Here is a 108,586-nt window from a genome sequence, read left to right as displayed (position 1 = left end):
AGGTACGAACCACTTTGTGTTGAGTCCGTTCTGAACCTCGTGATGGCGACGATAACTCCCCCTAGGTATAGGGATTATCTAACGAGTAACTAGCACAGATACACTGGACTCACGGTCGTACTACCTGGTACAACGTTATCGCCCTGGTGAACAAAGGTTGATGGAGATAGTGCAAGAAATAGTTGTGCGGATGAATCTGGTAACTTGTACCTTCTCTCTAGTACCACTATAGTTAGACTGGTTATCAATGTAGCTGGGTGATAAATAAGGATTGGTGATGTGTAAATCTATTAATTTAATTTTCTACGTATACAAATTTTCTTTACTGGTTCTCTTTATTCCTGGTTTTTTCCTTGGCTACCAGTAACACCAGTTTACTTTAATCTCCTTGTGTTCTTGTTTCCCTTTATCCTCTCTTACATCTCTTGTTTGCCTAATCCTAGCTTGTGATGTGTATCTTGTTTCTTTCGATGCTTTATAGTACCCTAATTTTCTTTGTCCATTACCTTGTGCTAATCTCGTTTTCGTTGTCACTCAATTTTATTTTCTTTCATTTCTCATTATCAATCGTTATTGCCAATAGCAAATTTTTTATTCAAACATTTTGACAGATTCCTTAGTCTAAGAACTTTCAGATGAGTACCTATTAGCTCTGTTCCCAGCTCAGTTTTGAGATTCGGAAAGCCTTTTGCGTGTTCAATTTCATTCCCCCATTTAAGGTTTAGTACATTCAAGGCGTATTTTATTGACAATGTACTGGTTCTTTTGCCTGCGCTTTTTAGAGGTACAACTGAGGGCTGTTCTATTTCATAAGCAACATAGTGGAGTGGACAAATGTATGTTGCTCAGAGTGGTGACTTCTAATTCATTGTAATTACGTAATTAAGTATGGCTGTTATATCAGATTATTGAAAATAAAGTATTCTGTTACTTTTTGAGGACATTGGTCAAACACTAACGTTATTTAAAACGATTAAGCATGACCAATAGATGGCAGAGTAAAATAATCAACGATTAGTCAACTTCTTTTGACATCGCTATACTCATTATTATAAATGTTTAACGTACGTGACATTTATTCCCAAGTTATTACACATTGCTATTTCACAATAACTGTCACGATGAGGCCCCATTGTATGTTACGAACTAGATCAAATTTTTATTTGACCACTTAGATTGAAGCCAGATCAAAATTATTCAATAACTAAAAAAAAAATAACTGAGCCTCTTCCAACAGTTCTGCGACAGAACATAGTCTATCATAACACAACTAGCTATCCACTGTTTTCGGGGGGGGGGGATAAAGTTATTTGTATTGTTTATCTAGAGTATTTGAAAAGAGATTACATTTTATGAGCATTTGTTAAAGATTGATTCATTTGTTCGCATATTTTCAAATTACTATATATCTGTCATTGGTGAAATCATTGTCATTAGTTTGACGTTTAACTTTATTTTTAAACGTTCTTGTTATTGTATAGCAAGTACATTTAATATATTTTCCCGGCATCTCAAGAAGTTCAAAATCCTGTTAAATGTTTATGGTGTAATCTTCATCGACAGTAAATGGGGAACCAGTTCAATGCTTATTATCAGCCTCATTTCACGAATCGGAATTCAGTCTAATATCAATATTACTTGGGTAATATCATTATTTATAATCAAAAATTGTACAAAAGACACACAAGTCAATATCACTGTTTAATACAAATTTAGTGTTAGATACAGTAGAGCCAAGCAATGAATTAAACTGCATAATGCAGCAGTTCCTTTCTTCTAGAACTCGTTAGTGAAGCTAAGGGCCTAACATTGTAACCCTAGGAGCATATTTGAATACCGTTGCCATATATTGTACAAGGCGTACTTTTAAGCTTGTGGATTATATGATGAGATACAATGGCTGTGGGACCAAACTTTTACTGCGCGATTTATATATATGTGTGTGTAGGGTTTATGGATTAATACTTTATCTAACATGGATATAGTATTTCGTGGTACGTGTTGACGTGAGCTGTTATGCTCATATGTATGCGGTATGCAAGGGTGAGACTGTTGTCCAAGGTTTCTTTTCAAAGTAAGAACAAGTTTGATGTAAACACAAATCAGGACACAGTGACTTAACATCTAAATAAATGTTAAAATTCATATTTGCTGTAGTATCTTTGCACCTTAAAAGGAACGTTTGTAAGACAGGGGAAAGGATATATTCAGCTCAGTCTGATTAAAGCGTATCCTCCTCTGATAGTAGGTTTCGTAATCCAGACACTTTATCATGACATGGCTATTTACAATAGTCATGAGGTTTTGATTTGAGTTGACAGAAATGAAAGTAAGTGACATATATATCTACATATCATCCAATCTGTTTCAGATTATAGAAAATAGCAGTAACTAATATCAACGTCAGTCGTATATACATATTGCAAACATAAACGACAAATCTCCTTTGCCCTTCGTTATCATCACGCTAGATATATTACAAGGTAAAGTTATCAAAGTCTACGTATTGTGTGTACGGTTGACCATATCAACCATCCTTAAAACTAGATAATGACTTTCCGAAATTTGTATAGTTTCAGGAATAAAGCAGTGATTTTATCTATTTTGTAACATTTGCAAATGCTTCCACAACTTACACTGTAAAAAATGGTTTGTCGAAAAATGCTAGTATTTTTTTTTTGTTTTAAACAAGACCAGTTAGAGATTGATGCCAACATCACAGCTTAAAGACCAAGGCGGAATGATTAAATTAACATCACATTGAGAAATATTATATTTTATATGAAAATGTACGCGTTTGCTGCGCGTTGGTATGCTTTACCTGGACTGACCGAGAGTTGCATGGCGGGTGTCTTCGATGAAGAAGGAGACGCTTACTCTTCAGGAACACCTACTATACTGTATTTTCCTTGCACTTGTCCAGTAGTCTTTGTTTAAATCTTAGCTCAGCTTTAACGTAAAGGTCAATATTTCCTTAATAACAATATTGAGCAGATTAACTTAATACTATTTAGGTACTTTTTCAAATATTTCGATCTAGATATTTCTACATTGTCATCAATTTTTGTCTAAAATGATTTGAATTACTTTTGATCTAACTCTGACTTGTCGTCATTTTTTGACATAAATAGGTTTTATACGTTTTATCTTCTATTGTGGCTCATGAAATTAAGCCTTTTTCTTTTTGTTTCGTGTCTACATCCTGCTGGTATTTAAATCGTGTATAGATGATGTGTAGATGATATCTAACTTTGTACACTACCAGTTATATATTCTTTGTAGTATATTGATTTTAGATACAGTACAATAAATATTTATTAAACGCATTTATCGTATTTTGGATTACGAATGACAAACGTGCACATTATGTCAGGGCTTCTTATAATCCAAGTCATAATGGCTGATACATGTATTGATTTCCGGATGTAGATACAGCTAATTCATAGTCAACTTTTATTCAAGGAATAATGTTTGTACATAAACTTTCATTGCAATGATCTTGTCATCTCTTCTACTGGTTGTAAATGCGCGATGTTTGCTTTAATGCCAAATTCATTTATAAACCTGGTTTACATGTGAAGACAAATAGATGTTAACTTTTATATAGAATAAATTTTAATGATCTGTTCTAGAAAACAATTTGTTGCCAAGACCGTCGATCACGCTAAAGTGGCGCCACCAAACGTTTTCGGTATATAAAATAGTATTTAATTTTATCGATGGTTAAACGAAAAGTTGACTCGTGTTAAAATGTTTCATGAAAATCTGTACTTATGCACAGAAAATTTTTAAAAAAATACTTAATTACCCATTTCTAACAAAAAGGAACTAATTACGAAGGCTCTCAAAATTCAAAAAAGAATATCCTCCTCTTATAAAATTTCATATAAAATGAAAACTATTTGGGATACTTTTATATCATATAGGTCAGAAAAGGTACACTTAACAGTGTTTAAAATCAAAATGTCGAGGACAAATTTTTACAAAGGCAGCCTTTTCTAACTCCATAATGATATCACTATCGATTTTTAGATGGTGCAACCAGAGGAAAACTATTGAGGATATATAACGTAAGTGACATACATGCAAAAATGCTTCATGGGTGAGTTTATAAACTATATAAGATATCTCATATAATTACAAATCATAATTTGGTCATTAGTTGTTCTAGCTTTATCCTTATTTTCTCGTCTTTGTTTTTTGCTGAAAATTCCTCTTAAGAAATTTTGATAATAATATTTACTTGTCAAATACCTGATCTTAGATATAAGTAGTATTCATTTGACTAAAACAACAGTAACAAATTAATGAAGTTAGTATAAATTTGGGCTCGTAAGTTATTAGGAAATAGTTAACATAGCCAATCCCCAGTTGTTAAATGTTGCAAAACCATAAGTAGCAAGCTGTGAGATTGCGATTGCGTTATCTTGTCCAGGCAGAGTCAGTGATGGAACAACCTACTTTATCTTTGATAGCAGTGTTATCGGTCATATCGTCAGGTATATACACGTACAGGTATATTAAATCAGTTGTGCAAGCATAACATACTGGAAAACCGGTATCTCCTTGCTAATCAAGAACATAAGTCACCTTTACCTCCTCTGTATTCTCATCAGACGGTTATATATCATAGGCAAACGTTTCTCTCTTGAATCACCATCAGACACAACATGACTGGTTGAGCTCTCCTCCTACACTAAAACAAATTGTTACGGGATGGTTTACAAAGAGAGCTCTCCTGAATCACAAACAGAGTTCCTCTACACAACCCTTTCATAGCCATCCATTCACCTCCCCATAACTACAATCTCAAATTAACGCATTAAGGTATATCTCATTAATATATTTTTTATCCTTTCCGTCCTCTTTTCGTTTTTATTTTTCTTAAGTATCTTACAGGCTTTCTTTCTTCAAGGAACATGATATCCGAATGCTAGGCAAAATCAAATAGATGTGACTTAACACACGTATTCTTTTCATATGAAAGCAACGTATCGATTAAAATAAATGCGGTTAAAAAACATACATAATATATAAATGTTATGGATGTTTTTGTCTTAATAATCAAATGAGTGTCTGGTTGGTAATTCCATTTGAAGAGCACAACCAGTAGAATATTAGATTGTGACATTCCGAAGACTACACGGTCACTTCGGACAACTGAAGTACGTAGTGTATGAGATGATAATGAAACGACCAACTTTTTCGGCTGTACTATAATCCCATGTACACCAAGATCGAAAATAGTGTGACGAGATGGTCAGCTGATTAGAGGTAAAAATACACAAGATTGTGTATAAAATGAGTGTTTATTATATATCTATATATTGCAGATAACAAGTCCAAGGTGACTTATTTTATGGGAGCAGATAATACAGGAGTATAAGGGTACTAGAGTACAACAATTATCATTAAAAAATTAGTTTAATTGTTTGGAGAAAGAAGACACCAGGATTGACATGTTAAAGTATCCCGCATATTAAAGAGTGATTTATGTAACAATATCAAGTTATTTCAATATACATTTTTAACTTAATTCTATGCTATGATGCATTTTTTCACAATTCAATAAATAAAAAAATCTCATATCTATTTTCTTCCCGTGTGATTAGCATTTAAACTACAGACATTATTTTGATACAACTTTCCATTTTGCTAATCTTACGAAAGATTATTTTTTCTGTACACCCCAAATGTATCACAATATAAATAAAAGCCACTGTAACATTTGGCAATTTAAAAAGAATAATGTTATATCTTTCTTTGGTCCAGCAATAATCTTTGTAATGTTGCGTGGTCATGACTGGTAAATCCGGAAAAATAATTTTATGTCCTTGAATATATACAACATAGATATTGATTAAATGAAAATAAAATCTTATCTACAATTTTTTGTTTTGTTTTTTGTTTTGTTTATCAGTTGGCCGAGACGTGCTATACATGTTTTTATTTCAGCATTCAAAAAACAACAGACCCGTTCTTTTAAATCTGATTTAATATGGAAGTTTATATACTGGTAAAGTCATACAGTTGCTGGTTGCAATGGGAGATAATACCTCTTGCCTTGGTGATATATGTGCCTTGTACCTCACTGTATCTGTAAACTATATATATTTGTATTGAGTTGTAGAAATAGAGAAAATGAATAGTAAGAATATTATGATAACGAAGCCATGTTTGGAACGTTGATGTACATGCACATTACATAACATTTATATCTGTCTAATAAATAATTGCTCATTAAATGAAGGATTTAATCATGCATATATATTTGAATATGTTCCGCTAAAATAAAAATTAAAAAGAGGTTGTGGCACTGTAAGTCGTATATCAATTTTAACACACACACACACACACACACACATACACACACACACACACACACACACACACACACATACACACACACACACACATACATACATACATACATACATACATGCATGATTTTGTACTAAATGATAAGTTAATTTATTAAATACGGAAAGGAGATGTTTTCGCTAACAAACTTTTTATCGTTTTTACTTTGATCGAAAAGAAATTATAGTACAATTTTAACGATTAAGAACAGGAATATGTGATGTTGTTTTTATTTTTACCTTTTAATTTTGTGCATTACACGCAACTAAATTACACAGCACCACGTAGAGAAGCACATTGTTGAGGAATAAATAACACAAAATATATTTGGATTAGTGTGGGATGACTCACGTATTGTTTACATGTTCTCGTTAGAATGTCGGAGCTACCTGTGCAGGTACGTGTGTGGTACTACCGGATCCTATCATCCTATCGCAGGTATCAGATAACCGAGTAATGATAACGCCTTCACGACTGTCGTTCAGTACAAAATCACTCCTTACTGACCTTTTTGATCTTTAAACCAAAATAATTTGATAGACATTAAAGTACGATTATTAAACTACGTAATCTGCCAGAGGGATACGATAACCCTGACAACCAAGGCCTTATTAAAAACAGTTTATACTTTGTTATTTTGTAAAGTATCAAGAAATGACAGTGTTACTATCATGTAAGTACATAAGAGATTTGGTATTTTCTTTTTTACCCTTGAGACGAAAGTAAATGGTGATCAAGCTCAAACAATTCCTATATAAGCATGAACACATCGATATTCTATGTGCTCAAGCAGTCTGTAAATTATAGTTAATACATGTGTGCCGCCGTACGTTCCAAAATAAATGTGTCCCGTCATTTCAAAAAGGATTCAAAGTCTTCATCAAATCTTTTAGTTCAGAAAAATTAGACAAAAGGGAAATAAAACATAGGTTTGTGTTCTCGGTGCAGACGTGAAGACCTCAATAAAGGATTAACATGTCTGTAGATGTTTTTGTAGGTAAGGCATCTGATATTTTATCCTTATTTTATCCTGTTCAGAGATAGATCCACGCTTGCTTGGTGACCATAGAAACACTATTTGCATTTGTATTGCCTTACTACAATGGCAATACTCTAGAGATTGAATTAACGAATGATCAATTTTACACATTTGATTGTGAAAACGTTTCTATCTATCAGAAGGATTCGCCTTTTTTCAAGTTAAGCATTACAATATTCTATTCCAAACTAATCGAACCCACATATGCAGATTTTTATAATACGAAGAAAGACATGCATGAATATATTAGTAAAGTATGCAATAGCGTGTTCCGAAAAAAGAAAAATCTTTGGCAAAGTAGTGGCCTTTCTTCTGAGCAGCAATACCCTTGCCTGACTTTGTGGCAAAATGTTCCTACCCAATATTACCTAATTGTACTGTCACCCGTCTATGACCAATTTGCCTTTGATACCATAGTATTCTTAAAACTCGTTTTGGACTGCCATGTCATCTTACGTTATTGGTTTTCTTGCAAAGTTGTCTGACCGAATAACATATTCATATTGCCTTTAAATTACAGACCCTCAAGAACTTAAAATTATATAAAAGACACACCCTTTTACATTAACCACTGACCTTGATCTTAGCTTGCAACTATGATGTAAATTTAAGATCTCCTATTTCTATACAGTTCATAAACAAAATCGATAGTCCAGGATGTGCTTGTCACGAATTTCGTAATATTTGACGACAGCTGACGGAAGACTAAGATCAGTTTCGAGAGACACAAGTTGCTGCAGACAAGCCATGCAGTCTAGATCACATATAAAAAAAATGTACAAATCGTAAAACCTGTGATTTATTTGCTAAATTTTGTCATTTATAGTTTCAGGTTACTTATCTTACTGTTTGTATGGTACACAGTTGTGATTTGACTTTAGAAATATGCATACACTAAATCTTACCGTGTACCTGGTTATTTTCGCGGGAAAGATATTTTCGCTATTTCGCGGTAAATTAAAGAGATCGCAAAAAAAAAATTAAACACGTGAAATAATGAAATAATACGTGTGTATAAGATATCCTTTTATATCCAGAGCACGAAATTTCGATTTAAATGAAAATCGCGAAAGTTTTAACCCAGGACATTTACAGGAGATATTGTAGACCTATACTTGAATCGTTAAGATAGGTTTTTGTGTATTTTGTACAACCTTGGAGATAATAAGTTGTAGAAACCGCTCGTGTACTTTTAGTTCCCGAGGTTTGTCGTAATATATTTCAAATAGGGACATGGTTCAGAATAAGCGCATTTACTTGAAGTTCGTGTAAAATTATATATGGAAATGACGGAATTTCTTGAGTTATGGGGCTAGTGCACTGACATTGACATTTCTTCCGATTGCACTGGAATTTCCAAAGTCGCTTTTAACTGCTTTAACCTGTTATTGACTTATGTGTCTTTAGTGCAACTTCCAGTAGTCAAACTAGGTCCTTGTTTTATCACTTTTGAACCAGGTTTACCATTTCATTGACATGACACCATGTTCGCATTGTTGTCGGCAATTTACTTCCATTCAATCATAAAAGATAAAAATGTATTGTTCAGTCACATTTTCTTGAAATGGTTGAATTTTCTTCGTATTCATGTCGTAATCCTCTTGATACGCTGTTATATGTCACGTGAGTGTGCATTTATTGAAAAACGTGTCTGATTTGAGTTAAATGTCAAAGTGTTGTGTTCCGCATGTTTATGTTATGTAATACATGTTGTTCAATTTTGTGACTATGTCTATAATAAAATTACAAGGTAATTTATTCATCTTAAATGTATGGTCACTTGTACATTATCTTGTGCTTTTATAGCAATAGCTGATACTGTCCCTGTTCCTCTAGAATACAACATTCTGATGGTATTATTATGAAAATATTAATAAACTTCGCTACAAACGTGGGTGATATGTTCTGAAAACGAGTATGGTCGACCGGAGAACAGACGAATTTATTCTCATAATTTGTTGTTAATCCAGGCGTAATCTAAAGCAACTACGTGAAGTATGCCATCATTAAAAGCCTAGACTGCTCCAATTAAAGCATATCCAGCGATATAGATGACACCTAACCATAGCTTATACGATGGTCATATCAAAATGTGAAAGTGTCAAAAATGCCAACATTATAGTTGAAAGAAGCGCGGAGTTGAAGAAAGTTTGCGATAATTGCGATGGTTTATTTTGTCGGTGATCCTGTTCTTACTATTGGCAGAATAGGTTTCGTCGTAGTGGTGGCAGACTAGGTTTCGTCGTAGTGGTCGCAGACTAGGTTTCGTCGTAGTGGTCGCAGACTAGGTTTCGTCGTAGTGGTGGCAGACTAGGTTTCGTCGTAGTGGTGGCAGACTATGTTTCGTCGTAGTGGTGGCAGACTAGGTTTCGTCGTTGTGGTCAACAGCTTCTGTCAACACTAACAATCAAATGCTGAATAATAATCATTTTCTCACCTACTCCATGTCCGTTTACATATGTTATTCACAGACCAGTTAAAGCCTGAGCCGTCGCTTTGAACTATCGAGAAGTTCGCGATATTCATACCTTTATTACAAGATAATTCAGTGTATTACCGAATACCATTTTCAACTTTTCTGATTACTGAACTTTTTGGCGATTATTTCGTCTAACAATAAAACAAAAGCGTATCGTATGAACACGCTGTTGATGTTATGACATTGCCTACAGCTACTGTTGGCACATCCACAACACTGACTGTTATTGCTCTCTACCTGTCGTTATTCTTTCTTGATCCATGTGCGGCTCCAACTCGTAGGTACGGATATTTAAATGATATTGCCAGCGTGTCATACAAATGGTTATTTACAGTGCCGTCATAGTCGAAAGGTGTATTTGATAGGATAAACACTTATTTAAAGGATTCGGGTTAAACGAAGATTTTCTGAATTCTGCTCAGAAAGAACAAGAACAATGTAATTAAAGAGTAAAGCAATTGATCATCGCATGCTAATTCAACTTTATTAAAGGATTTATCCATAGCTCCACTTTTAACTTCATTCTGATAAAGAATGTGATAAATCAACTTTAGGTACCATGGTGTATTGATATCTTTTGTCTAAAAAAATCAGAATACTTGCTTCTTACCGTTGGAATATCAATTCTGTTGGACTGCAACTACGTCTTAATGATGATTCATTGACAGGCTTTATAAACATGTATAAAATATCGTTAGATTGACACGAGACTTCGGGTAAATGTATAGTTAGGTAGGGATGTCACGATTTAGGACAGAAACCAACAAAAAATAGCAAACGACAGTTTACATGCAGTGGCATAGGTTCAGCTGTGTATTAGGATAATAGAAATGTAACGCATCGGGAGGTTTTCTTTTTGCATCGGGAAGTAGTTTTCGGAAACACCTCATAACATTTTCGCACACTAACACAGAGCAATATTGCGGTTATTGTGTAAAGCAAGCCATGTTTACACTAATCGTATTAGTATGCGCACAAACATATTTACAGTTATAGAACCAAACATCCGCAACATACATTTTGTTAAACAGTCCCAGTTTAATCAGCTATGCAATATTCATGGAAATAACGCTAACAATTTAGGGTTTAATTGTACAATTCTTCTGTACCAGAAGTTACTGAACGAAAATCCGTTGGTCATACACAACATGGATTCTTGTTGCATCACGCCTGCAAGTATTACGCAAGTAGAAAGAAAATACCAGACATGGATCTCACTGTCCTACAAAGCTTGAATTTAGAACTAAATCACAAAACCGTGAACTGTAGGTCTAATTCGACAACTACATTATGCACCTTACACCGTATCGACAGTTTAGTTTCCTGAATATGGGTTTGCAATTCATGATTAGCCAAACGAACGGAATGGCAGAGCCCATTTCAATTCGTTGACTACGGGATAATGAACAAACGAAATATCGTGCTCTATTACCATCTTAACAAAAGATTCTTTAAGACACATAAGTAAAAAACACATTTCATTACGAGATATAAAACGCAGCAAAATAAATATATTGTATGCTGGAGCTGTTTCGTTCTTCTTGTACTCACTATTAATGACTGGAACTTGCGTGTTGGAAAATCACAAATTACCAAAATATTTTGTAAAAAATTCGATAAAGTTCAAAGCTGTTATTTCAGGATGATTTTATCATAACCTCATATATATCTGTATATTCTAAACCGTGCCACAGATAAAGTATAAATTGGCATGAAGTCGGGTCATAAGGTCACCAATTCAACAGAGAAAAAAAACCACTAATCAATAAATATTTATCTATTATTTTATTCGTCATCTTGCGTCAATTATCGCTCCTTTATAAGATATATAAACATATAAATAGCATTTTAACGGCACCTGGTTAACATCCGAATAACAATACAATATAAACATACATGTACCAAAAAAACCTCGCATATGCTATCATCACATAAATCAGAGTCTTAACAGATCGGCAGTATCAAAATAGGAACTTTTCTTTGTAGAAAAAATGTATTGTTTACAACACGACTAAAAATGAAAGTATATTGCCGGTGTCGTCTGGAAAAAAAAACTCTTTATTACGACTAATCTTTTGTTTTTGTCAGTTTGTACCAATAAACCTCAAACGAACAATGACTCATAAGGATGCTATGAAATAATGACAGCACTTAAACGGAAAAAAAGTGAAATGAATAATATCTAAACAACGACGACAACAACAAAAATGTCAGGACTTCAAGGAAACATGTAAATGCATATTGTTTAGAAAAATGAAAAAAATACCAATGATATTTCGGACAGTAGTTTAAAAGCAACAACGACAACACTAAAATATCGACTGAATCTTATTTCAAAATCAGTTTCGATGGCACGAGGGTAAAATATGAACTAAAGAAAGGTTTACGTGGAAATCAAGGAAAAGTTTCCAGGAGAATAAGAATATGAGCTGCGAAGGGGCTTTATCTATGACAGCCGCAACTAGATAATTCAAAATTAGTTATTTGGGCACCAAGCATATCAACGAGCATCAAACACGTCCAACTTCATGTCGCACAAAGAAGTCTAATATTCGGAAGAAGATCATTGCTACAACCAGAAATTATATCTGTCAGCTGTCAACATCCTGTACGGAAAATGTTATATTTGGAATAAACCCTTGAATATCGGATCAACTTTGACCTGTAAACTTTATAGGATGGGATACAAGATTGTTACCAGCAATAAATCAAAAATTCATTAATCACACATTTTGTATATAAACTTAACAATAACGATAATAATAGAACATCTACTAGCTACCGACGATGGTTTACAACGAACACACCTTTTACAAATCATTGAGTGCGAAAGTCCTATGTGCGGCCCTTGTCGATCAAGTCTCACCTACAATCTAAGTTCTAAAGAAAACTGCCTTCAGCGAACCCTTGGGGTTTAATTCATATTAGCTACAAACATATGTTATTGCCTATCAACCAATGCTAAACCGCTCTACTGAAATATCTATTTGAAAATAGAGCGGTTTCGTACTAACGGAAGAATCATATACAGATATCGTGACCCGAAAGACATGAAACAAGTATTGGCACCTTTTAAGTATGCAATAATTTTGAAAATATATTCTGGCATTGACATTTCGATATAATTAAATGTCCGCCATGATTAGACTGAAATACAAATTCAACATCGGCAATTATTTTCACTGATGCATAAAACTCAATGTTCTCACTGTGTTGTATAACAACGTTGGAATTATCAATGTCAGTGATTAGTTACCACGCTGACAGCTTTTCCTGTTCTGATTGGCTGGTCATGATTTGGATATATTACAACAAATACCATTGACTTCTCATACCATGACAGACACAAACTTAATCGCGATAGATCAAATGAGTAAATGAATTCCCGAAAACAGTGTGATATACCTCATCTTAACATGAAATATTAATATCTCCCATATCGTGTTATAACACATGTATATTGCATAGAATACGAAAAATATTTCTCACGTTTTTGACGCGAGAGTTCCCCTTAAAGTTTGACTTCGATAGCATCAATAATTACTCCATGTGCATGTAATATAAAGGAATGTATAAAACGAGGTTAAAAATAACTAAAAAAAAAACCCCAACAATTTCTATTACGTCAAATAAGTCCAATTCATGCGTCCACTAGATCGATGACCACGCCAACTAAAGTGATGTTTACGCTAACAGTGGATTTATCACGTTCGATCTTTTCCGAGGTTTGTCCAAATGCACACTCACATGTCAAAAATAGTTGTGATAGTAAGAACCTTTTTCTTTAACCAAGCAGGTCAGTATTCCATCTAGCTCAAATCATTTTCATTGCATTACATCATTAATTTCGACTATATTTCATAATTTTGTTTTAGGGACGATGTCCCTGACCTTCAGCTAATATCGCTTATATATGAACCGTGTCGTGCAACAAACAAATACTGCTATACTTCTTTTTTGTCAAAATTAAGAATTAAGTTCATGAGTTTTAGTAACCTTGATATTTGATTGTTTAAACATTCATTCAAAATCTTTCCCCGGTTGTTTAACAAAAATCCACCTCTTATCAACTATTCTCATCAACACAACATGTGATCGCAGTGGCAGGCATGCTGGCGACGTGATTATAATACTTCAAAAAAATTTATGATTTTTTAAATATTTTGAACACACTTAAACACACTGCTCAGTACAAAATGAGGTAGACACTATACAATGTATCTATTTGTAGTAAATGGACGCAATTGATATCTTCTCGTCTTTCGTGACGGACAATTAATTCTGTTATGGGCGAGGTAAGGAAATATAAAATGTTTGACTCACACTTAATCAGTCCTAGATTATTATCTTTCTGATTTTTCCAACATTTGTTTATAGCAAATGTCTTCTTCTTTCACGGTTCACGCGCAAATGTGTTGATTGCATCTTAAATGCAGTACTGTATATTCACCTCGTGTTATTTTCGCCCTACGATAAAACATTGTCTTTCGTCCAGTGTCAAATTTGTCCTGAAAGCATAATGGCACATTTCTTCCATCACTTTAAACGTTAATTGACGTTTCATCTTCGTCTTACTGATAAAAAGGCACAATGTACGAATGTAAAACTGCGTCGAAAATATCCCTGTATAAAGTACTCATCAAACAGGTCTGTATAAATATCGTTAGTAGCAATAGAGATTCGAAAATGTTCTGATTTTCAAGCAGATATGTGAAAGTATTTTGTTTTAATTTGAAACCGTTAATAACTTTAAAGATTTTTTTTAAAACCCTTAACTCTAAATTCCGATGTCTTATCAGGATAATTGAATACGACTTATTTAGAAGCTGGAATTTTATGTAACCAAACAACTATTAAGGGAGCTCATTGAAGATCACGGATGGAATGTATAAGCACGCTGCTTGTGCCTGTCGTGAAGGATTACGTAAGTGACAGCTCAAAATACAATAATAGCTGAATACAAAAGGCTTGTAGAATATAATGTATACTCTATGATAATAGAGCCAAGACATCAGGTAACATCTCATCCAGTGTTTTCTTCGTTCCATCCCGTGTGTTGCAATGGCCAGGTTTTGTTAGCTATCTTTGTCCTGCCGAGAGTGTGAGAGACGATGATAGAGAAGACCACCAGCCTGAATCAACCCAGCACATACAAGGATAACACCTCCTACTAGGAAACCATCCTGGTACCTCCCCGTTATGTCTTTAATGGCACCTGTGAATATTCAGAACATATTCTTCAGCGGTGAATATGTCAGAAAATTTCATGAATAGATGAAGCATTAAATATTCAATTATGACAGCTGAAAACAAAACAAGAAGAATTATTCATGACAATAAGAAATGGTGTGATCTCTGTTATATATGTTTAATATTTCATTGATAGTAACAATGGCCTTCACCATAACCAAAAGTTTTAAAACATAAACCTGTAGCAATAAAGTTTCATATAGCTTGGTATCAATGTCATCAAAATTGATAGGTAAAGAGGTAAAGTCTGCACATTAATGACGCTAGCATTCTAGCAATAGTAATGGTGAACTTACTTTGGCCACAAATTCGGTTTGTGAAAATAAGCATAACATTCAGAGGGAATAAGATAAAAAAAGGAGTATTGACAACTGTCTCTAGGTTTAAAATATACATTCTGCATTAAAAAAAAAAAACATGTGAAACTTTTATGTTATTCTTTAACAAAGGTAGATTTGTGGCCATTTTGAGCTCGCATGGATTTAAGGTACTGTAACTCTTCCATAGCTTAGTATATATAAAATTCAAGATTACTTGCCTGCTAAAGGCGGTCCAATTAGTGTTCCGATACCCTGAAAACAGACGAGGATTCCGAATGAACTCACAAGATTGTCTACCCCAGTAATGTCCACCACGAGTGTTGCTTTTTGTGCTAGACACATACCTAATACACATCCATACACCCCGCACACAAACGCTAGCAAGATGAAAAAATCTAAGAAGGGCATCACCAAAGTCAATACGCCAAGTAGCACCATGGCAGCGTTATAGATGGTGAGACGATGTGGTCGGACAATGTCAAGGTCAACCAAAAATCCAGACGTCACGCTGCCAAATGTTTCCATGGCACCCGTAATAGAGACTAGAAAAGCTCCCTGACTCTCTGAGAGTCCCCTTTGTAGCACCAGCGGGGGCAAGAACACAAAGGAAGACTGGAATGACAATGTTAGGAGGCCTATCCCTACTCCCAGGGTAGCAAACCGGATGTTCTTTAGAGGAGACAAATCGAGCATTTTCTTCTCTTTCTTATCTTCTTCCGATTCGTCATCTGTTTCCGTTTTTGATAAAGTGTCACTTTCACATCGTTTAACGTCTGTGACCTGCAACATGGCCGATTTGGCGTTCATGCTGTTAATGAATGCTTGCTTTTTAATTGGTGTCATATCACTTCCGGATCTTATCCGCTCTTTTGTCATATCAAAATCAGACCCTAACAAAGGCTTTGCTCGCGGACTGCAGGAATCGCTATCTGCTCTAACCCTACCGTGATGTGACATGGCATCATAGGATGAGCCCAGTGGCCTGGCGGGAACAGGTATAACATTAACTTTGGCGGGTTTGTTAAGGTGTTGAAGGCTTCCAAGTATGTTTATATCATAGCACAAACTGGAGTGCGACAGTGCACGCAGATCCTCTCGCGAAAAGTGAACCAAGACGACACTTCCACTGTCCGTTACATTGTGACCACCATGTTGCTGTTTACTGATAATAACAAAATTACACTGTAAACAAACAATCAGACTACGAGTGTATTATGCGGAGAAAACACAAAGTGTCCGATGTCTAGTGCCATGGGCGAGGAGTTATTTCAAAACTTATCTTAAAACAGCATAGTTGATAATATCGTTAACATGATACGTCTATAAAATATTGTGGTGAAGTGTTTATGCAAAGTTCTGGATTTTGTTGGTTTTTTTTAACATATGACCTTGACATTTAACCAGTCTTCAGAGCCAGCTTTATGGAGGATTTTTTGAGTTGGTATGCAATTTAAATCAATCGTTCGTAGACAAACCAATTTTACAAAAATCGTGTCAAAACTCAGGCCTTTTTATTCAATATTTAGTCATGTTTCAGGAATGCTGATAAAACTTCATTGTATAGTCTGAGATAAGGAAACAAGACAAACATCCTTTTACATTCAAGCTCTGAAGCCATGGCATTAACCTCGGATTTCTGACTTTGTAATATAACAGATCTCTAGTCAACGGCATTGCCAAAATAAACTTGAAATTCTTTTACATGTGGTTGAACGATGCGGCCAAGTCATTTGCACAACTTTACAGATAATCATGGGAATTTTTTTCTAATATGGCTTATGGTCTGGGCAGGAATATGAAACATGTAAGATGGTGAAGACACACGTAAAAATGTCAACTGAATAGATATCATAGAAAAATACATTTAATTTTTTTTTTATCTTTTTCTAATAAAAAAGTGTTTTGGGTGTGAAAATAAATGCAATATTTCAAATAGATAAAAAGTAATGTTAAATAGATGCCCTGAAGATATTAAGTGCATTGAAACGAATGATCGTCTTATTCATCAATACCAACAAAATGAATTATAAAACCAATGTACCAATATACCTGTACTCAACTACAAGCTCGTCATCTTCAACATGGAGAGGCCGGTAGAGGGCGCCGCACACCACACCATTGAGAAACAGACCAGCCATGATGAGGAAGGTACCCATAAACCCGTACTGTCCAAACATTATCTCAAGGAGGGGTGGAAATAAAAAGGTTCCAGCCCCAACCCCGGCGTTAGCAATACCAACAGCCGTGCCCCTCCGCGCGTGGAAATAAAGTCCAACTATGGCAACAGATGTGGTATAAATAAGAGCCTGGCCTATACCTGTAAATGAAATTTTGTATTCAGTTTAATTATTTTCAATATCGAAAAGAAGAGAAATTGCAGACGTCCATGCTGTGGAGGAACTGTCACCAGTCGCTATATTTCTACGAATTTCTTTACGTTTTCTTTGTTCTGAGGTATAAAAAATCAACTCGGTAAACATAGCTGAATTTCAGTTCGCTGTGATATAGCCATAACTTTCCATTACAACAACACGCACTTGACCTCAGTCCACATTTGACTTCCCTCTTTGTTTTACCGAAGAGAAAGTAAATTTTGAAAATACCTTGATGATATACCATTTTGTAGTGAGTCGAAACGTACCTCATAACATGTATTTAAGAGAGAAAATTTCTTTTGAATGTATTTATCCTACTAAAATAAAGTGTGGAATATCATTCATTATCGAAAAAGATACCGTACATCATATCAATATTTACAAGTATATAAGTAAAAATCTGTCATAGATGTGTCAAAATTTTTTTAATGACTGGCATGATGTTTCGTTCTGTACTTTTATTCATTGACCAGGAAGTAAGAGTGTGGTCTTATGTCACATACACCTATGTTACTACTACCGTATTGATATTCGGTTACATTCACACACACGTAAAATGTAACGCTGCTGCCTGAAGGATCTTAATCTTATGCAAATTTATATCTATTAAAGCAACAAAGGGTTGCCTGCTTGCATATGTCCCAGTTCGAGGAACAATGGACGGTTGTGCAAGTAGACCCTACAAATCAATCTCGCGACACGGAAACCAGTGATCAATATTGATTATGGATTAATGGTTCGATATGGTTGCGGTTTGTTATTCAATTAAGACATAATTTATCTATTGCCAATATTTATCAAATATTTTAAACGACAAGGAATACTTACCGAGCAGTAGACCATTAGTTAGATAAAGAATGAACAGATTATTAACAAATCCACTGATGAGGACAGAGACCGCTGACATAAGACTTCCCATGATGGTCACAGTCCGACAGGAAAACCGGTTACACAACATGCTGGCAAGTGGACCTGTAGATCAAAGCAATCGTTGCCAAACCAATACAGCATAAAACGTGTTTACAAATAACCATTAATTGTGTATTTCTGTACGGTTGATACTCTTGAGCGCCCCACCCCCACCCCCTCCCGATTTATCATATGCCATACATTGGTTGATTACGATACACTTACAACACTTAGAATGCTTTATAAAATCCTCAAAAACTCGCGGTTAAGAATCAATTTGTGTCGATAGGAAATTCGGTATAAGACTTCAAATTAAGTTGTTCTATATGAATTTAAATCCCACATGAACAAAACGGGCCCAAAATCTTCACATTTCGAACTTCGCAAATGCTCTTCAAGAGGACACACTCTCCTTTGATATTAGAACTGGAACTACATATTCAGCAACTCACCGAATAGAAGACGGAGACTTGTGTGAAGGGATACCGCCCATGCTGTATCTGAGGCTGACTGGTGAAATTTGTGCTGAAGTTCAATGAATATTACGCCTCCAGATCGCATAAATCCTCCTAGATGATAAACAGGTTCTCAGAACGTGTCTATAGCATAACAATACAAATCAACAGAAACATTATTGATGCAATACGTTAAATTCTGAAACTTGTCGTGGAATACGGAGTTCACTACAAAGTGAGGTTCAAACCTGTGTAGGCCATATACCTACTGTAACGCAAAGTGAATGCCTTTAGTCCGGATGGACGCTGCTGTACAGTACTACACATCTATACGTCAAAAACGGACACCCGCTTGCTGTGTTCAGGGATATGTGTTGATTCAAAATAATTAAATCTTCATCAACGAAAAACTAAGAGTTCTCAAAGCGAAAGTTATCTTCAGCACATGCTAATATCAGAAAAATACGGTGGCTGATTTGTGCCATTTCGTTATTTCGCCATTTCGACGCGACATGACGAGAATTAAAAATATGAATTAGCATTCTTTCCTCTTTTCGCCCCGAAAAGACGAGAATAAACAAACTTTAATTCTCGTTTTTCACCCTGAAAAGACGAACAATTGTACGCGAAAATTCGAAATAAATGCACGCTAATTAGTGACCTTATTTTTTCGTAGATCAAGTTTTAAAATGTCATATTTTCGTCTTTTCGTGTTTTTCTCGAAAAACGAAATTTAAAAAACCCCAATTCTCGTCTTTTCTGGGCGAAAAGACCAAAGAACAAAAATGTAGATTTTTAATTCTCGTCATTTCGCGGCCGCTGAAAAGACGAAATAACGAAATGGCACAAATCAACCACCGTAGAAAAACCTTATCTACAGGTGTATCTTAACAAAACTAATGCCGAGCAAAGATATAGGATGTTCTCCCAAAAGATGACCGAGACACCCTGAATACTGACTTGCCGATAACTCTTTTTCAAATATCCCGATTAAAGTAATGGAATTCATACATTTGAAATTTGAAAGTTAACCCTGATTTGGAAAAGATATTTATTTTTTTTTCGTCTAAAAAATCCTCGATTTAATCATATGTTTGTTAGTGTCCTATTTAATTTGACATAATGTTTTTTCTGATTATTTAAATGCTTCCATGTCAAAAAATATGTTTCGAAAACTTCCAGTGTATTGCTAGTAAAGGTGTTGCAATCCAACATCTAGGTGTATCATTTAGATAACGCACCAATGAACTCGGATTCCCTAGGTTTAATGAGGCCTTTTAATCTGGCAGGGTTAATGCGGCTGGTTGATGTTGGTTGAACCTTCGCTGTAAACAAACTTTTTAACATTCTGAGCCTAATACTCTGCCATATTTAATGAGGAGGGGTCTGAAACGCGATAATCCTGAACACCAATTTCATTAAACTATTAGCTACCACGATACGATGGGTTACACAATTTTCATTTTCACGGTGGCCCTGATAAAGAAAAAATATAAATGGGAGACACTACCTCTTCTTTTATTTCACTTTTTTCTTTAATGCTAAAAAACATCAAAAGGTTGACTTCAATTTTAGTTGAAAAAGCTAGGATAACTCGTATTTAACACAATAAAATGCCAGAATAGATGAAAGTCTGAAGTAGCCATATAGGGAGATGCTGTTCTTTTCCGACTAAAAACATTTTTAAGAAATCAAGTATGGATGTGGTGGAAGGAGAGAAGAGCTAAATGCGGCCGTGATCTTGTAACAGCTATATCTATTCATGGTCACGTGTTTAGTCCCTTATTGTGATATACCTTGAACTTACGTGGAGAACAATTCAGCCGCTTGATTTCCCTGTACACTGACTGTACTTGAAGCACTAAATATTATAGACATGAACCTACTGCTTATCTAATATTTGACTTACATTTACATTACATCACTAATCCATTACTTATGAATTATTGACGTTAAAGACTAAATCGTATCGTTTTTGGAGACTGAAGTATACGGAGACTCGACAGAGCTACGTTCCTAGGCAACGAAAGTGTTACACGTGATACCGAGTCGTTAGCGTGCATATTTAAAATTGGATTTTTTTCAATCTAGTTACGATCTACAAGTTATATGACCATATATTGCCATGGTGACCACACGAAGTAACAGATGGCGGTGACGATCTTATCAATATCGAGTGCATGTGATTATTGCAGCTCCTGATATACCGACTGGAACACGCCTAGCACACATACACAGAATACAGGTATGAAAAGGTCACACTACCATCGATGACATAAGCAACCGCGTGTAATATCTGGTTCACAGAGGCTTGAATTATCGCTGATGCAATGTGGAGTTGACATGTCGTGGCAAATATATTTGGGTATAATTACCTATATTTCGATTTGGCGCTGGTAGCAAAAGATTATGGTATTAACAGGGACATACCACGGGTACAATGTGAGATTCACTAGGGCTTGCCAAGGGTGCACAATGAGTGTAACATTTGACCTTTGACAACCCAAATGTAATGTGGGATCTGAGATGATAATATTACGCAATATGGGGTTTACACGAATCACACTACGTGCGAAATGTGGGGTTCACATGAACAATGCCACAAGTGAAATGTGGATCTAGATGAACCACACTACGAGTGAAAGTGGGGCTCATTTGAACTATGCAATATGTGAAATGAGGGGTAAACAGGAATCACGCGACGAGTGAAATGTGGGGTTCACATTACACAAACCACAAGTGACAATTGGAGCCCACATGAATCACATCATGAGTGGCGGATTGATGGGGGGAAATATAGATGATATGTCGAGTTAACGGAGGAAAAAAGGTGTTATATCGAGTTGATGGTGACAATATGGGCGATATATTGAGTTAATGGTGACAATAAGGGTGTTATATAGAGTTCATGGTGACAATAAGGGTGCCATGTGGTTTTGAAAGTGCAATAAGTGTGATTTGTTTTGTTGATAATGACAATAAGTTGTTCAGGACTCTTATGAATTGAAAACAAGTATATGGGGAAAATTTATGGTGACTTCCTTTGATGGCTACCTACCACAATTCTATCGATTATAAACTACATACATTATAACTGGCAGTTTGTCATATTCGTTTACTCACATCAGGGACGTATATATACGTCCCTATATAACCCTGAATATATATCTCTATCGCTACAACAATGCTTATTCAGACTTTATTATCTTTATTATCGCAACAGATGAAGCATGCGTTACAGAAATTTAGTATTCACAATACAATTTTAGTTTTAGCATGGTAATACAGCTGACGTCCTGTCGTTAAGGCAATGGTGTGTGACCACGTGACCTCTACCCAATACGTATGCTTCATGACCGAAATGATCTCAATGCATTGTATACACACAGTACTTGATAAGATGGCCGAAACATTATGCAAAAAGGCTGAAAAATTACTTTGTAATACAAAAATAATGAGAAACAATATGCTTCATAATATCAAAATATTATCAAGGTGCATGTATTTATCTATGAAGAGCGAAATCTAGCGAATTCAGGTTATCATAAATAGTTATATAATAATGACATTTTAATTGCTTACTAACCTATGATAAGATGAGCCAAAAAACTGCCCAAAACAACCATCCACCCCCATCCGCCATCTGGAGGAGGAACAGTGTCTGTCATGGGGGATAACTCGTGATCCGACGACTTCTCGTCTGTGCAAAGAAGGGGTGTTACAGGAGCAATCTGCAATATCGAGGAAGGCGAATCACAGGTTTCACTTTTCTCTCCCGCCATATTCACGTCACTTGACCCCGTATGTTAGAGTACGCAGTGTCATGGTCTTGGCGTGAAGTTGGAATCACGCAGCAGGTCGGATAAAGATTCCACTGGTACTATGGGGATGTTTGACATCTGCCTGGAAAACATTTAGATATGATATGTATAACAGATGAAGATGAGGTGTCGTTAGGTCGTATCACTCTCCCCAACGACGAAGCTCTGTACTTCAGCCTGGAAGCGTATTAGACTAACACCATGCCATTAACGACACCAGTTGTTACAGGTAACGGTGACAATTTACGGATGTTCTTCCCACTTACATCTCACCACCTGGTCAGCTGGTCGATACCCATTATATTGATGCACAAGCTTCACTAAGAATTCCATTTATTTACCATATATCTCATACACTATAACATTTAAATACATACACAGCTGCCTAGGATATAATGTCCATCCTTTACACATCTATAGCAAAATCACCAGGTAAGGCATCTCATTTCAAGGTCATGGTCGGTCAGTAAACGTAACACTGGAAAGAACTAACGACATCTACCGATATTGTATTTGTCTATACACTACAGCAATGTTTACCGAGATTTTTATATGCCCAATACCAGAGGAATTATAGCTTGTATAACGCTGAAAGTACTTTCATAAGGTTATCAAACATATAGTCTTACACTGAAGTCCATTTAAAAAGTTGAAAACCCGGAGTAAGGAAATGTTGAAGAAAGAATAACGCCATGAAGGCTTTGCCCAATATTCACATCAGGTCTTGATTCTCATTTCAACACATTTCAAAGATTTATTCTTACAAATATATACCATCTCGTGCAAATCACGGACACTGCTATGATTAAATTAATTCTGTTTTAACACAATTTATTAAAGTGTTGCTGTTAATTTACTACCCAAATACGGTATTCATACGAAATTGAGAAATCTTATCCTAATCTTTCTTATTACGGGTCACAAACCATGTTTACTTAATATTATACACTAAGATGTATACTAAAGAGAACACAAGCTATGCGATGTACACACATTGGGGCGAACAGGATCTATACAGTTTACAAATACAATGTCTTCTTACAAGGTTGTATAAAAGAATATAAGGAGAACGGTTTTAGAGATTAGTATACTCTATACTGAAATGAATAACAACCGTGAATTTTTAGGACGTAACAACATATTCGTACACTTTGAACGCGATGCGAGAATTATACACCACTTTCTAAATGAATCATATGCATATTTTCACCATAAGAAACCAAGGTAAACTGTATCCGTGTGATATGACATATGTGTTTTGTATAAACTTGTACAAACTAAGCAATGAATATTTTAATGGTTTTTTATTGACCTCGAGTTAAACCAGGTATACTGAAGCGAAATCCTCGTTTGACCTACATTGTTCGAACCGCTCTGGTGGAGCATATACCAGTTAAATAGCTTGATGTCGAAACGACTAACAAATCTTAAATCGATAGGAATTATGGGTGATGAACTGTATACTTGTCGGGTACAAGGTATTAGATAGATTGTCTTATATATGTTATACTGTGTGTTGGAGAAGATTGATCAGCAGAATTGAATATCAGATTTCAGAAAGATTGTCGATGAGTCTAATCTTCATTTAATCAAAACATCACGATGAGTTCATCATATAACGGACAGACATTTCTTTTCACTCTTGTACGTGTGCCATCGCCTTTGTTATCATTAAGCAGTAACCACTTGAACAAGGACCTGCCACAATACCTTTATTTAAGACGTAAACCTCAGGGTGTTTGGACATATGCGCTTCATTGTCATGATTTACAGGTTATCCATCAAAGTCTAAGTTATAGCGTGTCAGCGAATTCTAGTTTCCAACAGTTATCCAAATGTGACAAATGTCTGTGATACGCTAAACACTAAATAGTGTGAAAAGTCGTAATTAAACGCTAGGCGTATATCAGAGGATTGTCACAAACCAAACGAACAACAGTATTACATCAAAGAAACTAAGGTACAAGTATCATGTCGTTGTATTTATTACTAATATATTTGTGTTGATTGTCCTTCATTCTAGATAGCTAGAAATACTTCTACATCCTGAGTCGGGTAGATGGTGTGATTGTTGTGTTGATACAGAGTCTATGTATCTATCAGCTGTTTGAAGGTCAATCGCGATCATGATCCACTACTTCGAATTGGAATATGTCGCCAACACTTTATAGCCATCGATAGGAAAGCTTACATACATGTATGCATCTTTAGGTAATATGATCAAATTGGAGTCAAGCCACATCTATTACCCAACACGAAGTTATCGGCAAGTAATGAGGACATGTGTTTACATGTTCACTGCGAGACTGACCACGTGATTTTAAAGGATATTCATTAAAACTAGTTAGGACAACCAAAAACGTTCTACACGAAAATCTTCATCGAATCATCGAACTTGAAAACATTAGGTATAATACACACTATGTAACATGTAATTTGAGATGTGTGACAAACAGGCGGTAACTGTTCCTTAATTTTGATTCTTGAAATGAATATAGTTTTTAACACAAGCATGGTAGTTAAATCGAAACCAATAGCATGCAAACTGAACTAAACTGGATGCCCATGTGGATTCCAGGGACAAGTTCCGAAGATGATTTATGAATTATAGAGGAAAGCTGGCAATATGAATAGAAGAAAAGAAGAAAAAATTAATGTAAAGCTAAATACTAGAAATGAAGATAAATACCTCCGTTACCAAAGACAAAAGTCCTGAAACTACAGAGGACTTATTGTAATTAACAATCTTCCGAAAGTCCGAAAGGATTCATAAAAAAATCTTCTTTCCTAGTACAACTTCAGCTGTGCCAAAATCAAACTTGATAAACAAACGTCCTTATCCGTAAAATACCATTCTACAAAATTCTACCATACAATATTTAAGTTCAGCGAAAACAGTTATCTCTAGACAAGTGCTCTCATGATATGGTAGTCAAGTGTTAACCTTTCGATAACCTTGAGCATGCAGATGTGACGTTATATAACTAGGACATTCCAAATGTCAGGTTTTAAATGTGACAAGACATATTGCCACAATCTCTGGTATTCGCGAAGAAAGAAATCACGACATTTGTAACAGCTTCATTTTCAGTTTTTGAACTATTCACCAATCAGAACCCAGATGTTCAACGCTTGGTAAGAGTTAATCTGTGGTTAGCAAAACATTTATGGTGTTACCACTGAAAACACAAGGATTTTTGACTCTCACAAATATTGTCCTTACCTGTCTCAACAAAACTACAGCAGTAAAATATTAAACAATTTTACCAAGTTTGTTTAATTCAAATTTAAAAAATGTCACTAATCAGTGGTTAACTCTAAACAATGTTTAATTGGAACCAGACCTCTTTATTTTGATAACATATGCACGCACCTGCACCACTGAAGTAAGGAACTGAAACTGGTAATTGGTTGAATAGACGAATGACGACAATGTCATATTACTACCTGGGAATTCAATTTGATGTAGGATGTGTCATATTTGTATGTAATCTACTTCCATACTTCATGAATCGTCCAAGACTAACCAAGCATTTTATACAATGGAATCGATCCATTAAGTCTAAAAACACCAAATCCATTAATTTTTAACTGTTCAACAATTAGCAAAGAATGATAAAACAAATCGAATATGAATATATAGGCTATGTAATCAATGCCAAACCGTGCCTTCTACAAAGGACACACAAACACACCAAGAAGATTGATTTCAGTAAAACGATTTAACGATCTAAAATAAGCTTAAAGATATTCATAATGACTACAGTTCATATGTTGGCACATCACGCTTAGTTCATAGCTATCTGGAAATGAGCTACGGATGATTGTCTCTCATGATAGGCCAAAAAAGAAATCTAGAAAGCTCACATTTAAACTTCAATCTTTTTAGAGTATGTGATGTGGTAAATTGAGCTGGTTGCGAGACAGCCTTAACAATATGCTATTTCCTGAACATATCTAGAAGCAAAACCCATCACATTATCAAGAAATAGTCAAAATCATTTCGTTAGAAAACATTATTGAACATTGATGGTGAATCTACACAACTGAAATCCTGTGCAATGGTGGATCGCCTGCTCGTCTATTTTCATAAAGACCAATTTGACTCCATATTATATGAAAACCACCTGGAAATCAGACACAATTATATCTGCTTGTGTGTATGTGATCGGTCGCTTTTTCTTATGGGATGGTAAACATGAATTTGTTGACAGTATTTTGTATAGTTTATTGCATATAAAATGAACTGACACATTGTAAGTTCACAGCATTACGTACTGCAAGATTGATTACACCAACGTTTTACCTTTAAATACATACGTATGTTATGATTCAGTAAAGCCACAACCACTTCACATCAATCTTTGTCAATGGGGAACTTGTTTATAAACATGGAATGAGGAAAGCTATGTATACCATGTCCAAACTGGTGTAAATAATATAGCATTCATAACATTGGATTCGGTGGATGTAAATGTAGATTTGTGGCTACAAAAACAATATTATATTGTTTGCCACCAGTATGAGCTTCAAAATTTCATTGTGCACATTACAAAGAAGGCAGTTTTTGATACATATGACACGGTAGGTTTTATTAATCAAGACAGAAATCTTATGTTTGAATTACTATAATGTTAGTGTCTCAAATATCGAATACATATGAAAGAGTTCGTTCCAAATGTCCTATTTTGGATATGCAAAAATAATATTCGGTAGGCAAAATATCTTTGCGTATATAATATTCTATTTGATATAATGAGCTATTATTTTTGATTTTGCAAGAGACAAAAGCAAGCTATGATTTTTGTATAATTGTATGTATATGATAAACATGAAGCACCTACCGTGACATAAAGAATAAACTGTATGGCAATAATGTATTAAGATGTCCTGACACATACCGTTGACCATCTATAGTTCCGCAAAGACTGGCAAACTCGTTATATTTTCTACACATGAAAAAATTGCATCTTTATCCGTACTATGACTTGTGTACCAAATAGATCGAGACAAGGATATTTATTACTTACTTAGAAATACGACCGACAAGACCGGACGTCCCCGACGATCAGCTGATTGTATTCACGTAACGGAAGCTGATGCACACATACATATGTATATAAAAGTACGTGTATACACAACCTTCTACCTGTCGAGCACACCGGATCTATACTCTACCTGTCCATTACAGGTACAGAGGTCAGAGGACCACGCCTAATATTTCATAGTGGTCTGGGCGGTTAACACGCTCTATAGGTCCATTTATCCAGTTTTCGACTAAGAACAGTGAAAATCTATCACGCATACACTACCAATAAGCTATTCAATAAATGCACTGATGCATTAGGGAATAAATAAACTACACATTTTTTTTCAAAAGTATACAGATTTAGATAAAAACTTATTATTTCAGTCTGGTTTAACATCATAAGTTTCCCTTACCTGTGTGAACATGGCAGAAGACACACTATCATCACACTTATTAACGTGGTTCTATATGTAAGGAAATCTCTCTGACCTTTAACTCTTGACAGTGTATATCTGTGTCAGTTAATCTACCTAGTCACGTAGAGCAATTTGGCTTCCTCACGTGTTTTACATGCACACGTAACATTGTCGTTGGCTAATAATCAACCTCGATTAACAGATTACATAGTCCGTCACTCTCTCTTTCTACTGAAAGTATCATCAGCTTACTGCACAATGGACAGAAGAGCGTGAATATCTGTCTCCGAGTATTACAAGCTTACAGCAAGATGGACAGAAGAGCGTGAATATCTGTCTCCGAGTATTACAAGCTTACAGCAAGATGGACAGAAGAGCGTGAATATCTGTCTCCGAGTATTACAAGCTTACAGCAAGATGGACAGAAGAGCGTGAATATCTGTCTCCGAGTATTACAAGCTTACAGCACGATGGACAGAAAAGCGTGAATATCTGTCTCCGAGTATTACAAGCTTACAGCAAGATGGACAGAAGAGCGTGAATATCTGTCTCCGAGTATTACAAGCTTACAGCAAGATGGACAGAAGAGCGTGATTATCTGTCTCCGAATATTACAAGCTTACTGCACGATGGACAGAAGAGCGTGAATATCTGTCTCCGAGTATTACAAGCTTACAGCAAGATGGACAGAAGAGCGTGAATATCTGTCTCCGAGTATTACAAGCTTACAGCACGATGGACAGAAGAGCGTGAATACCTGTCTCTCTCCGTATATCATCGGCTTACAGCACGATGGACAGAAGAGTGCAAGTATCTGTCTCCGGGTATTACAAGCATACTGAACGATGGGTGAAGTAAAATAAACGAATGTCTCTATGTATTACAAGCTTAATGCAATAGGGAACAAGATATGTGCCACCGACTATCGTAAGCTTACATCCTGGTCCTGTCTCAGAATACTAACATTATCAGTCTACACCATGATAGACTGAACTGTCCTGGCCCCTGTCTTAGACTAGTTATTATCAGCGTACATTGCGATAGTCTGAACTGCTCTAGTCTCTCTCCTTGGGTATATTCAGCCTACATTATGATAGTCTACACTGTGCTGGTCTTAGAAAAGTATTATCAGCATACAATACGATTGACCAAAAAGTCTCAGAGAAATAAGATCAAATTACAATGCAATGGACAGAACTCTTCTAGTCTCAGTCCTTGTCGGCTTACACCACATTACACTAAACTGTGAAGGCCTCTGTCTCTGGGTATTGTCAGCTTGCACTATAATACACTAAACTGTGAAGGCCTCTGTCTCTGGGTATTGTCAGCTTACACCACAAAACACTTAACTGTGAAGGCCTCTGTATCTTGGTATTGTCAGCTTACACCACAATACACTAAACTGTGAAGGCCTCTGTCTCTGGGTATTGTCAGCTTACACCACATGAACAACTGTGAAGGCCTATTTGTATTGTCAGCTTACACCACAATACACTGAACTGTGAAGTCCTGTGGGTATTGTCAGCTTGCACTATAATACACTAAACTGTGGAGGCCTCTGTCTCTGGGTATTGTCAGCTTACACCATGATGGACTAAATTTTGAATGCCTGTCATCGGATGTAATCACTCCACAGTCTGTTGCATTAAAGTGCGGGAGCCTCTTTCACTGGTTATTTTTACCTTACAACGTAATAGACTAAACTGTGGAGGCCTTTGTCTCCGGGTATCATCAGTTTACATTATTATTGACTTAACTGCGGAGGACTCTGTTCCTGGGTAGTATTGATCACCTACACTCTGTTGGACTAAACTGAGGAGGCCTATTTCTATGGGGGTTTTCAGCCTACTCCACGATAGACTAAACTTCGGAGGCATATGGTTTTGGGTAGTTTCAACTTACAACTTGTACACTAAACTGTGAGGCCTATAGCTCTGGGTATTTTTAGCTTACAACTTGTAAAATAAACTCTCTCCCTGGATATTACTATGAAGGCCTTTGTCCCTGGTAATTACTATGGAGACCTCTGTCTCGGGTTATTACAATGTAGGCCTCTATCCCTGGTTATTACTATGGAGTACTCTGTCCCTGGGTATTTCTATGGAGTCTTCTATCTCGGGTTATTACAATGTCGGCCTCTGTCCCTGGTTATTACTATGGAGGTCTCTGTCCCTGGTTATTACTATGGAGGCCTCTGTCCCTGGTTATTACTATGGAGGCCTCTGTCCCTGGTTATTACTATGGAGGCCTCTGTCCCTGGTTATTACTATGGAGGCCTCTGTCCCTGAGCATTGCTATGGGGGCTTATGTCCCTGGTTATAACTATGGGGGCTTCTGTCCCTGGTTATTACTATGGAGGCCTCTGCCGCTGTGTATTACTATGGAGGCCTCTGTCCTTGGTTATTACTATGGGGGTTTCTGTCCCTGATTATTACAATGGAGGCCTCTGTCCCTGGGTATAGCTATGGAGGCCTCTGTCCCCGGGGTATTACTATGGGGCTTCTGTCCCTGGTTATTACTATGGAGACTTCTGTCCCTGGTTATTACTATGGGGGCTTCTGTCCCTGATTATTACAATGGAGGCCTCTGTCCCTGGGTATAACTATGGAGACCTCTGTCCCTGGTTATTACTATGGAGACTTCTGTCCCTGGTTATTACTACGGAAGCCTCTGTGCCTGGGTATTACTTTGAGGCCTCTGTCCCTGGTTATTACTATAGAGGCCCCATTATCTTGATATCACTATGGGGGCTTCTGTCCCTGGGTATTACTATTGAGGCCTCTGTCCCTGAGTATTACTATGGGGGCCTAGGTCCCTGGGTATCACTATGTAGGCCTAGGTCCCTGGGTATTACTATGGAAGCTTCTGTCCCTGGGTATTACTATGTAGGCCTAGGTCCCTGGGTATTACTATGTAGGCTTAGGTCCCTGGGTATTATTATGTAGGCCTAGGTCCCTGGGTATTATTATGTAGCGCTAGGTCCCTGGGTATTACTATGTAGGCCTAGGTCCCTGGGTATTACTATGTAGGCCTAGGTCCCTAGGTATTCTGAACTCGTACGCTGTACTTGACCATACTACAAACTTGAGTTAAGTAGTTGATTACCTCCCCATATTTATTTTAACACTTTTCTACCGACTTTCCTCCGTCACCACTTAAAATCGTTGGTTCCTGGTATCACAGAAGAGTCATATAGGTACAAAACAACTAAATGATGCAATTTCATTTCATTGCTTGGCTATACACAAGTGGCATTCGCTTGTATTTATTTGCAATTATTTCATCAGATTACACCATTATAGAACAAACTGGAAAGCTTTCTGTTTTAACTTATTGTCAGCTTACAGAACGATTGGCAAATCCCTGTCTGTGAATGCTAATTCTTGTGTTAAATTCTAGGTAAAAGTACCAGGAGGCTGGTGAGATAAGGGAATCTCAACCCGCGGATATCAAAATAGCAAAACAGATCATTACGGTCTTTCCAACAGGGAAATATATGGTTATTGTACATATGTATGTCGGCTTTCTGCTTGGCATCATTGTCGTTATAAAAATGGGAATCTCCACATTTCAACCGTAGGGTGAGAAAAGAAAATCTCATTATTGTTGAAACATGCATACAATTATCCAGGATAAGATTATAATATTAACATTCCAGTAAATAGATCACACTAGAAGTAGTAACATAGCCCGTTCCTCTTCGTTCTACGCTGGTGAACATTTCTTCTTCTGAAGATGGTTACATAGTTTCGCAGTGAATTACTTGAGGCCGGTTTTCGACAAATACTTTAGATGTTGACACTTCAGCCAGAAGAAAATAAAACAAAAGTAAATGTATATATAAAATAACAAACATCATTTGTTAAGCCTAAAGCACTGGGTAACTATCCATAAAGCCATTATTTTCCTTCTTATTGTTGATTTGTCAAAGCTCTGGTTGTGATTCCTAAAATATAATGTTGACCAGGATCATAACGCCCAGAAATCCATTTAACGTGTAACAGTGTTGATACTATGTACCGGTCTTGGAACGCTGGCAATGATGCCGTGATGATGGTTTTTTTTTTTAATCCTCCCAGCTCGCGCCGGTAATTCAGGAGGTCTCGAAGGCCAAAATACCCTGTAGTATATCCATGATGAAGTGTGGCGAATACTTATCCGTCGAATGTAACACATGTCAGTTGAGAAATAGTATTTAAAGGAAAAAATGAGCTTCGTGTGTATGAAAATCCTGTACACTTTATATTTATATCTTCAGAATAAATCTGATTTTTTATCTGTGTATATATTGGAGGGACAGGATTAAGATGGGTATCAAATACAAGGAGTCCTTTATAGGCAAAAATTACGAGAGCCTCGCTTAAGGCAAAATAAATTACCTGAAAGAATATAGAAAGCGTTATTTACTTGAACAGTCCCATTATGCTCATACCAAACCAATGAGTTGTCTAGCAAGATCGGCAGGCGGAAAATAATGGACATGTCATGTGGTGGGGCTACGTGATGAACATCGTGCAAGTCCTAGGCTTGCCCTTTTATTCGAAATATTGTTTTAGTACAGTGTATCTAACTGATGTTGACGATTTACAAGACGTACTTTTCCAAATTTAAAGGGTTGTGGTGTAAACTGGTTGTAAAAAACAACAAGGAAGCCGAACAGACAGGTTACTCTATATGTAACTATTGTCTTGAATATGGGTTTTGGCTCTTAATTCAAGTTGAAATTCGAGTAAGCTATGGCAAAATATGGATATATGAAAGATTTAAATAGACTCCTGAATGAGTTCACGGAAAATAAGACCTCGAGTTAGGGAAGGACAAGCGTTTTCTGCTTCATTGATGATACTCCTCTTGTAAATCTTGGTCAATCCGAGCAAGAAGTGACACGTTCCTCTGTGAGAACACGAACAACAATAACGGAACCTCCAGGCATACATACTACCGAGCACAAACACTTCCCGCTACACATCGCACAAAGAAATAGAATATTTCTCAATGGGAATATCATGAAGACCGTAAAACTTCAACTGCAATCTTCATCAACCTACATCCCCCCAAACCCTGTGTTGTGGATTAGTTTGTCAGTTTCTGATGTCTTTCATGGTACATGGTAAAGATATAAATCTTTTGTTATTTGATAACAAGACGTGATCAATAAATTGAATGATTTTGCAAGGTATATGCGACTTGTTTTGATAAGCACTCCGATAAATTAAGCGTTGTATGTAAACAAAAACCAGATAGTCGAGACAGGGGCACGGTTTGTTCCCATAGGTATGAAAATAAATCTAATACCAAACTCGACGAAGATAATGTCAACTGACTTTCCCTATGAAAATGACAACTCATACGCATTTTTAATCTATAACCGTCAACACCAACAATCAACGTATATTGAACATTTTCTGACTGCATGACATCAATTTTGACACACATTACGGTCGGCCATTTGTTGCAGAGTGCATTCATTTCACTACAGAAGCCTGGAACATTTAGAGAAGCAAAAAACCCCTGCGTGGTACAGCGATAGCTAAACCCTCTGAAATGAACACTTTAAAATCTTAACTCTGCATTGAAACATCCTTTTCTACATTACGACTGTTAGAAATTATATCTTTGTCATTCAATATTTTCTCTCGCTTGTTCGTTGTCTTTTCTTCTTCTTTTTTCATATATTCAAACTAAAACACACTGGCATACTAGCCATCACTACATCTTTTCAATTGCATAAGAACACCAGTTCACCTACTTTCTTAAAAGTGAACAGATTTAGAGTTTTATACCATAAATATCTTCTCTTATTTCATCGACAAGACATCTCTCTAATTCACAACAATCAACAGCGAGGTTTCATGTGGCTAAAATGTTCCATTATCCCATTAAATGTCCTACGTCTATGAGATATCTTTCTGCTTTCTTGGATAATCTAACACTCAAGTCTAAGAACCCTTCTACACCGTCTTCTTCTACAACTTACATGAAGACAATTTACAGACATGACTTCAATTGGAGAAATGTTTCCTTTTCGACATTTTCCAGTTTAACGAAGCATATATGCGAGGAATTTTCAATCGAGGTGGTCTTGTTGAGGTAGGAATTTCTTAAACAATCAACGTTATCGTTCCTTCCAGGATATTTATTTGGCCAAACTTCCTTCCAGTTATCATAAAACAGTCAATCAATCCATCCTCATAAGCCAGTACTTTGCTGCCATCCGTCAAGTGAATAAAAATCGATCATGAACAATAGGCCACACCGACTTGCATTGTTCTTTGCAACGGAAGCCCCAAACTTGCACATCTTCTATTAGAAAAAAAATATTATCTTAAATGATCACTTTTGATGACTGCTTTCGAATTTGAATGATCAAGTGAGTTGAAGACCGACACGTTAACATAATAACCCTATTTGAAATGTCTGTGGTCTGAAAAGAGTTACATTAGAAATGTGGCTCATTTGAGAGAGAGAAAAAATACTTAAATGTTATCCTTTAGAAAAGTTGCACACTTAAACACAGATATCCACCATTTTCTTGACATGGTTTTGACAGATTGTTTTTCATCGAAATGTCATTCACGTTGTAAGTGATGATTTTACTTAAGTGTCTTTGTGATACAATGAATTATATCACCAAAAAGGGAAGTGTAGACAAGCTTCAGAAACACCTGACTGTCATATCAGCTGAACGATTTTGAGGTCGTGTCTATGGTTAACTTTCAGAAAAATTCTGGTGCTTCAATGATCAATTTATTGGATAAATTTCACAGTATGACAACATTTCAATGCATTTATGTATTTGTTTGGTTGCAAGTTATCGGCGTAGCATTGCTATAGAAATACGATTAATAAGGGATCCGAAACTAATTCGCCAAGGTATACAATGTTAACGTTGTTAAAAATCTAGCCTACCCCCAAGTTGTTTTAATGTGTCCTAGAATCTGGATACTCTTTTGTTGCAGTAAATCCAATTAAAGGAATGCAAACATCAAACAATGTTGTACACATATCAGATGGGTTCCACATGTTTAAATTTCAATTGATTGATGGGTTTAACCCATGTAGTTGTCCTGTTTGTATCAAGCTGTTATTTAGTCAGTGTATGCATCCTATGATTCGGTATACTAACTTCCGTGTTCCGTGCAATGTTTGTGATTGTAGTCTGTAGATAATCATGGTGTATTTTTATCTCCGAGGTTTGCGTTAACCTGTGTGTTAGTTAATAAAGTGCTTTTATTCCTCCGACTAGTGGCATGATTCAGCACATTTGAAATCATTCAATACAGAAATTATGACTTTGATAGAATTTAGGGGCTAGTGCACCTTCTGATCGAAATTCTTGCGAGCAACTGTTTACTGCCTTTACTCCACATGACCATACGGAGATCGTCCATTAAAGGAACTTTCTACTATAATGAGAATTCATATAGATCACGTCCCATAATGTGTACGGTTTTATGAGAAAATTTTGTTCCTTAATATAATAATATTGATGTTGCCCTTCCCTTTGGAATTAGCGAAGAAACTTTGTTACTATTTTATGCCTTCAGCTCTGCAATTGATTTTTCTTAAAATTTGTCCGGATTTTCTGTAGCAATGCTGAGCATATTTAAATCGATATGTTATACGAATTTTAATTTTATGAAAAGTTTAATATGCAAATATATGAAAAACTATTTTTATTCCAATGTCATTGAATTAACTTCTAAATGCTAGTGACCTGAAAAGTCACAATCCTTTTTCACTATCTACTTGTGACTTCTATAGAACTGCCGTCCGCTGATAACCTCATCACGTGATCGCCCTTCGCCGCTAATGTTTCCTCTTTATTTCTGGAATGATAAAAATATGTGGAATAAAATATCTACAGTTTGAATGCATCGATTACTTCAAACAAATACGAAGCTAGTTTCCTTCCTGTACACCGAGACTAAATCAGTTACATTTCATCGCTGTGTTTTTTTCTATCTTTCTTCGAATTTAAATCCTTAACATCAACAATATAAAAATATTATCTTACCATTGTAAATATTTTGGTATGTATCAAATGACCATTTTCATTATTAACTGAAAGCAGCAGCTGTGACACTAAACATTATGAATGGATCGTTGTGTGTATGATGGTAGATATCTGATAATATTCGGCGTCTGTGTTACAGGCAGTTGCATGTGGTTGGTATCAACTTTAAACTGCCACGGATGGGGTATGTGACCTTAGACACCTACACAAATTCCATTATAATAAGCATAATGAATATGGGCAGAGTAGCTGTTTACTGTCTTCAGCTCCTAAATTAATTTGTTCTGACCATTCTTTCTGTTGGCAAGCCGAATCAGTTTGAATAGATACTTTACAAACCATCCATGATTTCATGACTTTAAGATCCCTGGCTTAATTCTTTTACTATTTCAATATGCAAATAATTATATCGAAAATGAAATTTATTAAAATATTATTTAAATGAACTACTAAATGTAGAGAAGATATTGTTTCTAGTGACCTGTAAAATGTCATGATCCGTCCGCACTATCTATCTCTGGTGTGTTCACTTCTATAGAACTGCCATCCGCTGATAACCTCTTCACTTTCTCACCCTTCTCAGCTAGTATCTCCTCTATATTTCTGAAAAGATAAAAAAAAATGTGACACGTACACCAACAGATACATTGACATAACAGGAGATAAAATACCATTCTTTCCTTTCACCAGTTCATGTTTTCAATATTTTATAACATCTACAGTCTTAATATCAACTAATGACGACTAAACATGATTGAATCATTGTGAAGTTATGTACGTATCGAATGATCACTTTAGAGAGTGAAATATATATACATTATGATCACCATAGAAACGGAAAACAGCATCTGTGACACCATACGGTTTGCTCTGAAATCTTTATTCATTCACTCAACAAATCGTGAACAGCTCGAATAACTTGCCTGAAAGTGTTATACAAGCACCCACCCTGTCAACATTCGAATCCCAATTGGATAAATTTTGGAGTAACGATGAAATGAGACGTCGAACATCTTTTGATTAACATCACAATACGGACACTGTTCATGTCATTTTTTATGTTTATTTGGACGATGATCTGAATATAGAGGCAGTTATGCCTGCGTTCAGAAGAAACTAAGTTAAACTAATCCTTTATACATGATGATATACTGTGCGTTTTTTCAAATAAACAAGAGGCCAATGGACCTTAACGGTCATCTGACTATAAAGGCATACATATCAAAGAGGCCAAATAGGCCTAAAATAAATTGCTCATCTACTCTGCCGCTTACATAGAAGACATTTTGGTTCACGAAGACATTTTGTGCAAACCTGAAATCATATATTCTTTATATACGCACTTCACAATTGCCATTACTCTTCCCGAATTGCTTATTGAAACAGCAAGCTGCAGGCCTAATATCAAGACCCTTAGCCTTTCGGTTATTGAGAAGAAGTTGCTTTAGCATTTCAACACCTTTGATCTCTGTGATCTTGAAAGTTGGTCCATATCAGCACCCTGGGGCTTTTGGTTATTGAGAAGAAGCTATTTTAACACTTTAACACGTTTGATACCTGTGATCTAGAAAACGGGTCAAGGTCATTCAAATAAACAAACTTGGTAGTCCTTCATCTTAGCATGCTACTAACCCAATATCAGCAATCTGGGCTTTTTGGTTATTGAGAAGAAGTCATTTAAAGATTTAAACATATTTGACCCTTGTGACTTTTTAAGCCATTCAAAGACATTCATATCAAGTAGAGTTCAACTCAACTTTCTGAATTTAAGAATTGATTCCCCACTCTCAATGATGTTTCAGGCTAAATTTGGTTGAAGTTCATTCAAGTATTAAGAAGGAGTAGTATTTTGAAGTAAAATATTGTCTAATTTCCCGTTTTGGGCCTCGCTCCCCAAGTCCCTAAGGGTCGAATCAACTTTCTGAATTTAAGAAATGATTTTCACTTTCAATGATGTTTCATACCAAATTTGGTTGAAATCCATTCAAACATCACAAAAAAGAAAGAGTAGCATTTTGAAGAAAAACAATATTTTCTAATTTTCCCTTTTGGGGCCTCAGTCTTTCGAAGCAAAATTTTGTCTAATTTCCTCTTACGTGTCCCTGCACCTTGTGGTTGAATCAAATGTCTTAATTTGAGAAATTTTTGCCAACCCCTACTGATGTTACGGACAAAATTTGAATGAAATCCAGTGAAGCATTAAGGAAGAGTAGCATTTTGAAAATATATGTATATATTAAATTTCCCGACTAGGGGCCCAAAGTCCCTAGGAGTCGAATCAAATTTCTGAATTTAAGATATAATTCACCACTATACTCCCAATTATGTTTCAGACCAAACTTGGTTGAATTCCGCCTTGGCGTTAAGCTGGAGTAGTGTTTTAAATGACAAGTTCACGGACAATGTGCGAATGGCGAACGGAGCACGAAGAAGAACGATGCATGATAGAAATAAGTCATCTTGACCTTTTGGGTCAGATGACCTAAAAAAAGTACTCGAACTTTAATCTGTTATATTGTGATAAAAATCTTCTCAAAACATTCTGTAGTCGCTATTTGGGCATGCCTATCCGGGTTCACGGAGGGTCATATACTGCGTGGAACATTGTCATGTTTTAGCGATACCCGATTATGTAACAAGTAAGGGAAACATTGTGGTATACATTAAACAATATTGTATACATTACACAATATTGGCCCATGATCCTGCATATAGAAAGTTGCAGGATTCTGTCAGAAAAAGAAACAAACATCTAGACTACGATAAGATCAAAAAGGCATCACATGCAGTTATACCAGTTAACTGTCTCCAAGAAGAACTCTAAATATCCTTCAAACACAGTTTCTTTTAACTGGATCGTGTACATGTCACGAATAGACAAGAGCACAAAATATATATATAGTGTTATCATCGTGCCAATAACAACCGGTACATATTTTTCATGACGTAAAAGATAACCATGCAGCGCTGTGAAGCTTGTGACCGACTAAGGTCATATCATTTCTATTGTAATATCATAAGGCAATGGCATCATATCTACAGTGACATAAAAACGTTGGTTCTTCACATGTATTCGGTAGTGTAAACACGACTGCCTTATTTGGTAAGACCTATGGGAACTAAAAGAATAAAGCCGTATATGTCGATGGATATAAATCATTAGACGATAAAGGTACGCTTATCCTTTCGGGGCACCTGGTCCAATTTCATTATCTTTGTAGTTCTTTTCCAATAAATTTTGACCTCTTTCTATTGATTTTCAGTTTGAAATTCTTACTCTGATCTCCATTAGAAACGTTTCGTAAATATGAATACAGATGTCAATAAATGTAATGAATTGCTTGCTTGCACGCTTGCATCCATCCATCTTTTTATTTATATATTTATCTATTTATTAATTTATTCTTCTAAGACTATAATAATTATTCTTGTTTATTGCAATTCTGGCTATATGAATTCAAATTCAAACTAAGTAACATTGTTACGTTGAACTTTTCCTTGAACACTTGAACATTAATGGCTGATCGTTTTGTAGTGGGTTCGCACAATTTCAGTGGATTCCAAAGGGAAAGCAGGACTTTTTTCCTGCTATCGTGCAATTGGTGATAGAATAAAAGGTGAACACAACATGCAAGGTCAAGATCTAGTAAGCTTCCATTGATGGGACAGAGCCACTAAATAATTTATTTCGTGTTGATCAACGAAGTGGTATCGTTACACCCTCAGTATCTATTAAAAAAGAAACTTGACAGAAAAAAATCATGCATGTTTACTATTTGAAAAAGATATATCATTATATATGTTTTAAGTACATAAAAATAGAGACAATAAAATAGCTTGTTTGTTGATATGCTCCACTTTCGCAAGGTGGCGATTAATTATAGACTAAGTCCTACATATACAATTAAGATTTCCAAGATGTATCCGTAACCGGCAAGTGGAAAATATCGTGTGTGTTTATATGTATTAATTGATCCCTCATAGACTTTTGTTGTTTGATTAAATATACTCATAGTTTAATTCATCAACTCCACAAATGCGATATTAATGATACTTTTCTGATTTTTCCCTTAATTTTTGATATCGTGTTTTTCTCATGACGATGAGAAATTTCTATTTCTAATTAACAGTATGCGAAATTTTGTGGCATATAATTATATCGTTACCAACCGTTTGCCGACATCCTCAAACCAGCCGAGATTGTCAGCAATAAGATGATGATTGTTACATCCCGAACACGTCACTATGACAACTCCTTTCTCATATGAATGTCTGGAGAATGTATGAGCCATACGTGTATTACACACTTTGCACGTATACTGTATGTGGAGTTTTCCCTGTACATGTCCTAAAACTGATTTTCCTTTATTGTTATAATTTGAGTCACTGTTAATGTTATTTTCATCTTTCCCGTGTACACAGCTGATCGACAACCGTTTCACTTGTTGCAAAACGCACGGATTTACTTTAACATATCCAACTTCCGGGAAAATGTTCTGACGCAACTTGGTTGTTTTGGTGACACTTTCAAAATATCCACAAGATAATGTTTTCATTGACTTGGAAATCGGGCGACAGTTTTGTACACTGAATACACGCGCACATAGCTGCGTGTCACCAACAATGTGAATATGTCGTACACTACGAAACAAAAATCGAGACATGACCAACATAAGTCCTGTTTACAAATTACTCACATGCTGCTTCCGGTTGCTGTGCGCATGGGTATGCGAATGTTATAATCCAAGATGTCTGCGCCCATGGCATCGCATCTCAGAAGACTGACATATGCAAAACATCGTTATTTTCGTCTCCTTAACAGAGAAAGAAGCATTTCATTTCCACATCAGTTCAAACGACAATACCAAGACACTAACAAACAAGGTGACATGCATGCATGAAAAACATTAAATGATCTCTATTAAGCAATGATTAAATGCGAGAATGAACAACAGTACTCCTTCAATGTCACGTCATACAATGCTATATAACTTTCGTAATTGCGTCATTTGTCAAAGATCTTATCAAATAATTGGTAACAGCCTTGAGGCTAGACCTATGATAGACAAGTTTATACATGTCCATTGAATGTAAAATATTTGAATCTGAAATAGTTTAATATATAGACTGTTCAGGAAAATACTAGTCTTCGTAGTTAGATAAAACCTACAAAGTTTATGAATATTGTTAACTGAGGAAGATTCATTTGGTGAAAAACTACTGCACTTACAATATATATCAAGCTGATATATTTTTCGTTCTTATCAATTTGTATTCCAAACAATCTGCTTTAAAATAAAAAATCAACTCATTGATTGGTTTTCCAGTGTATTTTTTGGGAAGAGTTTTCGAAGTTTGTATCGACCAATTCATCCTCAAACTCAAGGCTTACGATCACTGTTACTCTCTGTCATACTTAAACATATTCTGGCAACAAGAAGGCACCAGCGAAGTAATTTGATTGGCATAGAGTGGGTTTCAGCAGAAAAAAAATGACCATTCGCAGACTGATAAGCTCCTTTGATATTTGAACATTATTAACGTGTGATACCCAACTTCAAAATTAATACAAGGTATTGTTACATGACTTGAGATTGGTTTAATGTATATTAAATGACACACATTAAACCTTCAATTTTGCCAAGAAATGTTCCAAGGGTGCAGAGAGTAATAGTGAGCATAACCACTGGAGTATCAAGGGTGTGACCAGCTCATTGTGATTGGAAGTTTGAAATCATATTTTGGACTACCAATTATTTAGTTAATTTCAACTTGTTTGCTCATTATTGTTTCAGAACATTGATTTACTATGTTGTTTTAAATGTGACACAGATATAGAAGATGATCCAGATGACTTTCATCATGAGGATGTGAAAAATGAGCAGTATCCAGGACATATCCCAACGTCATTTTTCCAGAAAGCTCTTCTCACTGTGGGATCAGCATCCATGTGTTTATATGATCCCTATCGTGATGGTCAGTCAGTGTTGCTTATTTTCAGGCATCTCTACTTTGGAAACACAAGTCTTAAAGCTTCTAATTTTTGATACACTTTATTTGTACACAGTATGCCAGTTGAACAACATGGTAACCTGAAATAGCTTCATTAGTTACAATTAGTTAAAAGTCAATGGCTGAATTTATCCATATGTAACCCAGTATATCTGGTCAATAGGCAAAGGTTATCCAGAACACAGTTACACTATCAGAGTATCCACAATTAAGTTTGAAAATTTATTTCTTAAACAAACTTTAATATAGCAGGCATATCATGGGCATTAAAATAATCCAGTTCCCTAAAAAAGATAAGAAGTAATAAAACAGAATTTCAGTTATTCAACTCATTTGTCCTAGGTTAGTGCAAAAGTGTTATAAAGGTAAAAGCCCCTACAAATTGTTAAAGGCAGACAGTCAGTAGTTCTGTGCAGGAAAATATATTGACTTGTGTCTACATGTCCCAAAAAAAATGCTTTAGTAGTTGTTTATTTTGATGTCACAGATGTGCCAATCAATTCAAGGTTCTGTGTAATGTTCCAAATTATGAAAAAAGGAACAGTCAGAATGAGAATATTAATTGAACTTGAAACAAGTTGACACAAAATATTAATGTTCAGTGTATCCTTTTTGGCACCAACCACAGATATGGTAGCTACACTAGGGGAGGTGAGTGGTGCCATGGCCATTAAGAGGTTGAAAGAAAAGATGGAAGAAGACCCTGTGGGGAGACTCATCTTGGAGTAAGTTTAAACTGAATCATTTATCAAAGAAATAGAAAGTGAATAAAGTTAACACTTTATTGTAAAGGGTATTTTTTTACTAAACGTTCAGTGTTAAAGGATGTCATTTTCATGGAAAATATGTAACAAACAATGGTTTGCATCATCAATTTCATTTTCCTATATTTAATATTTTGTGATTTTATTCGATCATCAAAAATAGCTAAAAAGTTGAACCCTTAAAAAACAACTTCTGAGGTATATATAGAGCCTTTAAACGGACATGATGTTTCAGAATTTCTTTACATTTTTCTCAGGGAACAGCCCGTCATCAATACTGACACTGTGTCCATAGAGTACCTGGGAAGTCTGCCTAAGGGCACATTGGGAAAAGAGTACTGGAAATTCCTGAGCAAAAATGTAAGAGAATCACATACAACTATAAACTCTACTTAAAGTAACAAATGCCAAACATTTGTCATGTTAATTTTTTTATAAACTCTTTTAAAGTAAGAAATGCCAAACATTTTTCATGTTAATGTTTTATAAACTCTTTTAAAGTAACAAATGCCAAACATTTTTCATGTTAATGTACAATTTTTAAGGCTGTGTAAGATTCAAGAATACATCGCAAGCTTGGAGTAAAAAGTTACCGTATATTTCCATTTATTTTAGTTGTCAAGTTCTGAATTTTTACATAGAGCAAATGGTATCTTAAGAATGTTTTTAGTTACTCATTTTTATTCCAAAATTTGCATAACATGTCAGCATTAAACATTCAAAAGTAGGTGATTTAGTCATACAGAAAAGTAAACATCATCAATATATCAATAAATAAAAGTCTCCCTGCATCTAAACAAGACAGAAATTATTTTCAATGATGCAATTTTAGTGATTCAGCAAATCATGTTATATAAAGTTTGAACACATTCAATACAAACACTTTTTAGCTAATAAGGTTGCTTCATTATTTTAGCTGAACTTAAGTCATGATTTTAAGAAGCCTTTTCGGAAGAGTGATTTTAAGAAATGTAGAATACAGCCATTGGTAAAAATTTTGAAAGTGTTCAGATAACGGGTGAGGAAATAAATGTGAACATACACTCTTAAACTTAAACATCAGTTAGAAAGTTAATGAAACATTTCAATTATCCAGAATGATAACATTAATTCTATAGGAATTATGACAAGTTATAAAACTGCTTGAGTGTGCAAGCCAAGCTTAAACATGTAACATTCTACAGTTGCACGTTTTTAATATTCAAAAAGTGATCACCGATGTCATCAGGATCTCCTCCTCACTTTTCTGCCAGGGGTTTTCTCCAGATTCTCGCATGCCTGTACAGTTCATTGATGATCCTACCTTAAAGTATGTGATGTTGCGATACCGCCAAACCCATGACCTATACCATTCTGTGCTGGGCATGAAACCTACCATTCTTGGCGAAGTTGTTGTCAAGTGGGTTGAGACCTTCCAGACTGGACTTCCTATGTGTGCACTGGCGGCAGTATTTGGTCCCCTTCGTCTAAGCCAAGAGTAAGCTATAATCTACATCCAAGATGTTTTAAAAGGGAAGGGCTTGGAAAAGAAGTGTACCTATCTAGTTGTGTGAATCTTTCATCTCTTTATTCCATTTCAGTGTTTTCACCATCAATTTTATTTCTTTACAGATTCATTGAATAAAATTTTGTAAAATCAAGGTGAGAATATACAAGGACAACATATTTAGTTCCTTTAAAAGAAAAAATATTTGTATAATTAGATGGACTTATTGCCAAATTACGAGACAAAAAACAGTTTTTTATTCAAAAACTCCTATTGAAATTATTAGTTCCCCACGTTGAACTGGAGGAGACAACTATCTGCTTTCTTGTCCAGGCCCTATCTTCTACACAATTAATTATGCAAACTTTAAAATACATGGGACATCACCAGGCTTCACCTTGGTGAGATGGTGTGAAGTGTATCTAATGTAGGTCACTCTGACTTACAATTGACCTTTGACCTACATTGAAGAAAAATGGTGGGCTCTATCTCCAACACTTCTTGTCACTGGAATTTCATGTATAGGTTCATCTTGGTTGATTGGTGTGTTGTGTATCAGAAGTAGGTCACTGACTTACATTTGAACTATGACTTACATTAAAAAGAGTTTGTACAGGTTCTATCTCCTACCTCACTAATCTTTGGAACTTCAAACTCGTTGTATGGGTTCACCTCCGTGGTGCAGCATGTATGTTGGGGACTGCAATTTAACGTTACATTATAACAATTGACATAGATCACATGTATTGATTATTCTTGTTTCTGTACTGGGAGTTCTGCTTCTAGTAGCTGCTTAATGGACATCCATCATCTAAAAACAGATACATCTTTTTTTTTTGCAGATAGTAATAATTTTACAGTGTTGCATTGGGTTTATTTCAGACATCAGAAATTATATTTAGAGACTTATCTCTCTTGGGCTATACGGACAGGAAGAAATGCCAAGTTTCTCATGGCAGTTTACTGGGAAAAAGAGTGGGAGAAAGACTTGGATCAGCTCAGGACAGAACTTAACATAGAGCCACCTCCTGTTCTCAAATAAACACCCTTATGTGTAAGACATTCACCTACAGAAGGACACAGCTCCACTTACAGCACCCTCCTGTCATCAGATATCATCCTCATCTGTAGAAAATTCATCTGGAGTGAGACAGCTCAACATACAGCCTGCTGTCTTCAAATAGCATCCTCATGTGTATTCACCTTATGAAGGACAGAGTTCAACATGGATCTACTTCATGTAGGACATTCAACCTAAGTTAATGATAGATAGCTCTTCTGTAGAAAGATTGTCCATTTTTTTTAATCACAAAATTGAAATGTGTGGTGTGTAAATATGTGAAACTCCGAGATGAATTATTTAAATAATCTTATTGAAATGTTGGTAAGTTATTAGTTTAGAAACCTTTTATTGAACATAAGTGGATACCTGTTTCCTTCTACTCATTTAATGGCTCGAAGTCAAGAATCATTGGTCAATCAGAGGAAGTTTGTATTACAATACGCCTAATACATTGTTGTAATAGACTTGAAGCAGGGATTCAATGATAGATGTCGACTGAAATGGGTTAAAGTCAGTTAGATTCAGTGAAATACTATGAATTGGATATGGACTGGTTTGTTCCTGTTTAAACAAAATGCATGTTTGTGTTAAGTTTTAAATAAAATCATATGATAACTGTTCTGTTTTATTTTTTTAACAGGAAAACACAGAAATCATATCAAGATCATGAGAGTTCATATTTTAAATATGAAACGGGAAAGAGAAATGAAAAACACCCTGCCTTTACTATTAGATACATTGTACTTGTAAAGGATGGTGTTCTAACTTACAACGAATAAAGTAACTAATTCCTTCCTGTTTTTGCATAAAATGATGTCCTAAATTACAGGATAAGCATCTACTGCACAACGTATTTAAGTAGCCTTCTCTATCAGTCAGTGTAAAATACCCATCAGATAAGTTAAATACCATAAATGCAATGACCTTCTTACTCCATACCATTCATAATTTATGAATTTTGAATTATTTCTAATCCATTAACTGGTGTTGTCATCTTCAAAGTTAGCTTTGGTCACCCATTCTGATCCTTAACTTCCACACTAGTAATCTACAAATAATTCATCATCCTGTAATCGCTGGTTATTTAAAGTTGACTAATTTATTTTTCACTCAAAGCACATTTTTAGAATGTTAATAAAGGTCAATTAGGTCATTTGTTTCGACTGCTGCTGGTAAACATATCATGACATTAGACTTCTGTCACTTCAAATCAATTTGGTATCAGAATGACATCACCAGTTGTATGGGCTCCATTATGGGTGTGGGTTTCAAGAGCTCTGTCAGTAGTAGGGCATCAGACATGGCAACCTCAGGTGAACAGCCGAGATATGTTTGTTGTTTCCATTTTTTAAGTCTACCATTACCAGAAGGTGGCCTGTTCAAGTCACCTTACATACATGGTCAATCCATGAAAAATCCTTGTTTTTGCTATTTCTTGAGAAGTACAGGAAGGATATTTCCCTCACTTCATATGTAGGTTCTCCATGGTCCCTAGTAGTGCCTATCCACATTTTAGTCTGATTGGGAAATAAACAGACTTACAGGCGGCCATCTTGGATTGTGATAGTGAAGCTGGTTATTGCTGTATCTTGTCAAGTACTGCAAGGATATTTCTCAAACTTGATGTGTATGTTCCCTATGGTCTTGGTTGTGCCTCTTTAATTTTCAGACGGATTAGAGAAACAAAAGGCCGAAAGCTTGCCATCTTGGATTTTGATAATGAAAGTTTGTTACTCCAATCTCTTGAGGAGTATACTGGAAAGATATTTTTCAAACCTGATGTGTTCATTCACCTTGGCCCAAAGTTGTGGCCATTCTTTTTTTTGTCTTCTCAAGAAAACAAAAGACTGGAGACCATCTTATATTTATATATTGTTATAGTGTGGGAAGTTCTTGTTATGTCTTTCTTAATTTCAAAGGTAGGATTCCTTTATTATCAAATGATTAAGTTGAAAAGGGAAAAGTAGAAAAATATGAGTTTTGCATAGAACCAATAAAGATCATTGGATTTTGAGTCCCACGATTTCCTCCAAGATATCTGGTTTTCAAGACATAGCGCATTGAGACTTTCAGTAAAAAACATTGGTTAAAAATCCTAAAATGTTGAAATGATGCAATTTAATGAATGACTTGAAACAATCTTTTTGCAATCACTTGGTAGAAAGGATCAGAAATGTTTCCTTTATGAATCATATTTACAAAATTGCCACAAATCTTTCATTTGATGCCTTGATAAGCAACATTAAAGAAGAGATTTGTTTCAAAATAACATTATTATGAGGTTAACACTTTAACAAGATCCTATATTAGCAACTGGTATTGTTATGTGTATGCAGTTTTAGATGAGTATTGGCATATAACAACTTTATGATATAAAAAACAAGAAATCAAGTGTATAGTTTATTTCAGGTTATCACGATACCAGGTTATATGAATAAGAAAAAAATATGCTTTAAAATCAACAGTAAACCTAGGAAATGTACAACACATTTACAATGCATAAGGATGCTGTTTAAAAATAAATTTAAAATACGATTATATAAACATACTAGCTTGTAACTAGGAAACTACTCGAACCCTTGCCATATGCACAATAATGTAGCATATCTCAACACAATGTATATATACTTATCTCATTTTCAAACTCTGTATATATATTTAACACTCAAATGACAGCTCAATGTTGGCTTGCCCAACTCTGTAAGCAAATCTCTGTAAAAACATTGTGTAAAAAGTATCAATTGAACAACATATTTTTCTTTTTCCAGTATCCATCAAAATGAACCCAACAGATTTCAATTTTTGGGGTAGGTATATGGTAAATTCATATACATGCATATAATGTATTGCTATCTTTGATATTTCACTTGTTTGTAAAGTTTTGAAAATTATTTGAAGAAAAAAAAAGAGAAAAAAAAATTCAAAAGAAAACAAAAAACAAGGCTATGATAATTCTGTAACGAAAAAAATGCGGAGAAAAAAATTTCAGGTAATGGGGCAAATATTATAGCACCTTTATGAAAAGATCACGAGTTGTACATATGTATTTAAAATAACCTTCTCTAGATGAACTCAATAAATACACAAAATAATTTTTGATTTATAAACTTCATTGTCTATAAACTTCTTCACTAAAATGGACCATGAGCACATTTAACTAATGAACAATATATATATATGTAAAACATAAGACAAAACAAGAAAACATAAGACTGCCCCAAATAGCTTTCCGGTTTTGTTCCACAAGACAGTCTTGTACTTTTGTTATTTGATCTTATCTATTCCGTTGCAAGTACTTATTTTTTATCATATCTACTAATATACAAAGTTATCCTGCAAATGGCACTGCCATTTTCAATACGCATGCCACATACATGTATATTTTGACTGTATTGGGCATTGACAGAAAACAACTATTTTTTGCGTGTGCGGTAATTCAACAGAATTACTCTCTGGATCTACTTTAAAATTACCTTTAATAATATAGATAACAAAAATTCATAAAAACACAGTCGTATCCATTGAATTTTGGAATTGCATATCTGTACAATGTAATTATTTTGGCGCACATCATTAGGCAAAATTCAGCGTAATGCAAGTCAACGACAGGTAAACAAAGATTGAACAAAAAAGTGCTGAAGTTTTCATGGTCTGATTTTCAGTCAATTCAATGTTGCAGGATAAATATAAATTGTGGTAATTGTCTTAAAATATCAGCTGTATTTTGGCTCGGGACAAAAAAAATCAAAAGTTGATCGACAGAGGCTCGCCACTGATTTTTAAGACCTTGACCATGTATTATCTATACAGTTAAGCATGCTTGTGAAATAATCCATAAATGAAATACAAACTGACTTTCATAAAAGCATTTCAAAACTTGAAAGTTGCCATTTTAAATGTGTTTCATGTAACAGGTATAAAATTATACCAGTATTTTATTACTTTGCATATATAAATTAGGTAATATGACCAGTACATAGTTTTGCCGAGATTCGCTTCTATATAAATGGCTATATATTACTAAATATTGTATCACAGTACTGTTAACCCATTACATGGACTAAAATAAAATATGATGATAAAATACACATCAACAGAAAAACATCGGCACAAATTACCACTGAAACATAACTTATAAATAAACAGATATGTCCCAACATGAACAATATTGGAATGGCAACAACACACTTTAACAGAACTCTGTGTAAACATATCCTTTAAAGACTTTGATAGTTAGGAATTGTTAGTCAAATAAGTTAGAAAAGATAGGCAGAAAAGTAGCATCCTGAGCCAAAGGAGACTGTATGGAAATATTTGAAGGCATCCAACATGGTTAAGTAGATTTTTGTCTGTTTTATCTAACCTGGTATAGTAAAATTTGGTCTGCTTTATCTAACCTGGTTAAGTAGAATCTGGCCTGTTATATTTAACCTCATTCAGTAGAACCTTAAGTGTAACATCTAACCTGGTTTAGTAGAATCTGGCCTGTTGTTATCTAATCTGGTTTAATCAAATATACTTAGCTGTTAGATGAAACCTAGTTTAATACATCTAACCTGGTTTAGAAGAATCCACGCTTTTTTATTTCCTTAATCTTTAATCTTGATCCTTAGATCTATCGATAAAAGAAATTGACATACTTGCCCCACAAAATGACCACAATGACCTTATTTTCTTCACTTCTGTTTGAGAAAATAACTATTTCTATTTATATGTTTAAGTACACTCTGTGTGAGAAAATGATCACAATAAATTGAAGCACTCCTCTACTTAAATTAGACTAGTAAATATACAATTAGGTGTTTAAACATAGGGAGACGAGTTCAAATTGTTAAGCACTTTCCTAACACCAAAAATATAGAAGTAGATCTTTTGGCAGTTTTGATTGGAGGTAGAGAGTGAGCAATGGGGTGTCCTAACCACAGACTGTTAAACTCATTATTGCCACATACACCACAGCACAATCATCACTCAGCACAATGCTTTAAAAACCAAAGCACTACTTTAAATAAAAATTATCACAAACATGTATGTGCACTGACATTTATCTCCCTTAACGTAAACTGTTTTCACTTTGAACACCAACAAGTCATTTAGAGGGAGATTTCTGTGTAAATGTTTGTTTAACGTGACTCAACATTCCAGATTGTTCTTCTGAAAATGAATAAGCTACCCAGAATTCATCCTTGTTGAAGTGAAAGTCTTGGTTTAACACTCTTAGTCCATCCCTTCTCAGCAAACTAACTACATCTAGAAAATTAACATCTTCCTTAAGTCCAGTCAGTTCCTTGGATGCCTATGTTTTATATCAATTCCATCTTTTGGGCTAGTTAACCTGTTTACGTCCCCTGTGAGCTGTAAGTCACCAGTATGGTCACTCTCATAAATTTGTAGATTTACCAAATACATGTATACATCTCAACTCTGTGTTCCTTTTCCCAGGCGTACAAGTATCTGCTTATCACACTTCATTCTTTCTGTTTTGGAGTACATAAGATCTTGGTCTGTTCAGATCCATCCTGTTGATATTCAATAACAGTAAATTAATTAAGTACAATGTACCTTGATTTCTTATTGATACAACACGATAATAAAACACATATTTAACACCGAATTCTCAATCAATCAATCAATAAATCTATCATTTTGTAGTCCATTCATTTGTTACCTTTTCTTTATATATTTCTTTACATATTAATTCAGATAATTTCATTTCCTAACCAATTTTCAGAATTGCATATTATAAAGTCATAACTTCACATGTATTTGAACTGTCAATTACTCTCTTAATACTTCATTACACTTACACCAATCAACATATACATATGTACTATGAATTATAATGTATACATGAATATTTGGTACAATGCCTGCTTTAATCAATGCTTACTGAAAATAAAATACAACAATCAATCTAAACTAAAAATGGCTACCAATGACCAAATTGAACTACAGATGAAGTCAAAATTGTTGCATAAACTATTGGGACCAATCCTGAACATGGGCCATAAATTTGGCAGGGACATATATATGATACTGATCATTATGATGTCCATAATTATGGAGGAGGCAACAAACTCCATGTAACAAAATTTTACATAGCCCATGATCGCTAACAGGGATATTCTGTGACGCTTGAAATCTGGCCTACATATAAACTATAACAGTTTAAGCTACGCTGAACATGAAAAATTTCAAAAAGATCTTTTATCTAAGAAGAAATAAAGCTACTGAGGTAACAACATCTGCAGGTTCAGAGGCAGTGAGTAACAATTATAAGTACATATTTTAATTATAAATGCAGAATTCAACACACGAGTGGGATAAAAGACAGCAGCTTTATCATATCAAACACAATGTACAATACATGCTGATTTTCTAGTACATGTGTATAGAGTATGTCATATAAGCAGCATGCATCATACACTTGAGCAACAAAAATACAAAATGAACTTTGAAGGAAAAAAAACTGAATAAAGTCGGAACAAGCTGTTATCCATTTAAGTTGTAAATATACATATTTGTTTTACTGTGAAAGCTCATTATTGTTTATTTAAGGTCAAATAGACTTCTTAGTTCTGAAATCATGATATACTTAACATACATGTCACCAATGATAAATATAGTGGCAGCAGAAATAATTAAGACACTACACAGCAATGATCGATTATACTACACAGCACTGTAATGTAAGTTACACTACACAGCACTGTAATGTCAGAACTACACACCTTTTTAGTTTATATTGCACTATATATCTGTGATGTTTTACTACCAATATGCTACACTACCAATTTATTAATCAAATAAAATGTTGTTAAACAATGCACAATTGTTTCTCTAAAACTCGATAGTTATACCTCTCTTCAACAAAGTTAGGGGTGGGGTATAGTGGAATCAGCTGTTTTGTCTGTCTTTTTGTATCAGTCCGTCTGTCTCTTCGTGTCTGTCTGCCCATCAATTAATTTTTGTACAGGTAGCTCCTCATCATCTTTGAACCAATTTCAATGAAGCATGCACATTTTTCAAGCAGAAATTTTGGTTGTCAGAGCAACCAGGTCACTATACACAGGTTTTTGTGTAATGGACCATAGCTCATCAGTCCTTCAACCTGTTTTAATAAAACCTGGTCAAATAGTCTGACATATCAAAGGCTATAACTGGCACATCTCTTCTAGGTGTTGCTATAGAAATATAATAGAGGCTTCTGACTGGTTAAAATTGAAATATTATCTGATTATGCTAAAAATTGATACATAAGAATTTTTGAAGAAAATAGTAATTGCAATGGCACTATTTTCCAAAACATCTGATGTAAACAAAAATCTTGGTTGCCATGGTAACCAGGACATTATACATAGGTTTTTGTAATGAACAACAGCTCATCAGTTCTTGGATCAATTTTAATGAAACTTAGTCAAATGGTGTTACTTATCGACACATCAGGTGCTTCCATAACCATTATTATGGTGACATAATGGAGGCAATTGATTGATCGAAATTGAGATATGTTGGATATTGATTTACAAAAGATTTTGAAGAATGTCCAAGTAATTACAATCATAGTAGTTCCAAAACATCTGATATAATTTGGTTGCCATGGTAACATGATATAAATTGAGGTACAGGAATCTTTCCAGACTTCTTAATGTTGAAATCAACTTCAATGAAACTACACAGAAATGTTAAGGGCCATATGTAAATGTACTGGCAGGGTTTTGTTATTTTTTTTTGTTTTCAGTAAAAATTGAATTTACATAGGTATTTGTGTAATATTACAGCCAAAGATTTTTTAATATATGGTTTGACAAGGGAATGGTACATGTCTAGGGAAATTCAAGGTCATATGTAAAATGTTGAGGTCACTCTGCAGGCAGAAGATGTATTAGTTCTTAGTTACACTCAGAATGACAGTTCTAGCTAGTGTTATTGTTTCATCCAAGCCAACAATTAGTGTTCTATAAGTGTTGGTGTGTATCTTTCACATTCGAAGTTGGATGAATGAGGTTCATTTTGGAATACATTGTGAGGATGTATTTTGCAGTTTCATTTTCTTTGTTGACAGTATGTAAATAAAACATCAAGGAACCACACAACTCTGTCATGACTTTTCCACCCTAATACTGACAATATAAATATATGCCAACAAACTTGTGTTTTATGTTAATTTTATATCGTTAGAATAATGCTATGTTTGCAGTAGTGTGGCTAGTGTAGTACATACAATTCAGCATGCACAGCTAACAGAAAACATACAATGGTAATTACAGGATAGAGCAATGCAACAGAATACAACCAAAATTGTTCACCACTCATACATTATAACAGGACATGCAGCTGTATCAGTGATAATCAGATATTTCTCCCCACTGTTAAAGGACTTACAGTTTGACCCAACTAAACATAACAAGCCATGGGCAACTCTGATCCTTTCAGTTTAATACCTATCAGTAACCCACAACATAGAATTTCTGATAGTATGTAATTTTACTTGTCATCTCAAGAATACTTCATATTGTGGGAGTAACTATCCTTCAACGACAACAATTATATTTGTATCCCCTGGTCTAAGGCTATACTAAAATCACAGTCACTCTACAGTATTAATCTATTCACATTTGAATTTAAACAGCAAAACTCATGCTAATACTGAATCTAGTCTACTTACTATAAAGGTTACAAGTACTGGTATCATTTAGACTTGTAAAAACTGTCAATACACTCAAGCAAGTTAGCTCCCTTTTCTATGCTATCCAACTCAATGTCATTCCACTAATCATCAAATATCAACACTTGACACTATCACTACTTCTTAAACATTAATAAGTTAAGACTGCATTAAAACTTACGCCACTTTTTAAACAAAATCTGATACTGAACACTACATGTATATCAACACGACAAGTCACCTTTCAGTCTCTTCTTTTCAAAGTAACACCATATACTTGGTACCCTCAAAATTTGAGATTCTGTTATATGTTAATATAAACAATCACTCCTTCCTTGTCCTTGTATCTATCTAATATTAATACAGTCACTGTTCCCAGTAAGCTACATATGCTTGTATTTCTGCTATGGAAGAGTATATAAAGTTATAAATGAGCAACTCCACAGCATGAAAACTTTCAATGTTACCAAAGGTTATTGTTATTCATAGCGAATGTAAACAAAATACAACAGACATCACACAAGAAGTGACAGAAATTGGACTTAGTCATGTATTCATGCAAAGCTGGGCAATGCTATGATCAGAGATATCTGAAAGGCAGTCGGTGGACAGCCTGATAATATCAATTATTGAGGTATACCCAGAAAAAATACTTCATTGTAAGAACATGTATCACCTTTCTCAGGGGATTTTACATTTTATTATCTCCATATTTGCATTAAGTCTTATAGTTTGTTTTGTCTATTATCAACAAAATAGAAGGATAAGTAAACAAATAAATGGCAATCAGTATTGTTGACTATGGTTTCGAGTTAAGCAATTGTGCATTAAGGGAGACTACAGGTATACCACGTATGAAAACATACCAATATTAACGTTTGACTTTGTTACATTTTTTATCCAATATTGAATGTGTACTGAACATCTGACAAGGCAAAAACTTTCCGGTTCAGCAGTTAGAGGTAATTATTACTTATTTTGTAAAATAAACTACAACATTGATAGCCAGTTACTGTACTGCCCAGCAATTCATGATTGCATGACAATGGTCCTGTGTTAGTGGCTATCACACTTAATATGCAAGAGTGGTACATCATCATCTGATTAGCTCTTTCACTTATCTATACATGCTTTTTCAAATTAAATTTGAAATAAAAAAAGAAAAAAAGCTTAAAATTAAATCAAAACAAAAGCAAACATTTGACAACAAAGTCTGAATTGCAATAAAATATATTCTATATATAACTACGTTGTAAGCAGATCAAGCTAACCAGACACACTTTGTGAGAAATCTATACCATGGTCAGCACTGCTGGATAGATGAACTGTCTTGGGACAATTCATACACATGTTCTGATGTCAACTTGTGTACAATCCACCTGTAAATAGATGTGGTCATCAACAACCCATAACTAAACCTCTTATGTTTCGAAGTACTCTCACCTCACATTGGGGTCATCAAGTACTCTCACCTCACATTGGGGTTACCAAGTACTCTCACCTCACATAGAGGTCACCAAGAACTCTCACCTCACATAGGGGTCACCAAGTACTCTCACCTCACATAGGGGTCACCAAGTACTCTCACCTCACATAGAGGTCACCAAGTACTCCCACATCACATAGGGGTCACCAAGTACTTTCACCTCACATAGAGGTCACCAAGTACTCTCACCTCACATAGGGGTCACCAAGTACTCTCACCTCGCATAGGTTCACCAAGCACTCTCACCTCACATAGGGGTCACAAAGCACTCTCACCTCACATAGGGGTCACCAAGTACTCTCACCTCACATAGAGGTCACCAAGTACTCTCATCTCACATAGGGTCACCAAGTACTCTCACCTCACATAAGGGTCACCAAGTACTCTCACCTCACATAGAGGTCACCAAGTACTCTCACCTCACATAGAGGTCACCAAGTACTCTCACCTCGCATAGCTTCACCAAATATTCTCACCTCACATAGAGGTCACCAAGTACTCTCACCTCGCATAGCTTCACCAAATATTCTCACCTCATATAGGGGTCACAAAGTACTCTCACATTAAAAAGAGGTCACTTAGTACACTCATTTCTCACATAGTAATATAGTACTATGACATCAAATAGAGGTAACCAAGTACTCTCACTTTACATAAGGACCATCCAGGTTTCACTTAACACAGAAGTCATCCAGTACTGTTATTTTACTTAGAGGTCATCCAGTACTGTCATTTTACACAGAGGCCACCCAGTACTCTCACTTCACACGGGGGTCACTAATGCTCTTATTTTAGGGGTCATAGGGTTACTCTCACCTCACATAGAGGTCTATCACTTCACATATCTCATATTAAAAAGGTAACTTCTCACAATAGTTATACAGTACTCTCACATAAAATAGAGGTAACCAAGTACTCTCACTTAATATCAGGGTCATTCAGTACTGTCATTTTAAACAGAGGTCACCCAGTGCTCTTATTTTACATAGGGTTACTAACTACTATCACTTCACATAAAGGTAACTAGATGACATACATAACAAGACAGAAGTAGTACTTTAAATCCACCTCATTGTCTCCATGACATGACATAAATGGAATCTTTCTTACTACAGATTGACAGATGAGAAGAATATCACATAAACTGTTGTTTATTATACATAAAATGTACTCCTAGTCAAAAACAGTCAAACAATTTAACATATCAGTACGATGAGAATGAATACATGAAAAAATCAACAGATCAGAAAAAGGTTCTTAACTAGAGCACTGAATTCCAACCAGATCTTCTATTGAACAATATGTAATTAATACTTAGTCAGTCATGGCTGTTAAAATAAGCATTTGCTGTACATAAATATACCAGATGGAGGCTTGTGTTAAAAATGTCATGATTCATAGAAGACAGTGACTAAATTGACAGTTGTGTTGCTATTTTAACCTCTGCTATACTAGATTCATGTATGAGGTAAATTAAAACTATTTGCCACTCATTTCAATTTGTATTTCAGGTTTCGCCTTAGATATACACCTAAATTTCAGGAGCCACAATTGTTCAGTCAGTAAGAAAGAATGACCTAGGTAACCTCGGGTGAAAATCCAAGGTGGGTGGTTTTACAAATGCAGTTTTCTTCTTCCCTGCTGTGAACGTGTGTAAAACATTCTAACTAAAATCCCTGCCTAGTTGATACCAACCTGCACATTTGTACATGAATAATAGTATGTTCTACTGTTTACCCCTGAACACATTTAATTTTTCATGTCACAGTGAGGCAAGAAGTTAAACAGTAAAATATCTTCCGCTAAAACCTATAGAGAAGTGACAACCAACCTGTCATATATGATGCCATCAACTCCCTGTTCACGTAAGCTACGGATAGTATCAGTGTTGTTGGTATCTTCACCCCAACAGAACAGAACAAGTCCCGCTGCCTTGGTTTCTTGGATGTTTTCTGGTCGTGAACGCAGTACCTCTGTACATACATCAATACCCTGGTAACAAAGAAGTGTATCCTCACAATATCCAGTCATCTATGGAAAGACTTTCAGGGTAAAACAGGGGTTTTTACATGCCATTAAATTTTGTGATCCAGCCAAATTTACAAAATTTCTTTATTGTGAATTAACTATTAATCCTAAACAACACTTGCAGTATAATATGTTGAGTTTCACAAAAGTTGAATTACCACAAACTTGTTGTAATGCAGAAATATAAGAATTTTTATAACTGCAAAAGAATGCTGGTTCATAGAATATTTTTTGTTTTATTTATCAAATCTAAAACACTAGCTTCTCCTCATTTCACTTCATTAAATTTTGCATGTTACTTCAATTGAAATGATTTCCACAAGAAAAGGCATTGAGAACTATTTTCGCATTTTTACAGTAAATAATCATAACTTACCAAAATATCAGCAAACTGGGCAAAGTACACAGCCATCGGTATACTCTGTTCACGAATGTCGCTGTAGGGTGTATAACACTGGGCACCTCCATTTGTCAGAAACAGTACTGGATATCGGTTCTGTTTGAGTCGCAGACTGTAACAATATCAACAAATAATAACATTCTTTTTCATAATGTGAACAGACTTTCTTGGTAAGATGCTTATTATTTTTTATAGATTAACAACAGTTGTAGCAAAAGGAAAAATATATACAATAGAGAAACTCAGCAGGGCTCACAAAACTCATGCTAACTCTTTGTCTAGTAGTTATATAACAGTGATAACAGTCTTAACAGATATCTTATCATTAATCTCAGCATTACCACACATCTACTATAAAATATGATGTGATTTTGCAAGAACCAAACTAATTGCAGCTGGGTACTTACAGAATGCAGGTCTCAGGGTCAAAGCTGGAGAAGATGATTTTACGACCACGAGCGTACTCAAAGGTATTTTTCAGTACAATGTCAACATATTGGTTCCTATCCCAGAAGTTTTCATCTTCCCACTGTCCTCCCTTTAATCAAATTCATTTTAAAATTTTAAACATCTTCTTGAAGACAGAAGCATTTTCAACTCCTCCTATCATAAGCATAAATTCTACCTAATTCAACTTATTCAATCATAAAAATACTTTTACCGATGAAATAAATCATGATTTTATTAGAAAATTCCAAATAAATATATTATTTCATGGATATCTGTTCAATAACTAATTTTCATATTCCTGTATGATTTTAGTTTCATACTGAGTATTGCTGACATAGTACATGTCCCCTACTGGCCCAACAAGATATTACAATGTAATATTTTATTACTTTTCTGAAAATAGTAATAGTGACCGTGACAAAAAAAAAACCCTGAAACTTAATCCAAGTTGCACCAGTAGGGGACTATTAAACAGCTAGACCACACTAGATTTGTGAGGTTTAGGTTCAAACTGTGCTTGGTCTCGTGACATACCATAATTTGCTGGGGAAACTTTATTTCAACATTGAAGCCCAGTTTTTCATCTACAAGTTGGTAACATTCCTGTAGTGTGGGGAAAGGTTGGTGATGGATATGATCCAGATCTTCTCCATCCATATCTACAACAGACACAAGGCCTTCAATTATCACACAAAACACAAATATAAACTAATATACATTACACGTAAAGGCTACAAAATGCTGACAAATAATCATTTTGAAGTTAGAAATTAATTTCTTCAATTCAAAGAACTACCATTATTAAATAAGGATCATTTTAAATTTGATTATCATTACATTTCCATTCTCACTCGATTACTACCTGTTAATTGATTCCGTTAATTAAATAAGAAATACTCAAAATTATAGAGAAAATACTGGAAACTGTCAGCTAGAATGACAAAGACTCACCATGATTATCATCACATAACGCTGTCTTATCAGCAAGCTGTAACAGAGGGAGATACATAACACTTCAATTTACACAGAATCACACAAGGTGTCAGTAGTCACATGTGAACTTCAACAGATACACTTGTACATTTGGTGTCTATCTTTGTTTGATCTTACCATTTATTTGTTAAAATTGGTTATGCTTTTATCTGCTTTTGTTCTATATCATACGAAATTGGAGAATTCCTCTTAAAACATAGAGATAACAATCATAAACTGCCAAATCCAAGATAGTTGATGTCTGCATATTCAGTTCCTGATCAGTCTCAAAATCGAAACAGCACAAGGAGGGACCAATTGCAAAATGCATATCAAATTTGAGAATGATCATTCAAGTATTTCCTAAGAAAGAAAATAACAAAATTCCACAGTCAAAATCCAAGACGACAGCATGTCAGCCGTTTTGTTTTTCTGATCATTCCAAAAATAAAACAAGAACATCAGTGAAACTGATGAATGCATCCTGATATGACTTTATCAAACACAATATAATATTTCAACAAATGGCAATAATGCTGTAATATGGGTTACAGGCCCTGGATTTGGTTTCATTACCCTACCTTATATGCAAGCAAAGTTATGCTCCTGAAAAGAAATTTTAACAAAGAGCATTAACTCTGTAATTCAGGGGGTCACAGGACCTGAATTTAGTACAATGCACATCCCCTTAGTATGACAAATGTGTACACCAACTTGCGTGATCCTTGCTAAAATGAATGCAAAGTTATGCACTAGACACAAAGGATGGACAGAAAGACCAACAGACTGACAAAGCAGTGACTTTATGCACCTACAAATATTTTCAGGGGAGCACAAAAAAGGCGCAACTAGAGACCAATGGGAACCTACTACTTAAAGTAAAATACCAATGTTACTGTTACTTAGGAGATCTTTTGGTTACCTTCATTGATTGTAGCTCTGACACACTGAGATCCTTAACTCCTACTTTCAGTAACTGGTGTTCCTTCTTTTTCTGAAACAAAAGAATCAAACACACATAATGCACATTTGAAACTATTATCACATACACTGTTCTTCATTAATTTTGTCTATAAATTAATCCATTATCCGTTCATGATCATTGTACATTGAACAAGGCTTATATGTACCACATTATTCAAAGCCATCATATTTTATTCATCACCACACAAACACAATGGTTCCACAGCCTTCAAAATTTACAAAACCACTGAAATGTAACAAAGAAATACTTATTAAATCATATGTATACTGTTTTACTCTATAAAGGTAAATTACTTTGTACTTTTAGATGTGGTAAAAATAAACATGAATTACTGTCTTTTATTAATTACTGTCCTTATGGTTAAGGTCACAATGACTTACATCAGTATCTGATGACAGTGTCAGTATATTTCATGATGTTATATCTACAGTGGTTTTATAATTATAGCCCAAAACGACCTGTTTTATATTTAGCTGAATATCATCTATTTGTATCACAGGTCAAAATAGATATTAAAAAACCATGTTAACAGACTCTGAAATTGTCTGATAGTTACCATAGAAACTTATCAACTACTGTGAAATCATATATATTTTTGTGGTGCTCAATTTTTGCATTTTTTCAATATTTTGTGGACAGCTGATTATGTGAGTAAATATAGCTCAATAAGTCTACTTATACAAACATTAAGTTGGTGATAATACAAATTCATAGATTAAGGTTACCTACAAAATCAAGGAAAATAAAACCCCGTTAGAAAGTTAATGATTTCACAGTAGTGACAGGGACTTAACAACTAATATCTTGTGGTAGGAGATTCACACATGATGCTAACACATACCAGTACTTTTTCAAAGATGATGCACATACTGACACTTACCTTTCGGTAGGTAATACAGACATGAAAGTCATGGAATATCACAGGTACCATATCTTTACTGAGCATCACATCAAACTCAACGTAGTCAGCACCCTGTTATCAAATGAATCATTGCTTATCAAAAATAGGACACTTTGTGAAACTTTACACTGTCAGGAAGACTTGATAGCGTTTTTTATACATTAATTATAAAAAATAAATTATATTTAGACACCATAACAAAGCAAATCCTGCGTACTGATACAAGATTGTAAAACATAATGCACTGCTACATAATTTGTTACCATAACTGACCTTTTGATACGAGCCGTTTATTACTGTATTTATCATGCAATATGCCCATGTGCGGTATCTAATAAGCCCACCTATATATAGTGCTGTTCAGTAAAATCAGATTCTAATTAGCTGTTCTGTAATACGTCTATCCCTTGACTTTGATCGATCTGTCAACAGCACGGTGTCGTCAGCTTAAGGAGACAACTTATGCTGACACCATCAATGTCAAAACCTAACTCTGAAGAATTTTAGCCTTTCAATTGTATCATTAATGTAGATTGCAAGGAGTGTCGGGGAAGCTAAACATCCTTGTTTTACACCATGTGACACAGACAGCCAATCAGTATGCCAGTTCCTGACACGTACACAACATGTTACACCATTGGTTTGGAAAAACACAGCATTATGAATTGCACCTTTCATACCAGACTGTAACAGCTTATACCACAAACAGTCTCCATTAACATTGTCTAAAGCTTTACTTAGGTCTATAAAACAAGAATATGCCAAATGTATAGCATTGATTAAATGTTTCACGATACTATAAAGCCAATACACATGGTCGTGACAACTTCTATCCCTACGGAAACGAATATGCAGATCATGTAAAATACCATGTTTCTCCAACTAAGCATTAAGACAATGGTTGGGGATGTCACACAATAAACCTTACAGGGACAACAGGATTAAATTTCTAGGATCCACAGGGTCAGTGTTATTTGGTTTCCTAATCAGGCTGATCAAACCATGTTTCCATTTATCCAGAACAACTCTCTAGTTAAAACAATGACTAATTATACCATAACATTATATCCACACACGTGTCATTCTTCGGCACTTCTGTGGGAATATTGTTGAGACCTGCTGCTTTGCAAACTTTTGCATCAGAATCTATGGTTTGTTTTTACTGAGCGCTGTCAATTCCTTCAATATAGTCATAGAGATCGCCTGTTCTAGCATTGAATTTGAGTTTTGGTACATGTGTATTTGATGTGTGAGCTCAGATTGGTTATATAAGGGTCATATGTGTAAAGAAAATTTTTGGTGGAAAAAGCACACAAAAACGACAATATGAAATCCTTTGGCTTTGCTCTCAGCTTTAACTTTTAAGTACGAATTGGTTAACTGCAAGATTTACCAGATAATCATGGTAATAGTATTCAGTAATTTCTGTATTATTACTGCAAAACCTGTTACATGTATTTTACTTACATGGCTCCCAGCAGACATCAGTGAGGCAATTGTGTTTTCTCGGACGGCAGCCAGACTGAAAGAAAAATAAATAAAGGTAACAAAAAAAACTAACAGTAATTCACGAAAATGAATTTTTATCTACAAGTCCTGGGACAATGTAAGTAATAGGATATTTGCTACCTATACTACAAAGTACAATGTAATACTTATTCTGGGCAATGGTGGGCAACATAGAATTTAAGAAATAATGTTGTTTGTATTCATTCTCAGAGAGCAAGAAAATCAAAAGCTCTCTTCAGTAAAATATACAAAAGTATCTCAATATCAGCCTGTATTTCTCCAAACTTGATTTATATGTAATATTTTAGTACTGCAATAAAAATATATATATCCCTGTAGGTCAGAGTTAAACATTAGTCAATTAAAATTCAGCTTCATGTCCTGAAGGCATTTAGTTACAAAGTTTTCCAAGATAACATTTAATCTGAAAATGTTTCTGTTTAACCCCGACAAAAAGTCTAGAGCTGTCTTGGTTTGATGCAAAGTGGTCAAAATATATGCTAGAAAATTTGGAGAAATGAAATCTACGTTAAACAGAGAGATGGTTACAAAAAGGGATAGAAAGGACAACCTTTTAGTCTCATCTAACTGTAGGTTCTACAGATTCATAAGCCCCTATTTTGGTTAAATTTTGTATTATTTGATGTCATTCACTCTGATACAAAAAAAACCACATCAGATACAATACCAATATTATACTGACATTATACAGATATACTGACATTATACAGATATTATATTAGACCAGTACAATGATATATATTCAGCAGGACAGCATGGTGTGCCAAGTCATACTTCTTGTGTTTGTAGGAGCTGCCCAGACCACGGTGTCCCACGTCCACACTCTTGGCGTCTTTCCCCCAGTAACTCTGATATGACACATCCATCAACATTTTCAGATCTGCCACTGGCTTGGCCACAAAGTAGGACACTATGACAGCAAAACAGCAGTAATACCAACAGCTACTCATGGCCAGAATGCCATGTCTTTATCACTAATAAAATGTTGGCTTTTTATTCAATTGAATAAAAGACAAATAAATGATATTTGTGTAGGTTAAGTAGTCTAAAGTAACCCTGACCTGTGCCTAAATATATAATACAACTTAAATTTCAGGTGTATAAGTGTATAGATTATATGAATCCTGTACCTTTTCCTGATTCTATGAATGATGTTCCTCGGTCAGATTAAATCACAGAAATATTTTATACATGTTCTGTGTCATCCTTGTGTATATATATCAATATGGATTAGGGCTATCAAACTATTGGAGTTTTACAAACCATAATGTCCACATACTACATCAACGGATATACTTACTCACCATTAAGTTTTCTGTGTGTTTATGTTTTGAGTTGATTACTTACCATTAAGTTTTCCAATAGGTTTATGTTTAAGGCCACTGATAGGAATCACTTTTGATGATTTTGTCGTACTAGTATCTACAGGTAGAATATAGGAATAGCCGACATGTTTAGCAGGTTTGTCTTCGTAATGTACATAAAAATCAAGCTGGAAACCCTGCAATCAAAACCCAAAATCATCATTTCTCAGTAAAATTGTACTTCTTACATAATAAACCAAGTATTTGCAAATTTGTGTCTGTCATTTGGCCAAACATATGTATTGAACATTTTACACTTTCATGTTCTCAAGTCACACTTGACATATAGACGCCAGTGGAATGAAAAAATCAGTTGAACTAAAAAGAAGACTTCAGGTACTATATAGCACATCTCTGTCATGCTTTCTGAACTCAGAGAGACTTACCAAGCTTTCTGGATCTGTAGACTGACATGCAAATATAAGGAAATCATCCCTGAGAAACACTTCTCCACAGTCTGACTGGGCATGTCGCCGGCATTGTCCCTCCTTCAATGCCTTTGCAGAAAAAAAAATATAAATGTAATATTTTATAAAAATACAGTACAAATATACTATATTAAATTCATCTGAGAAGAAGCCTGTGTATGGTATATCCATAAGTAGCTACTGCAGGTCATTAGCATTACCAACAAATTCCATTCCAGTGCCCTGTAGTAAGCCCATCTCATGACTTTCAGTCAGCAGTAAATTAGTATGTTGGCTCCCTCATAAGTATAGTATGCTATTGATAAAAATCTTCAAAACTTTTTTTTAATACAAGATACCAAAACAACACTATTCAAGTGGGATACCTGCACATTGCTGTATAGAAAGTAGAACAATGAAAGCTTACTAATACTGTAATATCATTTATTTATTTGTCAGGAATACATTTTGATAGATTTCATGGGCACTCTTAATACACAAATTATAGTTCCATAAGTTACTGAAATTAGTGTAAGTAGATTTATTGAGTAATATTCAAGTGATCATAAAAAAATTTCATTTTCAATCACAAAAAAAAAAAACAGCCTCATAAAATCATAGGATTTTACAGTATTTAGAAATGGCATTTCTAACTTCAATGGATCGCTAAACTAGCAAAGGTAGCTCTGAAAGCCAACTACCTTGTTGGAGATTTAGTATAAAGAGTGGTATTGTTATGGTAATAAAATTTGGGTAAATTGTAGGAGGTAGTTTTAGTGGGGAGAATGTATATGACAATGGAGAAGTTGCCAGAGTAAGAGACGATGATAATGTAGGTTTTCTAATGATGGGGTAGAGGGATAATGGGGGTGAGAATGTTGAGAGAAAACAGTGAAATTTTGGCAAGGTGAAAATGTTGAGAGATGAATAAAGGGCGAGATATGAGAAGTGGAAAGGTGATGATGCTGAAATATCAAGGATACAAGGCAAGGTGGTATGGTATGCAAATTATAAATGGTGAGGATATGAAGGAGAAAGGGTGATGTAAATAAGCGAGGGAGGAGAAGGGAGAGAAATACACTTACTGCTACAGAGACTGTGCACTGTGATGATGTTGCAAATGAAGCCTCCTCATCATCCCCATCATGGCCATTCTGTTTACAAATATGATAATAAACATTCACGAAAAAAATATAATTACAAATAACCAAATCATGACAAGATGAAGTAATATGCAGGACTGCCTATGGAAATTCACCTATGAGGTTCTAAGAACTGTTCAGCATCAGTATGAAAACCTGGTATCCTGATTGAAAGGTATAGATTAAATTGTCAGCATTGGAAATGTACCGATTTTTTTTTTTTTTTCAAATGTATAAGTGAAAGATTCGTGAAAATTCTTTTCTAGTCTATAACTAATTGATACAAACTGCAGTGACCTCTATATCCTTGCTGTGTGTGTAGTCTAGAGGTGTACACTTGACGCGGTATGTCTGCTGTTGGTGCCTTGAGCTCAGCATCTGTATCGGGTTGTCTCTCAGTTCTATGTGGATCTCAGTCTGGTCCATTAACCATCCATTATTCACAACATTCTCCATATCATCTGCAGAAAAATATTAAACATAAATAATTCTCATGTTCCTCTGGGGGAAATATTAAAGAAATAAATCTCTTAATCGTGGGAAGAAAATTTAATAGATTATAGGTCCTCTGATTCATCTTGTGAAACTATCATAGAAAAACATTTCTGATTTACCTAGGAAAAGTATCAGAGAAATAGTTCTCTTCTTCATATGAAGAAAATATTAAAGAAATTATTTGTCCCAGGAAAAAAGAAAGAGGGACTATTTCATAATACATGTTCCATTAAAACAAAGGTTTAAAAATTGCTGTTATAGTTATCTATTTTATAAATCAAATATTCAGTCGAAACTGATTGTTCTGGAAAGATTTTGTGATGTATATGAAATGATCTGTCATTATCCTGCAAACATTTTGAATTCTTTTATACACACTTATTCAGAAATGATAGTTATGCCTTGATATCATGTTTAAAAACTTACTAGACACATCATTATCTCAAATTTCTTAATAATTTTGATTATGTCATGACTTTAATATTGCAGTATTCAAAAGTTTTTGGTACTCCTATTTCCAAACCATTTGTAAAATAAGATATCATCCATGACTAGAATATCATAAAGGCAAAAAGATGATTTCTGAAATGCCAATAATAAGTTTATTTTCAGTTATTAGTACTAAACCTTGTACCATGTACTTGAAAACAACACCTGCTTACCATATTCCCCAAACACAGCAGTACCTGAAGCAATCTTTCTGGACTCAGCAGCAAAATCTAAAACAAAATCAAAACAAAACAATATATACTTCTACAGAATGTTTTTGTCAATAAGACATCATTTGAAACTGATATCTAGATAATGAATTACAAAATCTACCTAAATTATCTAGATATTTTTAAACTTGAAAATCAGGTGTGCTTATATTTTTTTTACAATAATCTACCTGTAGAGAAAAGATGAACAAATTAAAGCAACATCATGGTAAAACATTTTTTTATCTAAATGATTTTTTCGTCACCTTATGAGGAATGACAATTTGGTTTCACTGAAATATTCACATAAAGAGGTTACTAATTAATACATAGAAAATCCTGATCTGTCGGTTAACAGTCTGTATATGTTTATTTTTTTGTCATTTATGAAAATGCATGTGCACAAAACACAGTCACCCATAAACAAAAATGGCTTCCTGTCTGAATTGGTTGGTGATTGATGCTACTTAATTTGTAATTTTGAATTGACTTAGAGTTATCAAATAAAATCTGCCACACCTATTACAAAATCCAGTGCTGAAAACCGGATTTTACTGACTGTTTCACTATTGTCGTTGTCACTTCTGTCCACCATCACGTGTCAGTGTTTACAAAATTAATTGACTCTTTTTTAAAACTATTGTGTGACGTTATCAGCCCTAAATTTAAAAGGAGTTTCTAGAATAAAAGAACTGATCAAGCTGGATATTAGAAATTGACAGAAGATATCAGGATAGTATAGAGACCTTACTGGATGTGTATAAAACTTACACAATACATAACAAAATCAATGGTTTTTACCACAATGTCCCTTTAAGTATCAGAAAATGTTTTTTTTCACTCTTGTCAATTAAGATGTTATGAATTATTAAACTTATCTGATTACAGTCCTGCCTGTATATAATGAAATTGGATATAATGGAAACCAATTTTGAAAACATACACAACCCTCTTCTAAATTGCTGTGAAATTTATGTATTTATTTCTTGATTATGGTGATTGGGTTATTATGATACCCTTTATTATGAACAAATTTTTCAGTCCCTGCTGTTTACTTGTTGAACTACTTTACACCAATATCAATTTAACACTTGGCTGGTCAAGATTTATGCATGGCATAAGTTTCAATGTGAAAACTAACAATACGCATCAAAGAAATGAAACCAATATTTTAATTACTTTACTTTTATGGAACATGAATAGTTCTATTATGTATGATATATAATAAATACATTGATCTAAAGCTGTTGTTTTGAATCATGTAAGACAAGTCGGTTGATGCATTATCAATAGAAAAAGGCTGCATATGACAATCAAGAGTGTCATTACAATATCATCCAAGTTGTACCTTTTCGACATAAAACTCTTGGTTTTATATTGGCCTCCCATTTGACCACTTGCATTGTGTGGCCATTTTGATGTGATTCTCCATCATGACATATCATGTATCTATACAATATTTCTTCTTTTACATCCATGGCCACACAGCGACTCCATAGGTCCCTGTAACAGACAAATTATAATGGTCATGTACAATGTATCATGTTAACACATCAGCTGGCGGTTGTTATCCATTAATAAGCCCATGTTTGGAAAGAAAAAATAGTCATAAATATGTATAATGTTCTGTAACATTAACAATCAGGCTGATTTCATGTAACCTTGTTTAAACCGTTCAGGTAGTCTGCAATTATTCCAAGATACATGAATGTACATGCACTGGATGTTCAAACTGATATATATAAAACTCAAAATACATTGTTTCAGAAATGTCAATTCAACTCATACTTTTAACATAATCCCTCAGGAAATATTTGTGTCTACTGACAATGTTTTATCCTGAAATTCTGTAAACTAATGATACTGAACTAGTTAGTTTGGAATAGGTAAAGCTGGACACCTCAATATCATGTGCTGAATTCTGTGGTCCAGTTCAAAAGTTTTTTTTGTACTGTAAAAAGCCCATCGTCTTACTGAGTCAGAAGTCAAATTTTGGTTATGAAAACCTTTAATTAAGGCCATTTATAAATAAAGAACTGATAACAATTGGGTATGAACATTTATTTTTTTAACTCTCCATTGATCGTTTGTAAAATTTGCTTGTTAAAATTGTGTTAAAACAAAATTGCCTGACTTTTACATAAAAGCTGGCATGGAAATTAACATGTTCACCATCAAGCTTTAAAAGTGGGCATTTAACTATTGAATAATCCACATAACAGTAATTATTAGCCAAATGTGTAGGTATGGTTAATACATTTGTAGGTACATATATAATACATATATACTGTTGGTACCTGACATTGATCCACTTATACAATTCTGGTTTAAAATTAATCAATCACTTTATTCACTACAATTTAGAAAAATTAACATGACATCTTAAAATACAAAATGTAAATCTACCTCGTGTGTTAAAACATGGTTTCCCTTTAGGGTATATATATACACAAGTTGCTCACTCATGATCAGGTAGACAGATAAAAGTGTCCTATCACTTTCTTACAGTATATATATCAAAACATTTACCTGCCAAAGCTATTTCTATCTATCTATATGAATCATACACTAACAACTGTGTTTATCAGATTTCATATGATTATGATATAAACATATCAAGAATATTTCTTATTTGTCAATAACTTGTGTATTACCAATGTAACTTATAGGCACTAATTAATGAAACCTGCATCATATTTATCAATTTTCATTATTTTCTTTTCTTGACTCAAAGTAAACAAAGGGTATTTACTGGGGTCAATTGCATAACTTACTTTTCTTCCTGTTTCAGAGTAATGGCATGGCGTGGATCCCACTGGCCAAGTGTCCCGTTGTTTCCAACAACACAAACAATCTGTCCAGGTTCTGTGACAGCTTTAACTCTGAATGTGACATCCATCATCCTAATCACCTTACCAGTGTTGGCACATAACACACTGCAGCTATCACAAATAGTAAACAAGACTTAGTCTGCAAAATAAAACAGAAACATTAAGAACAAAATAATCCACCATAAACAAGAATTCCTAGAGGCAGTACATAATACAACTGTCATAGTTCAAAGGTCAAATGAGGATTTTGCAACAGGAAAGGGAAGGATAGTGTTGTTTAATGTTAGCTCAACACCTTAATGTCAGTTACAATGCGGGTTGTGTAATGGTAAAGGAAACCAGAGTAAACCAGTGAGCAATAATGGCAATAATATTCCAAGATGAACTGCGAAATATATTCAAGCTGTTGTTCCGTCAATCTTACAAAGGCCATTACTCAATAAGTGTGAAGTATCAAGGGAACACTGAATAAGGGGCCATAACTCTGTATATTATGGATAAAAAATTACGATGATCAAACTAGCCCAAACTGTCATGGTAATGAACCTCCTAATGAAGGTTGAAGTTAGTCTGTTGAAAATGCCTCAAATGTTATTGAGCTGACACTGCTTGTGCCCACCTGCCCAGTCATTTTGCAACATAATACAACCTGCCTTTAGTCTGATGCATAAAGTATGTTTTTTTTTCTTCTGACGTGTTGGTTCTGAAGATCTCAACCTTTACCTCTTTTAATTTTCCATGTACATGCTGTAGTTCATGATAATATTATGGTTACGAAAATAAAGCAAATTGCTTGAGAAACCAAACTTGAGTCTAAGTACTGGTTGGAATGTGCAGCTTAAGAATGGAAAGCATAGAGTTGGTTTTGAGACTACTTATTGAAATTCTTTCCCGAGCTGATGTGTGCATGGCTACACATTTTTCTGAATTCTGCCTCATATGTTTACTTGATACTCTTGGTAGTGTGATTACTTGTGGGTGAACAATCTTGTATGTCTGTATCTATGTCAATCTCTATCTGCAATTTTATTTCACTAAGATCAAGAATAAAAATAAAATTGCAAAATAGGTAGTCTAAACCTTGCGGTCTCGTCTGTAATATATTGAAATTTTGTAGCTAAAGCAAACAAGCAATAATATTTATAAAAGCTAAGTTTGTCGGGCAAGCATGTCCTTCAGGGAAACTTTAATGTCATTATGGTGGATTTCCTTTGATGTTTATTAAAAACAATACAAATTGGTTTTTGTTTTAAACAGTGTAGGAAGTCCATGAGCTAGCTCACAAGAGATACATATATGACCATTAGAAATAAACGTAGTGTAGTGATGATGGAGCTCGTTGTTTTACCTATATAATGCAAGTGATAATCACAATAAGGTTTTGGGCGTTAAAGGATTATTCCCTCCGCTGGAGAGGACAAATCGTTGCCCCATTAGAATTGTTTTGTTGATCATTTTTATGACATGTTGTAATTTTTTTTCTGAATCGTGAAATATATTTGACAAATTTTATCATATAACATAAATACAAAAAAGCGCAACTTACTTCACTGGTGGACTCACTGGTGACGGCTGTACGAGCCGGAAGCAACAGTTAACGCTTGACAAGCCGGAAGCAATGGTTCCAACATATGGGTCATCTCAAAATCACGGCAAACATTTTGGAACAAAGACAAGTAGTCATACAAGCTATTAAACATGTGTTATGCAAGCAAAACATCTAGTAGCTTTGAATGAAACCATAAGAATTTTTTTCATGCAGTTTCTAAATTTGTTTATACAAATCGAAAAGCAATCAACCTCTGGAACGAATGCACCCTTATTTTGGTCGTCTCAAAAAGCAATATATTCAAAACGCATCAACGACGAGGATTTTAATCTGCGTCAAACGTGGGAAAACGTCTGAAAATCAAAACATGAATTTGTGTAGAAAATTCTGATTATTATGTTTAGAAGCCATGGAGATGCTTGAAACTTGGGTGAATGACAAACTTCATGACATTGTCGGTATTTCTGACAAGCACATAACTCAGTATATGATAGGATTGGCAAAGAAAGCCACCACTACTGAACATTTTGTGGAATCGATCAAAGACACCGGAGTAATAGACATTGACACTAATGTTCTGAGCTTTGCCCGGGAATTATGGGGAAAGGTATCGTATAAGATAATATTATGATGTTAATTTTCAAACTTTTCCTCTTCAGTTTGCGATTAGGGAAGCCTATGAAAACAAGACAAAATAACCGATAACATGATCTATCAAACGGGTACTGGATCTGTAAATCTGGCCATGTAGGAACCTTTGGCAATGTATATACGGATACAGTCAAATATGACAATATGCGTATACAGGGCGAATGTAAACAAAGAGGTGAAGTCCGGTCACATTTCTTTCATGTAGATCTAAAAAACTGAATGACAAATCAGCTTGGTAGGTGAAAGGAATATTTTTTATTTATTAAACGATTTTTATTTGATGATTTGGAATATAACAACTTTGAAGTATCCACGTACACATCCAATAAAATAACAAAATATCAATTAGGGCAGTCCATTATAGTGTCATTCACTCTTGTGTTGTGCAGATGAACATCTCTTTGATGTAGATTATGGCCACAGGTGAGCATCCAGCATGATGTTTCAATACCAAGAAATTATAACATGCCATGAATGTGATTTATGTGGTAGAAGCAAGTGATAAATCTGATTTTTTAGAACAAAATAAGGAAATTCTCTGTCTCATTATCAGAACATGGGTATAAAGAAATGCATGTACTAAAAACTGTATTGATGTCTTGCAACAAAAATCATTTGTTACACTAACTCACATGATTCATTGTTCATTTTTTCGATGTGCATATGATGATCACAACCAGGTATGGTTCATTTGTTTACATTTGGCCTATATACTTATAGTCACAAACAACATCAAAAATCAAAATAGAAAAAACTGGGATACTCCCAACAAACTCTGAAATGCTCCAGATTTATAGAGCAAGGACACCTTATAGTTAGCAATGGAAATAGTTAACATAATTTGTTGATCTGTTATCATTTTTTGTGATATTCCTGCTATAACCTATTGACTTACAGTGTATTGAAAAGTTCTAAAGCTTCTTATGTATAACCTGTAATGAGTTTGGGTCTATTTCGGGTGAGTAGGGCTGCTTTCAAGTAACGGTCGAAATTGTTCGGGTGGCCCAGAATTATTTCATGGTGATAGAACACACCTGGAAATATTATATAAAAAATCTCAAATTGAACAGTTTTGAAATTTCTTGTCTCACATAAAAACAATTATTTGATGGTAGAAAATATCCTTCATTTCAGCCTATACTTAAAAGCATATATTCTTTATGCAGAAATTCTGAAAACTTACTATATTCAACCATTTATAGTTTTAGAAAGGTGCATATACATTGTATTGCTCCCTCGAACTACATGTACAGAATATTTCACAGTCCAGCCTTGGTCCTGATCTGTACCTGGAGCTTCTCTTGCAAGTTCAGCTGGTCTAACCATTTCATCTGCTTATGCAAAAGTTATCTGAAACTTTGTTGGCTCATGCCCTAGAATATCCATTTTAAAAAAAAAAAATTTTTTGGGTCATCACTGCAACCTTCAACTTCTAAGTCCTAGATGGAACACTGTATTCTTCTACCTTATCCATTTAAAATTTCAAAATTCTAGGTACCACACCAAGCTCAGACAGAGAAACTTGGAAGAAAACGAGAGCGAGAGGCACTAGAGTTACAAAAGAAGAACGACAGCTACAGAGTTCTCTCTGATGAAGATAGTGAAGAAGAAACCTATTTGCCTGTGAAGGTATTACAGAAAACTATAGAGGAAACAACTCTATTGGCTTTGATCCAATCACCAATTTTGAATTAGTAAAATAGCAAGGGCATGGTACTGTTTACAGCTGTGATTTAATGAGGGAAAAGAGGATGTGAAAAAATGTTTTCAGAACTACTTTTTAGATTTCATGCAATAGAACTTTTGAATAAATCAATAGCATATGATTTCATTAATATTTTTTCTATTACAGAGGGAAAAGAGAGACAGAAAGCAGAAACATTTCAGGAGAAAGCAAGAATCTTCAGAGGAAAGCAGTGAAGATGATATTCAGTATGTGTTAAAATTAGATAAATGGCAGGGTTCCTAACATCACTCTAAAAGCTGGTTTACATTTTGAACAGATTGTGATTTTAACATACCTGGTACACACAAAAAAAAATTTGACAGGAAGCATTATGCTATGATGTCCATCCATGTGTTGTAAAGTTTTGTTTGTCTCATGATCTTTTCTCACAGTTTTCACTCAGTCTTTCAAACTTTGTAGCATAGGCTTTTATGACTGTAATACAAGTTGTGTTTTCCTGAATGGCATTTGGATTGTTTTTGGTGGAGTTTCAGTACCATGTTTGTTTCATAATCTAAATTCTGACTGGGCCTGGAGAATCCCCTCTCTCAGTTTTTACTTAATTTCTATTAAACTTTGTAGGATTATAATTATTACATTGACTGGTTTTCCTTAATAGCATTTTGATTTTATGATATTTGGAAAAGTTTTTTCCCTTATTTTCAGCATTTAGATATTATCTAAACATTTCTCCTCTCACTTTTCGATCTTTAAGGCTTCACATACTTTATCGTCAAAAGGCAAACTAATATTTCCCCCTCATAGCTTTTTGACTCAAAATTTCCATTTGGATATTTGTATTCATATCCATATGTCATACAAAAATGTATTTGTTTTTCTGTGGCATGGGATGGCATATATTGCTCTGCCACACATTACTCTTTTCTTTGAGAGGAAATGGGGGAGGTTGCTATAAAAATATATATAATTGGTGCCAACAGGAAATTTGTTAGCATAAATAGCTGTTTCAGAATCCATCACAACACTGTTCTATGATTCTTTTACTTTGGACAAGGCGCCTTCCTTGGAAATGTTTTGTTAATTATTGTGATGTGTAAGTCATAAGTAAGTTTACTTATGTACTTTATGTGTACTGGTACTACTGCATACTAAGTATGTAAATACGTACACATATAGCTATATTTCAATGGACATTTAGGTCATAATTTCACATATTTGAATCTAAATTTACATTGAAATAAGAAAAAAATAACTTCATTAAACTTTGATGCTAGATATATCTTGCTAGAATTTAATTCTTGGTATAGTAATTGTTATTTGAATTATATTATTGTGAAAATTAAGTATGGAAAAACTTTTTAACAGGGAGAATCTTGACCAGGATGACCCACTATCGGACTCGGATTCAGACGAGTTGGACCAACAGGAGCAACAGAGATTACAGGATATTGATGAGAGAGATAAATTTGCCAAACGTCTGCGTGACAAAGACAAGGCCAACACACGCAATGTCATGTCTAAATCAGAGAAAAAGGTTGGTAACAAATGCTTTGTGTACATGATATATATATATATACATTAAGATCATTTATATAGATTTCAGATTATCTAGTTTAGAGTGTTTAAACTAAGCAGGTGGTAATATGAAATTGTCATAAATGTAGTGGAAGAGTACAAAGGTATTGTGCTAAAAGGTAACTGATCGCTGTCATGACTATAAGAGAGAAATAATTCTGGATTAACTCAGGAGAGCTGCAATGACTTGTTATTAATTCACAACATCTTGTTCACATTTGTAGCTTAAAATAATCTTCAGACACTTCAAACTGAGATATTTTTAATATTGTTTGGTACCAGACTTAAAAGTTTTGAAATAAAGTGCTCTAATAAGTAAAGCTTGCAGGATTCAAGTGCAAAGTAATCCACATTTCAAACATTTTCTTGCTGAGTAAATGTAGAATAGAGTTGATTAATTAAACTTTAACATCTGTAATAAAGATTTAACTGTGTAGATAAAAGTTTACAACGATGTCGAAACTCACCCTTAAAGTTCCTCATCAAAGTTTGTATGAAAGATTTTTATCATATCAATGACATTGTGTTTTATAGGCTATGGAAGAAGCAAAACGACGCCTGGAAATGGAGGCAGAAGATAAGAAAAAGTTAATTCCTGAAATAAGAGAGAAGTCACGTCAGGAGTACCTAAAGAAACGTGGGACTCAGAAGCTGGAGGACCTGGAGGCTGACATCTTAGATGAGGAGTACCTCTTTTCTGACACAAGGTAGAAAGGATTTTGTTTGACCTTTTCTATTCTAGGAATACCCTCTGTACCTATGTTTGTTTTGTATGATAAAGAAATGTCACGGCTCTACAGGCTGCATTTCTCATCCTAATGTCACAAACCTCCACACACATGATTACAAACATCAGCTGTACAAATGCCAACCTTGTGCAGCCAAAGATTAGGTCAATGATGCTATAAATGGAAATTAACAAGAACGATTTATGTCCTTGCTCTACAAGCTGTGTTTCTGAACTGATGGGTACAAAACTCCACACACATGATCACAAATATCACTTCTTGTACAAGTTTAACTTCTAACCTTGTGCAGTCAGAAACTAGGTCATTGTCACTATAAATGGAAACTAACATTGTTTTAAAGGCTTCCTTGTTTCACTGATTCATACAAAAACTTCATACATGTGTTCACAAAAATCACCTTTTTTGTGAGTTCAAGTTTTGATCTGTGGTAGTTAAAAAAACTATGTCAACTTTACTATAAATGGAAATTAGCTAAAATTTAGATGTTATCACTCTACAGACTTCAATTGTGACATTAAGAAAACATCAAATGCATTGTCATCCACAAAAAACTCCTAATAGAAGCATATCAAATCACCTATCATTTTGGTAGTTCATGAGACCATATTTGCACTGGAGACATTCACATCATCAAATCGGGCACCATCATTCAGTATTACACTTATTTATTTATGCAGCATTTAGATAAAAGGTAATGATTTTACTTATGTAAAGTAATCCTAACCTACATTTGCACTGAAGAAGGTACAAATGTGAAATCTTACAAGGGGTGATGTTTATGAACACATGTTGGTTTCCATTTACTCTTACCATCTCATTCAAGTTTGAGGCACAATTGGTATTTGTGTCGTGTGCAATGCCTTGTTAAGATTAATTTTGCATTTATTACCTTAAGTATTTTTCAGTGATCAGGAATTTCCACTGTAAATATTCTTCTGAAATGATAAACTTAATTAAATCCATTCAACCTTGATGTTTAAAGTTATTTAAATATAACACTGATCTCTTGCCACCTCTTAAATGACATTTGAAAAATGAGATTGAACAGCTGTGCAGAGTGAAATAATGCTGGGTAATTCAGTGATTTGTTTTCTTCAAAGGTCATCAAGCTATTAAAAATCTAGACATGTTATGTACTATATTGAGTTAATAAGATGAGGAGAGTCTCTGAAAATAAGTAGCAACAGAATTAATGGCAAATTTGAGTTTTTATATTGCTACTTTTAATTAACACCTATTCAGGATTTTTGGAGGAAAAAACATTGATGTACTCTCTATTTCCTTACTATTTGTTTCTTTTAGCAAAATACTTTCATTCATGTACATCAGGACCTTGTTAATATTCCAACAATTTTACTTTTCAGACTAACAGAGAGGGAAAAACGAGACCTGAAATATAAAAAAAAAGTACTGGAGATAGCTAAAGACCATCGAAAGGCAGGGGACATAGAGAAAGTGAGTCGGTACCATATGCCAAAGGAAGATGACAAACCATCTGAACATTATGAAGAAGAGATCCATGAGAAGGGAATTAACTCTGAACAACAACGCTGGGAGGAGGATCATCTTGGGGCTGCAATTATGAAATTTGGAGCACGTGATGCTAAACAAAGAGCAAAAGAGAAACACAAAACCAAGGATTATGACTTCATCATGGATGAGGAGATAGAATTTGTGCAGGCATTACAGATGCCTGGATCAAAGAAAAGCAAGGTAACTTCAGGTGTATGCTGGCACAATAGATTTGAAGCAATTAAGATTTCAGTCATAAATATGCAGTTTCCAGCAACAAAACTTGTCTTAAATTGGTCTCGGGTTTTATTGCAAGTTAAAATGATTGCATAATGACTTATATTTGATAGTTTCATCTTAATTTGGATAAGTGTTCAGTGTAGTAAAAAATGAAGTTGGCAGTTTATGATATAATCCTTCATTTATATAAGATCGATTTGGAATGATGTGCAGGTGTTTAGATATTTTATATATATGTATGAGATCTCTTCTGTTTTAATTGTCAGAATATAATTATTGAAATATTGGAAAAAGAATAGAAAAAGGAGGATCTAACAGACTTTAATGTTTAATGTGTCATATATATTGTATGTGTCACTTTTCATTTACATTGATGATCTTGTATTTAGGACAAGGAGCCAGAGATGTCCGAGGCAGAGAGGAAAAAAATGACGATAGATGAGTGCAAAAGAAGTCTGCCAGTTTTTCCCTTTAAGCAGGATTTATTGGATGCCATAGAGGAACACCAGGTCCTCATCATTGAAGGAGAGACAGGATCAGGGAAAACAACACAGATCCCACAATACCTACATGAGGGGGTGAGCTATTTAATGGATGACAGACATCACAAATTCTACATCTTTATCCTTCAATAATGGATAGATTACCACTTCAGTGCTTACACATGTGATATAAGGATGACAAATAAAAAAAAAAATGTTTAAGTTTTAATGTTTTTAGTGTAAAATAATTCCATTTCACTGACATTGTAACATGAACATCATTTCCTTGTCACAGCGAAAATATGACCCATATTAATTCTTACTGAGTTATAAATGGTAGCGATATCTGATTTCACATTTATTTTACACAGGGGTTCACGAGAAATGGCATGAAGATTGGCTGTACACAACCCCGTCGAGTGGCAGCCATGTCAGTGGCAGCACGTGTGGCTGAGGAAATGGGGAAGAAACTGGGAAATGAGGTACGAAAATACAAGAGTTCTGTAGAGTTGCAGTGCTAGATAACATACCCATAAATAAATAAAATTCATGTTGTGTTTATTCACACTACTTCAGGATTCAGGTTTAAGAAATTCCAATTTTAAATTCGGAAAGAAAACTCTGACATTACTCTGTATATTACCCTTTTGCATAGGGCTAGTTTCACAATTAGATAATAGGTTATTGTTGCTCTCATGTGAACTTGTTCCAGTAGTTAATAACAAGACTTAATATTACATGTATATAACAAGACCTTGCTGAGTCTTATTAAGCTATGGTTTATTGTATTAGCAAATTATGATAACCTTTAAAATTAGTATTGATTTGATGTTAATATCTGTTTTACTTGAAGGTTGGGTACAGTATCCGATTTGAGGACTGTACTTCAGACAGGACCATCATTAAATACATGACTGATGGCATGTTACTGAGAGAGTTCTTAGGAGAACCAGACCTGGCTAGTTATAGGTATGTATAAACAAGACTACACAATAGCTGTAGGAAATACTATATCTCTATTGAAAGTGTATAGGTCAAGGTTACATTTTGATTAGTTAGCTGCTTGTCAGTTTGAGTCAAACCTGTCTGTAAAGGTCACTTAAGAGGATTTGTAGGAAGTGTTCTTAATACAGAGGTTCAGTTAATATGAATTGTATTGTCAATAGGACCAGAAGACAACAAGAAAAGTTTTTGGTATAAACAAGTTCCTTAAGGACTCAAACAAAATTTCCAGTCTTAGCTATACATTTGCCATATTATATAAGATATCTTTCAATATCATCTTAGCTCATACATATGCTTTGGTCAGTATATCTGTTGCATGTCACCAGCACACTGACATTCATTGGTGATACAACATCTAGTGATAGGGGGAGTCACTTAGACAAAAACCTGTACCAAACCAACCAATATCTGTTTTCAAATTTATTCAACATATGTTTAAGGGGGCCGTCTCTGAACTAAATGAAATAGTTCAAAGCTCTTTGTCTTGTTAATGATAAAATACTGTGTGACATTTTAGTGTGATGATAATTGATGAAGCTCACGAGCGCACCCTCCACACAGATGTCTTGTTTGGACTGGTCAAAGACATTTCCCGCTTCAGACCAGATCTCAAGCTCCTTATATCTAGTGCTACACTTGATGCAGAGAAGTTCTCTGAGGTAAGAGTATACTTACTTCTGTAAACAGTACAGACTCCTTTTTTTTAACATATCATTCAAGAAGATTTGTGTTTTCATTGGTTCCTCTAAGAAACTACCATATTGACTCTGAAAAAAAAGAATATCACAGTGTGATAGTTATTGTGGATTTGTTTCAGTTTTTTGACGATGCCCCGATCTTTCGGATCCCTGGTCGACGTTTCCCTGTGGATATCTATTACACCAAGGCGCCGGAGGCTGACTACCTTGATGCTGCTGTTGTGTCTGTGCTTCAGATCCATGTTACACAACCATTTGGTGACATCCTGGTATTCCTCACTGGGCAGGAGGAGATTGAATCATGCAACGAGATGTTACAGGTTTGTTATGATTACATGCAGGAGTATATAGTCATGTAGCAAGATGTTACATATATGTTTAACAATTGAATCTTGCAGATGTCAGGACAGTCAGTATCTGTAAGTTCATTTTATTGGAAATAATAGTCTGATAATGTACAATGAGTTAAACAGACTTTTTTGTCTCAAAAAGATAAAGTTAAACTAAATATGTTATGTTTCTTACAGGAGAGAACAGTGTTAAACTAAATATGTTATATTTCTTACAGGAGAGAACAAAGAAACTTGGTAGTAAGATAAAGGAACTCATCATCTTGCCAATCTATGCCAACCTGCCTTCTGACATGCAGGCCAAGATATTTGAGCCCACACCTCCAGGTGCCAGGAAGGTGAGTCAAGTCAATTGATCAGTGTTTTTAACAGCATCATTGTGACCATACTGTAAATTGGCTTTTAATCACGTAGTATATATTGGAAGGAGAAGAAAAGATATTTTCTCAAACTGGTCCAATGAATAAAAACAAGAACTTATTTTAAATGCAAAGTATATTTGAATCATGACAAACAAAAATGGTATCTTTATTATTTATATTCTGTAAGTTTTACTTGACGTTTGCTTCCTACAACAGGTTGTCATAGCTACCAACATAGCAGAGACATCTCTGACGATAGACGGCATAAAATATGTCATTGATCCCGGTTTCTGTAAACAGAATAGCTACAATGCACGAACAGGCATGGAGTCACTCATTGTCACACCTATATCGAAGGTAAGTTTACATTACAGGTATGTCACTGATATCACAGATAAAGTATAAGTCACTTACCTCATACCAACAATATTTAATGCAGTTCAGGCAATTAGCATTAGAAAATGTTGCAATAGAAACCTTAACTTACCTGAACTTGAAAAACCTGGATTGGAATAAATCCAGAATTTTCACTTAAAGCATTCAAGAGTTGCCTTTATGTGAGCAAGGATGTTTGGCCAGGTTGCACATAGTGCAAATCCTAGTTATAGTATGGTGAATGTCAGGTGGGCGGCTGGGTGGGTTGGGAAAAGGGGTTCCAGTTTTGTAGAATCAACTCCTCCTAGAGTTGTTGACGTAGAATCTTGAAACTTTGTAGGATGTTTTTAGATATGTTGAAGATGTGCACCTCCTATTATGGATTCATTCCAGACATTTTTCTGTAGTTACTGGGCTTTGGAACTTATCATTTTCTGAAACTTTTCTTGTTATCACAGTTTCTCAGAAACTACTACAAACTGCACCAATTCATAAAATACAACCAAACTTTCTCTCTTATAACAAATATTCTACATACTCAACAAATAAAATACCCTTAACTGTCTTATAAATACCATATAACATTGCACTCATCCCGCAACCCGGCCAATTTTGGCTTTGCCCCATTTGTTATATCATAAAGGCAGTGAATTGGGACTTAAAACATCTCTACTTTTCTATTCATATTTGAGTTGAAAAAAGTATCAACAACTTTATGTAAACTAATACACAATATATAAGACTTGGCATGTCCGATGACTGGACTACAAAAATGGCATTTCTGATGAATACCAGGAAAATCTTATCCAGTTACTGTTATTGAATTAATATTTTCTGAAATAGCCATTAATGTTGTACAAACCAGGCATCTTCCAACCAGCGTGCAGGGCGTGCAGGAAGAGTCTCAGCAGGAAAATGTTTCCGTCTGTACACAGCCTGGGCCTACAAGAATGAGCTTGAGGATAATACAATACCCGAGATCCAAAGGACTAATCTTGGTAATGTAGTTCTCATGCTCAAGTCTCTGGGAATCAATGACCTCATCCACTTTGATTTCATGGACCCACCTCCTCACGAGACCTTGGTCCTTGCCCTGGAACAGTTGTATGCCCTTGGAGCTCTAAACCATCGTGGGGAGCTCACAAAACTGGGGCGTCGCATGGCAGAGTTTCCTGTAGACCCAATGATGTCTAAAGCTATACTGGCTTCAGAACAGTGAGTTTTGTAAAAACCTTTCCTTAGTTATTGTGTTTTTATGGTCTGTGACTGTTTTCACAGCATATATGATGTTCTTTTAAACATAAATGTCAAACAAAAACTCTTAATTCTTTTTAACTATTGGTTATGCAATGTGTGCTTAGTGGTAGAAATTTTAAAATAATGGCTTTTGCAGTTTTAACATTTTCAAAACAAATGCTCTCTATTTCAATTATAATACAATGTCTGTGTTTGCAACTGTCATCATTTGTTGGTAATTAAATCAAACTTTTTATATTTATGAGGCTGTTTATTCCATGTGACCATGCTGATGTGATACCTCAAGCATACACCTTGTTTCAGATATAAGTGCTCAAAGGAGATCCTGACAATTTGTGCTATGTTATCCGTCAATAATGCCATATTCTACCGCCCCAAAGACAAGGTTGTCCATGCTGATACAGCTCGGCAGAACTTTTTCCGTCCAGGTGGAGACCACATGACACTATTGAATGTGTACAATCAATGGGAGGAAACCTCTCACTCCACACAGTGGTGCTATGAAAACTTCATCCAGCACAGGTCAATGAAGCGAGCTCGTGACGTCCGGGACCAGCTCGAAGGGTTAATGGAAAGAGTTGAGATTGAAATGACCACCAACCCTGGTGACACTATCGCCGTCCGCAAGGTCAGTCATCTACTATGCTGTAGTGTGGTAATAAATCTTTAGATGGCAGCTGATTTTTTCTTTCCATATTTAGAAATGAAACAAAACTCTGAGAAATCATGCTAAATTAAAAAACAACTTTGAAAAAACGGAAATGAATACTTATCTATAAGAAATCAAATTCGCAATCCGGAATAAAATTTCATTCTCAAAGGAATTTTTGTTAGATGTTGGTGATACATACAATCCTATGTTAATATATGTGTTCTATATAATTCTGTCAGGCCATTACTGCTGGATTTTTCTACCACACGGCACGGCTTGGCAAGGGAGGTAACTACAGAACTGTGAAGCATCAGCAAACAGTCATGGTTCACCCCAATAGTAGCCTTTTTGAGGATCGACCCCGTTGGCTTATCTACCATGAGCTCGTATTTACTACCAAGGAGTTCATGAGACAGGTACCCCAGTTAAAGATTTAAGGTTTTAATATAATTTAGATTTAAAGTAATTTCACTAGTTGTTAAAGAAATATTTATTATGTATTACTGAATATTCTGTTTTATTATAACATTAATAATATGTTTAAGTTTTAACTTTTTAAAGTTTTCTTTCCTTACTCTAACCTTTTATCAATTGATTTCTGTTTGCCTTGTTTCAGAAGAGATAAATATTTCCTACCTATTTCTAAGCAAAGAACTTAACAGAGATATTTGATGCGTTCCTTTCCCATAAGGCAGTATGTGATGGCTTTGTTTATGCACCATTGTTTGTTAAAGGTGATAGAGATAGAGAACTCCTGGCTTCTAGAGGTAGCACCACACTACTACAAGTCCAAAGAACTGGAGGACACATCCAAACGGAAAATGCCAAAGAATACTGGGAAAGCTCGGGAAGATGTTGTAAGACAATATTAATGTACGAAGTGATATATTTGTTGAACCATATTAGGCGATTTCTTTGCCTTATACATGCCATTTACACATTTTAAACATGTACACATGTTATGTAAACCAAACCAAAGTGAGCTAATTGTAATGACTGAGGAGTAATGATAATGGGAGAATGCTCAGTACATAAACAATTTCTAAGACAAAGCTTGAATACTTTTGTTTTATCAGTTTACAAGTATTAATTTGCTTAATACTGTTATTATGGAAGTGCTTTTATTTTTTGAAAAAGGAAGACAAATTTAATCACTTACTTAAGCTGATTTGCATAAAGATACATGTATGATGTTAAGATTATGAACCAGAATTAGGTATGGTACAGACTCTGAAATACTTGGTTTAACAATGCAGGATTTGTATATTGACCGGTTACAATATTGATATAGAATACTTGGAAATAATTAAATTTAACTAGCACAGATTCACATTTGATTAGGATTTAAAGTACAAGTGAACCTGATGTTTGAGTTTTGGCATGTTTTCATGACTGTAGAAAGGAGTGTGGATTTTATTGAAAACAATACATAGGTAAGTGATTTCTCTCTAGTATGACTGATAAACATACTTTTTAAGAATGATTGTGTGTTGAGAATCTGACTTGCAATGTTATGATACTGTTGAAAGGTGTATGCTGGTCATACGGAGATGTAGATGTGAATTGTCTATTTTAAAGGTGAAAAAATATTTTCAATAAAAAAATATGAAACAAAAGTTCATCATGAAGTTTTTTTTTCAATTATTTTGCAACAATATACATCAACCACTTCAACCTTTTTCTTCAATAAAGCAAACAGTGAGTTTTCAACCAACCTGCATTATAAGCATGACAATTTCTATTACCCTATTAGGAACTTTTCATTTTTGGATAGCAACATCCCACACCTCCAACATAAAGTAGTTACATGTTGTTTTTGATTTGATATTCAAGAGCTTGGTTCCAATGTCATGATTTTCATGTGAGATGTTGACAACTGACAGATAAACTCTCAAAGAGCTTCAAGACCCACAGATTAATGAAGATTATGGGGAGATATTATTGTCAACTTGATATTTTATTTCCTTGTATGATATGAAGTTAAACGTGTGTGATGCTCCTTAATATGCTTGATTGTTCAGATTTTGTTGAGGAAAGGTCTCATTTAGTAACCTAACATGCTTTGATTGACAAAGATTTACATGGCTGGTGTTGTCTATGAAACAGAAGATGTTTTCCCTTCCAGAATACCTGGCCCCACTTGTATAAAACATCTCAACTCGAGATTTTCCTCAGCTGATATCTCCTCAAAAACAGCTTGTATAAAATTTTCTCAAGGAACAGGAGGAAGTCATCGGCTAGGATGTCCTGAAATTCCTTGAGGAATTTTCATACAAGATATTTTCAAGGAGATATTAGCTGAGGAAAATCTTGACTTGAGGAAATCTCAAGTTGAGATGTTTTATACAAGTGGGGCCAGGTCTTATTCCCTTCATAATTTTCAAGAGTCTCCTGTAAATCTGTCTTCTCTTTTTATTTTGTTCATCAAATTTGAGTTCAGATTCTTTGACATGTCAGTATTTTCTTTGCTGTATTTGTCAAGGGGGAGATCTAGATCTTTTTTTATCCATTCACTGAGTAGGGACCTAGTAACCAGCTAGAACAGACATGTATGCTAAAAATTGATTGAGAAGGTAGGAGCAGTATTCAAAATGAGTGTGGAGTCTGCATGCAAACATTTTTAAACTTTACTGAGGTAAGAGCATTCTGGGAACTGAATATGGTTGAAGCAGAATACTTTCAGCTTTGCAGTTCTGTACATTAATAAACGTTTGCTTTATCATCAGCAGCCATAAACTTACAGAGGCTGGGACTTGTAGGACATAAGGTTTTTATCATAGGTGACTAGAATGTCTTATGAGGCAATTGATGTAACAACATAAGATATGCTTTGGAACCACACTTATTCAACAATGTGGGATGGACTTCAGTGCTCAAATTTTAATATTGCAATTTTGAGGCATGGATAGGGCACGAGTCAAATATTGTCTTCCTTTGTCAGCTGTGTTACCATATTCAAATATATATATATAATGTTGTGCATCAGTCCCTTGTGGGGTGAAGGCCAGGGCCCAGAGTTTGGAAATTCAGGAAATTCTTCAAAATCCTTCCCCTGTAAGAATGATTGCATTTTGTTTAAATGCAGTTTTAAGCTTCCTTGTTTGAATTGACTCCATAATTTTGTATAAAGGATGGGTCTAATACCAATCTGACCCCCATCCCCTGCAGGAGAGAAAGGGGTGGCCCTTATACAAGAAATTGAACTCCATTGCAACAGAGGGGCAGGGTCTAATAAGGGAAATCCTATTGAGAAAAGGTATTTTGACAAGAAATGAAGGGATGGGGAGAGGAAAAGAAAGGTTGGATGGAATTAGGGAAAAACTGGAGTAAAGGATGAAGCAATTGTAAAATAACCAGGTGAGTAATACAGACCCTTTGGGCCTTTTGTTTCCTTCTATATTCTTTCTCTTGCAAACAAAAAAGCAAAAATTTGTTCTGACAGAAAAACACATTTTTAATAAAAAATAAATATGAGTAAAGCAAATATCAAGGAATGTGTAGTTGATCTGTGTATATCATATACATGTTTGACAATATATGTATGATCAATGAAGTAATAATAACAGTACAGACTAGTGTATAGTCAATTTTTGTTTCGTTTTGAGGCAATCTGTCCCTTTATCAAGACATATAGCATAAATGACATCACATACACAGAACATATAACAAATACAAAGTTATTCAAATGATCTGGTTATGATCTTATTATCAGCTGTTATTAATATTTCTATCAAAAGTCTATCAAATATAAGTAACAAATTTCAAAACACTATAAAAGTTAAAAAAAATATCATAGAGGTTAAGAGATCCATCACTCTGTCATATTACAAACAATTTAACGAAGTTGATTTACATTATGTAGTGGTACTGACTGACACTATAGGACTTAAAAGACTTATACTGATTTTTTTTCTTCAAAATTCTATAAAGATAAAGATAACATGATATCTTTTCATCTAGTCGAGGTATGGGAAATGGTCTTATTTCTCAATAAAGCAATTTATTGAAATGTCTTCCAATCATTTTAATAAACATCAGTTTTCAACTATCAATAACAGTAATAAGAAACATCAGTGCTCTTTGACGACACTAATGTGTGAATCGATGACAAGGTAAGATCATCCATATTGCACAAAAGATAAGAAATGTTTTACTGTTTATTTTCATTGTAATAGGGAACCATAATCTGTTTTTCTTTGAAAAAAAAAATAATAAATTATATAAAATCACTGTTTATGGTGGGTTCAGATTTCTTGTAATCAGGAAATGCTTGCCACATCTGAGCTCGTTGATGAACAACTTCCGGTGTGTCGTGAGAGTAGTCTAAAGCATCAGCGTTCCAGATTCCTACTCCACGAAGGTTGTATCTGAGTGCCATGTCAAACTTGAACTTTAAACTCACAGGGTCATCATATCGAATCTGATAAGTCGTTCCCTGTTGAAATAAGAAATATTCGTTTAGATACTTATCCATTTCCTATTTAGAGCTTTTGATATTTTCTACCCAGTTCAGACTGTTTAGAGAATTTGAGGTAAAGAAATTTTTCAGTATGCTGGTTGGTTGTAGAGAAATATCCCCTGGCCAGTTAAGCTTTGCTCTCTATTACGCCATTTCCTATTCTATATCATGATACACCACCAGTAGCACGAGAAAGATCCGTTTAGGGAAATTCTAAATGACAATTGATATATAAATATATTATACAATCTAAAAAAGACCCTTTACACAACCGTTTGTTCCGGAGGCAGGGAAACATTTCTTTATTTCATTAAAAATGTTTTTGAAATACCAAATGCGTTATATTAAAAACAATAATCTGATATTTTTAAAATATTATATTAACATAAAAAACATTATACTAGACTTTGATTTGATTTCCTTATCAACATAATATTATATACATGAGCATCCCCATTTATATCTTGATTACATACATTTTCCTTGTAGTTAAAGTAGGGTGTGAGAGTAGATGTTTCCCAAAGTCGACCAGTCGTTGAATTTTTGAGGATGTGCATTATGAAGTCGTAGTTAATCTCTCTTCCTGCGGCGTCGCTGCAGTTCACCCCACGGAACGGTACATGTTTGATGGCACATGTATTGTCCTGGTGTCAGTAAAAAATATACCATAGTGTTAGCAAGCCGAAATGTTCACAAACATAAACAATATATATAAAAGATTCTACACGCTAGTACAAAGTACTAGTATTTCGTAGAATATCGACACACGATCAGAACTTAACAATACAACCGGAAATGATTGCGATAAAGTTTGCAGGTTTGTGAGGTATTTTACGTGTATTACAGGTGTTGTATATGTATATGGTGTTAAGATATTGTGGTCCATTAATTCGGGTCCGATATACTATGAACCAAACCAAAATTACTGTATACTTCTCCCTCATCTTCGGTAACTGCAGGGTTTATAATCTCTGCAGAGAGTGATCGTGAGTGATCGAGGATGGCTTCACTCTTGGTTGATTGAGTTTAGCAGAATAAAAGACAACCTCTTCCTGTAGCAATTTCAACAAAGTTCAGCATTTCAGTCAGTCAGGCAATACACATTAATTCAACACCTCTTTGCGACATCTTTCCTCTTCTCCAAACTAGCAACTCAACCAACCAATTCTATTTAAGCATTGATGTATTTTTTTTTAGTTTCATAGGCGTATGAAAAAAAAATTTGCAAAATGTATGAATCCGACGGATTCATTCAAGAGTTTGCAAACAAATTTTTTTCATGCCCCTGTGAAACTAAAAAAATTAAATCAACGCTTATAATTAGTTTTAAATCCACCGAGTTTAAAATAAAACATAAAAGGAAGTGATTTTAAACGAATTTAATAGTGGCACTTTCTATATGCGCAATAACCATGAACTGAACGATATGCAAATGAGCGCGCGCGTGTCAGCTGATCGGATCAGCGGGAAGACGTCGGCCATCATTAAAAGCTCAGGTAGTTAGGCCTAGCAGACGACGCTAGAATAAACTTTTTGTTTATTATTATTTCCTTTAATGTTTTTATTTGTTTTTTTCATTAGCACAGTGTATATTTTTATATTTTGGTTCCTTTTAAAATAATTTTAAGTACAGTTTGTTTGACACAAACCGGAAGTTGAAGGTGAAGATCAAAGGTTTCTGTGAGCCTTTGATGTTACCGTGGAAAAATAGTTCCGGCGAAGAGGGGGTGTGGCTTCTTATTTTTTTCATAGAGGTATGAAAAATTTTTAGACCAATCAGATTGCAGCATTTTGTATATAAAAAAAAAAAAAAATAGAAAAATTGATTATAACTGCATATCATAATGCACAGTTATGAAAGATTTAACAGCACTGGAATAATACTACAAACCCAAGCGAATGATATGTAATCACCTTGAAGTAACTTTATAAATATTCTACAGGCAGTCATGGACACAGCACCTTTCAACTACCAGCTGATCAATTCATTGATAAATATATGGTTTGAATAATTCTTGTAGATAATGAATTTTCCCTGCCATAAAATTGGTCACAGCCAGAATTTGGTTTATACTATTAAAACCTGTTTCAAACGACCCGATCTTTCGGCTTATTCGGAACATTTCGTAGTCCTCTGAACTCTCTAAGCAACATGTTTTGAGTCACCAAGAAAAATTTCCATCTTTTTCTGTGTCAACACAATGACATCATGCATAAAATTTACCTCTGTTACATCCACACATGGGTAGTAGTATCCGTACCAGGGAACTCCTAGCACCATTTTGTCAGATGATATTCCTGCTGCAAAGTATTTCTGTAAGCCTACAATAAACATTTGTCAATTGAACATGGATGACTTATGTCGTAAGAAATCATTGCAAATAGAGTGGATCAATACGTTGGGTATGGAGTTAAAAAGCGCAATAGAATAATCGTGGGAAGTTCTACAGAACAACTCTCACCTGATTGTGTTTTGTAGAATCCAGAGTTTGCCAAAGCTATACATGGACCCTTGATCTGACTCTGCTCATCGTAGGACATGACAAACAAAAAGTCTGTCACTGTGGCTAGAGTCTTGTAGTCATAGCAACGTTGGTCAATACAAGCTGGTGACCATGCAACGTCAACCGTAACCTGTGTTATTGGAGTCGCCATAAATTTCATGATATGCATTAATCTGGCTTGGAATAAACTTAGCAATGGAAAGCGACTAGACTGACCCAAAATTGAGCACTTAACTTAATTTTACTAAAATGCAACTGAGAGTAACTTAAGACATTGTCATGAAAACATTAATAACCATGACCAATTAATCATCCGAACAGCTGGTGAAAAAATGATGGACACAACATTCTGGGTGACTGACAGCTATTAAGTTGACCTAGAACTTCGATACCCAGATTAATTAACAACATTATATTGACCTGATATGATGGATTGTATTGTTTGAACATCTTGTATGTCCGTCTGACCAGTGCAGTGTAGCCGTCCCTCAGGTCTGTCCGATCAGCTGGTATTGGACTCTCGTAATCAAAGTTAATTCCATCCAAGTGTTTCTGGGTGACAATGGCTAAATTTTTAACCACCCACTCCTCCTGAAGGGTAGCGTTAGTGAGGTATTCTGTAGGGACGCCCCCTATAATCAACCAATTAGAATTGACTTACTAATAATTATAAAGAATGACCTATCTTTAATCAAAGTATTTGAATCACAATTTATTTGCATGTACTTTTTAGAACAGTTATCGCATGTATGTTCGCTTTATATTTCAGAATGGAGAACATTTAATGGAAAAGGAGAACACGGAAAAGAAAATATTTTACCAGTTTGTTTGTTTCAGTTTTTTTCTTGTTTCTGTTGAAAATAATGAAACTTTTTTCCTGTCTGATGTGTTTATTTTATCGAATAAGACTGGAAAAAATCGGTACCTATGAAAACAACCCGAGCCCCGTTGCTATGCGCGAGACACATCATGTCATCACTATAGTAACCAACCATGACCACAGTACTGATCTTTGTCCAGTTGTACTTTTGCCATGTTTGAATGTCTTTACTTAACGAAAATACGAACACCTGAAAATAAAGATACAAACATACAGATAGAGTGCTAAAGTCAGATTATATTTTAAATATTTTAAAAACTAGTTCTATTTGAAAAAAGTGATGTTGATTAAATGTTTTAATGGACATTGATATGACAGGCATGGCATATTTACATTTGCTTTACTCCATCAAGGCTCTTCGGGTCTATTTAATAGTATATTAGGAATCATTTTGATTCGCCTAGTGACACAAATGTTAAGGGTGTTATGACCTATGTCGCTATCAAACTCTGTTAATAATTTATCATACGGCAAAGATGGAGGTTTTAAAGAATTGTATCTTTATTTGATAATTATGCAATATTTTACAAGAACAAGCCATAGATCCACAATCAATTTCAGCAACCTATAACATCAAAATAAGTACTAAAAACATCACGCATGTAAAGTGCAGTATCCTCCTATATCAGATACAAAATTGTAATCTCGGCTGTTACATGAGTAAATACGGTAAAAAGATTTCAAGTGAGGAGTTAAGGTATAGTTGACCTGTAATATACCCATTGCCAAGTGATATATCAATAAATAACGGTACCAGTAGGACTATATGTATGAAGATATTGACACGTATGAATCAGTGTAAGTTATTACGTAACACACCAACAAAATCTCGGGCCTGTATTCGTTTACGCGGACAAAGCGTCTCGTTTGTACATTTAATATTTCACACATAAATTGGAATCGGTCTAAAAATATTAATACGTGCCTTCGAAAGGCTTAGTTGAAGCTCAGCGGAAAGAAAAACAAGATAAGCAGGTCCGACCTTGTCTGTTATACAGTTAAAACAAGATTGGCCGAACTGGTTCCACCGATAAATGAAGCGACCCGGATGAAAATAGACAGGCCAAAACGGACGGTCTAGTTAAATGGTAACAAACGACTTTACCTCCTTTCTGTTTGTGTCCTTTATTGGTTCACATAATGATGGGTTAGAACAGGGACAATTTGTCTCTCCAGATATCCGGTGTACTCTCCATATCACAGAAAATAGGACTATCAACACAAGTGGACACCACCGTTCCATCTTACGTATATAACCGGTGTAATTAAAAAAAAATAACCCGAATTTTTTAATCCGGCCTTACTTACCTCGTGTTATGTTTATCATAAAAAACGGCCCCAACAATTCCAAGGTCAGTACGAAATCCAAGAAGGTGAATGAAATAAAATCAGAACAAATACCATTACATACATGATAAAATGTCTTTCTCTAACTCTACCACAGTGTAATTAAAACGAAACTTAGTAGGAATTTGAAGAACTCAAGCCAAGAAAATATTCTTTTGCCACCTGTGGCAATATTTGAGAAAAAATGTAAACTTCCTGAAGGAGAAGTCACAACAGATTTTTTTTTTTCATTTTAAGAATGGTTCATCATATTTCATCAGTCAACATTGTTCTAGCTATCACATCTTTTTTTTTCCAGTAATGGAATCTTTTTTGTCCAGCCTCCTTGTAATATCGCGATCGGTAACTCTAATAGAACAAGAGAACGATGAGATATCTTCGATAAACCTCTTATAATTCGAGAAAGATTGACCTGCATCTCCCCAAGAAAAATACATTAGCTGTGGTGAACCTGTGTGCTACTTTTGGAAAGTGTCAATAGAAAATAGAGAAAAACCGTGTCATTTGCACGTTAGATTAGATAACACCGACAGTTTCAATTGCCTCCAAATGCCGTATGGATTGGCACGTATACATGTTTAGACAGTATACCAAGTCTCGAAGACCATTTTTTGCGCTTTGGGGTAATGGTACAATATAACTTTAACATTGCATTGTCACTGACTTTAACTATCATAAATTTATCATGGCTTTAAATACGTCACAATCCATTTGGAGCTCTTACAAACCAGCTGTTACTGATAAGAAAATGTTCCTGTTGACAATGTTTGATACTTACCTCCGCGAGAAAACAAAGGCATGTGTGGCAGGCACAAGGCGGGGAGGCTGGTCACCTGTGGTAGGTACGTCACGAAGAATCAGAGAACATCACAGTAATTCGTTGACTTAGAATCCTTTACAGAGACGTTTCAAGGTGTACGCAAACCCAGGATATGCGACGCAGGTAGTAATTGGGTCAAGGTTTTACACGCGATCGACTTATATCAGATTAACCGTTCAACGATTACGAAAGATTATTGGAATGATACAGGGAGATACAGCGTATATGACTGTGACTTGTCCTATTACGTGCATTCAATTACACTATTTTGACGTGATCAGTAAATGACGTTTTGAATTTGGCTCCGTCGCAAAACGTCATCAAATGAAGTCGAAATTCGTCTAGTACGTGTTAGGTAATTCATGGAATGAAAAGTGTTTAATTGTTCAGTGAAATAAACACCAAAATGAATATTTGTAATAAACACAATTGTTATAACAGCTTGTTTCCATTGTGACGCTATATAATATCATGATGTCATGCATTTGCATTGTGACGTCACCGAAGAAGAGGTTGAAATTTATCGCCAATTTAGATTTTACAGCAGTATAGTAAAATGCTGTTCTCACGAGTACTTGCAAAATGTATCTTGTTAAGGATGCCAACAGAATTTACATCTGTTTCCTTTCATGGATTGGAAGTCATGCGATATCCCCTACATTGAAATCGTGCTGTAAATTCAACTCCGATTTGATAATAATTCAATATCAATGATTACAAAACCGATGTTGTTTTCTTTTCACAAAATCTTCAGGACGTTGTCAATTTCTGCCTTGCTCATGCTGCATCTTAAAGTATAAATAACTTATGCATCCTCGCCGTTTTAGTACTAAGTCTACTGTGCTTGGCTCTCCTTCCCGACGACGTAAAGGCAGGTACAGTTTCGGTAAATAATGGTGTGACTACAAGTGTAGCGACAACGACACAGAGCCTGAACAATTCAGGTAAGAATCTGTATTAAAGTGTCAATCAATATTGATAAAAAGAAGCTCTTCTGAAGTCGTAAAGCGTGTTTGAAATTATTTTTACGACAACTGCATGTGTTCACTGAGATTTCCAAACATTTCTACCCATAACACTGGAATTGCAGGTGGAAGACATATTTGTTTTCTTGAAACAAAGGCAATCCAGACTTCAGTGTCTTTCCATCGTTCAGTCTGCTGAAGTTATATTTACTAGAAATGACATGATATATTTCAGGTATTCATGAGTATTATCGATGTATGTATTGCCATAAAGCGGAACACATCATAGACTGCCTTGAAGTGATTACGTGCGCACCACATGAGGTAAGTCGAACTTGTCACGAAAAGACGAACATAGTTAAGCACATTGTCATGAAAAGATTTCATTGTAGTTTTGAATTAGAAATTTACCGTTTGACGTGCAGCTTCTCTGCTTTCAAGAAGTATTGTAAAAGTTACTGTGAAACTAGTGTAGATGTGGCTATTTTGATAGGTTGTTTTCACGCAATTTTTGAGGGAAGACAATAGAATCACATAAAGACACATTGAAAATGAAAATAATATAATTACACAAAACGATCGTTTCATTATTTGACGAAAAAAAAACCACTCATTTTTTATCTATCATTTAAATAAACCCACAAAAAATTAAACCTATCGGGAGGGGGGGGATGGAAACTTAATTTTCATCAGTAATAGTTATAAACGAATTTCATTGAGTGATATGCGTTTATTTCTATAACTATGCTTTATTGACAAATATGCGTTCCCTTTTGAAAAGGCTACAATATTTCCTTTTATGTAGGTCATATCCTTCATTTCTCCTAGGATTGCTATACCGGAAGGCCGAGACTTTATTCTTGATTCTACATATGAATGTTGTCTTGTTGACATTCTGTTTGGAAGTTTACAATTCTTTCTATTAATATAACACTTGGAAGAATAAACATATTTCAAAACATTCCAAATTCTGACATGTACACTTCTTTTAATGAGTACCATATTTATTACTCTTGACTTCCTCGGTGACGTAATCAATTAAAAAGTCTTCACTTGTTTTGAGAGTGTTATACCAGGTATTCTGGAGTGTACACTTATTCCTGAAAATTTTATATTTGGGAAATTTACATTTGTTTTTTGTTGCCTAGCTGAGAAAATCCCTCTTCTCTGACTGACCAGGAATAATAGGTTTTGATTTTTTGTTATGTTTATCTGATACTGGTGATTTCCTGCTAGAGAGGTTATCATTGCAAATTGATAACCTAGATAAAAATAGTAACAAGGGAACATGACACGACATTATCACCGGAAGATGATTATTTAGAATAGAAATAAAACTAATTGTTATTGATATAGACGTCTTAAAGGCCGTGTCATAAATATAAAAAAACAAGTGGTCCACTTTTTATCAGTTAATATGAGAATTTGTCGACCTTCGAAAAGTGATATTTCACGAGGCCCCTTTCCCAGGTAGACAAATCCTCATATTAAGTTTTAAAAAGTCAATAATTGAATAATGGCTATACGATATTTGGATTTTTTTTCTTGGTATGCAATTTTGAAAATCTAAACTTCTTTTATTTAGTGAAATATTTATTTCTTCGTAATTCGTTTGTTCTCATATATAAATTATTGTAAAGTCTACATGTTTAGGTATGCTACATCGAATAACACTTTCAGGTTTGCTATGTTGAAAAAGAAATGTTGCAATCGGGTTGGCCAGTCATCAACGCAGGATGCAGATCACGACATGTAAGTCAGTCATCGTGCTGTCCATTATCTATGTTCCTTACAGTTTATGGAATTCAGAGTCTGAATTGTTTTACAGATGTTTGGTTCGACATTTCGGGGTACAGCCTGAAGATGTTGCACCAGTATTATGGATTTTATAGAATATCACTTTAATCAGCGGATGCATCCTATGTATTGCACCATTATAGAATTTAGAGAAATTTGATATGTATTGAGACCATCAATTTCAGTATGAAAATTTAAATCAAAACTGATGTTCTTTTTGTAAAAATTAACTTTGTCGTACTTTTTTCAGTATCTTCTTTTGTTTTTGGTGCTATATATCACCAAGCAATATACCCAACTTAACGATAACACATTAAATCGGGGTACCCGTACTCTGATAAAGCAAGGTCAAGGTTTGCCACCTAAACTTGAAATGGTCAGAAGTACCGTGACCAGATCCTTCGACATTTAGCTGTTCCGTATTTAGATGCCCATCCATTTGCAGAGCTAGCTTCAACAAGAAGTGATAGAGACGCTCCAGTGGCATGCAATGTTATCAGGCATGAACCCAATCGTACATGTGTGGGAGTTTCCTGTTTTCTTTTGATATAAATGTCTATATATCTAAGAAATAATATTTTTACGAAGAACACTTTGAATTTCATATGAAATGAGCAATTTTCACAATTTCTTACTTATATCCATAATGTCTTTACTGATTTCGGTGAAAAAAATTAAAGAAACCAGAAAGTGCTCTCCAGTATTACAGAAAATCTTTAGCATTTTGTTTTTTTTTAAATTCCCAACAGGCGTGTAATTTGAAGACGTGTTTCGGAGAGTCTATGCACGGATACAGTCACTCGAAAAAACGTTCAACATTGTCCTGTCACCATTGTTGTGAGGGAGAGTTCTGCAATTTGTATGGCTGCCCTGATAGCGGTAAAAAAACATTATTCATAGTTTTTTTTAGATATATTTGACACATGTGACCAATTCCGAGCTTATTGATACGAAATGTTATATACATGTTAATTACATTATATTCAGAAGCGTTGTTTAAAAGAATATGACATGTTGCTTCGAATATAATAGTTTCAGAGGATATGACATGTTGTGTATAGATATGACCTATGATGGTTATAGTCATTGTAACAGAGGATATAACAGTATTATATATAACTTTTCAGAGGTGTTGTTTAAGAGGACATGGTATGACATGCTGTATACAAATACGTGCAGTTGTATATAGGTATGACAAGGTATCAAACAACTTTCAGAGGACATAACATATATAGTAGATAGTTAGATATCAGTAGATATCTGGAGTCACTGTAACACGGAATATCAGAGCTATTGTTTAGGAGGACATGATACAGTGTTATATAACTATTTAGATGCGTTGTTTCAGAGGACATGGCAGTGTTACCGTCTACAAGATGTCTGGGCTGTGATGCAGTCAAAGATCCCGTCTATTGTGACAAATTGATTAATTGTCCATATTCACAGGTAAATTACACACCCAAAATTGATAATTTACGGCTTTTTGATTTCTGTGTTAAATGAGTTATAATATTCTATGTTTGATCTATTCAAGTTTCAATTCAGTTTCTCCTTCCCACGCGTTTCGGTCTGATATTTCCTTATCTCACCCTGCGGTAGAGAAGGAACACTTTCATGATTGTGACATCACATAAATGATGCAAAACATTAGGAAAAGATCAACACATATAAAAGAATCCAGCAGAGAAAGGCAAAATAATTATTGTCCCCTTTGCTGGTGAGATAAGGGAATTTTTACGTTGCAGGCACTAAAAATGACGTGTTTGCAAACTTCATTATATTTTCCTTCGGGTTGTAAATTCACTACCTTGCCTCCAAGGAAGGAAAATGTTGAGACATACTACTGTTACATATTATGTTACAGCAATGTGTGGCCTATGGAGTGTTTCACGCTGGAGGCTTGCGCTTTGAACTAGGTTGCGAAGAAAAGACGGTAAACATCAATTTGTATCATGCATTTAATTGGAATAATACAAAGTATTGTTGGCGATTTATGTCCCAATATTAATCTTACACATGTCATTGGTTTTATTCTCCTTGTATGAAATAATATTGTTACCACTGTTTGTATTTCGTTTATAATGTGTTCTTTTCGTTTTCTTTATTCTTTAGAATTATAATTTTTCGTCCGACATGTAATTGGTATTAATACTTACGCATATGATAGGTTTGATTTATTAAGTACGTATTTTTCTGTTTTCTTATCAATTTAGAAGAAACAGTTTGCAACTTATGCCGTTTAAACAGTTACATCAATTTCAGTAACCGTTATTCTATTATTTCAGTATTGCAATGCTTTTAAAAACAATAGTAAAGTGAGCCGTGATGTCACTCATCATGTAGGTGAAATAGACCTTGCGTCAACGTGCTGTGACACACATTTATGTAACCGAAACTGGCCAGTGAGAGATCGTAAGTTTCATAATTTTGCAAATAATGATATATAGATTTCAGTAAGATGTTTGCTTTTTGTCTCTTGAGAATTAATAAGAATATTGATTTTTTTTCGCAAACAAATCGAAGATTAGTTCTCAGCAATTCAAAATAAACTAGTTTGCAGTCTTTTCCTCTTATCATTTAATAACAACTATTATGCAGTTTGCGTTTAACTCCAGTTCGATCTATTTTCCAAATATCCTGATATTCACCTTTAGAACCACCGCCAAAAGTAATATCTGGATTTACGTGCAACCAACAAACACAACGCCCCACATCCTTTACCACACAAACGTCCACTCCATCCTCACTGGTTTCGAATACGTTACAGACCTCTCCAGACAATACAACCACTTTGCCGACAGCTGCTAGTAAGTAACATTGATTGGTTTCTAAATTAATTCAGCCAATCTCTCTATTAGTTTTTCATTGCCTACATGTATTGTTTTCTCTTACCACAAACTGAGTTTAATATCAAAGCAATCACCTTGTGTGTACAGAATTTCTTACTTCAGTCATTTTAAAGACATCTTAATCGAAATTCTTTAGCATGTAAAGATTTTAAAATATTTTCTTCTACATTAAGTTCTACTTGCCAGTTCGAGGTTACATTTGCTAAATTTCTCCGAGGATTTGATTTATATCATTTAGTGTTGCAACATGCATTTATACATTACTGCATTATTGTATGTCCATACGAATAAGAGAAAGTGAAAACAAAAGCACATAAGCCATAAAAATATAGAAAATACAAAATCAAACTAAGAAAAGTGGTCAAAATAATAACTGAAGAAGCATTTACACGTAAATCCCTGAAAAAGGACGATCAGACCAGGTGGTCCAGCAGGACCATGTGTCTTCCGCTTCATCGACGACACCCACTGTAAATCAAGGTCAATCATAAATTTGTTATGTTCTCAAATGGAACAACATGGCATAATATCGAGAATCGAACACATCTTACTTAATATTTTACATGGGGAATTAGAACAATTCAAACTGATAACCTGATGACGGCCACCATTATAAATTGATATATGTATTATTTGTTTTAAGAAGGAGACTTTTTGTTAAGGTTATCCCAATGTTTGCTATTTTAATATTAACTTTTTTTTAATTGATATTAAGTTTGGCATTAAATTATCTGAATTGAGGTTGGTGATCGTTTTGTTTTTGTTGAAATGCAGACGTAACCATACCAACATCAGAAAACTGCAAAGACAGGGCTACAGAGAGCAGCTGTATCTTTCTCAACCAGACCAACCACATATGTGATAGTATATCCCTTACCTCGGTCTACTACTGTGTCAAGTTCTGCGGCTTCTGCAGTACGTACTTCATCTGTTAGTGATTATAAAGCGAGCTGGCATGCTGATTAAAAAAATCGTTTAATGCATTATCAATATATTGATCATAACTTATTACCGGGAACATTTAACATTTGATGATACAATTAAATAACAAATATTTGCTGAAATCAATAGGTCCATTACCTACTCGCCCAGGAATACAAGGGCAGACAACTCCTATCGCAGTCACAACCACTACAACAACTTTCCGTACGTACAACCTTACAGCCATTTTTACCGTTTATGCTATATGTTTGAAAGAAAACTGAAAAATTGTCTTGTTCAAAGTGTTTTTAATCATTTCAACAATGAAAATAAGTTTTTTACATGAAATACAGAGATCTATCGATTTGATGGAAAAAATAAATCGTTACTGCAATGATGATATAAGAAATCATTAGATATATTATCAATATTTGGAAATATCATTACAACACAATATTAAATTTCTACACAACCAGTGTACAAACATCATGGTACTTTAATTTGGTGACTGAAATGTGTACATTGTGTGTTTTCCGAATCTCCTGAATATATATTATTTTTTACGCGTCGTGTTGAAGTAGCCAAATTATTTTTGGTTCATTCGATAGCTCCAGTACCTACCCGCTCAGGAATACAAGGACAGACAACTCCTATTGTTGGCACGCTCACTACATCAACTTTCCGTACGTATAGTCTAACAACCATTCTTACAGTTGATGTTGTATGTTTGAGAGAAAACTGATAAATTGTCTTGTTATTCAAAGTGTCATTACCATTTTTCAACAATAGATGTTTTTATATGAAATACAGAAATCTATCGGTTTCATGAAGAAAATAAATCAGCATTACGATGATGATATTAGAAGTACAATCAGACTTTTATGAATCGAACCTCGATGATTCGAATTTCTGGATGTATCGAGTTTTTGTCCGGTCCTTAATTTTATTCCTATATACTACTTCTATCTTAACCCCTTTATTAATCGAAGTTTGATTAATCGAACTTTTTCACGGATCGTCATTGACACCTCATGATTCGAACAAAACATTTACCTGTACTGTACAAGTATTATCACCCCGCGTCAAAATTACACACATTTCACGTGTTACCTGACAATGTGATTACGATAGCCTGCAATCATCAGCTATGTGGTACGAGGTTAGTTAATGACTGGACATAGATTAAGGTTTAATTGCTTATGTACAAGCCATGATATTTAAAAAAAAAGATGATGGGACGTCGTTTGATATTCAGTGCCGTCATTGCGGTAATGGCGTTTAGTTAGGTCTTATTTACGGAATTTTGAAAACAATCGGAGGAAATCCTATCATTTGAATGATGATTTCACCCATTTCCAAAACGTCAAATTTCAGTTTTAAGCTTTAAGCATGAGAAACACGATTAATTCAGACTAGCCTTTTGTCAGAGAATCGGCAAACACTCTTGTAATTTCTTAAACCGGAGATGTTTTGGGTCTTTTTTCATGAATGGAAATGTTTTGTTTTCAGATAGATTGCATCTTTTAATTTAGACTTGTGTTTTGATATTTATTATGTTTGTTCAAGTAGAAACATTTGTCATCAGCTATATATAGCCATGAACATGAGAACATAAATTAAACCCACCACGAATAACTCGAAGTCACGATGTATTAAAGTATTTTGGTAGTCCCCTGAACATCGAAGTTTCAGTGAAGTTAAATATCATGCCAATAGATTCTCCATAACTTTTCCTGAGAACATTTATCATCCGGTAATATCATTACTGAACAATGTCTAATTTCCACACAGCCATTGTACAAACATATTGGTAATTTGGTGTCTGAAATGCATACATTGTGTGTTTACCGAATTTCATTATATTTTTATCTTTTATAAAATTACCATTGTACAAACATCTTGGTACTTTAATCTGATGTTTGAAATACGGTGTTGTAATATCTACATTATTGTTGGATCATTCAAAAACTTCATTACCTACCCGCTCAGGAATACAAGGGCAGAAGACAACTCCTATTGCAGGCACGCTCACTACATCAACTTTCCCTATGTATAACCATTCTTACAGTTTATATGTTAAATGTTTGAAAGAAAACTGATAAATTGTCTTGTCATTCGAGGTGTCATTATCATTTCAACAATGGAAATAAGACTTTTCATGAAATATAAGAATTTATCGCTTTGATAAAAATAAATAAATCATCACTGCAGTGATATTATAAAGATTAGTTGAATAGTTAAATATCATCACTGGAAGAGGTATATCATCAGCAGTGAGGATATAACATTTCTGATATGTTTAGTGCAGTTTTTTTTTAAATTGATAAATTCCTTTATTTATGTGAAAAACTTATTTCCATTGTTGAATAACAAGATAATTTATTGTTTTTTTCTTTCTTATGATAATACCAAATGTTCGATGTTCCCAGGAATAAGTAATGGGCAATATTATCTATACACGTGTTCGGGACTTTGGAGTTAGCTGTGAATTGAAAAAGCTCCAATGCAATTGGTATATCTGTAGAATTATTAATTTGAGAAATGTATTTATTCACACTAAAGTTACTCGATATTTCTAATAATGATATTAAGTACAACTGTCTTTTGCAGCTAGGACTGGATTAACGTTTTCATCACAAAACGCTCCAGTGTTAGGTAGGTAGTTACCTCTTTATAACATGTTTATATCTACATTGTACTTACTTAGACACTACCCTCAAGCTTAACTCATCTTTCTGTGATAAGAACTCGAGTGAAAGGATGATTTAGAAAAATAGATAAACAAATTAGAAATAGACCAGGTTTTGAAAATATATTGCACTCAATCGCAGTTTTCTGAACTCATGATTTTATTCGATCGATTCATTCTATTTCTCGCACAATTAGGGATTTTAGAGTCCGAGTGAGATTCAATTATCATTTAGGATCCACAGATATTTTTGTCAGTTATGATAGTCTTTATCAATTATATGCTTAATTTGCAGGAAAGCGGCAAAGTGAATATTCTGTAAGTATATTACAGATGGCAGAACTGATAATCTAAGAAAAGATATTTTTCATTATAACTGTTATAACGTTTAAATGCCAAATGATCAAATAGTTATGGCAAGACCTCTTAGTTTTGTAATCAATTGTATAGATTTCATCATTTTGTTAGTTGATAATACTGCCAAATGAGAAAACGTAATAAGATTTTAATGTAATGAAATTTAAGCAATAACATATTGCTTCGGTTCACCATAAAGCAAATATTCGTTTAACATTAACTGCGACTCTTTAAACGACGTCCTTCGGCGGTCATATAACCTATACTGGTATACTTGCAGGACGATGACACTGATGGCCAAGGACAACAGTCAACAAATCACCACTGAGGTGTTGGTGTCCAATATGCAATTCGCCAATAAATTGTTCTTATCGACATAACACCATTCGTGACTGTCCGCGTTCTCTTTTACATTCGGTCTACGAGTGATGTCTTGATTGACATTTGTCTCTCGGCGTTTCTCCTGTTCCATCTGTACATTTGTAGCATTCCAATTGGTGCGACCATTGTCTGTTTAGATATCCTTCATTGTCTGTGATAGAAATCTATAGACTACACGGAAGTGGTCTACGTCAATTATCTTAGGATTGGAAATGCAATCTTTAAATGCGTTAGCCCAGGACTGGTCATCTCAATAGAGGATGGGGGTTCTCATATCCTCACAACTGATAAGGTCTTGTGTTTGGCTACTAGGGAATCTTTCGTTGAAAGTAGTAATCATCAAGGGTAAAAGAAATTAACACGTTTAAAAATTGCATGAACATACAATGTTGTTAAAGCTTCAATGCTAATTTAACGTCAATACAGTGATGATGTAACAGTGTACAGTGTTACATCATACATTTGCAGAGTAACTCTTTTCCTTTAAGTACAAGGCAGAAATGTTTTCATATTAATACATGTACTATAACGATTTTCGCATGTTCGAATTTACTATATGCATATTTATTTATATAACGATATAGGAAAATACGATATCATACATGTTGGAGAGGATTAAACATTACTCATGGATATCTGTATAGGGAAACTGACCTCCAATTGTAAGAGCCGATTGTGCGATTGCAATACAAACATGACTCGACTCGGGATAGAATAAGATCTTGCAGAGATGTATAGAAAATAGCGTGTGTTATAAATAATTACCAGAGACTTAAATCTTCGCATATAAATACTTCATTTCGTAGTACTTTATCACTAAATGGTCAGTTTAATCGACAGTGATCACAGCAGGCCAGGTCCTCCTTCTCGTGATTATCAGAATCCTTTTGATCGGAGGGAATAAACTAATATCGGAGTGTAAGCCCGTTAACGGATACGGACCAATCAGTAGTCCGGAGTTGGAATTTGGCTGTAAAAGTCGCGTGCATTAACTCCAAAAGAGTATAAAAGACGAAGGTGCCGTTGTCGTTTGCTAGGCGTCTTTCCATAGTAATCTACGTTCGTCTATGACAAATATGGACACTGAATTGGTAAGCCTCTTTGGAATAATGATCCATTTACCTATAACTGAATTTCTTGCTGTTCACAACTAGTATTACGCAGGATTTTAAGACATTGTGTCCAATCTCTGGAAATTTACACAATATCGGGGGAAACCTGTCAAGTAGACTGCATTTATGGAACAAATGCTTGGAAACCGGATATAAATGATTTAACTAAAATGTATATATGTAAAATAATACCCAATAATCACATCTGGGTATTCTTCTCCAATGATAACTTTATTCTAAATCTCGGGTAAATCTGATCCAAGTACGGGTAAATCTCTTACCCGAGTAGCGGTACAGAATATTTGTACATAGGCAATTCATTATCAATACTGGATTCATACAGAGTGAACAGGAAACTGATTACCATTATGATTTTCATCTTATATTGTTTACTTAATAAAAATATGAACTTGTATTTTCTGTTTTTGGTCTTCTTTTGGTCACAGTTCTAGGCTAGGAACGATCCTTTATTTCATGATAACGTCTTCTACCCAAACTCGGTTAAATACTCGAGAGAATAATACCGGGTTGAGAAAACATTACAGTATATATGGATGAACCTGATCAGAAAAGAATCTTCCTTGGACGTGGAAATGGTCTATTGGCGATACAACTGTGAGTACAACTGATTACCAGATGATTCGGAACAAATTAATCATACGAGAGAATTGTCTTTTGATGATACAGGTATCAAACAGAATATTTATCACAACTAATAACTACTTACATTCCCTGCATATCGCTGTTGGTGAATTTAACATTCCCCTATCTGAATCAATTGACTATACTAGGGAATTATTGCACTCTATACATGATTGATATAAATACATGTTTTATGTATTCAAAAATGCATTTCCAACGTTTAGATACGTAACTGTCATTCTCTATGCGATAGTCAAAATCAAGACATGAATGAATTTATAATTCTTCTTATAAATGTAAGTATCGTGTTTATCTATTTATAATTTATTCATGAATACATACATGTAGGTGGGCACGGGTATGTATTCTGCGTTTGAGAGTAATGCTGTGTATATACCCAGCAAGAAATAACGGCATGTGTGAAATGACACATATAAAAAGTCATTTTTATGTCAACATATTCACATTGATTTCGTGGCTATACGAACTCACGTTCACCCGACCAGCCAACCGTGACAATCCTAACAAGCCTGTCAGTGTTTGTTTACGTGTCGCTAGACAACCTTCCCATTCTAAACACTATCGCTGCTCTCGAGGTTCTGGTTGTGGTCTATATATACACCTTGTAGGAACCGGAAATAGTTTTATTTCGTTGTTTATGATGTCGCAATGTGCAATATCTTCAAATTCATGTTGACAAGGAGGTCGGTATACATTTGCTGATAATAATTAGGTGAGCTACTGCTTCCGGTCAGGGACTTCCCTCTAATGCTTTGTTGCTATAGAATACATCATATGGAAATGTTTTAGTTCGCAGTCATGTTCGTGTCAACCTACATAATATGTAATGGTTGTATGATCTAAAATATGAAGAAGATCACATCCCAGACCACATGCGAGTATTTTGCGTGTGTAGTGAATGCGAAATGTATAACACCGTCTATAGACAAATAAGCCTGATTATACTGGTTAATGCTTGTGCGTATATACAATATGCTGCACAACACATCGTATATAAAAGGTTAGATTAAGACTAAACGGGCTAATGAAAATAGTGTTTCCTTCCATGTCATAGAATATCGTAGGGTGATAAAACTAATACACTTTTATATGAATTTAAAAGCCAAATCCAGGTACATGAAATCAAAGGTACGTTTCACGAACATGGCCATTCGTTAACTGCTTGTTACAAAATGATCGAGTTATAACATTTCTGAAGTCTCAGTTTCTCAATATCGGTGTAGATAATCATGGAGGAAAAGTGCCTTCCCGCGACCCCCGAGAGTGTGGCAGCGACATGTCCTCCACCCTCGTACGAGGAAGTGATGGGACATCGGACTGTTGGGTACGCCAAAACCACGTCACCATCAGATTTACCTCCTCTGTCTTATATCGACATCATGCCAAGGTTGCTAGACCCTGGTAACATTGACAAGAAAGTCACTCCTCAGTTTGACAAATTCAGGTACTTTTCTTTTTTATATGGAAAGACTGTTGTTCGTGATATTTAGATACCATTAGATGTTATAATGAAATATTCTTGTAATACAATGTGTGTATTAACAAGCGAAATGAATAGCTGGAATAAACACTGTAACTATATTTTTGTGATACTTCTGATATAAAAAATTGCATTATCACAAAAATGAATATTAAAATGTACAATCGTACTTGTGAGTTGTTGTCAATTTAAGACAAAGGCGTTGATGACGTTGCTATCACATTTTTGCGTTTTGTTTCCAAAGCGTGGTCGTACAAGCAGCCAACATGTGGCTGGCTGGAAACCCTCTATATGCAGTATGGAAATGTGAGACAGTGGAACGGAAAGTGGAAAAGGGAGCAAACATCGTAATGGAGAAGATGATTTATCATGAGGCTACATTTGGCTTCAACGTGTTCATACGGGGATTGAGGTAAGAAGTAACTATGACCAATAGATATCTTCAAGAAAATGTTGCAATGATAAAACTTTGTTGATCCCTAATGCGAATAAGTTAAGCAATATCTGAAGACATAACGACAACACACAAACTTACATGTTATTAAATGCACGAACGTCTGGTGTATCTCATATGTGCACTTATAGTTTATACCGCGAGTACCTTACATCTTATGAAATACGTGACCGTCTGGTGTATCTCATATGTGCCTTTGCATGTCTAGCAAAATTTTCTGTCCTTTTCTGTCTTATATATACAAAATTAGATATCTTATTTACTATGTCATAAAAAATTCTAACATTCGAATTATATTACAGGTTGTGGCTAACAAAGAAGGTGGACCAGAATGAGCCCGTGCAGCAGTTAGGCTTGTTGAATGTTCTTCCACAAAAAATTGCGGTCGTTCCCACACACGTGTCGTATGGACCTCAAATCAACATGGGAACAGGAGTGCAAATCAACATCAAATCGCGCAGGAGACATGTTGGTTATACTACTATCAACGACCCAGAAATCCTGAATAACATGATCCTTCCGTCCATGAACGTGTCGTTTCAAGGTTTGAGGACTACACTAAAACAACTGAACGAGGACCTCAAATCGAACCCGTTACAAGGTACTGTATTTTGCAATAGAATACTTGAAACAACTAAAAATTAATCGCCGTGAACATTTTAACATAATACCACTTTAATCAAAGACTGATCAGATTCGCGAAATGATGAAGCCACGATATAGTCATAAGGAGTAAGATCGCGAAAATCAGTAGCATAAAATAATATGGTTTGGTATACACCAAGATGTATACATTATACAAATCTTTCCTGTGGTCTGTGTCGGTTTGACTGCAGTCACTACGTGTTACATTAACAAAGTAAAAGACTATGTCCAATATCAAATTTGTTTTTTCTTCTTGATACTGGTGAGTGTTCAGATGACCTTGTGTTACATGTGCAGATACATCTGGAAACATTAACTCTGTAATTTTTGTAACACTATTTGGCGAGAACTATACACGCAAATAAAAAATATATATTGCGTTTCTTAATCTGTTTTCAGTTGTTAATTAGGATATATAAATACGTATCTTACAGTATTGTATGTAATTTGCTTTGATATCAGTTACCTCCTTAAAAAGGATATAGGATAGTTGCCTGAACCTATATATCATATCTAGACTTTTATGAATACAGATTGTTAATGATGTTTTAAAATTGGCCGATATTTAAACCATTTCCGACCACTTCTATATATCAAAGTATATTAATGCCTTATTCGATTTTCTACATTCGACCTTTATATTATGACAGGGTCCCTGAAACATGACAAGGTTTCAGTCATTATTATTTATAAACATTGACTAGATTTCTATAAATACATGTCATAGTATATTGAATATGCAACGTATGCAAAATGTATTGGATTTTATAACATAAACATCGAATTGCTGTCAGAAGTAAACATAAGTTGGTTTGTTATATATATTACCATGGTATAATTAAAGGTACTGTACTAAATGTGGAGACAACGACGATGAAGACATTCGAAGGGTTAGGTGGTAGAGGAGACATGGACCCCGACCAGACCTGCTGGCACGAGGACGGCAACAAATTTAAACGTTTTACCC

At 34.8% G+C, this 108,586-nt stretch overlaps 8 protein-coding genes across 11 annotated transcripts in view; 4 read left to right on the top strand and 4 right to left on the bottom strand.

Moving 5' to 3' along the window:
• Positions 1–11,648: 11,648 nt before the first annotated feature.
• LOC132553312 (monocarboxylate transporter 12-like) lies at positions 11,649–28,511 on the bottom strand. Of its 4 annotated transcripts, none has more exons than XM_060217544.1 (7): positions 28,451–28,511; positions 22,774–23,090; positions 19,185–19,301; positions 18,652–18,795; positions 17,498–17,765; positions 15,667–16,610; positions 11,649–15,093 (listed from the first exon to the last, which is right to left on the bottom strand). In XM_060217544.1, exons 2-7 carry the CDS (start codon positions 22,967–22,969, stop codon positions 14,954–14,956), a joined length of 1,809 nt encoding a protein of 602 aa, XP_060073527.1. In that variant the 5' UTR covers positions 22,970–23,090; positions 28,451–28,511; the 3' UTR covers positions 11,649–14,953. The 4 variants fall into 4 exon arrangements, with proteins under 4 accessions (XP_060073527.1, XP_060073528.1, XP_060073529.1 ...); XM_060217545.1 differs by lacking the exon at positions 28,451–28,511 and adding an exon at positions 28,039–28,062; XM_060217546.1 differs by lacking the exon at positions 28,451–28,511 and adding an exon at positions 27,910–27,919.
• Positions 28,512–36,171: 7,660 nt separating this feature from the next.
• LOC132553318 (DNL-type zinc finger protein-like) lies at positions 36,172–41,134 on the bottom strand. The gene is made up of 3 exons (XM_060217552.1): positions 40,641–41,134; positions 36,952–37,073; positions 36,172–36,282 (listed from the first exon to the last, which is right to left on the bottom strand). Exons 1-2 carry the CDS (start codon positions 41,132–41,134, stop codon positions 36,962–36,964), a joined length of 606 nt encoding a protein of 201 aa, XP_060073535.1. The 3' UTR covers positions 36,172–36,282; positions 36,952–36,961.
• Positions 41,135–41,228: 94 nt separating this feature from the next.
• Positions 41,229–46,412, top strand: LOC132553310 (ubiquinone biosynthesis protein COQ4 homolog, mitochondrial-like). Its single transcript, XM_060217540.1, has 6 exons — positions 41,229–41,354; positions 42,303–42,446; positions 43,111–43,207; positions 43,504–43,606; positions 44,500–44,723; positions 45,615–46,412. The coding sequence occupies exons 1-6, from the start codon at positions 41,231–41,233 to the stop codon at positions 45,772–45,774; spliced, it is 852 nt and encodes a 283-aa protein (XP_060073523.1). The 5' UTR covers positions 41,229–41,230; the 3' UTR covers positions 45,775–46,412.
• A 1,777-nt stretch (positions 46,413–48,189) lies between these two features.
• LOC132553302 (glycerophosphocholine phosphodiesterase GPCPD1-like) lies at positions 48,190–71,768 on the bottom strand. The gene is made up of 19 exons (XM_060217533.1): positions 71,699–71,768; positions 70,096–70,291; positions 68,670–68,824; positions 67,286–67,342; positions 66,426–66,589; positions 66,072–66,140; positions 64,966–65,076; positions 64,563–64,716; positions 63,990–64,125; positions 63,153–63,207; positions 61,665–61,757; positions 60,722–60,793; positions 59,779–59,815; positions 59,362–59,486; positions 58,785–58,915; positions 58,354–58,489; positions 57,781–57,941; positions 55,762–55,842; positions 48,190–51,314 (listed from the first exon to the last, which is right to left on the bottom strand). Exons 2-18 carry the CDS (start codon positions 70,221–70,223, stop codon positions 55,767–55,769), a joined length of 1,860 nt encoding a protein of 619 aa, XP_060073516.1. The 5' UTR covers positions 70,224–70,291; positions 71,699–71,768; the 3' UTR covers positions 48,190–51,314; positions 55,762–55,766.
• Positions 71,769–72,110: 342 nt separating this feature from the next.
• LOC132553309 (pre-mRNA-splicing factor ATP-dependent RNA helicase DHX16-like) lies at positions 72,111–84,917 on the top strand. The gene is made up of 17 exons (XM_060217539.1): positions 72,111–72,308; positions 73,847–73,981; positions 74,205–74,284; positions 75,405–75,573; positions 76,149–76,321; positions 77,728–78,076; positions 78,505–78,693; positions 78,969–79,079; positions 79,451–79,566; positions 80,120–80,261; positions 80,420–80,620; positions 80,869–80,988; positions 81,229–81,369; positions 82,253–82,602; positions 82,948–83,272; positions 83,536–83,712; positions 84,031–84,917. The coding sequence occupies exons 1-17, from the start codon at positions 72,111–72,113 to the stop codon at positions 84,166–84,168; spliced, it is 3,114 nt and encodes a 1,037-aa protein (XP_060073522.1). The 3' UTR covers positions 84,169–84,917.
• A 1,859-nt stretch (positions 84,918–86,776) lies between these two features.
• On the bottom strand, positions 86,777–92,382 carry LOC132553316 (di-N-acetylchitobiase-like). The gene is made up of 7 exons (XM_060217550.1): positions 92,245–92,382; positions 91,185–91,329; positions 90,680–90,891; positions 90,218–90,389; positions 89,980–90,077; positions 88,232–88,399; positions 86,777–87,731 (listed from the first exon to the last, which is right to left on the bottom strand). The coding sequence occupies exons 1-7, from the start codon at positions 92,380–92,382 to the stop codon at positions 87,513–87,515; spliced, it is 1,152 nt and encodes a 383-aa protein (XP_060073533.1). The 3' UTR covers positions 86,777–87,512.
• Positions 92,383–93,249: 867 nt separating this feature from the next.
• On the top strand, positions 93,250–100,580 carry LOC132553304 (uncharacterized). The gene is made up of 10 exons (XM_060217535.1): positions 93,250–93,328; positions 94,134–94,250; positions 94,507–94,595; positions 95,952–96,023; positions 96,818–96,947; positions 97,417–97,514; positions 97,933–98,001; positions 98,354–98,480; positions 99,692–99,832; positions 100,447–100,580. Exons 1-10 carry the CDS (start codon positions 93,250–93,252, stop codon positions 100,578–100,580), a joined length of 1,056 nt encoding a protein of 351 aa, XP_060073518.1.
• Positions 100,581–106,269: 5,689 nt separating this feature from the next.
• Positions 106,270–108,586, top strand: part of LOC132553303 (uncharacterized) — a 2,552-nt gene continuing 235 nt past the window's right edge. Inside the window, exons 1-4 of the mRNA XM_060217534.1 lie at positions 106,270–106,484; positions 106,765–106,932; positions 107,277–107,575; positions 108,464–108,586. The exon at positions 108,464–108,586 is cut by the window's right edge and continues 51 nt beyond it. Of these exons, the coding sequence (XP_060073517.1) occupies positions 106,270–106,484; positions 106,765–106,932; positions 107,277–107,575; positions 108,464–108,586 (805 nt within the window). The remainder of the gene's footprint in view (positions 106,485–106,764; positions 106,933–107,276; positions 107,576–108,463) is intronic.

The sequence above is a fragment of the Ylistrum balloti genome, unplaced genomic scaffold, assembly GCF_031769215.1.
Source record: "Ylistrum balloti isolate Yb309-2 unplaced genomic scaffold, AGI_CSIRO_Ybal_v1 Utg370316, whole genome shotgun sequence".
Classification (NCBI taxonomy): domain Eukaryota; kingdom Metazoa; phylum Mollusca; class Bivalvia; order Pectinida; family Pectinidae; genus Ylistrum; species Ylistrum balloti.
This window is presented reverse-complemented; position numbering and strand designations above follow the sequence as displayed.

Excerpts from the sequence above, each read along its gene's own strand:
- LOC132553312 (XM_060217544.1), bottom strand. The coding sequence starts at position 22,969 with ATGGCGGGAGAGAAAAGTGAAACCTGTGATTCGCCTTCCTCGATATTG. Across the intron at positions 19,302-22,773 it reads TTTGGCTCATCTTATCATAG|GAGGATTTATGCGATCTGGA; the intron begins GTTAGTAAGCAA and ends TTTATCATCTAG. Across the intron at positions 18,796-19,184 it reads AAGTCTCCGTCTTCTATTCG|GTCCACTTGCCAGCATGTTG; the intron begins GTGAGTTGCTGA and ends TTTGATCTACAG.
- LOC132553318 (XM_060217552.1), bottom strand. The coding sequence starts at position 41,134 with ATGTCTCGATTTTTGTTTCGTAGTGTACGACATATTCACATTGTTGGT. Across the intron at positions 37,074-40,640 it reads TTTGAGGATGTCGGCAAACG|AAATATAGAGGAGATACTAG; the intron begins GTTGGTAACGAT and ends TTATCTTTTCAG.
- LOC132553310 (XM_060217540.1), top strand. The coding sequence starts at position 41,231 with ATGGCATCGCATCTCAGAAGACTGACATATGCAAAACATCGTTATTTT. Across the intron at positions 41,355-42,302 it reads CCAAGACACTAACAAACAAG|ATATAGAAGATGATCCAGAT; the intron begins GTGACATGCATG and ends AATGTGACACAG. Across the intron at positions 43,208-43,503 it reads GTGGGGAGACTCATCTTGGA|GGAACAGCCCGTCATCAATA; the intron begins GTAAGTTTAAAC and ends CATTTTTCTCAG.
- LOC132553302 (XM_060217533.1), bottom strand. The coding sequence starts at position 70,223 with ATGATGGATGTCACATTCAGAGTTAAAGCTGTCACAGAACCTGGACAG. Across the intron at positions 67,343-68,669 it reads AAGAGTTTTATGTCGAAAAG|ATTTTGCTGCTGAGTCCAGA; the intron begins GTACAACTTGGA and ends ATTTTGTTTTAG. Across the intron at positions 59,816-60,721 it reads CAGAGCTACAATCAATGAAG|CTTGCTGATAAGACAGCGTT; the intron begins GTAACCAAAAGA and ends CCTCTGTTACAG.
- LOC132553309 (XM_060217539.1), top strand. The coding sequence starts at position 72,111 with ATGGAGATGCTTGAAACTTGGGTGAATGACAAACTTCATGACATTGTC. Across the intron at positions 78,077-78,504 it reads CTGGATCAAAGAAAAGCAAG|GACAAGGAGCCAGAGATGTC; the intron begins GTAACTTCAGGT and ends TCTTGTATTTAG. Across the intron at positions 78,694-78,968 it reads CACAATACCTACATGAGGGG|GGGTTCACGAGAAATGGCAT; the intron begins GTGAGCTATTTA and ends TATTTTACACAG.
- LOC132553316 (XM_060217550.1), bottom strand. The coding sequence starts at position 92,382 with ATGGAACGGTGGTGTCCACTTGTGTTGATAGTCCTATTTTCTGTGATA. Across the intron at positions 90,078-90,217 it reads ATTCTACAAAACACAATCAG|GCTTACAGAAATACTTTGCA; the intron begins GTGAGAGTTGTT and ends TGTTTATTGTAG. Across the intron at positions 88,400-89,979 it reads CATGTGTGGATGTAACAGAG|GACAATACATGTGCCATCAA; the intron begins GTAAATTTTATG and ends TACTGACACCAG.
- LOC132553304 (XM_060217535.1), top strand. The coding sequence starts at position 93,250 with ATGTTTGATACTTACCTCCGCGAGAAAACAAAGGCATGTGTGGCAGGC. Across the intron at positions 93,329-94,133 it reads AGGCTGGTCACCTGTGGTAG|TACTAAGTCTACTGTGCTTG; the intron begins GTACGTCACGAA and ends TCGCCGTTTTAG. Across the intron at positions 94,251-94,506 it reads ACAGAGCCTGAACAATTCAG|GTATTCATGAGTATTATCGA; the intron begins GTAAGAATCTGT and ends GATATATTTCAG.